General features: G+C 39.7%; 1 protein-coding gene, 2 non-coding genes and 1 pseudogene across 19 annotated transcripts; 3 read left to right on the forward strand and 1 right to left on the reverse strand.

Annotated features, from left to right (window-relative positions):
- Window positions 1-12,248: 12,248 nt before the first annotated feature.
- On the forward strand, window positions 12,249-107,618 carry RUBCNL (rubicon like autophagy enhancer). 17 transcript variants are annotated; one of them, XM_055096700.2, is made up of 20 exons: window positions 12,249-13,150; window positions 16,158-16,345; window positions 18,070-18,290; window positions 32,452-32,538; window positions 50,144-50,313; window positions 54,790-54,912; window positions 62,702-62,904; window positions 78,391-78,660; window positions 81,794-81,876; window positions 82,360-82,570; window positions 87,382-87,480; window positions 87,979-88,039; window positions 89,002-89,134; window positions 90,944-91,089; window positions 94,077-94,141; window positions 100,221-100,459; window positions 101,230-101,291; window positions 104,979-105,132; window positions 105,750-105,840; window positions 107,085-107,618. In XM_055096700.2, exons 7-20 carry the CDS (start codon window positions 62,751-62,753, stop codon window positions 107,195-107,197), a joined length of 1,881 nt encoding a protein of 626 aa, XP_054952675.1. In that variant the 5' UTR covers window positions 12,249-13,150; window positions 16,158-16,345; window positions 18,070-18,290; window positions 32,452-32,538; window positions 50,144-50,313; window positions 54,790-54,912; window positions 62,702-62,750; the 3' UTR covers window positions 107,198-107,618. The 17 variants fall into 17 exon arrangements, with proteins under 17 accessions (XP_054952675.1, XP_054952679.1, XP_054952678.1 ...); XM_055096704.2 differs by lacking the exons at window positions 16,158-16,345; window positions 50,144-50,313; window positions 54,790-54,912; window positions 78,391-78,660 and adding an exon at window positions 13,990-14,055 and having other exon boundaries at window positions 12,273-13,150; XM_055096703.2 differs by lacking the exons at window positions 16,158-16,345; window positions 50,144-50,313; window positions 54,790-54,912; window positions 78,391-78,660 and having other exon boundaries at window positions 12,308-13,150.
- Window positions 12,547-54,840, forward strand: LOC129392957 (protein phosphatase inhibitor 2-like; annotated as a pseudogene).
- LOC112438715 (U6 spliceosomal RNA) lies at window positions 40,040-40,143 on the reverse strand. The gene has a single exon (XR_003027090.1). It is a non-coding gene; the product is annotated as a U6 spliceosomal RNA (small nuclear RNA).
- Window positions 76,014-76,203, forward strand: LOC112438713 (U2 spliceosomal RNA). The gene has a single exon (XR_003027089.1). It is a non-coding gene; the product is annotated as a U2 spliceosomal RNA (small nuclear RNA).
- Window positions 107,619-108,412: the final 794 nt, after the last annotated feature.

The following is a 108,412-nucleotide window of genomic DNA, read 5'->3' on the forward strand; positions in this document are numbered from 1 at the left end:
AAAAAGCCATCCAGCTGAATGTCTCCTCATCCCTAGAGGATCCACTTCCTGGTTGGCGACTGTTTCTAGTGTTTTTTTCTCACCTACAAAAGATAAAATACTGTCTACAGTAACCTTTGAATCAAAACACAGCTTCTTAGGTGGAGACTGAAAGCCTGCTCTTATTTTTTGTTGCTGTTGTTTAACAGCTGTTAAAGGTATTCTGGTGAAGCTAGTGTGCTGATTAGTTACCCTAAACATATTATTTTTTCACTGTATTAATATTATGTCATATTTATTATGGTTAAGTGCTTATGTGTGAAAAAAATATAAGAAAATGCTTATCAGTAGTTATAAATTCAGAGTTAGGAATGATGGTGTTGCCAAAAAAATATCCCCACAGACTGTTCACGTGGGTGGCTGAGATAGTAGCACTTTTGGTTTCTGATGGTTCACTGTACAAGAACTTTATTTTATGCACAAAATTGTTAAAAATATTATGTAATGTTAGCTGCAGACTATCTTGGTAAAGTGCTTATGAAAAATAAATTTTGTGTTTACATTTGTGTCTCAACCTCAAGACGTCTCATTATGTATATGCAAATATTTCAAAATCCCAAGCAATTCAAAATCTTACACACTTCTGGTTCCAAGAATTTTAGACAAGGAATAGTTAATATGTATGAATAAACAGCACTTAAGAGAGAAAATGAAATTAAATAAAAGCTGAAAGAAGAATAAAGAAATTTTACTTCACTAAGAAAAATAAAAATAGCAAAGAAGAAATGCGATGTGTTACTGTGCTAACCTAGAGTTAGAGTTATGCTACCATTGCAATGACTTTCAGGAATATTTGATGATATCAACAAGGTATTGCTTCTGCAATACATGGAAAAGGCTATAGAGATAGTTTCGGCTTAATTGAAGTGGAGCTAACATTGTTAGTTTTACTAACAATGGAAGTGATATGCATGATATTAGAATTATATAATTGTTCTGCAGGTTTTGATTGCATGCTCTATGTCACCAATTTTTAATATTACAAAAGTACAAGAGTGGGAAAAGTACAAATGGGCATTATTTTTTGTGTGTGCTTAATGTGTTGCCAAAATGTAAGGGCTGGTGATTGGTAATTCTATCAAAAAGAACACACACACTGCATACATACATATCCTGGAAAAAGAAGATTTAAAAGAAAAGTGAAATTAAGATCAATAGAGTCTGTGCTAAGTAACAGTTGACATAACAGACACTGTATACTATTTCAAACAATAATTTCCATAATAGCTATAAGATAGGTTACCATTATTATTCAAATTTTAGAGATAAGGAAATTGAATTATGGTTTTATTTAGCACTGGAGAAAGCACAGACAGTAAGTAGTAGATATTTATTTAAAACAATATTCATATTTTATCTAGAGCCCACAGTTTGAACATAATATCATAAAGGATTAAGTTGGAAAAATTAAGAACTATTAGAAGGTGATGACAGTCCTAGGTTTACATCATATTCTTATAATTTATTAATTTTTCTTCCATATTTATGTGTATTTTCTGAACCCGTTTCCTTATCTTAAAAATGGAAGTGTTAATACTAGTCTTGTAAGAGTTATTCTATCTTTCCCACAATTTTATCATGGACAGAAAAAAAACTGATAGCTACGTATAAACGCATGAAAAATGAAATGATATTCATTGTTCAAATATTTTATCACATATATGTACACCTCTTGTTAAACTTTATTTTTTCACAGAAAATGATACAAGTTATTATTAAATTTGTTGCTTAATCAATGTCTTATAAGCTTAATTTATAAGTTTGTAGTTGGCCATTTTATTCTCTATTTTATTGAGAATTATTCACTAACCATGCAGTAGTATTGTTAGTACCTTTCTTTTTGATCATATGAATGATTTTTTAAAAAGCGAAGATAGAGTTTTGTGGATTAAATACCATTCAAATTATAATTTATTGTTTTATTTCACTGGCACTGCTAGAAAACTAGGAGGTTTAACTATGTAAAGACGCTCCATGTTTTTCATATTTTAACTAAATGTTATATTTAGTTTAACTATATAAATATTAACTTCCTAATACCCCAATATATTACTCACAAGCCATGAATGAACATACTTTACGTGGTAGTCAGTAAAAAACAACTTTTACAAGTAGACTCAGATGCCAGTATGTAATTCCCAAAAGGCTAAGAGGCTAAGAACTTGGTCTTGTGTACTGCTGTATTACTAATGGCTGAGAAAATGCCTGGGACTCAGTGAACACTCCATAAATATTGATCCTATGAGCGTGAGAGTGTGTGTGTGTGTGTGTGTGTATGCACGCATGCGTCTGCGTGTGTGTGAGAGAGAGAGAAAAGGAGAGAGAGAGAAAGAAGAGAGATCAACTTCCATCTCATTATTTCAGGCAAGAGCCACCATAAACAATGTGTACTAAGTCGTAAGAAGAAATGGAATTAGAGCTTTATTTTGGAATAAGTACTCACTGATATTAAGCAATGTCAAACATACAGAAGATTAACGTAATGTTCAGGATTTGAGTAAAAATAAATCAGAAGAACTGGGAGAAGAATATATCTGCTTAAGTTTTGAAACCCTACAAAACAAAGTAGCAGCTTACATATATCAAAGTCTGGCTGTTTAGTAACTATTTTCTACTTCTGTTTAATTTTTATTGTGTGTGTGTGTGTGTGTGTGTGTGTGTGTGTAGCCTTAAATTTGCAGAATAACTTAGGACCATTTCACATTATTATCAAATTAATGCAGCAAATGAGGAAAAAAAGTCAGTGTATCTACATAAAAAAACAAGGGTTTTTAACATTAATAGTAATGAAATGTTTAAATGCACTGTTTAAACTTCAAAACAGAAGTGATAGGTGTCCATTTTTAATGAGAGGAAGCAAATGAACATTTGGGAATTTTCCAACAATTCCACAATTAAAGAATATATAAAAACTAGATATTGAAAATGTGTATATCATCAGGGTGTTTGACTAAAATGTACTGTCTGTTTTGATGAACCAAAGCAAGGAAGTGTTTCAGGAGTTCATCAGTGTTGAACAGTTGCTGACAACTTTGTTCTAATTTTTGAAAACAATCGTTTGCTAAATTATGGGATACCTGATGAATAACTTTAATTAGATTAGCATCCAGAAAAAAGGATAAAAAAGAATATATTCTTTAACTACATCAAGATCTAAGCTTATGTTTATATTCAGTGAAAGAAATCTATTAATGAGAAAACCTTTTTGTTTTTCCCAAAAAATACAATTTAAAAAGCAGATGTCTATCTCTTACTGTCCACTGTTTTCCTGGTTTTAATACCAGGGTGTGCTTCCAGTTTTAAACTCCTTTAGTCCCCTTGATGGTAGAAATCCTTTTCGGAGCCAAGATCATCATTTCTTAGGGCATATATCAAAAGCTTAACATATTATTTCAGGCTGAAAATATATCAGTGCAAATGTAATTGCAATCTCTGCAGCATCAAAGTAGAAATACCCAGAGTTCATGATTGGTCATTCTTATCCATGAATGTATTATAATAGGCTGATATGCTCCCTTTCCCAGGAAACAAATTTTCTTTTGGACATGGTCCTTCTGATTAAATAATATCTTATCACAAAGAATGACACTAATCGTAGAAATTTCAGGCCTTGGACATTTCATCACTGATCCAACCTGGTAAGTATAGAACATTATTAAAGGGGAAAAAAAGCTTATAAGTTGCTTAGTAATCAATCAACTAGCATTTACAACCATCATTTGATTATTACTGTCTGTGGTACTGTAGTGGAAGGAAAATCTAAGCCGTCTATCCACTCCTAAAAGAGATTTGAATTAAGCATATCTGATATATCACATCAATTTAATGAGTAAAAGTATTCAATTGAGCACTTTCTGTTGAATATTTTCAAAGAGCAGCTTTGGACACTGTCAGTGTTATGTTTAATGCTTTTTCCCAGAAAGTACTAGCCAATCTAGTATTCAATGATCAACTCTAGTCACATCGTTTCTAAATTATATCTATAAATGTAAACTTTCTTTAATAGTCCAGAAATCTATTTTCGTATTTAATATATTTCATTTATTCAAAAGATACATTTATTAGTCGCCTATTTACATGTACCTCTCTAAGCTCTGTAACAATTTTACCAGTTTTGATAGCTCAGTGTCGTAATCGTTGATTCTTGATCATTGAAATGTTCAATAACATGGACATCAAGTCAAGCAATCATAGACACTTAAATTACTTATAAAAGCCCCTAGACAATTAATTTTCACTTACCAATCCTTATTTGCTAAAAATTTTGTCAGGATTTATTCTTTCTAGAGTATTCAGATGGTACTTTTATGAAACTTAACCTGAGTTTTTCTATTTTTCAAAAAATACGTATTCAAATTTGTATTTTCTAGAGTAGTTATCTGATTTTTATCTAGAATTTCAATTTCTTAAAATTTTTACTTTATATTTTTTAAACCTGATTGTCACCAAGATAATTTTTATTTAGTACAGTAGGCACACTATTTTTCTGCTAAATATATACTTAGTTCTACCTTTCTACCTTTGATTCCACCACAGCAAAAAAACAAAGTCTGGCATAACCTCCTCCTTTTGTTTCAGCTTTTTTGCTCATAGATATATTGGCCTGTGGCTTTGAGTTTATTTATTCATCTGCATCATTTACCTATTCCAAGTATTGTTGCAGAAATGTGCCCATCTATCTACCTTTCTCTTTACTTCGCATTTTACTACCAACTTCCTTTTTCTTCTCTTTTCTAATTGCCATCAATAAGTATAAAGCATCACAGATTTCAGTGTGAAAATTAATGTGGCTGAAAAAAGAGATGTTAAGAAATAAATGCCTATAAATGCACTTTAGGTAAGGAAAATATTATCCTGTGTGAAGATTCCTGAATTACTCTGGTGGAATTTACTTTATTCTTGTTTGTGGAGCACGGGAATTATTAAGATAAACAGAGCTTTGTTGATTCCCTTCCCCTAGTGAATGGATTCCTCCCCACACATTCACAAATTTGGTAATAGAGAATATGTTACCAGAGAAAAAGGAATACTTTTATTGATTTTTTCTTTTTTACAAACATCATGTGCAAGCACCACAGTATGATTTTATGCTATCTTTATCCCAGAATGAGTGAAATGTTAAATTTTATCCAATATTGGCTTCTAGGGGCAATAGGGAGTGAAATAGATTAAAGTGGATTATCTCAGAGGCGGGGCAGATTGAAATTCCAGTGCTTTGATGTGGGAGACAGGTGTAGTATGGCATTAGAAATAGTGCTGGAAATCCTAAACTGAGACCATTAGGTATTTGAATTCTGTTTGCATGAATAATACCAAATAATTTGCATATATATGTCTTTGCAGAGGCTGACAATGAACATGTAGCACTTCTGCCTTGGGATTCTAAGCAAAGGCCTTGTTGGCTGAATGTTGCCTTTGGGAGGAAAGATCATTCTAGGGGAGTTTACTATTGAACTTTGAAGGGGCCATGTGGGCACAAGAAAGGTGCTAAGTTGGCCCAGGAAAGGTGCATGTCAGCCATGGCAACAACAGGAAGTTCTTCCCATTTCCCTGAAGTGTATAAACTTCAGATCACTCAGGATGCTCAGATGCTTTCAACTGGCAATCTTCATAAACAATTAAAGATTAACTCTGGAGAGAGTAAGGGGAGCAGGACAGATTTATTTTGCTCAGGAAAAAAAAAGGAATACAATATTTCTTTCACCTGCGGATATTTTAAAACTATAAATTACCCTTGAATTTCAGTCAGTTATGAACTGAGATTAAATCTTACTTAGAATATTGTTCTACTTCAGGAGACACGCACTGTGATTCTCTAATGAGAAAAAGCAATATTGTGCTATGTGTTCTATAAAGATTATTAAATACATGGAGGGAATAATGTTTACTTAGCACAATTAAAATAAACATTATGATAGGTGAGGATTGGTATCTTATTGTTGTTTAATTTGAAAGACTCCAAAGATTAATGAGCAAGTTGGAATATGTTTAGCTATCAGGCAACTTGGTTATACTCTTTTTTGCAGTACCCAGTGAAGTCTTGGCCCCTGTGCATGTGTGTATACACACACACACACACACACACACAGAGACACACACACACGCAAAGAGAATTATTGAATTCTCTTGAATTATTAGGAAATCATGACTTTTGTTATGGATTGAGGTTAAAGTTCAAGGTGTTTTAAATCCAATATGAATATCAAATTTCTTCAGCATGACTTATTAAAAAATAAGCTATACTTTTTCATATATATATATTTAAAGAGAGAGACAGAGAGTGAGTGAGTGAGAGAGAGAGAGATCATGAGCCTATAGAGGTGAGTCTTTTTCTGGACTGGCTTTTGTTCCATTAGTGTACATCCTATTTTTGTTTCATACTACACTGTTTTAATTATTGCAGAATAGGAATCCTTGATATATTGTAGGGCATAATCTCCATCTCTGCTCTTTTTCAAGATTGATTTGGCTCTTCTAGATTCCTTAGGATTTGCTTAAAATTTCCACAAAAAACAAAAATGCAAACAATCAAATAAATTTTATAAAAAGAAAACTTTCCATGACGTAAAATATCACAGGATATAGATAAAACTTTTTCACAATTATAAAGTCAATAATTAAATGTTCATTTAGGAAAAGAATAAATTAACTAAGTATTCCAGTTGGCTGAAGGAAAGGGAGAATGACCATATTATAGGAGGAAGACCAAAAAGTAAATTAAAAAAAATACAGTCATCACAGTGATTAATGCAAACACTTTAAAGAAAAGTAAACCAGAAAATATCTAGAAAATCTAATCATATTTTTTAATAAACAAACTTCAAATAAGATAAGAGCATTAATTTGCACAGAGGCTACTTATAATATATAATACATTTCAAAGTACATTAATATGACATATGTTTAAAAATATTTTTATTTTTGTGAATAAGATGGCAGAAACAAAATGGCACAAAGCAAGAATAATAATAGGGTAAAGAAGCAAAGAAGGAAGGTGAAAAATTTACTTTGTATATTAGAGATCTTTGAGGATTATAATATATATTATGAAGATACGAGAATCATTACTTCATTTTATGCTCTAAAAATGAAATATAAATTCAAATAATACTATCTTAATCATTCTTTCCAGTTTTTCTTAAAAATAAATAAATTGATGGTGCATTCTTATGTGAAGTATAAGTGAATTTGCAAGTTTAGAGAAATACAAGATTATATATTTCTCATTAAATGCATGAACTATTCAGCATTTAGAGAAACAAATTCTTAACCAAACATTATGGAACCATCCAGAATCTAAAGTAAAAGGTTATGATGTGCACAATGGAATAAATAACTTGAATAAAGATATATTTTAAGCAAAAGTTAGGTATTCAAATTAAACCTTTTAAAAATTTATTTAAAGTATTAAAGCTAACTGGATATGCACAGAAATATGTGTTTGCACAAGCAGTAAAAGGACATAAATATTCATTAACAGAAAGTGTTGAGGCATCATTCTGTACTTAGGTTATTCTTATTCAATGTTACCTTGCTTCTAATTATTCTTCATTTAACCACTTGTGTCTCAAAGCTTTTCTGATATAAAGGAAAAATGCAGCTTGAAGCAAAAACCAAATGCTCAAATGCATTCAAATTTATACACCTGGATATACTTTCTCAACTTACAGAGTCACTTTTGTGAATTACCACTTCATCAGTGAAATGAGGTGAAAAACTAACATTGCTTTTACCTTAGCCATTCTCGTCAAGGGAACATTAGAAGCTGAAAAATGAGACTCTTTAAGTCTTCATTTATCATACTCTCCAAAATCTTAAAGTAATTGTATGTCATTTCACATATAAACACAACACATCCACTTCCCTGGATATTCTAAAAGCAAAATCACAAACTATCTGTGAAAACTGTTACATTAAAATGTGGATCAGAACAGCTGTTAGCATTGTTTTATTTGCTTTCTTAAAAATCTAATGTTATGAACATTAATTATCCATAAAATATCATCATTATGTAAAAGAGATAATTTCTCAAATCACTTTTTCTCCAAACTAATTATAGTCGAATAAAACCATGCTTCATCACTTTATGAGAAAAGAAGGGACATATTAAAAGTGTAAGCTTAGAAGCCCATGACAACTTATAAGCAAATACTGACATAAAAATAAATCTACTTTGACCTGTCTCTGTTCTGCTTGTCACTTCTTCAAGGATTTTCTGTAACTTCTCTAATCCTCTTTTGTCTCTCTATCTTATGCTCTCCCAATTCCACACATTTTTATTTTATTCAGAAATTAACTTAGGGAAACATGACTTTTTTTCCGCTTATGCCTGTGGCATCATAGAGATTGCTGATTTTAGCATGCTGGCGTTTCCCCGTTTTCTAGAAGACCATGGTTTCAAAAAGGTGAAACCATCACTTCTACGTGAGAACATGGTAAATTAGATAATTTATTCACTGACTATGTCAATAATAGTGGAAGAGAAGGATAGTTTTTGAAACTATGGGAAATACTGTCTTAATTCTTTAATTCTAGTTATATATAAGTGACATTAAAATGAGTTTCACTACATAACTCATTAGATTTTATTTTTAATGAAGATTTCAAACTGAGTTTGAAAACAATTCATTTTCTCATAAAACACAAAAATGACTGAGACTTTAAAACATATAAATGTATTCACGTATATAATTGTACCTAGAGTTATGGAATAAATACTTTATTAAGGAAAGTTAAAAGAACTTTCCATAATTAAAATATTATATTTTTGATTTAGAATATAATGAGTTTGTTTTGGGAGCCCTTATATAATAGGGAAAAAAGGATTTCATTAAAACATAGAGGATGCAAACATCATGGTCAATATCTTACAAATCTCATGGATTTTCAATTGCCTTGCAGAATAAATGAGGAGAATAAAAGTGTTGACACAGCTTGATGAGTTGATATTTTTTAATGCTTACTTTAAAAGAGTGCCTGGTGCAAGCTATTTGGCAATTTTGCCAAGTTTCTAATTTCTGAACTCTCATTTGAATTAAACTGTCTACCAACCTCTTGCTCCTTGCATGAGGAGACATAAAAACTGAATTAAGTTGATGGAATATACATTTTAACTAAACAGTTGTTTAAGTGTATTGTATTAAACTGGAATTAAAATTTTAGCAACTATAAAGACACCCCGCTATCCAAAAATAAATAGATAATAGCCCAACTTATAACTTTATAACTATAGTCACTAATTCTGTCTTAAAATATTTCCTCTTATAGTATATAATTATTCAATGCTAGCACTAAATGGTTACAATCTAAGATGTAGTATTTGTGAACTTACATTAATAAAAGATGCTATCGGTGGTGGCGGGAGGCAGACAGGTTCCTAGGCAGGGCAGGTCCCTGGTGGGGCCCAACCATCAAGTCAAGGATAACCTAAAGTCTGGGGGCTGGGCTTCCAGTTCCAGGTAGGGTCTGCAACCCAGAGTGGGAACTTCCTTGATGCCTTTCAGCCAGTCAGTTGGCGCTTTTTCCACACTCACCCATGGACCAACTCAGAACCATTTCCTCCTGCCCATGGACCAATCAGCATGCACTTCCTCCATTCTGAGCCCATAAAAACCAAGGACTCAACCGGACTCAGGCACCTCACAGGCTACTCGACTTTGGGTAGGGGGCTGCCCTCTTTGGGTCCCCTCTCTGCTAAAACCTGTGCTGTTGTCGCTCAGTAAAAGTCTCCACCCTCCTCACCCTTCAGTTATCAGAGTAACTTCATTCTTCTTGGAAGTGGGACAAGAACTTGGGACCTGCCAAACGTTGGTATGAAAAAGGCTGAAGCACTGTAGCCCACAGTCCTCCACCAGTGTCCGGTGGCTGCCCTAGACAACAGAAAGTAGCAGTGGGGCTGGGTCTGCCCGGGAACCACAGGCCAGAGTTGGGCAACAGGACTGAAAAAGATGTTAACACACCCCTGTACACTGAGCTGTAGAGGGTGGGAATGATACCCCCTCAATAATAATACTGGAGTTGCTGGTGTCTCCGAGTTTCTTGGCAGCCACTGCATTCCCTTCATCCAGATGCAGGTGCCCAAGGTGGAAGAAGGTTGCTGCATGCCCGGCTGAGCTGCAGGCTGAGCGTGGGATCCCACCGTGAGTGCTCAATCCAGCCTGGAGCACAAGCCAAAGGCAGCCCACTGAACCAAGTGGGTGGGGTACCTCCTGTGGCAATCCAAGGGCAATCCTGGGTAGGGGCGTCACCAGCCTCAGAAGTCACCAGCTGGCAAAGCAGCACCGAAAATTCCTGTGTCACTAGTCTACTTTCTTAGTTTAAGATACTGGGAGAAGACATAGTTCTTTGCTCCGCTGATACTAATAAAAAAATACCTTTTGAATATTAAGCCTCCTTCTTACTTGTGCCTCCCCCAACAATTTGCTCTATAAATTCAGACAAATGTCTTAGCATCACCAATGCATTTTTCATTAGCTCAACCTATTTCTCAGTTCCTTCACGATCTGCCATATTTTTTCAAGGTGACCTATTACCGTATAAATTCTAGTTAAGCAACACTTGAGCAGGACACAATGCTTTTCTAAGTAAGTATTCATTGACAAAGTGTATTTTCTAACATAAGTAATTCTCTAAAGGTCACCATATATTGAACTAGAATTCTTAGTATCTGATGTACTTAACCTAAATTTTATATTAACTTGAACATTTGTGTCAAACACAAAAAATATCGCAGGCATGAAAAAAGTACATTTCACAGAGAATGAATTGAATCAATAAGGATAAATTTGAAAAGTGTTAGGGAAATGAATAGAAGGTCAAAAGTCAAATATTCTTTTGAATATATGCAAACAGTCTTAGTGCCAAGACTGAAAATTAGTTTTTATGATTACAGAAGCTGTAGATATGCCCTGACATTTGCAAAAAATATGCTATAGTAGTGGGCCAAGAGAGGTAGTCTAGAAACTGATTGATTTGGAGAACATATAAAATAATCAGCTTAAAATGTATTATTATTGTTTTCTTACCATAGCCAGTTCTGTGAATCAGGAATGAATCTAGGAATGCTGTATTCTGAAAGCATGTGGTGATTTTATGGTTCAAGTAAAACAATAACAAAAATATTAAAATAAGTACCACACACTTGTTACAAAAGGAATGAACACTGAAAAGAAGTCAAATATGATTCGGTTTTAAATCTCTTAGATATATTAGTGTATCTTGACATCACAAATGTATTTACTAAATATACTTCTAATTTGATGTCAATTTGAATTAAGTGATTACATAATAACATAATTATTATTAACTTGTAAAGAGCTTCTTTTTTGCCAGACACTATTCTATTTTGTTTACTCCTTACAACTCACTGAGAAAGTTATTTTTTTTTTCATTCTACAACGGAGGAATGTGAGGTTATAAATGAATTTCCCAAGATCACACTATTCCTGACTTGATACCAGTTATATCTTAGTCCAAAATAAAAATAAAAGCTGTAATTTGTTTTAAAAATTTGTGTAAAGAATATTATGTTATTTATCATCTATTTATCTCTATCAGCTGTATTTCTTATAACATCCCAATTGCTAGATATCATGACACTGCAAGTCATTCAATCCCTTCTCAGAATTAACGAGATTTAATAGTGCTGAGTATATTAAGTATATTTTGACTGTAAATGAAATGTTTAATGACTGATATTCAAGTATAAAGGCATCAATCATCTGGCAGGCACCATTTTTAAGAGAAAAATAATGCATTTTAAATTCATGATGAAAGAAGGAATTCCTAATTTGGACTCAAAATAAGATCAAAAGTCCGACGACTAGCACTGGTTCTGCTAATAGCCAGCTCAATGGCTCCTTGTATAAAGATACCTGATATTTTAGGTCTCACTCATCTCCATATTTCTTCAAACAGTATTTTAAAAGGACTTATGATGTGCCAAAAACAAAAGCCGAGCTCGGAATAAAGTGATATAACAGAGTCATCAAACATACAGACTACTTTTCCAGGCATTGGACTGCAAGAAATAACTTAGAAACTGGGTGCAGAAATTATAATAGAGAAGTGGTTGGAAGTCTCAGTTCGTAGACACAGAAGAAATTCCAGATCCATAAAATGAAAAAGGATAAGCAAAGGGGAATGAAAACCAGCTGCCAATGTGATAGAATTTAAACCAAGGTAAGATATCGCGAGAGGGCGGGCCCGCTAGGCTTGGCGTCGCTCCGGAGCTGGAGCTCTTGCCGGCGTCTCCCCGCGGCCAGCGGCTGAAGTGCTGGCGGCTAAGGGCACGTGAGCAGCCGCCACTCCTTCGGCGTTGGCTCTTGCGCCGGGGTCGTTGTTTCGTGACAACCACTCAGGTAGCCGTTTCTGAGACGGCAGATGCGGCCGCTTTAGCCCTGAGCGGGCTCCGCGGCTCCCTGGACGGTCTCTGCCAAGTGCCCGACTCTTCTCTTCCGGACTCCACGCCAAGCAGCGACCCTGAGCCAACGGCCAGAGCGCCCAGAAATGGCGGCCTGGACTGCCTCGCACTGGCCAGTCAAGGGGATCCTGAAGAACAAGACCTCTACAGCTTCCTCTATGGTGGCCTCGGCTGAACAGCCCAGCGGGAGTGTCGAGGAGGAGCTGAGCAAAAAATCCCAGAAGTGGGAAGAAATGAACATCCTGGCGACATATCATCCAGCGGACAAAGACTGTGGTTTAATGAAAATAGATGAACCAAGCACTCCTTCCTGTCGTAAGATGGGTGATGGTGAAGATGCGTGTAGTGGTACAGAAACCACTGAAGCCGTGGCACCAGATATCTTAGCTAAGAAATTAGCTGTTGCTGAAGGCTTGAACCCAAAGTATCGGGTTCAGGAACAAGAAAGCAGTGGAGAGGAGGCTAGTGACCTCTCACCTGAAGAACGAGAAGAAAGGCGACAATTTCCAATGAAAAGGAAGCTTCACTACAATGAGGGACTCAATATCAAACTAGCTAGAGAATTAATTTGAAAAGACCTACATGATGACAAAGATGAAGAAATGTTAAAGACTGCAGATGGAGAAAGCATGAAGACGGAAGAATCAAATCAAAGCTCTACAACAAGTGACCAACGGCAAAACACATTCAGTAAGTTCATAGAAGAGCTTTGTTCAACACTGCAACTGGTTGCTAGATAGAAACCCTGTTACTATAATACATTGCTTCTTCTTCTCCACAATTTATGATTTAAGTATCAAAATCATACCAGTTATTCTATATTACCAAGAATTAAATGATATCCTTAGAAACTGATTAGACGGAACATGCCTAATTGGTATATATATCTTGTGCCTAGTACTTTACCACAAATCCAGTGTAATATCATCAGTCCAAAACTGCATTACTTTTGTAAAAACACTGGTTAATTTGTGTAAGATATTATATAGCATTTTTAGAGGATAAAAAATATCTTTGGGGAGGGGAACTAAGTTATTTTCATCACTCTAAATGGGGCGATACCTCTTAGAAGTTTGTTGGTTTGCTTTTTTTTTTAAATCAAAAGACAATTGAACAACAGGATGTATAGGCTGATAAATATTCAGGCCGAATAGTATTTTAACACTTGTCTTCAACTTCATTTGTCTGTTTAATTGAAAAGGATTGTAAGAGTTACTCTTGCATTTTCTGTCCTACTACCTTTAAAGTTCCTGTTGAGTTTCTTTGTATTTACAAGGAAAGGACTGAACTTTTTCTCATCAAAACTAGCCTTTTTTTTCTCACAAATAAATTATCAGTTTAAACTTGCAAAAAAAAAAAATTAAGCCAAGGTAGAATGTAGTTGTGGTCTGAGGAAATTAATGTTCTAAAAGTTGTAGAAGGATAACAGGGTGTGAAAAGATACTGTTAAGTCAACTTAAACATGAACTGATAATTGACCAGTGGATTCAGGTGAGCAGAGATGACAACAGCATGTGATATTTCTTCAGAGTAGAGGAAGCAAAGTCTGATTGAAGTTTGTTGGAGAGAGGATGGGAAGAGAAAGCGTTCAGACAGTAAGTACAGTTACACTTTCAATGAGTTTTGTTGAATAGAACAGTCAAGTCAGGCATTAGAGGAAGAGGCAGAGTCAATGGACTTTTATTTTTTTTGTTGCTTTGTTTCTAAGGCAGTAGAAACTGCAATGTTTCTATACAAATGAAAATGCCCAAATAATAAGGAAAACATTGATCATACAGGAACATGATAGGGAAGTTGCCAGAGTAATTCACTTTGCAAACAAGAGGTAATGGGATCTGTTGCACAAGTGTAGAGCTGAGACTTATATAGGAGCATATAGCTTATTTGTTGTGGGAAGAGGATAGGAGTATAGGAAGGTTGATAGACTCGATGATGGGTCCATGCAGGCATTTTCTTCATATACTTTCTACTTCCTCAGTGAAATAATAGCCATGAATATGTATCTGGAAGAAAAATGCTCTAGTTCCATAGAGTGGGGAATAATTGGAACAGTTCCGCAGAATAATGGGAGAGCAAATTGAATAAGGAGATAGAGTGGTATCACCCTACAGCCTTAAGGAATCCCTTGAGTTCAGTGGTCAGGATATTAAAATGAGATCATTCCACACTGTTGTGAGGTTTTCTCCTTTAAGTTCACTTATTCGATGATGACTTAGAACAGGTGACCAGTGAAAAACCAGTGAAAACAGTAAACATTTTTTCAGGAAAATAAAACATGGGTGCTGATAATGGTATTGAGGCTTTATGAACAATGGAAAGAGGTTATAATGAGTGGTCATAAGATGTAAGTCAGATGGGTAGGAAAGACATGGTGTACAGTGAAAATACAGTAGTATCAATGGATTGGTTGGAAGATGGGATGAACCTAGTAATAAGTGAGGAAGAGGGGTTAGCTGTTACTGGTAATTTTCAAAGTTCAGATGGCTGAACTAACAGGGACCAGAAGTCCATTGAAGGAGAATTCCTAAAGGAACTGCGTGTGTAAATGGATATTGAAAGCATAGTGTATATGGATAGGAAATTTACTGAAAAGTTGCAGAGATAGTTTGGAAGAGAAAGATAGTAAGCTGAATTACTAAACTTCCAGAGAATGAGGGAGACAAAATTACAGATCTGGAGATCTGTAAATAGCTGTGGCAAAAACGGGCAATGTGTGTCATAAACTGTTGTCATGAGCTTCAAAATAGATGAGAGTTTGGAGAAATGATGAGGAACATTGGTTTGTTTGTTGTGAATAACACCACAGATGATTATGGGATAAGTATAAGACTTTTGAGTGGATATGAAGAATCAGGTAGGCCAAAATCATACGAGCATAAATTGTGTTTGTTGATTGTAAATGCAGTGGGCTCCTTGAGTTAGCGAACTGGGTGGTCCTTGATGCTTCCCAAGAGTCTCTGCCTGGCACTTGGTCTGCCACACCTTAGGATCAGACTTTTTGGTAACCACACCCTGATTATAAATACCCGTGGTTTATCTGTCTGTTGAATCACATTTCTCCCCTCCTATCCAACAAGACTTGTATATTTAAGAAACCATTATCCTACTACAGTGGGAAATCAGTACCTTGTCCCATACTCCAAATAGAATTTCCTCACTCCAACAGAGTAGCACTTCCATTGTGATGCTATGAAACAGGGGGCACAAACTCAAATATGTACAGGAAATTTAAATAAAGTGGCTAGAGGAAAGAAAAATCAACTACCAAAAATATAATAAAACACTACTTTTACAGAACTATGTAGTAAATAACAATATAAGGATGATTAGTCCTAACAATTATATTTTAAATGTAAAAAAAAGTAATGCAATTACCATCAAAACAGCTGTGCATGACCTTTTTCTTAACTTTTGATTCAGTTTTGATATAATAGAACTTTTTTTTCTTAACTTCAAAATGAGAATGTTATATCTTTTTTTTTTTTGGATGTTGTAATATAAACCATAGCATGTCAGAAACTTTTATAGCGACCACATGAAGATTATTTTAAAATTAGATCTGTTGCAATTTTAAATTGTAGTTATAAGTTGTTAGTGAATTGAAAATATGTTGAGTAAATTAAGTTTTTATTTTTAAAGGTTAGTATCTATAATTGTCAACTATAGTACTGATGTAAGGATTTTGTTGGGAATGTAGGGATTAAATTATAATGACACCATGAAGAATAATTCTATCTTCAGAAGTTACTAAAAATAAATCGACTCAAAGATCAGAAGATTGGAGGATTTGTGAGGTCAGGAAATGTGTCTGTATTGTTCACTGTTACATTCTTGGAACATGGAATAAGGCCTGGAACATAGCATCCATTCAGGAAATATTTTTGAGTGAGTTAATAAATATATTTCATACCTGTGAAAGAATTTTTTTCTGTTAATGCTGCCTAAAAGGACATTGCTAGATAAGTTTTAATAATTTTATGTCTCACTTAATGAACACGTCATGTTAACAATAACATAAAAAGTAAATTATTTTCGTATTTGAAATTAACTTTTGTAAAATCGATGTTCCCTTTTTTTGCTTCTTTGTTTCCAGAAAAGTACAGCGCTATGCATTTACCCTTGAAAAAAAGATGTGCTTTAAAATAATGAATTGAATCCCATTATTTAAGGATGTGAATGCATTATTCTGTAGAATTTACACTTGAAAATGTCAATTAGTAATGGGGGCAGTACTTATTTTGAAGTGCAGAAATCTGATCATAGGATCATAGGCTATATAGTGTTCATGTTTACAATGCTACAAGGCACAAGCCCAGAGAGATAACAGTGTATCTTAGAAATCCTGCAGAGAAACACACCCCTGTCACCCAGGCTTCAATCACAAGCCTATGATAAGGTTTGAGTATAGAAGAATATTACTCCCTTTATCTCATTCCTGTCCCCAGCTACTCTGGCTAAGAAGAATCAGTGGAAGAACATTAGGCTTAGTAATCATTTTAATGCATGCCTGAGCCTATTTGTAGCTATCTCTCATAGACAATATTGTTTCTTCAACCTTTCATTGTTTCTGATTGTTCTGTTTGTGAATGGTTTTATTGTTTATAATGAGGTTCTGTATTGTTGATTGTTGTAGTTTTGTGTTCTTTGAGGTTTTTTTCTTTGCTTTTTTTTTTTTTTTTTGTCCTATCTAGCTGTAGTTGCCTCTGTTTCTTCATGGTATGTTTATGTGTGGTTGTGTATGTCTGCATGCACCTATGTGTGTGTGTCTTTACAGAGTACTCTGTAGACAAATTTGGAACTCCAGATCTCATGAGGCTTCTGTTGGAACAGTGAGACTATCCAGAGTTGACCTCAGTCTAACTCAGTGTGGGAAATTTACGTGACATAAATTAAAACTCGTTATGTAAATAGGAAGAGATCCAAGTTAACATAGTTTCTAATAGTCCCACAAGGTGTTACAGTTCATCTGACAAGATTATCAGGCTATTTCATTTATATGAGTCATTATGTTCTGTATTACATTCTTCAAAGTAAGACTGTTTACTTTAGCTCCTAGGAAGCAGTCACATTACCATCAGTGATAATTACCATCATTAAAACAATACCTTCATAGAACACTAATTTGGGGGCTCTTGCAATTCTTTTATAGGAAGCATTACATAATGAGTGGATGTTACACTTACTTTCACACAAGTTCCTAATAATAATGAGACACAAGAGAGCCTCCCATTGGGAAATGTCTCACCTCACCAAACACTACAGAATTTCACGGGAAGTGATTTTAATTCAGATATAAAAGTATATTCATAAAAATTCCAACTTGTTTAACTACTTGTATTTTTATAATGAATGAACAAATACATAATTATATTTTGAGTTTGGAGAAAGGAGTATCATCATCAACTATTTGATTTATAATTATAGTTACACCCTTTGGTGCAAAAAATGTGTGTTAAATATATCTAACTAATGGCTGATTGGTTTTAAAATAATGATGGAGCTGTGTGGAAACAATGGAGATATAAATGTAAGTTTTAAAATTTTGATTATCTTGAATGTGTCTAGTATTTACAAAAATCAATCCCTTACATCAGTGGTTCTCTCCTTAGGCTGCATTCTGGTATTACCTTGAAGTCTTAAAAACCCGAGTGTGCTGGATGCAACCCAGTCCAATTAAATCAATATCTCTAGAGATGGGACCCAGAGACCTGTATTATATAAAGCCTCAGGTGACTGTTTTGTGCAGACAGTGATGAGAACCATTGAGGATAATCTGAATACATGATTAGGCTTCAAGCTAACCTGGAAAACTTCGCAACAAAAGAATGATGTGAGTCAAATCAAAACACAAATTTTTTTATGAAGATAATCAATAACAATGTTTTTCCTGAAGAAAATGTTCTATAGCGAGTTATTATCCCAGCTAGCTACTGATTTTGAAGAGCTATAACCAATATTTTCTCACTGTTTTGTGTGCTTTTCCATAAGACAAAGTTTATTAACACCAAAGGTTATTGTATTTATCACTGAAGTCAGATAAGCAGTTTATTAGAATAAAATTATATTCTGTGTCCTTTATTTTCTCTAATGTGTGGGACACATATGTACACTACATATATATGTGTATGTATGTATATGTGTGTATGTGTATATATGCATATATATCTTAAAAACTATTCTGGTATACTAATTTTTGAGAAAATATAAGTATATACTGAAAAAATATAGTGATGTTTGTTCTATATACACAAATGAGCTCTGAAACATGAGCTCATTTCTTTGCTAGATTATGTCAATTAAAGGACTTTAAGATAAGCTCAATTATTCATCAATATTCAGTTTTTTCAAGAAATTCTTTCAAAGAATAATATTTAAGAACAATGTAAGTTCATTTAAAAATGCCCCCACCCAGATATAAATCTTACAACAATCCCATTAAATGCATTCGATTTTATTTAAGCTTTTAAAACATACAGGCCCCTCAGCAGATATGCTGCTTTTTGTTAAAATTTCCCAACCTCTTTTGGACAGTAAACATATCATGCATGTTTTATGCAAATGGTAGAAACAGTTTCCCATATGTGAATACTTTTAGCAATTAAAATAACTACTTTCATGAGTATACTAGTGTCTTTTGAACATTTTAAAAATGACCTTATGCTAATTTTTCTTGTGATAATTTTTTAAACAGGGCATTTTTCTGACCTAGAGAACTACCTCTATACATTTTGTTTGTCCAAAAGATCAAGAAAACCAGTATCATTATAATTTTCCTGTATAAACTGCAAGGTGCAAGGGTTTCATTATTGTTCTATATCTGAAATTTAACATGTAATTTATGTTATTACGTACCCATTTGCATATCAAATTAGATAATATGCTGTGCTCAGTGACATAAATAATTATATTCATTTATGTCACAGAGGTTAATTATATTCAACCTCTGTAGGCTGAATGTCTTTTCAGCTCTCTAATCAAATGATGATTTAGAGTTATAGGATTAAATAAAATTATAAAATAATTAGTTATATAGCTCATCTATTGATTACAACAGAAGCTTGTTTGTTTTATCAACAATAAAATGTATGTCGTTCTAAATAAGAATTTTGATACCTTGTAGCTCTTTGAAATAATTATCATTATGAACTGAATATAAATGATCACTTGGGCTATAATCAATAAAATATGTCAATATTGTTTTAAAAAGTAAAGTCCTTTTAATGTTTAGTTATCCTGCTTTTGAACACTATATAAAATAAATGGTTTTGAAAATTTTTATAAATCCACTTTTACAGCACAAATTTTAAAAACTTGAATACTGTATATAGGTAATAGTCCTATTCACTGTTTTATTAGAATTCAAGCATCCTACTTAACTACTTAGATTTATGTTACCTGTAATATAATTTTATAATTAATGGTAATATAATAAGTCTTCCATCGCACATATTATTAGGCACCCCTAAATACACTTAAGATATTACCAAATAAACAAGAATTTATGCTTTCTTACAACCCAGTTCTAAAAGATGGATGTTTGTTAGTTGCTGCAGCAGTAAATAAATCTTGGCCATGACTCTCCTGAAACAGTCCAACATGCTGTGTGGCAAGCTTGCCACAGGTAAAGATGTGGTAGGTACGAAATTAAATGTTAGCTTAAAGGTTAGAAAGTTAAGTTCAAACAAGTTGAGAAAGGCAGCATATGCAACTTCTTGCTGCCTGCATGGCTGTGTAAGAGTGGCCTTGGGCCTGTAATATTTCTTATTGGGAGATAAAAAACCCTCACAGCCTGGGCTGGGCTTGTCATATTTCCAGCAAGAAAATACTTTTCCCTGTTTAGGCTTGATGTATGCTCCATAAGTATTCTGCTTAGGCCCGAGCTTCAGTGATCCTCTGGCACTCCCCCAGCTTTCTATATTTCAGACCCAAGGGGAAGAGGTCACGGTCCCTTTAGTGCAGTACAAAGTGAGGGACCTGCAGCCACACTTAACCACATCGGCTATGGAGTGGATTCTCTGGCCATGGGGAAACAAAGTCTTGCACTCCTTTTCTTCTTTTTCTGTAAATAAATAGCTGTACCATACCACTGGAGCCTAGTGTACATGTCTTCGGTTCTCAGTGACCCCAAATCATGCAGGTCTCTTCCCTGGGTGGCATTCATCTGCTTGTTAACCTTGGCCACACTCATTTTATATTCTGTCCTGCAGCACAGCTTGACCGCCCCTTGAACAGTGAAACACAGCTATTTCTAAAAAGTATTTTGGTAAACTCTCTTGGAAGGAACAAAACTAGTGTTTGTTGGTCTTCTGTATTACCATGTGAAACTGAGAGTGTTAAGGCACAACTACTGCAGATAGTTGCTAAGTGATGTCAGGGAAACTTGTGCACCTCTTAAAAATGTGAACACCTCAAAGTTGTGCTGTATTCAAAGTTTAAAATCAAGCATACAGCTTCAAATATTTTGACACATGCTTTTAAACAAGAGTTTGTCCAAATAGGCTATACATCAGAAAAATCTAGAGGCTCAGAACATACCTTGCAAATAGAATTGTAAAAAATGTAGCCTAAGTAAAAGCAGATAAAATCTTCTGATGGAAAAAATTACTGCATAGCATTGGGCAATTTTTTTTTTTTTAGACGGAGATCTGTACTAAGAAACTATTATATACAGGAACTGAAGTCATCATTTGGGGTACACTAGAGTAAATAGAAAACAAAAATAGGAAAAAGATAAAAGAAAAAACAAAATATATGAAGGTCTCCATCTTTGTGTGTTTTATATTCTGGATAGGAGAGACAGATTATAACCAAAAAAGTACAATCAGTTAGAAAATGTTATAGAGGCTAAAATATGATAAATGTTAGTGAAAGAATAAACAAATAGATCAACAAAATAGAAAAGAGAAAGACTAGAATAGAAAGCCCAGGAATAAACCCAAATAAATACAATTGATCTTAAATCAACTTAACTTAGACAAAGGAGTAAAGGTCACACAATGCAGGAAAGACAGTATTTCCAACAAATGGTGCTGGAGCTTCTGTGTAGCCACATGCAAAATAATGAAATCTAGACACAGACCTTACATCCTTCACAAAATTTAATCCTAAATGGATCTTAGATCTAAATGTAAAACACAAAAGTATACAACTACCAGCAGATAACATAAGAAGAAGCCTGGATGATCCTGGGTGTGGTGATGACCTTTTAGATACAACGTCAAGCGCATGATCCAAGAAACAGAAAAATTGGTAAGATGAATTTAAAAACCGTTCTGCAAAAGACAGTGCTAAGATAATTAGAAGACAATCCACAGGTTAGGGGAAAATATTTGCAAAACACACATCAGATAAAGGACTTACGAAAAATACGACGAACTCTTCAAATTCAACAATAACAAATCAAATAACCTGATTGAAAATGCAAATTAAATAAGAATGAGATACCACTACACATCTTTTGAATGATCAAAGTCTGAAATACTGGCAACACTAAATGCTGGCAGGTATTTTGAGTAATAGGCACTCTCATTCATTGCTGGTGGGAATTAAACATGGTACAGTCACTTTGGAAGACCATTGGAGCTTTCTTACAAAATAAACATAAAATCCAGCAATTGCCCACTGTCCACCTGTATACTTAACAAAGGAATTGAAAACTTATATCCACACAAAAACTTGCACAGCATATTTTTATAGCAGCCTTGTTTATCATTTCCAAAACTTGGAAGCAACCAAAATGTCCTTTAATAAGTGAATGGGTGCATACACTGTGACACATCCAGACAATGAAATATTAATCATCACTAAGAATAAATGAATTATCAAGCCATAAACAGACATAGAGAAACCTTAAATGAATATGACTAAGTGAAATAAAACAATCTGAAAAGATACATACTGTATGATTCTGTCAGTTTGGTATTTGGACATTTGTCCAAACCCATACAGTGTAAATCCTAATGTTAACTATGAACTTCAAGTTATTATGAGGTGCCAATGTAGGTTCGTCAATTATAACAAAGGTATAATTGTGGTAGGGGATGTAGATAATAGGGGAGCAAATGCATGGGTGTGGGCAGTGGGTATATAGCACACTAGTCACATCTTATCTACAGGGTAGAAGTTCTAAGACTTCCAGTGGATGCCTGAAACCACTACAGATAGTACCAAACTTTGTATTTTTAGTTGACTCTTGAACAGTATAGGGGTTTGCGGTGCCAGTCCCCCATGCAATAAAATACCCGCACATAACTTTTGTCTCTTCAAAAACTTAACTACTAATAGCTACTGTTGACTAGAGCCTTATCAATAACATAAAAGAGTCAATTGACACATATTTGTCTGTTATATGTATTATATACTGTATTCTTACAATAAAGTAAGCTAGGAAAAAGAACATATTATTAAAATCTTAAGAAAGAAAATATGTTTTACTATTTATTAAGTGGAAGTGGATCATCATAAAGGTCTATCATCATTATCTTCACATTGAGTAGGCTGAGGAGGAGGAGGTAGAGGAGGGGTTGGTCTTGCTGCCTCAAGGGTGACAGTGGTGGAAGAAACTCTGTACATAAGTGGACCCACTTAGTTAAAATCTGTATTGCTCAAGGGTCAACTGAGTGTTATGTGTTTTTCCTATACATATATACCTATCTACAATAAAGACACTTTAATTATTAATTAGGTATATTAGGAAATTAATAACAATATTACTGTATTAATCAGTTTTCATGCTGCTGATAAAGACATATCTGGGGCCAGGCGCGGTGGCTCACGCCTGTAATCCCAGCACTTTGGGAGGCCGAGGTGAGTGGATCACCTGAGGTCAGGAGTTCGAGACCAGCCTGACCAACGTGGTGAAACCCTGTCTCTAGTGAAAATACAAAATTAGCCGGGGGTGGTGGAACGCGCCAGTAATCCCAGCTGCTTGGGAGGCTAAGGTGGGTGAATCACTTGAACCCGGGAGGCGGAGGTTGCAGTGAGCCAAGATTGCGCCATTGCACTCCAGCCTGGACAACAAGAGCAAAACTCCATTTCAAAAAAAAAAAAAAGAAAAAAAGAAAAAGAAGATATACCTGGGACTGAGAAAATTTACCAAAGAAAGAGGTGCATAGGAGTTACAGTTCCATTCCACATGGCTGGGGAGGCCTCACAACCATGGTGGAAGGCAAGGAGGAGCAAGTCACATCTTCGGTGGATGGCAGCAGGCAAAGAGAGCTTGTGCAGCTCAACTCTCGTTTTTAAAACCATCAGATCTCATGAGACTTTTTCACTATCATGAGAACAGCAAGAGAAAGACTCACCCCCATGAATCAATTACCTCCCGCTGGGTCCCTTCCACAACACGTGGGATTTCAAGATGATATTTGGGTGGGTACACAGCCAAACCATATCAACTACCAGTAAAATATGACAGATAAAAATATCCCAGCATCACAGTCCTTGTACTTTGGGGCTGTTATTAAGTAAAATAAAATAAGGGTTACATAAACACAAGCACTACAGTTCCATGGCAATCAATCTGATAACCAAGGGGTCTACTAAGTGACTAATGGGTGGGATGATTTATGGCCCTGGTCCCTGGGCAGGACAGAGTGGGGCAGCATGAGGTTTCATCATGCTACTCAAGATGATGTGCAATGTTAAACTTATGAATTGTTTATTTCTGGAATTTTACATTTAATATTTTTGGACCATGAAAGTAACTGAAACTGAAAAGTCAAACCACAGATAATGAGAGACTACTGTAATTCTCTGTACTTTCTGCTCTATTGTGGCATGAGCTTAACTGCTCTAAATAAAAATAAAATCTTTAAAAGTAAAAAAAAAAAAGAGGTGGCTTATTTCGTATACATATAAAAATATATATGCATATATGGTAAATGTTACATTTTTTTAAAGTAGAATATGGATTATGAGCGGTTCCCATGGTAATGCCTCATGGTGCAGTATTGTGGGCATAACGACACATAGAGAAGATGAGATTTGAGCAAATCTTTGAGAAAGGTAAAGGAGATGCGAAGCAAATATTTTAGAGATGTGCCCTGCAGTCATGGGGAGTGTTGAAGGAAGAACACTGTGGTCAGTGTGCCTGGATATTATCTGTTCTTACATGGAAATCATTTTATTATTCTGCGTGTTGTGGGTTTCCATGAAAATGCCATTTCTCTTCTTTAATCATAAGCTGCGTATGAAAATATATTTTCTGTTACTCATTTTTTATGCCTGCATATCCTGGTGGTTAGAAGCTGCATTGAACCAAATTGATTCTAGATATGAAGTTAGACAAAAATGATAAAGTTTTCATAAGCATCCAGTTTGAATTACTCAAAAGGTATAAAGGGAAAGAAAAAAATAATGAGAATGCGATATTTATATGATATTTGTAATGAGGTCAACTTTAATGTTATTTTTCTGTGTTTTGGGTCAGCTTTGCATGGGGGGAGGATGATCTAGTCAATATGCTGAGTTGAAAGAGATATATAACCACTAGAAATTTACAAAGATAATTTGTATAAAACAACATTGCTTACTTAGCAGACAAGACTGAAAAGCAGTTAATAAGCTGAAATATATAACAAGAAAATTCTGAGAAGACAAAGTAATAAGCATGTAAAAAATAAAGCAATAAAAAGACATGGTAGGCAGAGTAAGGTAGTATGATCTGCATCTAATTGAAGTTCTGGAAATAAACGTATAAATAAATGTGTAAATATGTAATAATTTCAGAGGTAATGGTAAAATTTATGGCAAGTGTTGACACACAGATTTAAGAAGCCCCAAATTCAAATCATAATGCATAAAATATAAATTTCACTTCAATGCATCTTAGTAAAGCTAGAGTTAACAAAAAGACTTTAACAATAGCCAGAGAAGAGATAAATAATAACTGGAAGTCAGAGAATAAATGAATGTCTGCAGAGTACTAAGAGAAAATAATTAGCTTAGAATTCTAACGCACAGTCAATGTATCTTTCAAGAATGATAGTGGAATAAAAATACTTTCTACTAACAAATGTTCTCTATGAAAGATATTTTCTAATGAAAGATCTAATAGATGTTTTTATGATGAAGAAAAATTACTTCAAATGTAAAATTTGAGATTCAAAAAGTAATGATAAAGAAAATAATTGATAAATTTGTAGGTTGATAGAAACAAAGACATAACTTTTAAAAATCATTACTTCATTTAGCATGAGGAAAGAGATATTAATTTTAACAATTACTTGGTTGACATACATTCTGGCTTCCCACGATATTTTAAATGTATAATTATGTAAATAAACTGTATGTCTCACTATAAATACAAATATAACTCATACTTTCAACAATGCCCTGAATTAGATGACAAATCATATGCTAATAGTGGCCCTAACGTTGATAGGTGAGTTTTATAGCAAAAATCTGTCAGAAAATATTAGGGAAATAGAAATGACATATTTAAGTTACAAATTATTAGAGAAAATAAAGAAAAGATTTAAATCAATTAAAACGTAAGAAAATAGAAAAACCACATTAAGGGATGGTATAAACAAATTACATAAGATATTTGAGAAATAACAGTAGTTCAGTAATATAATAATTATTAATTAATAAAAAAGACCTAGAAAAGACAAAGATTATAAAACTGCATTAAACTACTAAATTTATCTATATATTTTTAAATAAACATACATAAAAACAAAGAACAAATTTTCAGGATAAAAGAGTGATAAAAGATGATCTAGCCAAATATGTAGTAACTGGAAATAGCGGAGATAGCCACGTTTATATCTGACAATATAGACTTTACATAAAATTTTTACTAGAAAATAAGAATTCGAATTACCCTTAAATATCTAAATCTTTTAAAATGTATAAATGTAAATATTCCTAACAGCACATCTTCAGAATATATAAATTAAAAATTTATGTTCTGGTTAGGGGATGGGTAGCAGCAGAAACCCAGCGGTATTCATTGTGTATTTGGTGGTTCTACCATCAGAAGAATATATGAATTTCAGTTCTCATTATCAAGTTGATTTTGGGGGTCGTATATCTGGCCAGTTGTTCTGTGAGAAGGCGATTTTCTTCAGCGTGATTTCATCTGACAATAGACTAAAAACAGAGAAGTTCTCCTTTATGGAAATCTTTAGGGGATACTCATGAGACTGCTTGTTGAATTTCAAGTTGGGCAGATTCCAGAACCTCTTGTTGCAGAGAATCCCATTCAGAGTGGGCTGATTTGTGAATTATAGCATAAATTAGGCTAAATAAAATTTTAAAATAGGAATATATTGCCTCCAGAACCTTCAAAGCCTTAAAAGAAGTCAAGATTCTTTCAACATTCTTGGTTCTGAGATGATCAATAGTTTGTTGTTGTTGTTGTTGTTTCTAACAGTGTCAGGGATGGAACAGTTTTTAACAAACCAAATAATTTTCAGAAATCTAACTGAAGTAGTGGGACCTTGTTGTAAATGCAGAGTTATAACCTATTTCCACCGCTACTTTTTGTAAACGCCTTTGTGATTACTTTTATGTCCTGCATGTGTGTGTGACAAATAAATCTCCCTGGAGGAGATACCATCAATGTAATGTCAGACCTGTGCTCCTGGAGAAAGCCAGATACAACTAAGATCTTTCCTACAAAGACTGTAAAAGAATGCAAGGCTATTGAATCACCCCATCAGTATCCAGGAAAATGTATATCCCTTCAAAGGTGAAGGCATTGCAGCTGAAATAAGCACTAAACAGAACATGTTCACCTAACTAGGCACTGAGTAGAGCATATTAATCAAATCTAGTACTATAAAGTATTTACTAGTTGTTGATTGGATGGAATCCATGATTTCAGTAATATTATAAGTGTGGGCTTTAATGGGTAGAGCCACACTGAGTTCATGGTCATCCACTGCCACTGCAAGATGTCCATCATTATTTTCAGTTTTAAGAACAGATTGAATTGGGCTATTTAATAGTAAAATAGTAAAAATAATCATCCTTTTCTACACAGGGCTACAAAGTAGATTTCAAACATTGAAACCCACATTTTAATTTATATTAGGCTTTATCAACTCTTTTAATTAAAAAAACTAGAAGATCCATCGGGTTTTATTTGTCAAGTCGATTTTAAGTGCCAAAGACATAATTTTATTTCAATTATTTACTTGAGTCAAAGGGGCCACTATAGGATATTTTAAGGGCAATGAATACTATGGCCATTAGAAATTTTGGCAAAGCAACATTTCTCATGGTTAAGGTAACACATATCTGTTAGTTTTCTGTTTTATGCCTGGTAACTTCCTTAAGAAAATAGCAGGTACTTTGTTTAAATTTAGTGAATTTAGTGGGACATCCATGTATAATAACAATTTTGTCACCTATATCAGTTAAGGCCATGAATAGTTGTCAATACGTACATTTCAGCAGATTTTAAAATTAATTTAGAACCAATGATGTAGAGATTTAAATGTCAAACAGCACCCTTTTAATATTTCTATTGGGTAAATTCTTTAAGTAAGTAAATTTATTTCCATTTATATCAGACTGTGGGCCTCTGTCTCAGTTTCTGGCTTGTCATCATGTATCTAGGTGTCTGTCTTGGTTTTTGTGCTGATGGTAGCTCATTTTGTGTATTTGTCCCTGTTAGTCCCCATGTTCTTAGGGTCCTTCTCTACACTCCTAATATTTATAAGTTTCTTCCTCCAGAAGTTCCCAAATCGCTGTCATCACAGTAAAGAGGCTCCCCACGGTACTTATTGCATTACTGGCTTTAGAGGCGCTAGGCAAAAGCCAGGTTTGAATGATCTCTTTGGTATGTTGACAAGCCACAACATTCATCAGACTCACAGTCCAACCATTTTATCCTTGTCCGATAGATTGATGATGCCCCCTGGCTTTTTAAAGAAGAGGTGGGTGGAAGATAAGGCGATATAAAGGATTCAAGACAACTTTTCCCAAGATCTGTGCCAAGGTTCCTTGGATGTTTTCCTCCTTAAGTTTGAGGATCAGAATCTCTGTTGTGATAGAAGTATAGATGGCGGTAGCAGCATTTGGATTCCTAGAGACCTATCTGATATTAAGAGCGTTGACATCAGCATTCAAAAATGGTGACTATAGTTATTTAAGCAACCACCTAATGGGTCCATAAATTGTACAGTATATAGGTGTTTTCCCAAGCACTCAGTAGAAAGTGAGTCAATGTTTTATTGATGTCTAGATTCAATCAAAGCTTATGGTTAGATCAAAATAAATGATTTAATTTGACACACAGATAGGTATAGGCTGAGACACACAATCTGTGCCATGTTAAGGAAGATCCCTAATCCCATGCTGGTATTCTTGAGCACCAACTACCAAAATTTTCAAATAATGCCAGTTAAATATGAAGCAGAACCTTGACAGAAGTAACATATGTGGCACTAAGAAGTAAAGCTCAAAGCACATGGAAGTCAGCTGGCAACAGCTCAAAGTACATACTGTCCAGCAGAGAGCAGAGCCAATCAGTGAACCAGGACGTAAAGGGCCACAGGTGGTGGTCATTACCTAGGCTATCCTGTTCACATACCAATTGTTTTCTGGTTCACTATGGGATCCATCCCTCCAACCCAAAACTGATATGGATGTGGAGATTGATTATACCACAAAAACACCAAGGTATAAAAAGATTTATTACTCACATAATGGGACTTTTTGATTGAGTGTTTAAGGTGGAGGAGCAGAGAGAGGGTTTCTGCATGGGAGCTTGGGTTTGTGTTGTTTGATCTTTCCTGTTCATCAAAGAAAGGTGCCTGTGGGCTCTATCTGCTTTTCCAGAAATAGCACAAAAACAGAAAGGGGCAATTTAGGCCTCAAAGCTATCCAACAGCCAAATATTAAAAACAGAGTCATTTAAAAAGATTGGGTCTTTTTATTTGTATAAATATAACAGGTATATAAAAATTTCACAAGGCATATGTATATCAAATCATCACATTGTGTACTCATATATATATAATTTTTGTCAATAGATATTAATAAAGCTAACAGAATTTTATTTTAAAAATAGAAGCCTATAACCACAATCCAATTAAGCAAAAATAAAGAGAAACCAGGAAAAATGTGTTTGGAAACTAAAATATATTTCTGAATAAATCAATGTCAAAAAAAGGGAAAATATAATAAAAGCAGGAAATTTTCTTAACAGATGTCTTTCTTTCTTTTTTTTCTTTTCTTTTTTTTTTTTTTTTGAGACGGAGTCTCACTGTGTCACCAGGCTGGAATGCAATGGTGCGATCTCGGCTCACTGCAACCTCTACCTCCCAGGTTCAAGCGATTCTCCTGCCTCAGCCTCCTGAGTAGCTGGGATTACAGGCATGTGCCACCATGCCCAGCTAATTTTATATTTTCAGTAGAGATGGGGTTTCACTGTATTGGTCAGGCTGGTCTTGAACTCCCAACCTCAGGTGATCCACCCGCCTTGGCCTCCCAAAGTGCTGGGATTACAGGCGTGAGACACTGCGCCAGGCAAATAGATGCCATTATGAAAGCTGTGAACTAAGACTCCAATATTGCTCCAGAAATAAATGAATTGATTAATGGAACATTAAAACAATTCAAAAATATATATTGTTTCGGTTGGCCTTAGTTGCATGTGATGGGCTGAACTGTGGCAAAATTCAAATGTTGAATCCCTGTCTCCCAGTGGATTTTATTTGGAGATAGAGCCTATACGAAAGTGATAATTGTTAAATGAAGTCATTATTGTGAGAATAGGGCTGATGATGTTATAAGAAATGACATCTCTATCTCTGTGCACACCCAGAAGAAAGGCCATGTGAAGCTACTGCCAGAAGGGCCATCTGCAAACCAGGAAGAGAGACCTCACTGGAGACAAACCCTGACATTACCTTGATCTAGATGTATAGACCCCAGAACTGTAAGAAAATAAATTTCTGACATTTAAGCCAGGCTGTGGTATTTTGTTATGGCAGCCCAAGTAGGCTAATACATTCCATAACACAACAGTGGCTTAAACAACAATTAATTACTTCTCATGATTCTGTGCATTGGCAAACTTGGTGGTTCTTCTCTTTGTTTACCTAGAGTCAATTATACGGCAGCAGTAGTCTGGTATCTAGGCTGGAGCTAGAGATTGTCTTAGAGACCCTCAGCCTAGTAGTGCCTCACCATACACCTGCCTCCAGTGCTTCACCACGCTAGTACTGGACAGTGATCATGAGGTCTGGCACCTCATCAAATGCCGACCGCACATTTTCTCTCGTTTCAGATGTCCACATTTTTCTTGGGTGGAGGGTGTTCCTATGGCACAGTCATTCATATTTCATTCACGTGAGTGGTGGGTAAATTTTTTAAACAGCAGAAAACCAGGAATCACACAAGCACAGGGCCCTCTCAGGCACTCACTAGCACCTAAACATTGTCTTCACTACTTCTAGACTCTTGCCCTGTGCTAGGCTGGTTTTTCTACTTTGTTTCCCACCAGTTGTTTATAGTGTAAATCTTAAGATTGCCTTAAAGCTTACTATTTTAAAACTCTAATGGCACTTTCAATGTTAAAAAAAATGCTTGCTTGAAAAATGTAAGATATTTACTCTCAACACTGCTCTTCTGATACAAGTTTCTGGATCATGTTTTGGGCCACTATAGCAATCATTCTTTCTTTATGTAATCTTGCCATCAAATTTTCAGTGCTTCTAACTAAAAAAGAGGGTTGTTAAATCTGTCGGATTAGGTCATGTCATGCAGCTGTAGAAAACATTCTAAAAATCATAGAAACTTATTAAAACAGACCTTATTTCATTTTCCCATTTTATTTTAATTATGGGTCAGTGGTTGCTCTGCTCAATGTCATCTAATTTGCAGGACTCAAATCGCAAAGCAGCTTCTATCTAGACTATTTCCATACATCACAGCAGAAGAGAAACGACATCTGCACTTGATTCATGCGTTTCTACCTTTCATTGCCAACAAGAGTCACATTCATATTTCTGAGTAGAACAGGGAGAAATTGTAGTCTTGTATGGAAGGCAACTGCCAGGAAGAAAAACACATGTAGCATGGTCACCTATGCAGAAGGCCAGGTGTTATGTTGCCGTAATTTTACTACTAATATCTATGACTCATCAAATATATAAAATACAGATCGTTATAGAACATTCTACACTTATTATCTCAGTGAATTTTCACGCTAATTTTATGAGTAAATTTGCCTAGACCACACAAATTTTAGTGACACTTCTTATATAAACCCAATCCTGTGATTCTTGGTTTTCTGCTTTTTGAAAAATGTCTCTACCTCTTATGTTAATGAAATATGAATTACCATATGCTGCTTCATAATTATAACACATTGCATTTATGTAGTATCCATATTATACAGGTGGTTCTTCTAGTTTTTCACTTATAAAATCAATTGATTCATATATGTATTTAGCAAATATGCACAGAATGTCTAATATGTACCCCCCAAATTACTCTGGGGCACAGCATTGAACAAAGCAGATATGTGACCTACTATCACAGAGCATATTGTCTAGTGAACAACGGAGACATATCACTAAAGTGACAAATAATTTCCAAATCATGTATAGAGATTTGCAAATGCCTATGGTAGTTGAATCTAGTTTACTCTGTGCATTTAGGGAGACCAGTCTGAGAACCCACTTTTATACTGAGATCTGAAGGTGAGTGGACAAATTGTTTCCAATAAAAGCACTTTATAGCTAAAGCGTATCATATTCTTGACCATAATTATATAATCAGGCATGTTTCATCTTTAACTCCGCCATCATTCACTGTAGTGTTGTGCATTAAATGATCAAAGTTTTCTATTTACCAACAATAAAAGTTCAATTGTAGTTGTTTAGCACTTTCTCAAGATATTTTTTGGCTAAGCGGTTTATCAAAAAAGCATCAACATAAGCATCTCTAAAAGATGGTGAGAGCTGCAAAAAGAGCATTAATATACTTCGGGGCAGTAAAGGTGATCTCTTCTGTCTCATCTCACACAGGTTCTGTCCTTCCGGTATAATTCTGGATGAACACAGGCTGTTCAGAAGAGCCTGCAGACAATGACCTAGTGTACTTTGTGGCCTGAGGTAAAATTGCTATTCATCAAGTCAGTTCCTTTTGAACTTAACTCTCACAGTTGTCCTTGATTCATCACAGTTGTCATTCTCAGTACAGCACAAACATTGTCCTTCTTTGTCAATATAGATTTATTTATGAGCCTCATTTTTATGTAAATATCTAAAATAACTGTAAAATGTGATGTTTTTCCTCATGCAAATGTGATCAACACATTTCAGTGCTAAAATAAATTTTATAATATTGTTGAAGGGTTATTTCTCTATGTAGGCAGCTTTGTATGTAACTTTTTTCCCTCTTATTTGTTATTCTTTTGAAATGTTTGTTATTCTTTTGAAAATGAACAATGTCTGTTTTATTACAAATTTATATTATTATTTTTGACAGTTGACTCTACCAATATAGTAGCAGGAATGTAGGAGGAATTTTTTCACATCAAATTTAGGATTACAGTAAGCACCAATGGCAAATTTTAATGTTAACAATGTTCGCCTCATAAGTAACAAATGACAGTATGTTTGCAGACAAAATCCTTGAGAAACAAGTTAAAAATACAAAGCGAGAAAAAACTGAAAAGGGCACAAATCATCCACATATATATGTAATTATCTTGGAAAAAATACTCTATTACCTATTTCATAATGATTAATATTAAACCAAATCAATTTATAAAAATCATTATACCAAAAGGAGTCTCTAATTTTTAATTGTCCAAATAGTGCCTCAACAATTAATCAGTAATCCAGTATACAAGTTAAAGAATAAGGATGTGTGTTTGTGTTAAACTAAACAAAATTACAACAAAATGAATTATTATCCTTTGACAGAATGATTTCTGGCTACAAGAGAGTGCTTACTTAACAAAACCAGGCATGAGAAACGAAAAAATAATATAATGTCTAAAATGGAAATAGGAGAAAATGCTCTTATCTCAATTTATTGAGTGTTCTCTCATGAGAAGAAAAGATAGTCTAAATATTCTGTTATTTCTATCATGTGAAATGAGATAATTGCTTTTCTATCTAACCCAGACTTTACTTTTTGCAACTTAATATAAATTCTGCCTGGCATCTTTGCTTTTGATTCTTTTCTCAAATAAGTTGTGGCTAGTATTACATTACTTTAAGTGCATTTCTCCTGGTGGAATAAAGAGTGATTAAACATTTGCATTTCTATTACAATGTTAAGGTACTCCTGTTTTTTTTTTTTGAAATATTTTATCCACATCTGACCCTCCATATTCCATTGAACACTAGTTTCCCTTTGTTTTGCATTATCAGTCACTGTTTCAGAAATTTGTATTTGATTCCTGAAAAAGACGTTCTTGTTACCTGTAGTCATATATAACCAAGTCGTTATTAAATAAAGTGATTTTTTTAAGCAGCAATGTATCAGTAAATATACTGTGAGGAATAAACTATTCTAAGAATCTTCGGGATGAATTAGATCAGAGAATAATTTGATTTTGATTACAGGTTGTCTCTCTACTCCTCATTTAATGTTCCATTAAGATTATTTTTTAGTCAAGCCAGGTAGAATCAAAATATCCAAGAATATAGTTATGAATTGTCATAGGAATCTGGCATGAATCACATACTTATTATTAAAATGCAAAGGTTACTCTATCTTCCTGGAAATCATAATTCACTTTTCTCTGCCTTTTCTGATGCAATTTAAAATTTTCCCATGTAGATGCTCCATCAAAAGCATGGAAACTTAATTTTTTGTATTTAGAAAAATGTCTTAAATATCTTATGGGCAGCTGATTAGAACTTTATCGATGATATTTAACTTAAGTTTATAAAATATTTTGCTATTAATAAGGCTAAGGTAACAATAAGGTAACTATGCTAAGTAAAGCCTTTGTGCATTATTTATATTTATTATTTGTCACATTTAGATATATAAAAGACGGGAATAGGCATTATTTTGTCTTTTTAAATAAGTTTTAATTTTTGTGTGTACATGTTAGGTGTGTACATTAATGGGGAACATGAGATCTTTTGATTGAGGCGTACAATGCATAATAATCACATCAGGGTAAATGGGATATTCATCACCTCAGGCACTTATCCTTTCTTTGTGTTACAAACAACCCAGTTATAATGTTTTAGTTATTTTAAAATGCATAATAAATTACTGTTGATGGTAGTCACCGTGCTGTGCTCTCAAATACTAGATCTTATTTGATTCAATCTTTGAATCAAATGGTTTAAATCATTTTCATTTAATTTAAATGATTCAATTTAAATTTAATTTGGTTACATTTTCTTTTTTTTCCTTTAACTTTTAAGTTCGGGAGTACATGTGCAGGATATGTGGTTTGTTACATAGGTAAATGTGCACCATGGTGATTTTCTGCACAGATCATCCCATCACCTAAGTATTAAGCCCAGCATCCATTAGCTATTCTTTCTGATGAGCCCCCTCCCACCACAACTCCCCTGACAGGCACCAATATGTGTTGTTTCCCCCACAGTGTGTCCATGTGTTCTCATTGTTCAGCTCCCACTTTTAAGTAAGAACATTAGTGTTTGGTTTTCTGTTCCTGCAAAAATTTGCTGAGGATAACAGCTTCCAGCTCTGTCCATATCCTTCCGAAGGACATGATCTTGTTCCCTTTTATGGCTGCATTGTATTCCATGGTGTATATGTATCACATTATCTTTATTCAGTCTATCGTTGATGGGCATTTTGGTTGTTTCCATGTCTTTGCTATTGCGAAGAGTGCTGCAATAAATATACATATGCATGGGGCCGGGCGCGGTGGCTTACGCCTGTAATCCCAGCACTTTTGGAGGCTGAGGCGGGCGGATCACAAGGTTAGGAGATCGAGACCATCCTGGCTAACATGGTGAAACCCCCTCTCTACTAAAAATACAAAAAATTAGCCAGGTGTAGCAGTGTGCGCCTGTAGTCCCAGCTATTTGGGAGGCTGAGGCAGGAGAATGGTGTGAACCCAGGAGGCAGAGCTTGCAGTGAGCCAAGATCGCGCCACTGCACTCCCGCCTGGGTGACCGAGAGAGACTCTGTCTCAAAAAAAAAAAAAATAAATAAATAAATAAATAAATAAATATATGTGCGCATGTATCTTTATAGTAGAATAATTTATATTCCTTTGGGTATATACTCAGTAATGGGATTGCTGGGTCAAATAATATATCTAACTCTAGATTTTTGAGGAATTGCCACACTGTCTTCCACAATGGTTGAACTAATTTACATTCCCACCAACTGTGTAAAAGCATTCCTTTTCCCCTGCAACCTCACCAGCATCTGTTGTTTCTTGACCTTTTAATAATTGCCATTATCACTGGCACGAGATGGTATCTCATTGTGGGTTTGATTTGCATTTCTCTAATGATCAGTGATGTTGAGTTTTTTTTTCATGTTTCTTGACCGCGTGTATGTCTTCTTTTGAGAAGTGTCTGTTCATGTTCTTTGCCCACTTTTTAATGGGGTTGTTTGCTTTTTTTCTTGTAAGTTTGCTTAAGTTTCTTGTAGACTTTCCATATTAAAGCCTTGTCAGATGGATAGATTTCAAAAATATTCTCCCATTGTGTAGGCTACTTGTTCACTCTGATGATACTTTCTTTTGCTGTGCAAAAGCTCTTTAGTTTACTTAGATCCCATTGGTCAAATTTTGCTTTTGAAATTGCTTTTGGCATTTTCATCATGAAATCTTTGCTGGTGCCAATGTCTTGAATGATATTGCCTAGATTTTTTTCTACGGTTTTTATAGTTTCCAGTTTTACATTTAAGTCTTTAATCTCTCGTGAGTTAATTTTTGTATAAGGTATAAGGAAGGGGTCCAGTTTTAATTTGCTGCATATGGCTAGCCAGTTTTCCCGGCATCATTTATTAAATAGGGAATCCTTTCCCCAGTGCTTGTTATTGTCAGGTTTTTTGATGATCAGATGCTTATAGGTGTGTGGTTTTATTTCTGAGGTCTCTATTCTGTTCCGTTTGTTTTTGTATCTGTTTTTGTACCAGTACCATGCTGTTTTGGTTACTGTAGCCTTGTAGTATAGTTTGAAGTCAAGTAGCATGATGCCTCCAGCTTTGTTCTTTTTGCTTAGGATTGTCTTGGCTATTCAGGCTCCCTTTTTGACTCCATATGAATTTTAAAATAGTTTATTCTACTTCTGTGAAGAACATCAATGGTAGTTTAATGCGAATAGCATTGAATCTATAAATTACTTTGGGCAGTATGGCCATTTTCACAATATTGATTCTTCCTATTCATGAGCATGGAACGTTTTTCCATTTGCTTGTGTCTTCTTTGATTTCCTTAAGCAATAGTTCATAGTTCTTGAAAAGGTCCTTCACTGCCCTTATAAGCTGTGTTCCTAAATATTTTTTTCTTTTTGTAACAATTGTGTATTGCAGTTCATTCCTGATTTAGCTCTCTGCTTGACTGTTGCTGGCGTATTGGAATGCTAGTGATTTTTGCACATGGATTTTGTATCCTGAGACTTTGCTTAAGTTTCTTATTAGCTTAAGAAGCTTTTTGACTGAGACAATGAAATTTTCTTGACATAGGACCATCTGCAAATAAAGATAATTTGACATTCTTTCTCCCTATTTAAATACCCCTTATTTATTTCTCTTGTCTGATTGCCCTGGTCAAAACTTCCATACTATTTTGAATAGGAGTGGTGAGAGAGTGCATCCTTGTCCTATGATGGTTTTCAAGGAGAATACTTCCAGCTTTTGCCCTTTAAGTATGATATTTGATGTGGGTTTGTTAGATATGGTTCTTATTATCTTGAGGTATATTCCTTTAAAACTTAGTTTATTGAGAGTTTTTAAGATAAAGGGATGCTGAATTTTGTCAAAGGTCTTTTCTGCATCTATTGAGAAAATCACGTGGTTTTTGTCTTTAGCTCTGTTTATGTGATGAATTGTATTTATTTATTTTAATATGTTAAACAAACCTTGCACCCTAGGGATGAAACTAACTTGAATGTGATGGATAAGCTTTTTGACGTGCTGCTGGATTTGGTTTGTCAGTATTTATTAAAGATATTTGCATCAGTGTTAATCTGGGATATTAGCTGAAGTTTTCTATTTTTGGTGTATTGTGGTCAGGTTTTTGGTATCAGGATGATGCTGGCCTCATAAAATTAGTTATGGAGGAGTCCCTCCTTTTCAACTTTATGGAATAACTTCAATAGAAATGGTACCAGCTTTTCTTTGTACCTCTGTTAGAATGCAGCTGTAAATCCATCTGGTCCTGGGCTTTTTTGGTTGGTAGACTACTTATTACTGACTCAATTTTAGAACTCATTATTGGTCTACTCAGGGTTTCAATTTCTTTCTGGTTCAGTCTTGGGAGGATGTATGTATTCAGGAATTTATCCATTTCTTCTAGATTTTCTAGTTTATGTGGTTTATGTGCATACAGGTGTTCATAGTATTCTCTGATGGTTGTTTGCTTTACTGTGGGGTCATTGGTGATATCCCCCTTATCATTTCTGGTTGTGTCTACTTGATTCTTCTCTCTTTTCTTCTTTATTAGTCTAGCTAGTGGTCTACTTTATTATTTTTTTGCAAAAAAAAAATCTCCTGGATTCATTGATTTGTTGAAGGAATTTTCATGTCTTTATCTTTCAGTTGCCCTCTGATCTTGGTTATTGCTTATCTTCTGCCATCTTTGGGTTTGTTTGCTTTTGGTTTTCTAGTTCTTTTAGTTGTGATATTAGGTTATTAATATGACATCTTCCTAGCTTTTTGATGTGAGCATTTAGTGCTATACATTTCCCTGATAACACTGCTCTATCGGCATCCCAGAGATTCTGATACATTGTCTCTTTGTTCTCATTAGTTTAAAAGAACTTCTTGATTTTGCCTTAATTTCATTATTTACCCACGAGTGACTCAGGAACAGCTTGTTCAATTTCCATGTAGTTTTGTGGTTCTAAGTGAATTTTTCAGTCTTGAATTCTAATTTGATTGTACTGTGATCTGAGATACTGTTATGATTTCAGTTCTTCTGCAGTTGCTGAAGAGTGTTTTATTTCAGATTATGTGATCAATTTTAGAGTAAGTGTATATGGCAGTGAGAAGAATGTATATCCTGTTGTTTGCAAGATGAGGAGTTCTGTATATATCGATCAGGTCTGCTTGATCCAGAGCTGAGTTCAGGTCCTGAGTATCTTTGTTAATTTTCTGTCTTGATGATCCATCTAACATTGTCAGTGTGGAGTTAAAGTCTCCCACTATTATTATGTGGGAGTCTACATCTCTTTGTACGTCTCTAAGAACTTGCTTTATAAATCCAGGTGCTCCTTTATTGGGTGTATATCTATTTAGGAATAGTTAGCTCTTCTTGTTGAATTGACTCCTTTACCGTTATATAGGGCCCTTCTTTGTCTTTTCTGATCTTTGTTGGTTTAAAATTTGTTTTGTCAGAAACTAGGTTTGTGACCCCTACTTTTTTCTGTTTTCCATTTGCTTGGTAAATTTTCCTCAGTCCCTTTATGTTGAACCTATGTGTGTCTGAACCTATGTGTGTCTTTGCATGTGAGATGGGTCTCATGAAGACAGCATACCAACAGATTTTGACCCCGTCCAGCTTGCCATCCTATGTCTTTTAATTGGGGCATTTAGCTCATTTATATTTAAGGTTAATATTGCTATGTGTGAGTTTGATCCTGTCATCATAATTCAAGCTGGTTATTTTGCAGACTTATTATGTGGTCACTTCATAGTGTCACTGGTCTGTATACTTCAGTATGTTTTTGTAGTGGCTAGTAACAGTTTTTCCTTTTCATATTTAGTGCTTCCTTCAGGAACTCTTGCAAAGCAGTCCTGGAGGTGACTTATTCCCTCATCCTTTGCTTGTCTGAAAAGAATCTTATTTCTCCCTCGCTTATGAAACTTAGTTGGGCTGGATATGAAATTCTGGGTTGGAAATTCTTTTCTTTACGAATGTTGAATATTGGCCCCAAATTGCTTCTGTCTTGTAAGGTTTACACTGAGAGGTCTGTTGTTATACTGACGGATTTCCCTTCGTAGGTGACCCAGCCTTTCTCGCTGGCTGCGCGTAACATTTTTTCTTTTCTTTCAACCTTGGAGAATCTGACGATTATGTGCCTTGGCGTTGATCTTCTTGTGAAGTATCTTACTGGGGCTCCCTAGATTTCTCGAATTTGAATCTTGGCCTGTCTTTCTAGATTGGAGGAAGTTCTCCTGGATGACCTCCCGAAGTATGTTTTCCGACTTGGGTCTGTCCTCCCTGTCTCTTTCAAGTACCCCAATCAGTTGTAGGTTCAGTCTTTTTACATAGTCCCACATTTCTCAGAGGTTTTGTTCATTCCTTTTCATTCTTTTTTCTCTATTCTTGTCTGCCTGTCTTATTTCAGAAAGATAGTCTTCAAGCTCTGAGATTCTTTTCTCCACTTCATCTATTCTGCTATTGATACATGTCATTGCACTGTGAATTTCCCATGTTGTGTTCTTCAGCTCCATCAGGTCAGTTATGTTTCTCTCTAATCTGGCTATTCTGGTAAAAATATGGAACGCTTCAAAGATGTGTGTGTCATCTTTGCATAGGGGCCATGCTAGTTTTCTCTCTATTGTTTCAATTTTAGTATAAGTGCCAAAGTGAGCATGACAGTATATTTTTAAAATCCCAAGTGGTTTGTATTTATACCCCATTTATTTACAGACTCCAGAATTATGAAGCTATTTTAAAAATGGTTAGCAAATTTCCCATATCTAGTTTACTAACAGATTTCAAAAAGGCAAAACATAACAAAAATAAAACAAAATAATATGAAATGAATATGTACAGTATAATAATGAAAACTGTTATTTAATGTTAGGATTTACTGTAGTCATCATTTATATATTAATTTGTGGTATAGCAATTTTTAAATCTTAATGACATATTAATCCTTTTAAAAGTGCTTCCTTCTAGTAATATTTAACATGCCGATTAATGCATTTTAATATTTTTGTTGAGGTTTAATTGACATACAATAATCAGTGCATAAAGTGTTTAATTTGTTGAATTGATATGCATATAAGCCACTCAAATAAACACTGCAATTAAATTGATGAGTATACCCACCAGCCCCAAGAGTATCTTCTTTTGTAATTCATATAGAGTCCTACAACCTCTCCTTTCTACAACTATTAATTTCCTTTCTGTCATTATATTTTGTTTTTCTTATTTTAAGCATTTTATATAAGTGGAATCTCACATTATGTACTCACTTTGTGGAGTTTATTTTACTACCTTGTTTTTGTTTTCAGATTTATTCACATTTTGGTGTTAATCAACACTTTAAAATTTCTCAATAGTATTCTGCTTTATGGGTACACAATTTGTTTATTCATTTACCTGTTGATGGATATTTAGAATGTTTCCAGTTTGGTGCTTTACAAATAAAGCTATAAAAATTTGTGTATAAATCTTCATGTGAACATGAATATCTAGGAATGAAATATCTAGAATATATGCAAGTTTAAGTTAGAAAGAATTTCTAAAAACTATATTATAGAAGAGGTTGCTAGCAAGATGGCTGAATAGGAACAGCTCCAGTCTGCAGCTCCTGGCGAGATCAACACAGAAGGCAGGTGATTTCTGCATTTCTAACTGAGGTACCCAGCTCATCTCATTGGGACTGGTTAGACAGTGGGTGTAGCCCATGGAGGGCAAGCCAAAGCAGGGTGGGGAGTCACCTCACCTTGGAACCACAAGGGGTCGGGAACTCCTTCCCCTAGCCAAGGGAAGCTGTGAGGGACTGTGCCGTGAGGAACAATGCACTGCGGCCTAGATACTATGCTTTTCCCACAGTCTTAGCAACCTGTAGTCCAGGAGATTCCCTCGGGTGCCTATGCCACCAGGGCCCTGGGTTTCCAGCACAAAACTGGGCAGCCATTTGGGCAGACAATAACCTAGCTGCAGGAGTTTTTTTCATACCCCAGTGGCACCTGGAACACCAGTGAGATGAAACCATTCACTCCCCTGGAAAGGGTGCTGAAGCCAGGAAGTCAAGTGGTCTAACTCAGCAGATCCCACCCCTATGGAGTCCAGCAAGCTAAGATCCACTGGCTTGAAATTCTCACTGCCATTACAGCAGTCTGAAGTCGATCTGAGACACTCGAGCTTCGTTGGGGGAAGAGCATCCACCATTACTGAGGCTTCAGTAGGTAGTTTTCCCCTCACAGTGTAAACAAAGCCACCAGGATGTTTGAACTGGGTGGAGCAAACTGGAGCTCTGCAAAGCCTCTGTAGCCAGACTGCCTCTCTAGATTCCTCCTCTCTGGGCAGGGCATCTCTGAAAGAAAGGCAGCAGCCCCAGTCAGGGGCTTATAGATAAAACTCCCATCTTCCTGGGACAGAGCACCTGGGGGAAGGGGCAGCTGTGGGCACAGCTTCAGCAGACTTAAACGTTCCTGCCTGCTGGCTCTGAAGAGAGCAGCAGATCTCCCAGCACAGTGCTCGAGCTCTGCTAAGGGACACACTGCCTACTCAAGTGGGTCCCTGACCCCTGTGCCTCCTGACTGGGAGACACCTCCCAGCAGGGGTTGACAGACACCTCCCAGCAGGGGTCCACAGACACCTCATACAGGAGAGCTCTTGCTGGCATCTGACAGATGCCTCTCTGGGACGAAGCTTCCACAAGAAGGAACAGGCAGCAATCCTTGTTGTTCTGCAGCCTTTGCTGGTGAAACCCAGGCAAAGGGGGTCTGGAGTGGACCTCCAGCAAACTCTAGCAGACCTGCAGAAGAGGGGCCTGAGTGATAGAATGAAAACTAACAAACAGAAAGGAATAGCTTCAACATCAACAAAAAGGACATCCAGACAGAAACTCCATTTGAAAGTCACCAACATCAAAGACCAAAGGTAGATAAATTCATGAAGATGAGGAAAAACCATTGCAAAAAGCCTGAAAATTCCAAAAACCAGAATACTTCTTCTCCTCCAAAGGATCATAACTCCTCGCCAGCAAGGGAACAAAACTGGATGGAGAATGAGTTTGACAAATGGACAGAAGTAGGCTTCAGAAGCTGGGTAATAGCAAACTCCTCTGAGCTAAAGCAGCATGTTCTAAACCATTGAAAAGAAGCTAAGAATCTTGAAAAAAGGTTAGCGGAATTGCTAACTAAAATAAGAGTTTAGAGAAGAAGTTAAATGACCTGATAGAGTTGAAAAACACAGCAGGAGAACTTTGTGAGGCATACAGAAGTATCGATAGCTGAATTGATCAATCAGAAGAAAAGATATCAGAGACTGAAGATCAACTTAATGAAATAAAGCATGAAGACAAGATTAGAGAAAAAAAAAAATAAAAGGAACAAGCAAAACCTCCAAGAAATATGGGGCTATGTGAAAAGACCAAACCCACATTTGACTGGTGTACCTGAAAGTCACAGGGAGAAAGGAACCAAGTTGGAAAACACTCTTCAGGATATTATCCAGGAGAACTTCCCCAACCTAGCAAGACAGGCCAACATTCAAATTCAAGAAATACAGAGAACACCAAAAAGATACTCCTTGAGAAGAGCAACTCCAAGACACATAATCATCAGATTCACCAAGGTTGAAATGAAGGAAAAAATGTTAAGGGCAGCCAGACAGAAAGGTTGGGCTACTCACAAAGGTAAGCCCATCAGACTAACAGCGGATCTTGCTGCAGAAACCCTGCAAGCCAGAAGAGAGTGGGGGCCAATATTCAACATTCTTAAAGAATTTTCAACCCAGAATTTCATATCCAGCCAAACTAAGTTTCATAAGCGAAGGAGAAATAAAATCATTTACAGACATGCTGAGAGATTTTTGTCACCACCGGATCTGCCTTAAAAGAGCTCATGAAGGAAGCACTGAATATGGAAAGAAAAAGCCGGTACCAGCCACAGCAAAAACATACCAAATTGTAAAGACCATCGATGCTATGAAGAAACTGCATGTCTGTGTAGTCATTCATGATACATTATGAATCCCCAATAATTATAAACCATAACTAATGTGAACAATTCAGCTAAATTATAGATGTTATTGAATAGCTCTATTTCAAATACCAATCTCTTCTTTTTGGCTAGTGCTTCTCATGTCCTGTTTAAATAATCTTTGTTCAAATCATTATGGTATTCTCCTCTCTGCTCTTTTAAAAAGCTTTATTAAATTTCACATTTAGGTCTGTGATCCAGCTCAAATTTATTTTTGTGTATGGTGTGAGGTGAAGGTCAATGTTCAGGTCTTTTCCACATGGATATAAAAATGCCCAAGTACCTTTTGTTTGAAAAAGCCACTCTTTTTGTTGTTGTTGTTGTTGTTGTTGTTTTTGAGACAGAGTCTCGCTCTGTCGCCCAGGCTGGAGTGCAGTGGCTGATCTTGGCTCACTGCAAGCTCTGCCTCCCAGGTTCACGCCATTCTCCTGCCTCAGCCTCCCGAGTAGCTGGGACTATAGGCACCCGCCACCACACCTGGCTAATTTTTTGTATTTTTAGTAGACATGGGGTTTCACCATGTTAGCCAGGATGGTCTCGATCTCCTGACCTCGTGATCCACCCACCTCGGCCTCCCAGAGTGCTGGGATTACAGGCATGAGCCACCACGCCTGGCCTGAAAAAGCCATTCTTTCTCCCATTGAATTGCAGTGCATCTTTGTTGCAAATCAAGTGGGCATATATATGTGGCTCTGTTTTTGGATTTTCTCTTTTGTTCCACTGGATTATTTGTCTATGGAAACCTTTAACATTAATTAGTCAGTTATATTCCTTTTCTAAGTTTAGAAGGAAGAGATGACCCAAGTTTAATACGTAACTAAATTATAAAGCTATGCATAAAATTTTGAGAAAAGTTTCTGGGAGGTGAAAAGTTGAATTGCATAAAACAATACTTGATAGGCCAAAAAATGATCAGTATGGAAGTATTCTAGTCTTTTCCCACTTTATGCACCCAGTGAAGCAAATCCTGTAATTTCTCATTGAGTTTCTCTTACTTTATCACTCTATGCTTATTGGGAAAGGGTCTGAAAAGTCAATCTGCATAATAAAACAGAGAAGCATGTTGGGAGAGTTTAGGTGGAATTTGAGACAGAGTGATGCTTGGGAGTAGATTCTGGGTGTAAATAAATTGGAGGGAGGCACAAAGGTGTTGCAGGATAGACGAGCCCCCAAATTGGGGCTTAGCCCGAGAGGGTTCTTGGCTTTGCCTAGGAAGGAATTCAAGGGTGAGCCAGTGGTGTTAGCAATTTTTTGTTGAATGGCACTGCTCCTTGATAAGCAGGGCTAACTTACAGTCAGGGCAACCAAAGTTGGCAGCTATGGACTGTTGGCAACTCTATTTATATCCACTTTCAATTATATGCAAATTAAGAGGTGGGCTAATGCAAATTTAGGGGCAGGTTATTCATAACTTTCTAGGAAAGGGGCAGTAACTTCTGGGTGGTTGTCATGGCATTTGTGAACTGTCATGGTGCTGGTAGGAGTGTCTTATGCTAATGAGCAGCTAGGGATCACTTTTCTGGCCATCTGCTGGTTCCTGCCAGTTTCTTTACTTTACCCATGGGGACCAAGAAATAAGTCCTGCCGGTGGTCTCCTACTTCAACTGAATGTGGTGAAGTAGGGTAGAGAGTTATGATCACCTCTGATGATCCTTTAAAAATGCAAAGAAAGAGTTCTGGTTGCATTATAATTATTGCTGTTTTTTTTTGTTTGTTTTTTTTTTGAGACAGGACCTTGTTCTGTCACTGAAGCTGAAGTACAGTGACACAATCATGGCTCACTGCAGCATTAATATGGTTGGTTCTTGAAATGTGTTTAAGTAGATTCGATGCCATTTCAATTTCATAAGAAAGCATAAGATAGAGTCACAGGAATAGAAACTGATTAAGGAAAATTGTGCTGCTTTCAGAATTATGTCCATTGCCACTTCAACCAATCCACATAAGCAAAATAATCTAATCTCATGAATTTTTCAGATGAACATGATTACATTAAATTGCTTTCTTTCCAATAAAGGCTAATTAATACATGTTTTCAAGTAAATTTAGCAAAATTTTAATTACTTTATGAATTGTATAATTAAAAATCAGAAAATGTCATTCATCAGGCTATATCCTCATTTTTGGTTCTGAAAATATTACTACTATATATAAAGAAACTATGAGCCTCTCTTGAACTTGACGATAAGCTGAATAAGCTCCCTTCCTTCCTTCCTCCCTCCCCCCTCTTCCTTTCTCCCTTCCTCTTTCACTCCTTCCCTCCCTTTCCTCCCTCCCTTCCTCCCTTCCTGCCTTCCTTCTTTCCTTTTCCTTCTTTTTTGATGTTACTGTTATCCAGTAACTACTATAGTGGCCTTTGAGACTGTGAGACGCATGACTCTGCTGCTGGAGTGTGAACCAAAGAAGCAATGATGGGAATCTTCCCTCATCAGAACAGCAATAGTGGATATAAATATGGATCTGGGTTGATAGAGGAGAAGCAAAATGTTTAATTTATACAACATGATCCCATTCCTCTTGGACGTGAACTGAAGAAATAGTTGTGGTGAGCTAGGAAAAGTACGCTGAGGACTTCTGAAGAAGAACCTCTGATTACATCCTAAGGAGAGTTAGCCGCACTTCAGAGCTGGAGAGAAGCACACAGCACCCTCCCTTTGATTGCAGTCACTCCCTGGTCACTGTCCTAACAAATTAAGCTAATGGTGGGGGTAGGGATGCTGAAGGAAATGCCACATCATGTTCCAGATGCCCTTTCTGCCCTGGGGTGGTGATGGTGGCTACAAGGGGGAGGGAATGAGGTTAGCAATGAGAGAGGTAACTGAGGTTGAACTTTTTTTTTAGAAGAAAAAGTTATTTACTCTAGTTTTTTTGTAGTAAGATCTCTGTATTCTGATAAAACTCCATTCAATTTCACAAATGTTTGTGGAGCTCTCATTATGTGGTAGGCTCTGTGTCAGTTGCTGTCGAAAATATAGACACAAACACTAGCTACTGTGTGTTGAGTAACTTCCTGTAAGAAGTGGCATTTGGAGAGTGAGAGACACTTGGGAGGAGGCTCTGGGTATAAATGAAGCTGAGGGGAGGGGAAATGGAACGCAATAAAGTAAGACTGAGAGTCATGAGTGCGATTGCCTTTGATGGTCCTCAAGTAGTGCAAAGAGGCTGGGCACGGTGGCTCACACCTGTAACCCAGCACTTTGGGAGGCCTAGGCAGGCAGATCACCTGCGGTCAGGAGTTCAAGACCAGCCTGGCCAACATGATGAAACCCCATCTCTACGAAAAATACAAAAATTAGCTGGGTGTGGTGGCAGGCACCAGCTACTTGGGAGGCTGAGGCGGTAGAATTGCTTGAACTCAGGGGCAGAGGTTGCAGTGAGCTGAGATTGCGCCGCTGCACTCCAGCCTGGGCAACAGAGTGAGACTCTGTTTCAAAAAAAAGAAAAGAAAAGAAAAGAAAAAAATTGCAGAGAAAGAGTTTTGGTTGCATTGGTTGCGTGATAATCATTGTTGGTTGTTGAAGTATGTTTAAGTAAATTACTTTACCTCCTTAATTCCCCCACCAAGTCTTATCATAGGAAGGTAATTCTATTGACAGAAGAGAGAAGGAAAGCTCATCTGACTTTAATACATTACTCAAAGTGGAGCCAAGATTTGATATAAGATTTTCAGATTTCAGATTGAATGCATCTGCTTCAATCGCTAAAGGACAGAAAAAGACCTTAACACAACTAACAGGAATATAACCTGGAGAAGTATGAGTGCTGAGAACGCAGGTGTGGGGCACAGGAAAAGGAATATTTTGAGTCTCCTTCCTGGAAAGAAAGTGCTTAGGGGAAGTTTCTAATTTCCAGAGGCTTAGAAGAGCACAGATAAGGGAATGGTGACTCTGCCAGGAGAAACTGACTATTGCCTGACCACTGCTCAAGCTAGGGCGAGCTCAGCAAAGACGCAGGGCCCACAGAGAGCCCTTGGTGAGGCACCACTCTCAGGACTTGCAAATTTAAAGGGCGATTCAGGTGATGGACAGGAGGAAAAAGAGAAAACAGAAACTGAAGAAGATGGAGAGGTTCTTGAAGAGGAATGCTTCAAGTTACAGTGGCTTGACTTCTTGATTCTGTCTTAATTCCAAACAAGGTTATCATGAGGATATCTCAGGGTTTTTGTTTAACTATTAAACAATTGATTTTATTTTGATCTCACCAGTTTTCTTGTTGATGTTATTTTTAACTAAAAATATGTTATTATAGTAAAATGTACATAACATAAAATTTATCATTTTAAACCATAAAGATACACCCAGTCTTAATTGTGGAATGAGTGTCATTGCAATGGCAGGAAGGATGGGAGAATCCCAAAGCTCCGTGAGCTCCTGCCATACCTCTTCACACCTCCCATTCATGCTGTCACCATCAAAACCGGCCTTGGAGACTCTTGGAACTAATCTTATCCTGCCGCTTATACAGTGGTGTGCTGAAGGCCAGTTGTTAAACATTTATCAGCACACCACTGTTGTTATCCCTGTTTAAGTCAAACTTTATATTCCTCTCCCCTCCAATTCCCCACCAACCACCTCCTCCTCTCCCTCCCCTTTCTTATCTTCCCCCTCTCTCCCCTTTTCTTCTCCTCTTGCTTCTCTTCCTCCCATCCTCTCCTCCTCCTCCTTGTCCTCCTCCTCATCATCTCCATCATCATCACCATCATGAAAGCTATGGTGTATTCAACATCTACCACATGCCAGGCACTATCCTAAAGTGCTTTACACATGTTACTTAACTCTCACATCACATCTGTAAAGCATGTATTTTTTTTCCTTTTTTTCTCTCTCTCTCTTTTTTTTTTTTTTTTTTGAAATAGACTCTCACTGTGTTGACTGGGCTAGAGTGCAGTGGCTCGATCATGGCTCACTGCAGCCTCAAACTTCTGGGCACAAGCAATCCTCCCACCTTAGCCTCTCAAATAACTGGGACTACAGGCGTATGCCACCACGGCTGACTAATGTTTCAAAATTTTTGTAGAGACACAGTCTCACTGTGTCACCCAGGCTGGTCTCGAACTCCTGACCGCAAGTGATCGTTGGGAGGCCAAGGCCTCGTAAAGTGCTGAGATTACAGGTGTAAGCCATGGCGTTCAGACTTAAAGTATGTATTTTGATCATAATAGCTACCATATATTGGATATGTAGGGGCCAAGAGAAAACTTCCCCTTTTCCCTCTGAAGTTTCATTGAAAAATCAACTTGCAAAAGACAGATAATTGCAGAAAATGCTTACAAATTTATTAATATGTACATTGGCAGAATCACAGAATGATTACCCAACCCCCAGTGGAGTACAGAAGGTTACAGAAAGCATGGGGGCTCAGAGCATGGCCAGAAACAGGTTCCGGTAATAAACCAGGTTATAGTGGCAAGGTAAGTTATATGAGAGAGAGAAAAAGAGGAAGGAGGAGCTCTGGCTAGTAAACGTGGTCTTGTTCATGTAAATAAAACCTCACTGGTAGCAGCCCTCAGAGAAAATAGATGGTAAATGTTTCTTTCAGATGTTTAAAGGTGGCAGGCTCTCAGTTCACCTTTCCCACGTGTAGACCAGGGAAGGCCGGGTTGCATCAATGCAGATTTTCTGCAGATGCAAATCTCCCCCACAAGACAGCTTTGCTGTCTCCCTGAGCAGCCATCTCAAAATATGTCAAAGAAATATATTTTGGGGTAAAATACTTTAATTTCCTTCAGATGTTTCCTGTGTGCTAGGCACTGTGCTAAGTACTTTACATTTATCATTTCATTTATACTATAAAAGGGTGTGTGTGTGTGTCTGTGTGTGTGTGTGTGTGTGTGTATCTATCTATGCTATGATGACCAAAACAAAGGCTAGAGTCCTGTGTTTCTCTCTCCGCAACGTCAATTTAAAATATTCTCTCAGATCTAGTCTTTTTAGTCTAAAAAGAAAATAAAATTTTTAAAAATAGTCAAATTTATGACTCTGCAACCTCCCTTCACATCACAAGATTATTTGAAGAAAGGCAAACTGGTCACATTTGGAGAATCTGATATTCTTGGCTTGATGTCAATCTCAAGGAATGGGGAAGTCAATCCTGCTGCAGACAGCAGGAAAATAGAATTTTTTTTTTTTTTGAGACAGAGCCTTGCTCTGTTGGCCCAGGCTGGAGTGCAGTGGTGCGATCTTGGCTCACTGAAACCTCCACCTCCTGGGTTCAAGTGATTCTTGTGCCTCCGCCTCCCAAGTAGTTAGGATTACATGTGCATGCCACCATACCCAGCTAATTTTTTAATACAGACGGGGTTTCACCATGTTGGCCAGGCTGGTCTCAAACTCCTGGCCTCAGATGATCTGTCTGCCTCAGCCTCCCAAAGTGCTGGGATTACAGGCGTGAGCCACAGCGCTTGGCCAAATGGAATTTCAAAGCCCATTTGGTAACTGAGCACATGGAGAGCCAGATGAGACACAAAGTTCTGAGCTAAAAGAGCAGAGTCTAAGTAATGGTCCAGAACACAAAACGCTCAGAAGGAATGACTAATGACATTGCCACAATGTTCTCTGCCTGAGCAATTAGGTCACCCCAGGAAAACATGTAGCCATTTGAGGATGGAAAGGAGCTTTGTCTATGCCTTACGGCTGCTCCCTCGCTTTCTTGCAGGCTCTGAAAAAGCCAGTGGGGGAGGCTCACAAATGATTCTGTCTAGGACTTTGTTACTCAGAGAGCAGTCTGGGGCTCAGCAGCCCTGTCGTCACTAGGAGCTTGTCGCAGCATCTGGAGCCCCACATGAGACTTACTAAGTCAGAATCTGCACTTTCCCAAGATTCCAGGTAATTCCTGTGCACGTTAAAGTTTGGAAAGCACTGCCTTAAGGAATATTAGATCACCAAGGAAGGAAAATGCAAATATAGGCTTCCAACCTGATCATGCCCCACTGTTCAAAGCCCTTAAGTAGCTCCCACTGCCCTTGGAATTAAGTCTACAGCTCTTTAAAGTGGTTTTAGACTCCCATCTCCAGACTTTGCTGCTCACTCTTCCTTCTCATAGTCCAGCCAAGCTCAACTTAGAGCAGCAACACAAACCAGCCAGGCTTTCTTTTTGTTCCATGTGTTGCACATATTTCTGCCAACTCTTACACGTTTTATCACTTTAACAAATAGGACTGGCCGGGCGTGGTGGCTCAGGCCTGTAATCCCAGCACTTTGGGAGGCTGAGGCGGGAGGATCACGAGGTCAGGAGTTCGAGACCAGTCTGGCCAACACAGTGAAACCCCATCTCTACTAAAAATACAAAAATTAGCCAGGCATAGTAGCACATGCCTGTAGTCCCAGCTACTTGGGAGGCTGAGGCAGGAGAATCATTTGAACCTGGGAGGCGGAGGTTGTGGTAAGCCAAGATTGTGCCACTGCACTCCAGCCTGGGCAACAGAGCGAGACTCCGTCTCAAAAAGAAAAAGAAAAAGAAAAAAAAACTAATAGGACTGCTTTAAAATCACAGAAATACAACACTAATTAGGGACAATGAACTTTTTTCTTTTTCTTTCTTTTTTTTTAGACGGGAGTTTCGCTCTTGTTGCCCAGGCTAGAGTGCAATGGCGAGACCTCCGCTCACTGCAACTTCTGCCTCCCGGATTCAAGCAATTCTCCTGCCTCAGCCTCCGGAGTAGCTGGCATCACAGGCATGTGCCACCACGCCCGGCTAATTTTGTATTTTTAGTAGAGACAGGGTTTCTCCATGTTGGTCAGGCTGGTCTTGAACTCCCAACCTCAGGTGATCCACCAGCCTCAGCCTTCCAAAGTGCTGGGATTACAGGCATGAGCCACTGCACCCGGCCGAACTTTTTTCTTTAAAGTCCCCAAGCCCACACAGGCCCAGTGAGTGTGGCTAGTCTCAATACAAGAAGCATATCTCTTCCCAGGAGGGTTCTCAAGCCAGCAACTTCCAACTGATGGCATTTTTCAAGGGACCTTTTTATGTACACTTGGTTTGACATTGTGACAGCAGTGCTAGCACCAGACAGTAACAACTGGTCTCTCGGGAGCCCTTCTTAGCTGACCAAATGTTGTAATGGTTCATTGAAACTCTCTACTTGTCTTTTCTTCTTCAGACAGGCTCAGTGTTTAGTGTTGGACATGATATGTTGTCAGCAGTGTTGACCAGAATGTCACCAGCTTCCTAAACTGCCTAAACTTCCTAGACTGCCTAAAGAGCTTCCACACACCTCTAAATAGAAATAAAGCTTCCTGGGCCGGGCACGGTGGCTCATGCCTGTAATCCCAACACTTTGGGAGGCCAAGGTGGGCAGATCACCTGAGGTCAGGAGTTCCAGACCAGCCTGAGCAACACGGTGAAACCGCGTCTCTACTAAAAATACGAAAAAGTAGCCAGGCTTGGTGGCGCGTGCCTGTAGTCCCAACTATTCAGGAGACTGAGTCATGAGAATCGTTTGAACCCGGGAGACAGAGGTTGCAGTGAGCCGAAATCATGCCACTGCACTCCAGCCTGGGTTACTGGGTAATATTTTAAAAAATATTTTAGACTCTGTCTGAAAAAAAAAAAAAAAGAAAAGAAAGAAAGAAAGAAAGCTTCCTCTTGTATGGGGAAAGTCACTACTGTATGTTAAGACTAGGCATTGATTTTCAAATGATTCACATTTTCCATGTAAGAAGAAAAAAGAGCTACGTGTTATCCTCACAAATTTGCTGTTAAGTCCATGTAATTTAACTACCAGTTTCTTGATTTTTAGGGTTCTCCAGAGAAATAGAACCAATAGGATATTGAAACTGAGGACTTTTGCTCATTTTGCTTTTGTGTATATATGTGTGTATATGTGTATGTATATATACACAAAAGCATATGTATATATATACATATTATGTATATATATACACTATACTTTCTCTGTGTGTATAAATATATGCACATATATAATATAGACATATGTATACATGTATATGTATATTTGTATATATATCTATATCTATATATTATATATATGAGAGAGAGAGAAATTTATTTATTATTTTATTTTATTTTTTGAGATGGAGTCTCCCTCTGTTGCCAGGCTGGAGTGCAGTGGCACGATCTCAGTTCACTGCAAACTCCGCCTCCTGGGTTCAGGCGATTCTCCTGCCTCGGGCTCCTGAATAGCTGGGATTACAGGCTCCCGCCACCACGCCTGGCTAATTTTTGTATTTTTAGTAGATACACGGTTTCACCATATTGGCCAGGATGGTCTCGAACTCCTGACCTTAGGTGATCCGCCAGCCTTGGCCTCTCAAAGTGCTGGGATTACAGGTGTGAGCAACTGCGTCCGGCTGAGAAGTTGATTTATTATGAGAAATTGGCTCACATGATCATGGAGGTTACGGAGGCTGAGAAATCCACAATATGCTGTCTGCTAGTTGGAGACCCAGGAAGGTCGATGGAATAATGAAATCCAAGTCTGAAGGGCTGAGAACAAAGGGCACAGTAGGAAATGAGACAAGATGGTCTAGCTCAGGCAGTGGGGCGGAGAAAAAGGGGTGAATTCTTCCTTCCTCTGTCTATTCAGGCCCTCAAGGGATTGAATGATGCCCCCCAACAGTGGGGAGGGCCAACCTACTTTACTGAGTTCACAGATTCAAATGCTGCTAATCTTATCCAGAAACACCCTCACAGACACACCCAGAAATAATGTTTGACCAGCTATCTGGGCATCCTCTTATCCCAGTGACACATAAAATGATCTATCACATTGATATTAGAGGCATTTATTCACAACTCGTTAGAGAGAGAAATGGTTAATCCTGAAAGTTTTCAAACTATCAAAAACACACCAGCCATGACTCACAGACTTTATATTTAGCCAAAATTCATTGATTCAACAGATATTTTTAAGAGCCTATATTATGTTCAAAGCATTTGGATAATTAGGGAAAGAAAAAAATTGAGATATTTCCAGGTGAGTCCAGGAAACCACTTGGCAGGTACACGAAATCCAGAAACTGTATTTCATCAGTGCAACCAAAATAATTCAGGCTCTCAGGGTCCTATTAGTTTCCTCTTGCTGCTGTAACAAGTAACTATAAATTTAGTGCTTAAAACAATAGAAATGGCTGGGGACGGTGGCTCACGCCTGTAATCCCAGCACTTTGGGAGGCCGAGGCAGGCTGATCACTTGAGGTCAGGAGTTTGAGACTAGCCTGGCCAACATGGTGAAACCCTGTCTGTACTAAAAATACAAAAAGTAGCCAGGCATCATGGCATGTGCCTGTAATCCCAGCTACTTGGAAGCTGAGGCAGGAGAATCAGTTGAACCCAGGAGGCGGAGGTTGCAGTGAGCTGAGATCGCACCACTGCACTCCAGCCTGAGTGACAGAGTGAGACTCTGCCTCAAAAAAATCAAACAAACAAACAAAACCAATAGAAATGTTTTATCATATAGCTCTGGAGGCCAGAAGTCTGAAATGAGCCTAGCAGGGCTAAAATCAAGGTGTCAGTGGGGCTCTGTTCCTTTTGGAAAGCTCTGGGAGGATCTGATTCCCAGTCTCTTCCTGTTTATAGAGGCTGCCCCTATTCTTTGCCTCATGGATGGCCTCCTTCCATTTTTTTAAAGGCAGCAATGGGTGGTCAAAATTTTGTCACAATGAATCACTCTGACTCTGACTCTCCTGTCTCCCTCTTTTACTATAAGGATCTTTGTGATGACATTGAGCTCATATGGATAACCCAGGATAATCTCTTCATTTTAAAGCCAGCTGATCAACTAGCAATCTTAATTCTTTTTAAAATTTTTAAAAATATTTTATTTTAAATTTTTGTTTATTTATTTTTAAGACTGCATTATGAGACTGGCCAATTTTTGTATTTTTGGTAGAGACAAGGTTTCCTCATATTGCCCAGGCTGGTCTCGAACTCCTGGCCTCAAGTGATTCACCCACCTTGGCCTCCCAAAGTGCTGGGATTACAGGCATGAACCACTGTGCCCAGCCTAGCAATCTTAATTCTATCTGCGGTTTTAATTCCCCCTTACCGTGTAACATAATTTCAGGCTCCTGGCATTAAAATGTGGACATCTTTGGGGGACCATTATTCCACTTATTACAGGGTCTGATGTAATCGGACCAAACTCACTAGAGATTAATATATAAGCAAGAATGATAATTTATTACTATGTACTATAAAAATATAACATTAGGGGAGTGGAGTAGGTGGGAATGTCCATACTGGTTGGTAAATGCCTTCTCTCTCTTTATTTTTTTTTTCAGTGTATTTTCTCTTTTATTCCAACGCTATATTTACTTTTTTTTTTTTTTTTTTTAAAGATGGAGTTGCACTCTTGTTGCCCAGGCTGGAGCACAATGGCACGATCTCAGCTCACTGCAACCTCCGCCTCCTGGGTTCAAGCGATGCTCCTGCCTCAGCCTCCTGAGTAGCTGAGATTACAGGTGCCCACCACCACCCCCGGCTACTTTACTAATATTTTATTTAGGGTCTTTGCAAACATGTGAATGCGTTAAATTGTTTTATTTATTAATTATACTGTAAGTTCTGTGATATATATGCAGAACATGCAGGTTTGTTACATTGGTATACATGTACCATGGTGGTATGCCGCAGCCATCAACCCCTCATCTAGGTTTTTTTTGTTTGGTTTTGTTTTGTTTTTTTGAGACAGAGTCTTACTCTGTCACCCAGGCTGGAGTGCAGTGGCGCGGTCTCGATTCACTGCAACCTCCACCCCCTGGGTTCAAGCAATTCTCTGCCTCAGCCTCCTGAGTAGCTGGGATTACAGGCACTTGCCACCATGCCCAACTAATTTTTGTATTTTTAGTAGAGACAGGGTTTCACCATCTTGGCCAGGCTGGTCCTGAACTCCTGACCTCGTGATCCACCCGCCTTGGCCTCCCAAAGTGCTGGGATTAAAGGCGTGAGCCACCGTGTCTGGCCTGTCATCTAGGTTTTAAGCCCGGCATGCATTAGGTATTTGTCCTAGTGCTCTCCCTCCCCTTGCCCCCTACCCCTTGACAGGCCCTGGTGTGTGATATTCCCCTCCCTGTGTCCATGTGTTCTCATTGTTCAGCTCCCACTTTGCACGCATGTTTATTGCAGCACTATTCACAATAGCAAAGACTTGGAACCAACCCAAATGCCCATCAATGATAGCCTGGATAAAGAAAATGTGGCACATATACACCATGGAATACTATGCAGCCATACAAAAGAATGAGTTAATGTCCTTTGCAGGGACATGGATGAAGCTGGAAACCATCATTCTCTGCAAACTAACACAAGAACAGAAAACCAAACACCACATGTTCTCACTCATAAATGCCTTCTCTTTCTATAAGCAAATTGACATAGAAAGTCCACTTTTAAGTAGATGGCTTGGTGAGCATAAAATCAGAGCATCACATTAAGCTGAATGACTTTAATGGCTGGTGCAAGAGAAGCTGGATCTATAAACTTTATAGAGATGCAACCTCTGTTCAGGTCACAGACCAGTATCCGTTGGTATTCATTGTACCAGTGCATTAGAATTTATGAACCACTGTGGTAGGATAATTTATTGAGGAATTCATTTGTATTTTGCGGCTGCTGATAATTAAGAAATTGATTTGTTTTGTTCTTACTGCTTTGTGGAAAAATCTGAATCAATGAGACCTCTTTTCTCTCCCCTCCTGAAAGACGGCCAGCAGGGCTGGGAGTCCCAAGGGGCAGAGTTAAAGATTTTTGTCTTTAGTTTTTTTGTCTCTAAGATATGGTATGCAGAGAGGCAGGAGTTGCCTGACTGGGAGGTAGCTTCTTCAGGTAGGAGATAAGGGAGAGGGATTTTTTGTTTGTTTGTTTTGCTGGGAAGTTTGAAGAAGGTGTTTGAATGAGGAAGAGACTCTCTGAAAGGGTAGCATTTGGATGCTGAGCCATTAAACCTCTAGGGGCTTGGCAAAGGATCCCTGTACCTACACTGGGCATAGAGTGATAGAACTTCCTAATTAACACAGGCTTTGAAAATGGGAACTTCTGCAGTGATAATGATGGAACAAAGGCCAGAAATCTTTCCCCAGATGTTCCATAAGTACCTGGGCTCTCAAGAAGCTCTAGGGGGGTAAGAGTAAGGCTCTCCAACATGTGGCAGACTCCATTGCTTGTCATTTACTCAAGTAGGAAATACTAGGTCAATTTCATTTGAGTTAGAAGAAATTTTGGAAAAATAAGGTAATGTCACTTTTTTTTTGATACCAGAGTTATAGAATAAAATTCATACTAGCCACCTAAGATTTTATCTAAGTCTTTTAGCCTTTCCTTATCAAACAGTCCATGTGGAAATGACTTGGGGATTATCTAAACTGGGCTACAAGGCTACCCCCAAGACAAAGGAAATGTCAGGCACAAAACACTGAAGTATAGGGTCAACACTAGGAAGTACATGTGAAGAATATAAGATGTGGTCAATGACTTGGGGTACGAGGGTAGGAAAATGGAGAATATTCCCAGAACAATTGGTGGCTATTGTGGATTTTAGGGTATTTGAGGCAGGCTTGAAAGAAGAGACTGAAAATTAGGTTGAAATTTCAGACAACACTATAAATGTTAGACGAAGACTTTGAACTTTGGACATATTAACTGTTTCCAAGCATGGGATAATCTTAGTTTAACGTCTTTCTGTTTTGCAGGATGGCATTCAAATCATACCACACAAGCCATGAGAGCAGTTAAAAACATTTACGAAACACCTAAAATATATAAAGTACGTGGCTAGGTTCTGGATGGGGGATGGGGAAGAAATTCAAGAATGAGTAAGGTTTTCCTGGCTCCACAACCCAGTGGGCAAGACAGAATACAAACAACTTAATGTTTTTAGTTCTAACGGTAGATTGCCATTGCACTCATGTGGAACCACGGATTTTATCTATACCACATTGTTAGTCATAAAAGTAGACCACAAGACAGGTGCAGCTTCTAGTTCTACTAGTCCAGCTAAGAGCATCTTCAAAGAGGAAAAGTGGCAACTGCGTACTGAAGACACAGGAGGAAGGACTAAAAGTCAAAGGTTACTTCTTGTTATCTGTCAGACCAAGAGCACATCCCCTCATCCAGTCATTTTCAGGAACAGGCTTACCCTGGGGATAATGGTCAGCCTGAAGCTATGGGATGGTCCTAACTGGTCATCTTGGCTGCTGGAAGCAAATAGTCAGTTGGGTCTAAAATCCTTTTAATTTCTTCAATTTCTCTCTCTCTCTCTCTCTCTCTCTCTCTCTCATTCCCTCCCTTTCCTTCTCCCTCTCTCTTTGTAAATAGTGCATAGATTTAATATCAAAGGTGTCGACGAAAAGAGTCAAACTCTATAAAATATTTGAAGAGATTTATTCTGAGCCAAATATGTGTGACCATGACCAGTGACACAGCCCTCAGGAGGTCCTGAGAACATGTGTCCCAGGTGGTCAGGGCCCAGCTTGGTTTTATACATTTTAGAGAGGCATGAGACATCCATCAAATACACTGAAGAAATAGTTGGTTTGGTCCGGAAAGGCGGGACAATTCAAAGCCGGCGGTGGTGGGGCTTCCAGGTTATAGGGGAATTTAAACATTTTCTGGTTGACAATTGGTTGAGTTTGTCTAAAAACCTGGGATTCATAAGAAGGGAATGTTCAGGTTAAGATAAAAATTGTGGTGACCAAAGTTGTTTTGAAGTCTTATAGTGTCTGCCCTTAGAGACAATAGATGACAAATGTTTCCTATTCAGATCCTAGTTAATCTCTTTAGATTGGGAGGGTCTGGAAGAAAAAGATCTAGCTATTTTAATAGAGATCTTTTACAGATGTAAATTTTCCCCCACAAAGAACAGCTTTGCAGGGTCATTTCAAAATACGGCAAAGAAACACGTTTTGGGGTAAAATATTTTGATTTTCTTCCTTGTCTCGTGATGTTATGCCAGAGTCAGATTGGAAAGTAAGTCATGACATACAGGGTTAAATAAAACCCATCTGATGAGAATTTATGATTTGTAGGGCATGACTCCCCAGACCACTTAGATAGGAATTTGGGCAAGAAAAAAAAATGAGTTTAGTCCTCAAAGGTAAAGAGTCCCTTTTAGGGCCACATCTCTGACTATGCCACCACAAACCCCCAGCTACTTAATACCAGCTGGAGCAGAGAGTAAAATGGCAGAACTACTCTTCCTTCTGAATAAGGAGCTGCAACAACCCAAAAGCTGGGCCCTGGGCACCCCTAAATGGAAAGAAAAATAAATTAAGATTTATTTATTTATTTGATTATTTTGAGACAGAGTCTTGCTCTGTTGCTCAGGCTGGAGTGTAGTGGCACTATCCTGGCTCACTGCAACCTCTGCCTCCCGGGTTCAAGTGATTCTCCTGCCTCAGCCTACCAAGTAGCTGCGATTACAGGCATCTGCCACCATGCCCAGCTAATTTTTGTATTTTAGTAGAGGTGGAGTTTCACCATGTTGGCCAGGCTGGTCTGGAACTCCTGACCTCAAGAGATCCACCCACCTCCACCTCCCAAAGTGCTTGGATTACAGGTGTGAGCCACCATGCCTGGCAAAGATTTATTAACATTCATAGAGCCAGGCGTAGTGGTTCATGCCTGTAATCCCAGCACTCTGGGAGGCCAAGGCGGGAGGATTGTTTGAGCCCAGGAGTTCGAGACCAGCCTGAGAAACATAGGGAAACCCTCATCTCTACAAATAACTTAAAAAATTTAGCTGGGTGTGGTGCTGTTTGCCTGTAGTCCCAATTATTAGGGAGGCTGAGGTGGGAGGATCACCTGAGCCTGGGAGGTCGAGGCTGCAGTGAGTCATGATCATGCCACTGCACTCAGGCTGGGCAACAGAGCAAGACCCTGTCTCAAAAAAACAAATTAAAAGCAAAAAGGCTGGGTGTGGTGGCTCACACCTGTAATCCCAGCACTTTGGGAGACCAAGGCAGGCAGATCACCTGTGGTCAGGAGTTCGAGACCAGCCTGGCCAACATGGTGAAACCCCATCTCTACTACAAATACAAAAATTAGCTGGGTGTGGTGGTGCATGCCTGTAATCCTAGCTAGTTGGGAGGCTGAGGCACAAGATTTGCTTGAACATGGGAGGTAGAGGTTGCACTGAGCCGAGATCATGCCACTGCACTCCAGCCTGGGTGACAGAGTGAGACTCCATCTCAAAAATAAATAAATAAAAATTAAAAAGAGAAATGAACAAAAATTCAAATGAAGAATTTCCAGATGTAGGGGCCCTGTCAGCTGATTGCTTTCACCTGGGCTTTTACTCCAAAGAAGTATTACATCATGATAATACATTTATATTTTTTACATATATATGTATATGTAAAATATATAAATAATATATACATATATACATACACCATACACATATATATTTGTGGTAAAATATAACAAAATGTATTATCATAACCATTTTTCAGTGTACAATTCAGTGGCATTAAGTACATTTACAGCATTGTGCAACTATCACTACAATCTCTCTCCAGAACTTTTTCATCAGCCAGACAGAAAATCTGTGTCCATCAAGCAATAACTCTGGATTCCCCATCCTGCCAGGCCCTGCCAACTTCTGTTCTACTTTCTGTCTCTATGAATTTGTCTGTTCTAGGTTCCTCATGTAAGTGGATTCATACAGATGTGTCCTTTTGCAGACAGTGGCTGTTTAAGTCAGGCAAGGAGGAAGAGAAACAGCCAAGCCAAATGCAGCTTTCCTCGGTTCTTTCCTTCCCTGGTGCTTGTCTGGGCTTCTCTCCCATGCGAAATCATCAGTCTTTCTTCCTGGGACTTCTATGTGGTGAAGATGCCATTAGGCACCCTCTGGTAGCTTATAATGCAGTTCATTTCATCTCATTTCCTTCCTGTTTTGTACAGAGACTGGTTTCCCCTTTGCTGACTGTCAGCTGAGTTCAAAACCGGGGTCAAAGCTCTGCTCACAGCACAAATCACTTCTTGTGAAGCCTGGCTGGGTTTTGGCAGGCAGCTGCTAGGCTTTTGGTCTTTTATGAGGCTATCCTGGCCACAATGGAGCTTTGTGTGTGATCAATGGGTGCTGGGCATGAGCCCGGCTGGGCTAGCTGACACGGTGAGTTGTCCCTGACACTCATGACTTTCAAGCCCTGTGTCTTGGAGGGCACTGTGATCTGGAAGTTCACCTTCCCCATGAAAAAACCCAAACCAGCCTCTCCTTTTCCTGCATGGTGATCCGTCTGTAATGATCAGTGACATTCTCAGAATTAACCAATCAGGAAATTCTTGGAAAGTCCACCCCTCAGCATTTAGTGCTTGGGAAATTCTACTTCCAGATCCCAGAGGGGACAGAGCAGATTTCCAGTGAGCATTCCTAACTTGAAAAACCTGTCCTTGAATGTTTCTCCTTAGTCCTAGAGATGCTCTTTCAGAATGTGAACCTCCTGTGTCTGTGACGAGATGTCGAAGGTCTATACTCAGAGTTAGTAGGATGTCCACGTGATAGTGCCTAGGCCTGACTTATGGCAGTTTTGAGAAAGGTGATTTCAAAGTGGCTTCAGAGGGGATGACTAAAGCCCACAATCTTGGTCCAAAATATCCTAATCTCCCTACAAAAACGATTTTCTTGCCTTGGACTATGTCCAGTCTGCCAACTAGTACAGCTGTTTCTGGTTTTTGACTCACTGATTTACCTGGCATGACGTTTCCTCTTGTTTCAAGATTCTTTCTCTAAGTTCCTCCTGACTCCTCTTTCCCTTTAAGTATTCCTGAAACTGGCTCTTGCCTGGTCCCTTTATTTCATTATTCTTCCATCTTGCTGGTAGTATGGTGGAAATTGGACATAGGGTTTGGTGTCAGATACACCTGCCTTCAAAGCCTAACTGTGCTACCTACTAGCTCTGTGACCTTGGGCAAGTTATTTGAACCTCTCTAAGTCATAGATTCCCCCTTGCGAAATGGGAACAAATGATTTGTTATTCTCAGGGATGTTCACAGACTTGCTTAAAATAATAAGAAAAAGTACCTGGCACATAGCCGATACTCAAAAAATGTTAGCACACACCCACACCTTTTTCTTTCTGATTCATTTCAGGTAAGCCCTTCCCAATCGGCCTTCAGCTGACCTGAATTCCTGGGATACTGTATTTGGAATTTTAAATATTCCAAATATCCAGAGTTCTTGCAGGTCAAAGCTGGTCTATGCTCCAAACAGGCTGCCCCCAAGGGAAGCAGGGTAATTGGCAACTAGTATTCATCTGACTTTTGTCATATTGATTCAATATTTTATCCAAAGATGGCAGCAACTAGTACATGGTGCCACCGTTTAGCCACTCCATGCCAGAGGTACCAGGCAAGTAAAAGCCAAATTACCAGTGCCTCTGCTCCATCCTGGAAATGACAAAGGACAAAGCCAAGGAACCCAGGAAAGTGCAACGGGATTTGGTTTTATGCAGCAGGGAATCTTCTAAGAAAGCCAGGACCGGTTCACCTACGTGTCATTACCAGTGCAGGCAGCTCAGAGGTCCTTCCCCGGGAGAAGTCAGGGCACCGCGAGAGAGAGCTTAGCTTCCTTCCTTCCTTCATCCCTCCCTCCCTTCTGGGACTTAGGTTCCTTCCTTCCTTCCTTTCTACTTTTCTTTCCTTCCTTCCTTCCTTGGCTTTGGTTCCTTCCTTCCTTCTACCTTCCTTCCTTCTTTCCTTCCTTCCTGGGCTTAGGTTCCTTCCTTCCTTCCTTGGCTTCGGTTCCTTCCTTCCTTCGCCCTTCCTTCCTTCCTTTCTTTGCTTTCCTTCCTTCCTTGGCTCAGGTTCCTTCCTTCCTTCCTTCCTCCCTTCTTCCCTCCCTCCCTCCCTTGGGTTCCTTCCTGCCTGCCTGCCTTCCTCCCTCCCTCCCTCCTTCCCTTCTTCTGCTTTCTGTTTTTTTTTTTTCTTTTTTTTGACAGAGTCTTGCTCTGTCGCCCAGGCTGGACTGCAATGGCGCGATCTCGGCTTACTGCAACCTCCGCCTCCCGGGTTGCTCCTGCTTCAGCCTCCCTAGTAGCCGGCATAACAGGCGCCCGCCACCACGCTCGGCTAATTTTTATATTTTTAGTAGAGACAGGCTTTCACCATGTTGGCCAGGCTGTCTCGAACTCCTAACCTCAAGTGATCCATCCGCCTTGGCCTCCCAAAGTAGGTGCTGGGATGACAGGCTTGAACCACCGCACCCGGCCAGAGCTTAGGTTTCTATTCGTGACAACTTTCTGTATTGGTTGGCAGGTTCTCCTAGCACCACCATGATCTCAGGACTAACCACTGCACACCCGTGATGGGATTCCAAACCTTCGCTGCAAGAGGACAAGGTGACGAGTTGCTGACAGTGAAGGCTGAACTAACGCGGACAGTGAAGTGCTACATGAGTCGGACTCAGACTCCAGGTGAAGCAGCCAGCAGAGGTCAGAGAGAGACCGCTCACGTTCCGGGTAAGTTGCAGGTCGATTTCAGGGCGGACTCATCCAGATTACTCATTCTTCATTTCAGGCAATTGTATGACTGCTAAATACTGCTGCTGGGGGCATCTGGGGTTGGGAAGTCATTTCTGCCAGGTCTTTGACCCCTGAAAGCGTCGTTGCGTCTGGCGCCGCGGGTAGGCAGGGCGGGATTTCTAGGAGGACCGGCAGAGGCGCGCATAGGTGCGTGGTGCTGGGCCCGGGCGCCGCGGCACCGGTGTAGGAGCGCGCATCTCCAGAGTTTCTTCCATCTGGGCGACGTCTCGGTGCCTGCAGCGGGAACGGCGCTTTGCTTCCCTGAGGAGCTTCTAGAGAGCTACGGTGGCCCCCGTGTGGGAAGCGGGGGGCGTGGCGGCGTCGGGGCGTCGCTGTCCCCTCCTCGGTAGCTCTCCTCCCTCCCCTTTCCGCTGTTACCGGGAGCGCGGTGGCTACGGAACGCTGCCCGGAGCCGCGCGAGGGAGGACCCGACGCGCGGCGTTTACCCGGCGCAGCGTTCCACCGCTCGGGTTTGGCTGGGTGAGGCGGGCGGGGCCGGGGGCGAGAGGGGAGCGGCGCGGGGTGGAGAGGGTGGTTGGAGAAAGGGAAGGGAGGGCCGCGGGAGAGGTTGGATGGTGGAAGTGGCGCCAGAGAGGTTTGTGCCCAGCAGAGACACCCAGGTATCTTAGGGTCGCTCAGGGCAGTGTCGGGGACCCCTTGGAGACAGTAGGAAGGGGCTCCTCGCGGGGTGGCGGATTTCTATCCCGTTGACTTTGTAGAGTGAGGTTGACCCTGTGTTCGGCTTGGGCCGGGAAGGGCGCAGAAGCGGGACCTCAGGACACTTTTACGCAGGGCGATTCTCAGAGACTACAAAGCCTGCGCCCTGCGTCCTCCCAGGCGCAGTGTTCTGGGATCAGTGTCTTTTCTCTGTTTTCGTCCTCAACACAGCCAAAGTCGTGGATATGTGGTGACAGAAGAACATTTGGCTACATAACTGAGCTAGGCTGGAGTGTGAAATCGCGGCGTGTTATTTGGTCCGGGCGCCCTACATAGCAACCCCCACTCTTCTCGCCCCCAACCCCCCGCCACGCCGGACACGGTCAGGCGGGCGTTCCCCCAACCCGCCCCTTGTGAAGTCCACCTGCTGAGACTGATACAGATCCCCTGCGAACTTGATGCTGTCCGCTTGGAAAACGTGGAGAACTTTCAGAGGAGGGGTTATTTCGCCTTGAGTGAAAATTAAGACTCAAAGGAAAAGGTATACTCAAGAGCTGCCCTTACTGGGTTATTTCTATGGAATTTGGAAGGATCTTTGAATTGAAGATGTGGTGGGAGCGCGCAGAGAACAGAGAATCCGTAAGCTTGAGTTTCTTAGACCCAGTTTCTTAAAGCCAAAGTAGCGGGGAGATCTTGGCAAGTCAAGAAACCTTCTTGAACTTCAGTTCCCTTGCCTCAGGGGGAGAATACTCCAGCCATACCCCACTGTGTGGTTTAGAAGGTTAATGGCCTGGAGGGAGGGAAGTGTTTTGAAGCCTATAAAGTATCCTGTGAAGGTATCACCACATTGCTGCCCGCTGAAACGCTGCCGGCCGCCGACAGAACTTTGTTTGGAGCCGAATTAAGACAGCATCTTTATGGCAGTGCTGGGGTTTTCATGATTACCGGTCCAGAGTGTCAGGACACGTCTGTTTCTCAAACCCCAGTTTCTGCACTGCCACATGAAACTGCTCATTACTGAGTGACAGCAGAGGACAGGAACTTTGCCTTCTTCATTAACTTCTTTAGGGCCTTTACAAAGTAGGAGATGGTAGGAACTTTGATGAAAATTGAGGGTCATAGCCTTGGAGTGGGGTGAGGGGTTAGATTTGACTGGACATCGTCTTCATGCAACCGTTTAACAACAAAAACATTGTTGGCTGAGTTCTTGTTTTTTGATACAGGGAACATTCTGTCAGAGCCAAGGTTAAACATCCAAGAGTAAACGTTTGTTGGTTTTTTTTTTTTTTTCATGATCTTTAGAGGATAATAAGTGAAAAACTAAAGAAAGGGTGCATTGCTTGCTGACACATTTTTTTCCCCACCCATCTGAAGGCACACAAATAATAGCACTGGCAAATTTGAATAGTTTCCCTTGTTACCAAATCTACGTTCTTATTTCTAATATGGAACGATTATTTCTAGTATGGAGAGAAATATGGAATTTCTAATATGGAAGATTTAGCATGGTGTGTCATTGTAAAAATTTAGGCAGTTCTTGGATACGTATGTCCAGCCTTCCAGAGACTATAAGTGTAGTAATATTAGTGCCTGTTAGTCATATTGTGTATCTTCCTGATACCGAATTAGATCTCTGATTGTTTTTTTCTTTTTAATTAAAAGGAGCTGAAAGATGACTCAGTTAAGAAGCTGGAAAATAAAACTAGGTCTCTTTAACTGTGCTGTCTTATTCTGAACTGAAAGTCTTTCTGCAATAATAATGATGGTGATAATAAAGCTAATCTTCATAGGACATTGTGTACAAGACTGATACACGTGCTACAATTCTGTTCGTTCTCACACCATCCTTCATGGGGGAGGTTAAGAGCATTGCTCAAAATCACACAGCTAATAAGTCATTTTTCTCAGATTGGCATTACAATTATATTTAATTGGGTCCTGTGTGTGCGAGTGTTTTAACTTTTGCATTGTCTTTTATCCCACACACGGAGGCAACATGGATGGTGAGACTAGGGGCTATGGACAAGGTTCCAGGGTTTGGACTTGAGCATGCTGCTGAGTGGCTATGTGGTCATCACTTTACTTCCTTTTCTGACCCGTAAAATGATGATAATAATTCTCCATTGAATGAATCCTTTGTTTCTACTGAGCCCAAAGTATGCTCCGTGAAAGTAAAATACTTCTCAGAGTGTAGAAAGAAAAGTTTCAGATTCAAGCCTTTTTGTCATCAGTAGGCTGGAAAATGAATAGAAGTTAGAATAAACTACACACTTAATGTGATTTTTCCAACAATTATGTTGAAAAATTGTTTAAAAATGCATTCATTCCAATGATCCTTAGCTTTATATTTATTAAAAGAAGTAAATGTAAATTAGACCTCAACGTTTTTTTTTAACAGGTAACGTTGAAAAGCACCCACAGTAAGCAGGTACTGTTTGCTGGTTGATTTTAGATGATGAAAATTGTAGAGTAAGTACGTTTGCAGAAAACTGTAGAGTAAGTACAATTATGGAGTAAGTATAAGAGGAATTGTATTCAAAGGTATTGTATTATTCTTATAAAGAAATGTATTCTTCTTATACTTTTTTACGTTCTTTTATTCTGACAAGCTAGAGTTGATCAGAAAAGAACTGAATTCCAAAAATATATTTAGGGCACTTTCCTATTCTCTCTGTATTTACTTGGAAATGATTCTTAGAAGTTTTTGGCATGGGACTTTTAAGTTTGTTAAGTGAAGGGACTAGCACTTATCTATATGCATATTTTGCAAGTATTTTTAAAAATATGGCTCAATTGTTAAATCATTTTATTCGTCCCATGACTTATATAAAAATCTGGGTGTTTTTTGGTTGCTCACTTTTAGTTTAGGCTTGGTTTTATGGTGATCTGGGCTCAGGGAGGTAGACATGTCAATGTCATTAGCATTGCCAAGGTATAGGCAGTCTGCTGCATGCTGTGTGAATATTAATATTCTGAAGAGACATTTGAGTCCACAAGATTTAAAGATCTTCTGTTCACCGCTGTGCTTGTAGAATTAGGGCTAAATTAGTTTAGCCTGGGCCTCCTGGGTCTTGGTCATTTGAAAATAGCTCCTCAAGTAGGCTGGCTATGTGTCTTAGTATAGCAGAAACAATTCATTATTCACTCCATGTGTCGTCTATTATACTGTGAAATTACAGATGATAGTTTTCTTGCTTTCTGTTTTTCCAAACAGTGCCACCTGGACTTGTGGGTTTGGCTCATATACTGACTGTTTCTTAATCAAGATAGCTTTAATAGTCTTCACCCTACCCCCATCCTCCAGCTGCCCTTTGGATGTTGCTGTGTAGAAACCAAGAGAGTTCATTTTTGTTGGGTGCTGGGCTAGGTTGCTAATAATCTGAAGCACCTTGAAGGATTCTGACCTAATCAAGGCATAAGGAAATGATGTGTGTGTAGAAAATTTGGAACTGTGCCAGGCACAAAGTAAATGTCATATAAGCATTAGTTATGAATTGATGAGGAGGAAGGTGTCAGAAGATGAATGCTGTAGAGAAGGCTATGGGGCAGTACATGGGGAGAGTGGTTATCTGTAGAGATGTGGTTTTGTCATAGGTGATGGGAAAGGTCTCAGTTTGAAGGTGATGGGTAAGGTCTTCATTTGAATGAAGATCCACAAGAGAGTATGGGTAGAGGGGCATAGAGGTGTCCAGGTAGCAGATAAGGAGGTCAGATAGGCAACCTAGGGACTCCTGGACAGATGTAGCAAATTGAAGGTTTTTAGAAAACCTACAGGAATTTTTTAATGGAAAATTTCAAACTTAAACATAGAATAGTACAATGAACAACCTTCTCCCTTCTCCCAGCTTCGGCAGTTATCAACATGGCCAGTTGTGCTTCATCCATGTTGCCCACTGGCATTATTTTAAAGCAAATTTAAGAAATTCTACCAATTATTTCTAATTATCGTCCCCACTGACATTCTATCAGTTATTTCTAAATGCTTCTGTATCTATATTTCTAAAAAATAGGCACTTAAAACATAACCACAATACTTAACTTTTTTTACCTTGTTTATCATCTGTAAATCTTGGCCTTAGAGCCTTCTTGCAGCACTGGTTGAAAGATAAGCATGGATAGGCCAGGCGCGGTGGCTCATGCCTGTAATCCCAGCACTTTGGGAGGCTGAGGCGGGTGGATCACTAGGTCAGGAGATCGAGACTAGCCTGGCCAACATAGCGAAACCCAATCTCTACTAAAAATACAAAAAAAATTAGCCGGGCATGGTGGTGGGCGCCTGTAATCCCAGCTACTTGGGAGGTTAAGGCAAGGAGAATTGCTTGAACCTGGGAGGCAGAGGTTGCAGTGAACTGAGATTGTGCCACTGCACTCCAGCCTGGGTGACAAGAGCGAAACTTCGTCTCAAAAAAGAAGATAATCTTGGATGTCTGGATTCCTCAGGGTAGGGTCTGACAGTAGGTGCTCAATTGCTGGTGGTCATCTGTTGTCTTTACCAGCCCTTGATTTTTTTTTTTCTTTTCCTTTTCTAGATAGTTCTATCATGACAATTTCACTTTTACTTCCTCTTTCTTCTCCTTACCTATTTTTGACACATTTATTCAGTATTTCCCGTATCTACTCTCTACTTCTCCTTTTAACTTTCTCCTATCCTTTGAGTATTTTTGTTCACAGCCGGGTGTGTAGCTTGTGCTCTTTTGATCCCTGTAGCCCATGAAATACAGCTCCCTTTAGTTCTAGATCTTTTTGAAGGGAGATGAGCATTTCCTATTCTTATTTTTTAAAAAATACTGTTACTGAGATTGAGATAGAATTTACATGCCAAATGCTTCACTGATTTAAAGTGTACAAGTCTAGCCAGGCATGGTGGCTCTTGCCTATAATCCCAGCACTTTGGGAGGCTGAACTGGGAGGATTGCTTGAGGCCAGGAGTTTGAGACCAACCTGAGCAACATAGTGAGGCCTTTCCTCTACAACAATAAAAAATTGGCCAGATATGGTGGCACACCTGTGGTCCTAGCTGCTCTAAAGGCTGAGACAATAGGATCACTTGAGCCCGGGAGGTCAAGGCTGCAGTGAGCCATGATCATGCCACTGCACTCTAGCCTGAGCAACAGAGGCCGAGGCGGGCAGATCACCTGAGGTCAGGAGTTCGAGACCAGCCTGACAAACATGGAGAAACCCTGTCTCTACTAAAAATACAAAAATTGCCGGGCGTGGTGGCGTATGCCTGTAATCCCAGCTACTCTGGAGGCTGAGGCAGAAGAATCACTTGAACCCAGGAGGCAGAGGTTGCAGTGAGCCGAGATCGCACCATTGCACTCCAGCCTGGGCAACAAGAGCGAAACTCCGTCTCAAAAACCGAAAAAAAAAAAAAGGAAAAAAAGTGTACAAGTCAGTGATTTTCAGTGTATTCACAAATATATGCCATCATTACTACAGTTGATTTTATAACATTTTCATCACCTCAAAAAGAAACCTGGCACCCTTTAGCTCTTCCCATCCCACCACCCTAAGCAACCACGAATCTCCTTTCTATTTCAATGGATTTGCCTATTCTGGACATTATATATATATATATATATATATATATATATATATATATGAAATGTCTTTTGTTTCTGGCTTCTTTCACTTAGCATAGTCATTTCAGTGCTCATCCATGTCAGAGCATAAATTAGTACTTCATTTCTAATGATGGTTGAATAACATTTCATTGTACGGATATAGCACACTTTGTTAATTCATCAGTTGATGGTCATTTCATTTGTTTCCACTTTTTGGCTATTATGAATAGTGCTGCTAGAAATATTCGGGCACAAGTTTTTGTGTGAATGTGTGTTCTCATTTCTCTTGGGTATATATATCCAGGAGTAGAATTATTAGATTAAATGGTAACTGTATATTTAATATTTGAGGAACTGTCAGACCATTTTTCCAATATGGCTTCCCATTTTATTTGCCCAAACATGGAAATCTAGCCATTTTTCAAGTGCAGCTGCCTACCTTTACTTTGGGTAAATTTCTGTATTAATATTTTTTCACTGTCTTAGTTATCAAATTCTGTTGCATATAAATCTGGTTTTTTTTAATATATGTAAAGTTTTTAGGTAGAATGTTAATTTAGTGGTGGTCCCCAAAGTGGAGGGTATTTACCTTTAAGTGTAAGATGATTCATTGGAAAGAAAGAACAAAATTCTATTTTTACATATGCTGTATGTATCCTAATGTATTAGCATAGCTGTACACATGTAAGGTGTATAAATTAATATTCTTATATTAGATCTGTGTGGTGCAAAGTTTTTTTATACAAGTATGAATAATAATAAAATTTTGTGAACAATTGTCCAGAGGCATGAAATCAAATATACCTATGTAGGTCTTAATCCTATATTTTATGACACGTCTGATGGGAAAGTTCTTAAAATTACTTTGCTAATGAAATTGAAAATAGCCTGCTAATTTCAGCCCACACGGAACGTGTGAAATACCAGTGGAAACAGCTTTGGATCAGGTTCAGACTTTTGTTTTTGTCCTACTTCTGCTAATTACTAATGGCGAGACTTTGGGTAAGTCCCCTAATGGTCTCCATTTCAGTTCTCAACTTGGCATAATAACACCTGAAATTTTGCAAATTATGACTTTGCAGAATGAGACTGGGAAGGGTGTCATATGCAGCGACCAGAGGGAGTTAGTCATTTGGGTGTTTTGGGCAACCCTGCAGTTCTTTTAGGTGAAATATTCAATTTTCCATGAACTTTGCCTTCCCCTTCTTACTTACCCATTTCTCTTGATTGCTTTCTGTCCTTCTGTTGTGTTCTTCTGACAGCAAACCTTCAAAATTAATGGTCATTACCGAAGGCTAAATCAGCTGGAGTGGAGTCCTTTGTGATACCACCCAGCCAGGGAAACAGTATAGCACTGTTTCCTTTCTGCTGCTTTTATTACAACATAGTATAGAGTATATAGATGAAATAAGAAAATTGCAGTTTACTGCAATTCCTGGACACTGTTTTGGAAGCTGTTGAGTTAAATTATTGGGCATCTTGATGGTTTCTATTTGATATGTGATAGTTTTAGGCTCTGTTATTCTCTTTGGGATGTGAATCTTTGCCTAACGTCAAAGCATGAAGAGAAGTAGATCCTGAGAAAGAAGGGAAGAAGTTCTGGGGAACTGTGGTAACCAAACAGCTCACATGCTACAGTTGAAGATTTATTCATGCTCTACTCAGTATTTGTTTATTACTGGCTGTGCTTAGTAACGTACCATAAAATTGATAAAAATGAATTTTACTTTTCACTCTAGACTCTTATTTATTTGTGATTTCTATTCTCTAGTATCCTTTATTCTAAGGAAGTGGTTGATGAACATTTAGGTCATGATTTCTAATTTCTTCTAAAGGGTGACATCCATTCTTGACTTCCTTTCTTGGGTGACAAGGAAATAAACAACATAACCATATCTAGGTATCGTTTGATAATTTGTTCATGATTTCATTCATAAGTGCAAAGAATATATTTATTGAACACCTATTATTGCCACTGGTCTGGGTTCTGGGGACAAAGCAGTGTCCAAAATACGTTATTTTAAAAAGTGCCCTCGGCCGCCTGCGGTGGCTCATACCTGTAATCCCAGCACTTTGGGAGGCCGAGGTGGGTGGATGACCTGAGATCAGGAGTTCGAGACCAGCCTGGCCAACATGGTGAAACCCTGTCTCTACAGAATACTAAAAATTAGCCAGGCATGGTGGCGGGCACCTGTAATCCCAGCTACTTGGGAGACTGAGGCAGGAGAATTGCTTGAACTTGGGAGGCAGAGGTCACAGTGAGCCGAGATTGTGCCTGGGCAACAAGATGGAAACTCTGTCTCAAATAAATAAATAAATAAAAATAAAAGGGCCCTCATAGATTTAACATTCTGGGGGGTACTAGTCATTGAGGTTAGATACAATGAGATTTGTGCTAAAGAGAGAAATAGAGCTAAAGAGAGGGATAGGAACTGTTTGGGAGGGGCAATTACCGGTTTTTATAGGGTGACCAAGGAAGCATTACTGACAAGGTAAGATTTAAGATGTGTCTTTACTCTGATGCCTCCAGTTGTGTATTCAATAGGCAGTTAGTATTGGGGCATAGAAAATCCTAAAACCTAAATCTGATGTACTTTTGCCTATTCATGAAATAACTTGAAGACTGTTATACATAGTGGGAGCTAAAGCTGCTCTGCCCTCCAAGTGCTGGCTGCTTATGATCTGAAAGACTTCTGTGAGGTCACCGTAGGCGTCATGGTGGCACTGAGGCATCTATCCCTCCTGCAGAAGTTGCATCTTTGCTGTTAATACTGTGTCTCTGGTGGCTCTAGTGATGCAATCATTCTCGATGGGGCCACTGACTCTGATGTCACAATGACTTGGCTGGAGGAGTCCTGAAGTCTCTTGTTTGTCCAGGGCCTTTGCTGCAGCTTATATGTTCACTAGTAATCTGGCCTGTGCTTACCTTTTAATCCCAGCTGGAAAATCTCAGTAAGAATGATGGTAAGCTTTGAGATTGGTATCTCTTCCCTTAAATGTTTTTGGAAATTGATTTTATTGTTTGTACCTAAGTATTTCTCATTCAAAGGACCCCCTTTGTGACAGTGGCAGGAAGTATGTTGAGAAGATGCTAAGTATTGCTTAGACCTGTATTATCTCTGCTTATCAATCCTTGAAATGTTTGTGTGTCTGAATGTATAAATGTATGTCTATTCACTATCTCCCTTCCTCCAGAACATAAGCTGAGGAAGGGCAGGAAGCTTATTATAGTCCCGTCTGTTACCCCAGTGCTACCAAAACAAAAACAATGCCAGACCTGTAGTAGATGCTCAGTAAAAAAATATTTCTTCACTGAATAACTAACACACTACAAACAATATGGCAACAAGTAACATACCTGGCAGTGGTATCATAGCACCTGGCAAATTGTTTTTTGCCTTAAAGATAAAATAAAAAATGGGGATATCGACCTCCTGTCACTACTGCATGGACTTTGATGGTTTCCAATCATTACTTTCTCCTCTGTGTCAATCTGCCTCTTCGAGAAATTCATACTCCTGCTGAGTGTCCGACCTGGCCTTTTGTCTTCTCTCTGCCACTGCCCAGCTGTGACCTTAGACATGGTTGTGAATCTATTATGGGCCTATTCTAACTCTCAATGCTTTGATTTTATAACCTGGCAAAGCAGCACCTGCTGGTTATTTTTGTGAAGCAACAACACTTTTCTAGAAGGAAGTGAAGAAAGCACCTGCTTTTGACAGTTGTTTTTTATGAGGACGTTGGTTTTTGCTCAATTCACTTAGGTCAGTCCATGTATGGGAAGCTCCAAATAAGGTCATTCTCTTTGAACTATTAACTATAACTTGTTTATAAAAAAACACTGGGATCAGCCAGGCACAGTGGCCCACACCTGCAATCCAGCGCTTTGGAAGGCCGAGTTGGGTGGATCACTTGATGTCAGGAGTTTGAGACCAGCCTGGCCAACATGGTGAAACCCCATCTCTACTAAAAATACAAAAATTAGGCGGGCGTGGTGGTGCCCACCTGTAATCCCAGCTGCTAGGGAGGCTGAGGCATGAGAATTGCTTGAATCCACGAGGCAGAGGTTGCAGTGAGCCGAGATCGTGCCACTGCACTCCAGCCTGGGCAACAGATCGAGACTTGTCTCAAAGAAAACAAAATGAAAAACAAAACCACCTGGAATCACTACTGCTTTACCATTTGAGACTGCATGTTTTTCATGTGATTTCACATCTATAATCATCTCCCCCCACCAAACACACAAAAGATATGTGTAGAAAATTGAGAATAAACCATAACTTACTTATATAGTTTTATTGTCTTGGAAATAATGAGGCTATCATGAACTATGGACTCAGACTAAGAGTGGAACTAGTAAGAGAAAGGAACTAAAAAAAGAAAGTCAACCAAAAAATGACATGAGCAAGGATGTTCATTGTTATATACTGTATAACTGCAAAAAGCTAAAAATAAATTTCTATCAGTAGGGTCTGGCTAAGTAAGTACGATATATTTATACTATAGAAAGTGATAACACAGTTTAGGAGAATCACATAGACCCTCAAGACATAATGCTGAGTGAAAAAGAAGATAAGTTGTAAAATATCTCCAGTATGATCCCATGGATGTGTATAAAAAAGAAAACATATCTTCTGGTCTGAAATATGTACATTAATTCATAGATAAAGGTCTAGAAAGAATAGAATGGTTAACAATGTTATTTCTGAGAATAAAGTAGGATTGTGGGGCTTGGGGTGATGAGCGCTGTTCACTTTTTACTCTAGGCTTCTGTGTTTGGGCATTTTATAAAAATGTAGTCATGGTTTCCTTTTGTAATTATAAAATCCAGAATTATTGGAGACGAAAAGATGTGTGACAAAGAGAAATTGGTGCACAAGGTGGGATTTGAGGTCAGGAGAAGGAAGATAGGCATTTTGGGCTGGTGAGTTCTGGCAGTTAACACAACCAGCTGTACTCTGTGATATTTTGTGAATGGTGATTTGGGGCTTTCGTAGTGTTTTCAAGATGCATGTATATGTTTATATATGTATGTTACATACAAAAGATGCATTTATATATTAATATATGTTATATACAAAAGGTATATATATATATGCCTCCAGAAACAATATATGTCATATGCAAAAGAAATGTATATACACACACACATAGAGTTGACCCTTCACAATGCAGGGGTTAGGGACACTAACACCCTGTGCAGTTGAAAATCTTCACACAACTTTTGACTCCCCCAAAACTTAACACTACTTATAACCTACTGTTAACTGCAGCCTTACTGATAACATCAACAGTTGATTAACACATATGTTGTATGTTAGTGTATAATACTATATAATGCATTCTTACAATAAAGCAGAGGAAAGAAAATGTCATTAAGAAAACCATAAGGAAGAGAGAATATATTTACTGTTCATTAAGTGGAAATAGATCATTATAAAGGTCTTCATCCTCATCCTCTCATGCTGAGTAGACTGAAGAGAGGAAAAAGAGGCGTTAGTCTTGCTGCCTCATGGTGACAGATATGGAAGAAAATCCACATGTTAGTGGACCCACAAAGTTCAAATCCATGTTGTTCAAGGGTCAACTGTGTGGGTGTGTGTGTATAAATTATAATCCTTATTACTCCAGAAGGTATAAACTAAAATATAGGGCCCTCAAATCAAGAAGTCTCCAAAACTCTTGAGACTCAAAGTCTCAAGAACGGTTTTCATATGTACTTTATTTTGGTCTACTGAACTTTTATTATTGGGTGAGAACAATTTCATGTTTTAGGAAATGTGGATTCACTTCTATTCCTACATGAGTAATTCTGCCCCATTAATAGAACAGTTATATCTGCCACAGAGGTCTTTTCTCTAGCTCTTTTTTTTTTTTTTTTTTTTGAGACAGAGTCTCGCTGTCGTCCAGGCTGGAGTACAATGGCATGATCTTGTCTCACTGCAACCTCCACCTGCCAGGTTCAAGCGATTCTCCTGCCTCAGCCTCCTCAGTAGCTGGGATTATAGGCGCCCGCCACCACGCCCAGCTAATTTTTGTATTTTTAGTAGAGATGGGGTTTTGCCATGTTGGTCAGGCTGGTCTCGAACTCCTGACTTCAGGTTCTCCACCCGCCTTGGCCTCCCAAAGTGCTGGGATTATAGGCATGAGCCACTGCGCCCGGTCTTTTCTCTAGCTCTTAACTTTGTCTCCATTTTGTTGGATTTGTTCTTTCAACTCATAAACATTTATTGAACCCTCATATGCAGCTCTAGGTATGGGGCATGCTACCCAGCAGGGAACAGACAAGGCCCCTCCTCTCATGAAGCTTACAGTTAGGTGGGAGTAGGGGGAGAATGGCGGTAATGAACTAAAAAATAGCAGGAAGTGAGCAGCTCTGTGACGAAAACTAAATGTTTATGGTGATGTGAGAGGTAATGATGGGGGAACTACCCTAAGCAGAAAGGTGGTTAGGAAAGATATCTTTGAGGAAGTAATTTATAAATCAAGGCATTTACGACAGGAAGGAGCCAGATGTGTCATCATCTGGGGGAGGAGCATTTCAGAAAGAGGAAACATAAAACAGCATTCCTAGGGTTAGAAGGAGCCTATAGGGTTCAGTAACTTGCAGTGTGGTTGGGGCTTATGGAGGCTGGATGAAGATAAGTGAGAGAGGTTTACAGGGACAGCATCATGTCAGGCCTTGAGGGCAAGGTAAGGAGTCTGGATTTTATTCCAGATTTGATGGGAAGCCTTTGGGGGATTTCGATTAGGGCAATGACATGATCTGATTTAGGTTTATAAAAGATCTCTTGAATACCTCTTGATTATAAATGGGCAAGAGTAATCGCTTCTCGGCCTTTTGGCTAAGATCAAGTGTAGTATCTGTTCTTATCAGTTAATATCTGATATGTCCTCTATCCGAGGACAATATATTAAATGGATTTTTGGAGCAGGGACATGGACTAGGAGCTTGCTCCGTCCACTCCATGCATCAACTTGGTATTGCTGTACCCCTAGGAACGGCGCACCCCTCTGGGTGTTAAAACACGGTGTTACTGGCCGGGCACGGTGGATCCCACCTGTAATCCCAGCACTTTGGGAGTCTGAGGCAGGTGGATCACAAGGTCAGGAGTTCAAGATCAGCCTGGCCAACATGGTGAAACCCCGTCTCTGTTAAAAATACAAAAATTAGCTGGGTGTGGTGGCATGCACCTGTAATCCCAGCTACTTGGGAGGCTGAGGCAGAGAACTGCTTGAACCTGGGAGGCAGAGGTTGGAGTGAGCCGAGATTGTGCCACTGCACTCCAGCCTGGGCAAGAGTAACAGCAGAGAAATCTATTGGGAAGCTATGGCTGCACATCCAGGTGTGAGAAGACGGTAACTCAGACTAAGACAGCAGCTATAGCTATAAACTTGCTGATAGAATGAAGTTGGAGAGCTAAGGAAAGATAGGATCAGAAATGACTCCTAAGTTTCAGGCTTGGGCAATTGGAAGAGGGAAAAGCAGGGAAGGAGCAGGTTTCAGGAGAAATGAGTGACTGTTTTGGATGTATCAGGTTGCAGTGCCCACTGGACAGATGTCAAATAGGCAATAAGATTTGCTAGCCGGGAAATCAGAAATAGAGATACATGTGGGAGTTGCCTGCATACACAGCAATGGTATTTACAGCCCTGTAATTGACTCCAAAGTCTCCTGTTCACCACTGTGCAGGGTGAATGTGGCATAGGCCACCCTTCTATCTCTAGGCCTTCCCCTGTCTCTTCTTGCTTTTTGCTGTTGAAAGTTGCTTTTAGCTTCACAATGCAGAGGGCAGTGGAAGAACAGAAAAGCAAAACATTTCCCGAGCCTGTAATTACAGTGACAAGAGTGCTTCTTGTTTGTGTAGCTCTCAACATTTTAATCATTACGTCTTCACTAAAGCTAAAATCTGAGCTTAGAAGTGAGTGGGTTTTAAAGATGGGTTCTAGATTCATACTGTGTTCTTTAAATGTTATGAACTGAGAATACATTGATACTGATATTATAAGTATGAAAGGTAATATAAGTTACATGAAGCAAAGTCTTCAGTGCTGTGGATCATCCCTCTGTTTTATGTACCACTTTGCCTACTTTGTTGAAACACAAGAACAAACTAAATGAAAATAAGAACATATGGAAATGGCTGGGCGCAGTGGCTCATGCATGTAATCCCAGCACTTTGAGAGGCTGAGGCGAGTGGATCACCTGAGGTCAGGAGTTTGAAACCAGCCTGGCCAACATGGTGAAACCCCGTCCCTACTAAAAATACAGAAATCAGCCAGGCGTGGTGGCACGTGCCTGTAATCCCAGCTGCTCGGGAGGCTGAGGCACCAGAATAGCTTGAACCCGGGAGGCGGAGGTTGCAGTGAGCTGAGATGGCCCCACTGCACTCCAGGCTGGGTGACAGAGTGAGACTCTGTGTTAAAAAAAAAAAAAGAAAAAGAAAATGTGGAAATGTGTCTTTACTTCCAGATAGTATTCCTGTCTTGGATTTGACATTTAATTTTATTAAAATAATTTTGATGCATGGATGTTTTACATTTTTATGGTATTTATCAGTTGATCCTTTGTGATTTCTTAATTTTATGCTTTGAAGAATGTTTCCTCTCCCAATGTCAAGCCTCTGTAGGTTTACTGCTAGTTTTATGGCTGATTTATTTATTTTTTCACTTATAAATCCAAGCAGGCTTTACTATGTTGGATAGAGCCAAGTACAGACTTCTAAATTTTTTGGGTTTTGCCATCTCAAAATAATTTGTAGCCAAAATACAATTGAATTCTTACTTATTTTGAATGATTCTTTGCTCATTGCAGAATAGCTCTCCAGACCCCCAGCTGGCCATGTGGTGAGTTCAGGGCCCAAATCAAGTAGTACCAGCAACCAGGGAACTCCTATCTGTTTTGAATGGATTCACACCAGCCACAAGCCTGGAAAGATGGTGTCACAGTTTACAGTCAGGCAGGATTCTCCTGTGGAGCCCTGGGAAGGGATCAGCGATCACTCTGGCATTATTGATGGTTCGCCCAGACTCCTGAACACTGACCATCCTCCTTGCCAATTAGACATCAGGCTCATGAGGCACAAAGCTCTCTGGATTAACCCCCAGGATGTGCAGCAACAGCCGCAGGACTTGCAATCTCAGGTGCCAGCAGCAGGGAACAGTGGGACCCATTTTGTGACAGATGCTGCCTCTCCCTCAGGCCCTTCACCTTCGTGCCTCGGGGACTCCCTGGCAGAGACAACGTTGTCTGAGGATACCACAGACTCCGTTGGCAGCGCTTCTCCCCATGGCTCGAGTGAAAAGAGTAGCAGCTTCTCTCTGTCCTCAACAGAGGTACACATGGTCCGCCCAGGATACTCTCATCGGGTGTCTCTGCCCACAAGCCCTAGGATTTTGGCCACCTCCCCATATCCTGAGACTGACAATGCTTTTTTTGAGCCTTCCCATCTGACATCTTCTGCTGATGAAGGTAATTTTAGTAGGTGACCTCCCTCATTCCTCTCTGTTCACACCCTTGCTTCGCCTTGCTCTAAAGCCTGCCTTGTTGTCTTCCCCATGGGACAATGCATTGCCTCATCTAATATTGTCAGCAGCCCAGCCATCTGGGCGGTCACAACAGGTGAAATCAAATATTGGCTTTCTCCTTAGACTGCAGAGAATTGTTATCTTTTTAGCTTAACATAGTTGATAATCAGTGCCATGTGCCATCTTTAAGCTGGTGTCTGCCTTCAGGAACTTAGAGCTCATTAAATTGTCTACAAGGGAGAGCATCGGAAGCACTCTCAAGTCAGTGTGGAGGTTGGAGGTGTTTCCAGACAGCCACGGGGTCTGCATTTCACACCAGTACCTAGTAGGTGGTGAAGTCACTTCACTTGTTATATTTACCTGTATAGAATCTGACAGGAAAATAGTAAGATTTTTAAACAATAACTACAGTTTCCCCTGAAGACTATACAAAACCCCTTTTTATTAAAACAAGGGCTCTCACTGCTATGAAGTAATGTACATATTCCTAAGACCCTAAAATTCCTAAAAATTGGATAATCCATGTGAAGTACTATTCAAGAGTCAATAAATTAGCTATTATTGTTATAATCTGTGACATATTTATTTCATTTAAAAATATTTGTTATAGTCACACTTGTCATTATTAATTTACATTTCTATTCAAACCCTAGTATAAATAATCAATGAAGCTTTTTCTTTCAAAGCAATTTAAAAAGTCATCAGTCTGCCTGCTGCCTGCCTGTCTATTTCTCTGTATATTTATTTCTCACTAGCAGGAGCTCATCTTCCCCCTTACCTAAAATATGGAGTTTATGTGTTCTTTTGGAAATGTTTGAGCAATCAAAGATGATGACAGTCTTTAACACATTTATTCATTGCTTAAGAAGAACAAATTTTGGACAATCTTTCAATGGTTAATTTTGAGATAAGGACCAAGTTTGAGCAAAATGACAAGACTGATTACAGGCCTTTTTTTTTTTTTTTTTTTTTTTCTTTCTATTTTTTTGCTCACTTGCTTGGATAGTTCTAAGAATTAAGAGTGACTTGCAAATTTAGTAGTGGCTAAGTGAGAGATTAGTCTTAATAGATTGTCTTATAGAGGAAAGCCCTCTCTCCCCAACAGAGAACCACCATAATGACAAGTTATAATAAACTGAAGATGATCTTTGGGGCCTAGCATACCCTTGCCTGAAACTTTTTATTCTATCATGGTACAGGAAGTAGTTCTACAATTTAAAATTATCCTTTAGCTTTTTCTTTTACTCAGAAAGAAAACAGATACCCCAGCCCCTTTTGCCCAAAGACAAGGACTCCCAACAGCTCCTGTCAGTGCCTTTAGAAACAACTCACGGAATGTTTTGAGAATATCTGTTAAACTCAGTAAGGGGATTCATTCTTTAAGATTAAGAAAAAGAAGCCTTGAGTGATCTGGTTCTTTCCTTCTCTGGTGCGGAGGCAGCAATAGGGAAAACAGCCATTGGCCACTAAGATGTGGACATTCCTATGACCGCTGCATCTCAGATGGCGGCAAAAGGGTTTTCTTTTTTCAGAAAATACTTTAGGGAAAGACTATCGGCCTCTGTAAGCATTTCTTAAGGCTGTAGGAAGGGATTCCACAGTTTATTTTGTTGGCATAGGAACTACACATTTACAAGCACTTTCACCTTCCTTTATCTCCTTAATGTCCTGATAAATATCCCAATTTAAGGGCTGAGAGCGTTTTGATGCAGAGGCACAGCTGGTGAACGGACAGCTGGAACTGGAATCCACTCTGTTCCGATTCTTCTCTGTGCTCTTTCCTCTATACTCAGAGTCTGCAAACTATGACCTGTGGACCAAATCCTGCCAGCTTCCTGTTTTTATAAATGAATTTCTCTTTTGTCTATAGCTGCTTTCTCACTACAGCGGCAGAAGAGAGTGGTTGAAACAGATACTGTATGGCTCTCAGATCCTCCAATATATACCAGCTAGCTGTTTACAGGAAAAGTTTGCCAGCCATAGCTTCTGAAGCTAAGAAGTCCAAATTTTTCCATGCAACAACTACTTTCTTGAACATGAAGCAAGGGATTTGAATGACTCTGCTTGCAACTCCATCATGCTGAGAGCTGTGTCACCACCATGTGCAGCATTTTGTTCTAATTTAGCAGGTTGGGACATCTCAGCTCTTGACACAGAAATTTTTGCTTTAAATGCTGCAGTAAGAAATCACATGACAGAAAAAATGTTTGTTTTGATGGTGGTCATTGCCAGTAATGGAGTGGCTAAGGGTGCAGGAATGGATGTGTCAGCAGAATGTACCTTCTGCAGTTTGTTGGTTTTGACTGGAAGAAGACTAACTTAGAGAAGCAATGCTGACCTTTTTTGGATGGATTTTATTTCTCTAGACAGGAGGTTTAGGGCTGGGTGCAGTGGCTCAATCTGCCTGTAATCTCAGTGCTTTGGGAGGCTGAGGTGGAAGGATAGCTTGAGCCCAGTGATTTGAGACCAGCCTGGGCAAGCTAATGAGACCCCCATCTCTGCAAAAATAATTTAGAAAATCAGCTGGTCATGGTGGCACCTGTAATCTCAGCTGCTAGGGAGGCTGAGGTGGAAGAATCACTTGAGCCCAGGAGGTTGAAGCCGCACTAAAGTGTGATCACGCCGCTGCACTCTAGCCTGGGTGACAGAGCGAGATATTATCTCAAAAGAAGAAGAAAAAAGGAAGTTTAAGATCAATCACAATGAGCTAGAGAAGCGATCTCATAATCCTTCCCTGCTTTTGGACTGTGGCTTCTCACTCTACCCCAGCCCCTGTTGGGATTTCCCAGGACCCTATTCTCTTTCTACCCTCTTTTCCTCATTGGTCTCCTCCACTCTGGTGGCTGAGGATACCTCCCAGTTACTCCAACAGCCTCTCCTAGAAATGATCATCATTAAAGCAATATCTGTAAGACCTGCCATCGGAAAGATCTTTCTTTTCCTGTCATCTGAATTTATTCTAGAATTGTGCTTATTTTTTTACGTTATTTAAAAGCCACTTCCTATAATTGTTTTATTTTATTAGGTAATCTTTAAACTCCCTTTTCCCCATTTTTAACAATTTGCTATATTGGCAGGTGCTGTTCAAGTCAGTAGAAGAACCATTTCTTTGAATTCCTTCTCACCAGAGGTATTTGTGCTGCCTGTTGATGTAGAAAAGGTGAATGCTATCTTCTTTCTTTTTAACCATAGAGTCTTAATCCTTTAGATAGTGTTGTTCTGATTTAAATCTGGAAACTTCAATTTGATGAATCATTACAAATAGGTTTCCTTTCAGCATTTGATTGATGGAGACTGCCAGAAACACTAAGCTAAGAAGGGTTCCGAGGCAGTGCCTGTGCTCAGCTGGAAAGTTTTCTGTGATTGATGAATGATGTCTGGCATTAGGCTTCCCCCAACCTAAGGTTTTGTATAACAAGAAATCCAACTTGAGTTGTCCATTGATTATAGTAAGCCAAATCTATGTCTCTGGACAATGTGTGCTATACGTCATAGAGTGACCTATGATAACTCAGTTAAATGAATATTTATACTGATATGCATTAATTCCACTTAAATAGAGCATATTGATTTTTCAAATCTAATATACCCTCCATGAAAAAGTTGATTATGCTTGTATTTTAATTGATTTCTTTTTCTGCAGGAAAATGCCCACTTTTATGTTGCAGATATGATTATATCAGCAATGGAGAAAATGAAGTGTAACATTCTGAGTCAACAGCAGACAGAGAGCTGGAGTAAAGAAGAAGTCAGTGGGTTACTTGGGAGTGATCAGCCTGACTCTGAAATGACTTTTGATACCAACATAAAGCAAGAGTCTGGGTCTTCTACTTCTTCATACAGTGGCTATGAAGGCAAGTTGGGCAAATATGAGAAAGCTGTATGTTATGTGTTTCACATATATCTCCTCTGTAATTACCCTTTATCCACGGGGCATATATTCCAAGACCCCCAGTGGAAGCCTGAACCTTCAGATAGTACCAAACGCTATATACACTACTTTTTTTTTGTTCTTGTAACCAAGAGGGTTACTAAGTGACTAGTGGGTGGGTAGTATATACAGTGTGGTATGCTGGACAAAGGATGATTCATGTTCCAGAGGGGACATGGCAAGACGTGTGGGAGTTCATCATCCTACTCAGGATGGTGCACAATTTAAAACTTAAGAATTGTTCATTTCTGGAACTTTTCATTGAATATTTTTGGACCAGTTGACTGCAGGTAACTAAAACCACGGGAAGTAAAACTGCAGATAAAGGAGGACAAATGTATGTCTTTAAATCCTTTGTCTAAAAACTTCTTGAGTAACCTCTGTAATCCTCACCCTTTCTGCCATCTTGGGTCAGGATTGGTTATCATGCTCCGTTCAGTTGTCAAATCCTATGTTTTGTTTTGTTTTGTTCTTTTAATCTTGGACTTCATCCTACTTTTTCACTGGAAATAAAAGTGGCTGATGTCTCCTCGTCCTTTGTTTTCTGTCACATGGCATTCTCCTAGCTGTTCTTACACCATCTTTCCTTTTCCAATGAATCTTCTTTTTTTCGTTCAGTAATGGGCCTGTGCTGTGCTAGGTGCTGAACATCAACAGTATGCAGGGTGTGCTCCTTCCCTCAAGGAGTCTGCGTGCTGGAGCATGGGACCGGGAAGCCCTGTGGGGTAACTTGTAGAACAGAGGTGGGGACCCAGCACAGTGCGTCACTGTCACTGAGGAGGAGTGCCTCGGCTCACTCTGGGACCTGGGGGCTCTTCCCCGAGGGATGAGTGCCTAAGCTGATAGCTCATGTTAGGGTTTGCTACTTTCTTACCATTTCTTAAGTCCTGCCTCCAGTCCTATATTCTTTTTTTAATCTGTATTTGCTTCCTGGCAGATTTAACCTACTATACACCTTCAATTATTCCTTCTCAGCTATTATCTCCTGAATCTATATTTTCAGTCCTGGACATCTCTTCTAAGTGCTTGCTCTCTATGGCTGGAGGCTTGTCCGTCTGGCTGGCCCCCTAGGACCTGTAACTTAATACTTCATTTCTGGGTGACTTAAAATGCTTCATTTTATTCATTGTTGATATATGTTCACTGCAACATAAAGGTGGGCGTAGTTAACCTATAACTTAATATGTCTAAACTAGTCATCTCTCCATCACTCTCTCACAATCCCCTTCTTTCCAAAGAAAACCACTAAAGCTTGCTTTTCTTCTTGACTTCCTTTACTACACGTTAATCAGGAATACTCAATAACAAAGGAAGAACTCACTCCATATGGTGTGTAGCATAATGCCTGGCACAGAATAGGTATATGATCAAATACCTGTTGAATGCACTAACTGGCTCAAATTAAAAGGGTTGTTTTGTCTTAAGATATAGAACATTCTCACTGAACCCAGTGGTGGGAAATATATCTGGGACACATATGACCAGTATAGACAAAGCTCCAGTGTCTATCTTTTCGGGGACTTTGGGCCTCTCATCTCTTCTTTTCTAGCAATTGCTTCATTCTTTTTCTGTAGCCTACCTACTTCTACCCACCCCTGGCATCTAGTTTCAGCTCTGCAGTCTTCCTGACCACTCAGCCAGGTCACAGCTCAACAACTCAGTTTTGCAGGACCCTCAGTCCAGATCCCAGGACAGAGCACCTGATGGGCCTTACCTTGGTTAGATGTCCATAACTGGTTGGTCAGATGCAGCCAGGGGGCGGGAAAATCTGATATGGACGATCATGCCCTCTGAGGCTACCAGTAGGGAGAAAATGAATGTGGGTAGAGAAGAAGTAATTCCTATTTAGTATACTGGACTCTTCCTTCTTCTGTGGTCTTGTGCTCCTGTCCCGTTTCTAGTTAGTAAACAAATCAATCCTGACTTCTCAGTCGTAATCACTTCTCTTCCATCCATTTCCCATTTCTATCCCTTACCTGGCCCGCTGCAGTAGCCTTCTGGCTAGTCATTTTGTAAGGACTACAATTTAGTTCTTTAATACCGATTTGGTTTAATTTTCTCTCTTTACTTTCAACTTGTTTCCCCTAGTTGATCCTGCATGTATCTGTCTTCCTGGATCACAACTTTTTATCCTCTATAATGGCTTGCCGACCTTTTGCCACATTTTATTCTGGAATTTTTAGCCTTGTGGCATCCGGCTGCTTCCTGCCTTTTAAACAGGAATCTCCTGCCATTCCCCTTGGCTGGATGGTGGGCTGTAGTTGAACTAGACTGTGTATAGTTGCTGGCAGACATTTCCCCCCATGGCTTTGGGAAGGATGTCCTGAAATGTGGGTTCCCCCAGTAACCACACATCAGGTCTTTCATCCTTCGCATCCTTCAGAAGCAATGTCCTGCCACTGTCACTGTGACATGCTCCCTGGTTTGTATCCCAGGGGAGGAGCACCATCCATGTGGAATGAAACACAGGTTGTGCTCCAGAATGCTCCAGTGCCATCTGCATGCTCATCTTTCCCTGGAGTTGTGTAGTGCAGAACCTTGCCTCAGAAATTCTCAAGGCCCATGCAATGCAACTGTGTTTTTTGTGTGTGTATGTGGTTTAGGTCTGTTAGTATCTCAGCTCCCTCATGAGATTTTTTTTTTTTTTTTGAGATGGAGTCTTTCTCTGTTGCCCAGGCCGGAGTAGAGTGGTGCGATCTCGGCTCACAGCAACCTCTACCTCCCATGTTCAAACCATTCTTCTGCCTCAGCCTCCCAAATAGCTGGGATTACAGCCGCACACCATCACGCCCAGCTAATTTTTGTATTTTTAGTAGAGACGAGCTTTCACCATGTTGGCCAGGCTGGTCTCAAACTCCTGACCTCAGGTGATCCGCTTGCCTCGGCCTCCCAAATTGCTGGGATTACAGGCACGAGCCACCACACTCAGCCTTTCATGAGATTTTAAACTCTTAGATGGCTGAGAAATTGTCTTCTTTGTATTTGTGTTTAGTATAATGCCTTGTCTGAAATAGGTATTTTTATAAATAGTGGTTGGGTGTAAATTGATGGTAGCTGAAACTTTAAGAAAACATGAATAAATATGAATATGTTAAATGAAAATTAAGAATATTTCTATCCTCCAAATATAAATATTTATCTTTTATTAAGTACTTCTTTTGTGACATTTGTGGCAATAGATGTTCCTCCATGAGGTGGGTTGGTATTACTCAAACTGCCAGTTGGTCCTGAGAACATTAAAAAAAAAAACAAGGGTAGAAAATAGCAGAGTGCATCTCACTGAGGGTGAGCAATGTTTCCTGAAAGTTTTTTTTTTTTATCAGTTAAACATATTATTGTGTCTGTACTAAGTCACAATGTAAATTGTACGTTACTATGGATGATGGGCAAAAGACAGTGAAAAACACAGATGGGTGCTCTTACCCCCATTCTATCCATGAGGAAACTGCAGCTGGAAGTGGTGGTTGTCCATCGTCACCCAGCTAGAATGGGTTCTGTCTTAAAGTCAGCCAGCCTACTGCAAAACCCTTCACATAACTTCTGTTTTTTTTGAGATGGAGTCTGTCTGTGTTGCCTAGGCTGGAGTGCAATGGTGTGGTTTTAGCTTACTGCAACCTCTGCCTCCCAGGTTCAAGCGATTCTCCGGCCTCAACCTCCCAAGTAGCTGGGACTACAGGCACCTGCCACCACGCCTGGCTAATTTTTTTTGTATTTTTAGTAGAGATGGGGTTTCACCTTGTTGGCCAGTCTGGTCTCAAACTCCTGACCTTGTGATCCGCCTGCCTCAGCCTCCCAAAGTGCTGGGATTACAGGCATGAGCCACCGCGCCCAGCCCACATAACTTCTATGTAAACTATGGGCTAGGCTATTTCCTTAAACAACTGTATTCCTTTTTCTGTGTTTCTCTCCTATGTTTATTCAAATGAAGACAGTTTTACAAATTTATATTTACAATGATTATATAATTATATTAATAATATAATAATGATTATTAATGCTATTATTATCAGTATTATTAATAGTATTAATACTATTCATACTACTAGTATTAATAATCATGTTGCTATAGTTTTCACTTTTTTTTTTTTTTTGAGACAGGGTCTTACTCTGTCACCCAGGCTGGAGTGCAGTGGCATGATCTCAGCTCACTACAATCTCCGCCTCCCAGGCTCAAGTGATTCTCCCACCTCAGTCTTTTGAGCAGCTGGGACTACAGGCACTGGCCAGGCCACCACACTGGGCTAATTTTTTTGTATTTTTTGTAGAGACGGGGGTTCTGCCATGTTGCCCAGGCTGGACTTGAACTCCTGGGCTCAAGTGATTCTCCTACCTCAGCCTCCTGAGTAGCTGGGACTACAAGTGCACGCCCCTGCCCCTGGCAGATTTACATTTTTAAATGATAGTATTTAATCGTGTGATTTGCAAAATCAATTTCCTATTATTAAACGTTTAGATGCTTTCAGTGTTTCAATATTTTAAAACATTGGATGGACTGCAGATAGCTTCTTTGTGATGAAAGCCTTCCGAGTAGCTGGGACTACAGGCACTTAATCATAGTGCAAAAAGAACACACAAATAGTTCCCCAGTTTTTTAATTCTTTAAGTTGAAATGTTTAATTCTCTTAAACTTTTAGCCCTCTTCATTTCCCAATTTCTATTTAGTTGGGTGTTGCAGGTTGTACAGTTTTTCTTTTTCTTCTTATTGGTAAAAACCTCCTTCCTTTCTTTGTCTAGGTTGTGCTGTGTTACAGGTCAGCCCAGTGACTGAAACACGTACTTACCATGATGTGAAAGAGATTTGCAAATGCGATGTTGATGAATTTGTTATTTTAGGTAAGATTTGGAAACTGTTTGGATGTGACTGACTGCCTCCCCAATCCCATCCGCATACACACACTAACATGCATCACACACAACACTACGTTACAGTGGCATTCAAACCAACTTCTTCCAAAATCAGATTATGGCCCTGATAAATAAATAAATATATATATATATATATATATGATGTTCTTGTTTCAAATGTCTGGATAGCTAATCTCTCATCTCACTTGTAGAGTTGAATGAAAAAGCAGATATTCATTATGGTCGGATATCTCTTTGGCCTCTCAGTTATATTTTGGTGAAATTTCAGATGAAATCCCATCTTTGATCATTATCTGTCCTCTCATTATCTGTTCTGTCCATTTCTCAGAACCTGAAGCATGGAGATGCTGAATAATTTGCTCTTTCTGAGATGCAGGGAGTGATTTTAGTGTTCTTATAAAATGGACTGCAATTAAATGAAACAGACTAAAAGACCTCACCACTCTTTCTTTTATTTTCCCACAGAGCTTGGAGATTTTAATGATATCACAGAAACCTGTAGCTGTTCCTGCAGCTCCTCTAAGAGGTATCTGTCTTCCGTGCACAGTGCACATAGACCCTTGGGCTGTCACCTCTGAGGCAGTGTGAACACTAGGCCTCTGACATTCTGGGCCCACTTTAGCTAGTTCCAGTGATTTGTTCCCATGAATCTAGGAGATTATCACCTAGAAATGAAACAATCACCCCCAAAGTTTCTATAGTGTTTTACAATATATAAAAGGCTTTTGTATGCATTTTCATTTAATCCTCATTTCAGTTAAACAGGTTGGGTGAATTTTATGTATGCATGTGTGTGTATATTTATGTTTTTGTTGTTGTTGTTTTTGAGACCGAGTTTTGCTCTTGTCACCCAGGGTAGAGTGCAATGGCCCAATCTCGGCTCACTGCAACCTCCGCCTCCTGGGTTCAAGCAATTCTCCTGCCTCAGCCTCCTGAATAGCTGGGATTATAGGCACCTGCCACCACACCTGGTTAATTTTTTTTTTTTTTGTATTTTTAGTAGAGATGGGGTTTCACTATGTTGACCAGGCTGGTCTTGAACTCCTGACCTCAGGTGATCCGCCTGCCTCAGCCTCCCAAAATTCTGGGATTACAGGTGTGAGCCACCATGCCCGACCATATATTTATGTATTTTTAAACCTCATTTTATAGACATAAAAATTGAGACTCATATATAGGATGTGCTTCGGGACACGAAGGCTGTGAGGTAGAAGTCGGGCTTGAATGCAGGTCTTCTGACTCTAAAGCCAGTGCTCTTTCACCACACCTCTAAGTCTTAGTGCCCTCAGTAAATAAAAGATGCTTTATTTATTGAACATGCAGGAGCCATGTTGAGTAAGATGCCTGGTGAGTGATTCATGCGTCATCTCATATGACAGCCTCTTCTGAGTTTTGGGGGCTGGGAAGAACAGTTGAAAACCTCAGGAAGACCCTGAACATACTCCTCATGAATATGGTTTTCCAGTATTTGCATCTCTTACATTTCAGTGTCACTTATGAGCCAGACTTCAATTCTGCAGAACTATTAGCCAAAGAGCTGTACCGCGTGTTCCAGAAGTGCTGGATACTGTCAGTAGTTAATTCTCAGCTGGCAGGTTCCCTGAGTGCAGCTGGCTCGATAGTAAGTATCAAAAAAAATTGACCTTGAATTGAAAGTTCCTAAATCCTCATTTTGCCTGCCCTGTTCACTTTAAACATTTGTCTTTCCTTGTATGGTCACTGGATATTAGGGGAGACTCAAAATGAATGAGGAAACTGGCATGTGTTGAGTACTTATTGTGTACCAGAGACTGTGCTCAGCAGTCCACATTATTTTATTTTATTTATTAATTTTTTTGAGACGGATTCTTGCTCTGTCACCCAGGCTGGAGTGCAGTGGCGCAATCTCAGCTCACTGCAACCTCCGCCTCCTGGGTTCAAGCGATTCTCCTGCCTCAGCCTCCCAAGTAGCTGGGACTACAGGTGCACGCCACCACGCCCAGCTAACTTTTTTGTATTTTTAGTAGAGACAGGGTTTCACCATGCTGGCCAGCTGGTTTCCAGCTCCTGACCTCAAGTGATCTGCCCACCTTGGCCTCTCAAAGTGCTGGGATTATAGGCCTGAGCCACCGTGCCCGGCCAGCAGTCCACATTTTAATCCTCATAAGTATCCTGTTAGGTAGAGGCTGTCCTTATTTTTATTTTTAAGTGGTGGGCCCAGCCTCCCAGCAGGGCTGGTCAGCTGTGAAGCAGGAGTCATGCCCAGGCTGCCTCCTTGGAAAGTACATGTTGGTTCCCTCATGGAACACACTGCTCACTGCTGTCAGAGAGCAAGCAGCCTTCTGAGGGTAGAGAACATTATGACAAAGGCTAAAACAGGGGTAGGGAAAATGCCCTGGAAGTGCAGAGGAAGGAGTGTTTAATTTTACCAGGGGAACTTAGGAAGGCTGACTGCAGATTTCAGAACTTGAGCTAAGTATCGGGCTGGCCAGAACTGTGGCAGGTAGAAAGGTTGGGGGAGGACGTTCTTGGCAAAGGGGAGCTGCAGCAAAAGTGGAGGGGCATGCTATGCCGTTGAGCAGAGTGATTCGGTGCGGTTGGATAATACCCGTTTGTGAGTATTTGTGTCTGAGAGGTTGTTCTTTATGGAAATAAGGTTTGAATGATAGTAGCCAAATTGTGGAGGATGTAGAATGCTAATTTGAGAAGTTTGGATTTTATTTTATTTTATTTTATTTATTTTTTAAGATAGAGTCTCACTCTGTTGCCCAGGGTGGAGTGCAGTGGCACAAGGTCGACTCACTGCAACCTCCACCTCCTGGGTTCAAGCAATTTCTGGCTAACTTCTGTATTTTTAGTAGAGACAGGGTTTCACTATGTTGGCCAGGCTGGTCTCAAACTCCTGACCTCAAGTGATCCACCCACCTCGGCCTCCCAAAGTGCTAGGAAAACAGGCATGAGCCACTGCACCCGGCTGAGAAGTTTGGATTTTAAATGACAGTAGGAAAGTCCAGTGGTTCAGCGGGGAGGCACTGAACATTTGTAAGCAAGGGGAATGGTCTTAATAGAGCTGTTTCTGGGGAAGACTAATAATGATAGGGGTTCTGATTGGTAGCATTTGTCAGTCTGTTGACTAAGAGGGGTGAGGCTTCTGCTATTCATAAATGCATTCCAGGTCAAAATGACCTACTTACAGTAAATTTGAAGTCTGGAAATAAATGAACTAAAAATACTAAGAAAAGTGATCTCATCTGGGTGGTGTTTAAAGCAATTCTCTTGCAGATGGCTTTAGAGATGTGGAGGGCTCTTGGTATGCCCTTTAGTTCAGTTAAAAGCACTGTTAATTTTTCATGGTAAATTTTAATGTTGGAAATACATTTAGATGTTCCTTTAATTTAAATTCTTTGAAATATGCTTAAGTTGTTCCTAAATCATTTTATGTCTTATGCAGGTCGTAAATGAAGAGCATGTCCGAAAAGACTTTGAATCCAGTATGAATGTAGTACAGGAAATTAAATTTAAGTCTAGGATCAGAGGGACTGAAGACTGGGCTCCTCCTAGATTTCAAATCATATTTAATATTCATCCACCACTCAAGTAAGTATGGGCTGTTGCTTGGGCCTCCAATCCATTTAAATCACATTGTGACAGATCCCACCTGACTCTCTATGGCAGTAGGTGAAAAAAATACATATGCTAAAGAACACAGGAAAATTTGTTTTAGGGAAAGGAAAGTTGGCTGTATTTTCTGGCTTAGGATTTTTTTTTTTTTCCTCTTGTTTACCATGGACTTTTGGGGGCTCTGTAAGTTTTGACAAGTTGAGAATTCAGCTATGCAACCCTAATTGTGAATATTGCATAGCAACTCAAAATTAAATAGGCTTAAAGGGGATTTTTTAAAGTGGCTAATATCAAAACTTAAAAATTATATACAATAATTTTTTTAAATTTGTTTCCTTTTTAAAAAAATTAGAGATGGGGTTTCACCATGTTGCCCAGGCTGGTGTTGGACTCCTGGGCTCAAGTGATCTGCCCACCTCAGCCTCCCAAAGTGCTGGGATTACAGGTGTGAGCCACCTCGCTCAGCCTATGATAATTTTAAAAGACTGGACCACTTTATCTTCCAGAACAATCAGTGTGAAATAAAAATGAATGAACAAACTTATAAAAAAGGAACATTGAATCTTAGGGAAAGCACTTGTAGTTAAGAAATGTTACAGAGGCCGGGCACGGTGGCTCACACCTGTCTATAATCCCAGCACTTTGGGAGGCCTAGGCTGGGGTCAGGGATCACCTGATGTCAGGAGTTTGAGGTCAGCCTGGGCAACATGGTGAAACCCTCTCTCTACTAAAAATACAAAAATAAACTAGGTGTGGTGGGTGCAGCCCTCTAATCCCAGCTACTCGGGAGGCTGAGGAGCAAGAATTGCTTTAACCCAGGAGGCAGAGGTTGCAGTGAGCTGAGATTGCACCAGTGCACTCCAGCCTGGGTGACAGAGCGAGACGCGATCTCAAAACCAACAAAAGAAATGTAACAAAATGTAAATAAAAATATGTTTGTTCTCTAAGAAGTAACAAAAGTTCTAAAAGACAAAACAACTAAGATTATGCAAAAAAGGAAATAAACCTATAAATTTAAAGTAATAGTTTAATTGTAATTTGTTCTGAGACTATAGGACAGATTATGATCAAAGATTATACACAAAACATTTTAACCAAGTATAATTTTTCCATCCCTCTTGGTTTGTATTCAGTTTGGTGTGCAAACTGCCAAGTGTTACAAAGGGACCGGTGAGGGTTGTTGACTGTGCCCAAGGGACTAGAGAGAGGTTGACTCTGCCCCACGGAGGTGCCTTATAGACTAGATCTTTCTTTCGTTTTTCTTCTTTTGAGAGAATGCCAAGAAAGTCTGTGGGGCTGCTTGGGCAGAACTCCCTGTCTAGGCATCGTGAGAGGTTGCTTTCCTTAGCCTGGGGTATCTTTTCTTTAGGGGTTTCCTAGGTCCTCACTATGGCACCTGGGCAGAGATTTAGCATATTTTTACCTTGGCCATCTTTTGCTGATCCTGAACTGTAAACAAATTTTACAATTTCCTTGGTATTTCCAAGTCACATGTAAAACTATGGCATAAACAGTTCAATAGAAAATCCCTCAGGCCGGGCACAGTGGCCGATGCCTGTAATCTCAGCACTTTGGGAGGCCGAGGTGGGCGGGATCACCTGAGGTCAGGAGTTCAAGACCAGCCTGGCTAACATGGCAGAACCCCGTCTCTACTAAAAATACAAAAATTAGCCGGGCATGGTGGTGCATGCCTGTGGTCCTAGCTACTTGGGAGGCTGAGGCAGGAGAACCGCTTGAACCTGGGAGGTGAAGGTTGCAGTGAGCTGAGATTGCACCACTGCACTCCAGCCTGGGCAACAGAATAAGACTCCATCTCAAAAAAAAAAAAAAAGAAAGAAAATCCCTCAATGGAATGGAATATCTCTTACCAGAAATGATTTGATTTCTTTGTCTTACGTTACCTCTTATTCGTCTAAATTTCTTTAGATCCATTTGTGAATTTCCCAAGTGCATCATCTTTTGGTGTATGGCCTCCCTGAACTGTCTTCCTTGTATAACATGTCTCTGGTTCTCTCTGGAGCTGGAACCCTGTACACGGGCATCGAGACCTCCCTAAAAACCCCTTGGAGTTATCAGTGATGCTGACTTCTGCTTTGGTTTTAGCAGAAGCTTTTTTTTTTTTTTTTGAGACGGAGTCTCACTCTATCGCCCAGGCTGGAGTGCAGTGGCGCGATCTTGGCTCACTGCAAGCTCCGTCTCCCGGGTTCACGCCATTCTCCTGCCTCAGCCTCCGAAGTAGCTGCGACCACAGGTGTCCACCACCATGCCCGGCTAATTTTTTGTATTTTTAGTAGAGACAGGGTTTGGCCAGAATGGTCTCCATCTCCTGACCTCGTGATCCGCCTGCCTCGGCCTCCCAAAGTGCTGGGATTACAGGCGTGAGCCACCGTGCCCAGCCTAGCAGAAGCTTTTAAAGAGACGTAGCTTTAAGGCTGGGCACGGCGGCTCATGCCTGTAATTCCAGCACTTTGGGAGGCCGAAGTAGGGGGATGACTTGAGGCCAGGAGTTCGAAACCAGTGTGGGCAACATAGAGAGACCCTATCTCTACCAAAAAAAAAAAAAAAGGTAAATAAAGCCAAAAAAAGCTAGCTGGGCATGGTGGCGTGTACATGTAGTCCTAGCTACCTACACAGGAGGCTGAGGATTGCTTGAGCTGAGCCGAGGAGTTTGAGGCAGTAGTGAACTATGATCATGCCAGTGCCCTCCAGCCTGCGTGACAGAGCAAGACCCTGTCTCAGGAAAAAAAATGAAAAATAAAAAAAATTAGTCATAGCTTTAAAAGACCCAGGGATTTCAACTAGAAAATTGTATTGAATAAATCTATTTCTTTCCCAAATGAAAAGTGACAAAGTTAAGGCCCTTAGTTGAGAAAAGTATCACGATGGCAATTTCTTTTCTAATTAGTGAAAAATGTGCCATTGGCCTTCTCTGAAATGTAACTAGTATTATTTTTCGTATTCAGGAGGGACCTTGTGGTGGCAGCCCAGAATTTTTTCTGTGCCGGCTGTGGAACTCCAGTAGAGCCTAGTAAGTACGGATAATGGATCGCCTGCTTATTATGTGATGACAAGGTCCAGAATAGCAAAGTAGGGCAGCGCATTGCTTGTGTGAGAGATGCCTTTGATGAGAAGTTGTTATAAGAGCTTCAGAGAAGTTGTCCTCTTTTTCATGAGGAGTCCATCATGACTGACAAGGCTGTGTGACCAACTAGGACCGAGGACACCAGGACCAGCCTCCTAGTTCTCTCCCTGTTGGGCATCAGCTCCAGCCACGTGGCCTCCTGCTGCCCCTTGAAAATGCCAGGCTGACTTCCGACATACTTGCGTTTGTGGTTTTCTCTCCCCCAAATGCTCTCTCTGCAGACACCCCCATGACTAATTCCTTTGCTTCTTTCACATTTTCACTCCAAAGTCACGAGGTCTTCCCTTGCTGCCCTATCTAAAATACCTGTCTTGCCCCACTGCTGGCCACAGACAATCCCATGAACGCTTTATATTACCCATCCTTATTTTTTTTCTTTATTTCCTTGCACAATATTTTCTTAGAAGTTCCTTCTTATTTTGTATTCCTAGCACAATCTTTCTAAAATAGTGTCTTATATTTTACTAATATGTCTTATTATTATCTGTCTTCAACACTAGATTATAAGTTCTGTGAGGCCACATGTGTTGTCTGTTATATTTATTACTTTATTCCCAGCTTCTAGAAGAGTGCCTGGCACATAGTAGGTCTTCAAAAGATATTTGTTGAGTAAAGGAATGGCTTAACAAGGAGCTAGCCAAACTTCTCCGAGAGTTTGAGGAGGTAGCCTGAGAGGATCATTCCTGGGCCAACTGAGGCCTAGAAGATTAGGCTTTCCTGGGCCAGGCACGGTGTCTCCCACCTGTAATCCCAGCACTTTGGGAGGCTGAGGTGGGTGGATCACCTGAGGACCAGCCTGGCCAACATGGTGAAACCACATCTCTACTAAAAATACAAAAAAATTAGCCAGGCATGGGTGGCAGGCTCCTGTAATCCCAGCTACTCGGGAGGCTGAGACAGGAAAATTCCTTGAAACCAGGAGGCAGAGGTTGCAGTGAGCCGAGATCACACTATTGTACTCCAGCCTGCATGACAAAGTGAGACTCCGTCTCAAAAAAAAAAAAAAAAAAAGCTCGGGCTTTCCTCAGTCAGAAATGCAAGTTTCCCCCTTGAGACTGGGAATCACTTGTTCTGCTCTGATGGTACCTGTATGTCTGACCTGCAAAAGGCTGGAAAGAGGAGCTTTGTGGAAAGAGTTCCCTTAGCCTTTGATAGTCGGTTTTTGAAGGAAAAAGACTATGAGGAGCTCCTACTTCAAGAGATAAAAATAGCAAGCAGGAATCGATCTGGGCTTCCTCTCCCACACTGGATGATAATGCCTGACGGGCATCACCATTGTTGCTGATTTTCTTTGAATGAGTCATTTTCCCAGCACATCTAGTGGGGAACATGTCTCTTTGGTTAACCACTGTATCCTGGCGCTTCTGTAAATATCGAATGCATGAGTCAGAAACTGTACACATATGACTATCGCTCCACCAACTTTTTGTTATTTCCCTAAGCTTGTTCAGGTATGGAGATGTGTGTCTGCACTTTTGTACAGTGGCCTTGCCCTCAGGGAGCTTGCCTATCATCTTTTAGGGAAGATACACTCATCAGCCAAGTAAGTGTATGTAACACAAAGTGATGTACGTAACAAAACAGTCAAGAGTGCCGTGGGATTTACAGCAAGGGAACTTCATCTGAGCTTGAGAAGCTGGGAGTAAGAGGTTTCATCGGAAAGTGATTGCCCACAGAAGTAGGGGTGTTCGTCATGTGCAAAGGGCCTGTGGCAAGTAAAAGAAACCCTGTGTGGCCAGAGAGTAAGAATAGGAGGAGAAAACATGCTGCAGAGGTAGGCGGAGCACAGATTGTAGACAGCATAGAAATAATTTTGGGCTTTTCCTGTTAAATTCCTTTAGCTTCTAGGATACATTTTTTTTAACTTTTGTCTTTGAGATAATTTTAGACTTACAGAAGAATTGCAAAAAGAGTAGAGAGAGTTCCTGTACACCCTTCACCCAGCTTCCTTTACCGCTAACATCTTACATAATCATAGTTTCAACCTGAGAAATTAGCATGGGGTACAGTCCTATTAATGAAACCCCAGGCTTTATTCAGATTTCACCAGGTTTTCAATAACATCCTTTATCTGTTTCAGAATTCCATGTTGAATTTAGTTGTCATGTTTTCCTTAGTCTCCTTCAATTTCCACACACTGAACATGACATTTTACCCTTTACTAATTCAGTATATCCCAAAAATAAGGATAAGAAACAAGTTATCACACCAAAAAAATTAAAAACATTCTCTATATTGTCTACTTCCTAGTCCTTTTTGTTCTTAAGGTATCATTTATGGCTATTTTTTCCATCTAGGTTGCAATCAAATTTCATACATTGCATTTAGTTATTGATTCTCTTTAGTTAGCTTTATTCTAGAACTGCACTATGCAGTATGGTAGCACTAGTCCACCTGGCTATTTAAAATTAAATTAATTGAAATTAAGAATTCAGTTCCTCAGTCACACTAACTACATTTCAAGTACTCAATAGCCACATGTAACTCATGGCTACTGTATTGGACAGCACAGATATAGAACACTTTTATCCCCATGGAAAGTTATACCGGACATCTCTGTTCTAGAATATTTCTCTTCCACCCAACTCCCTGATGCTGACTTTTCATAAAATGAGGACAATTGTGTTTTGGAGCAGGATTTCTCAACTTCAATACCATGGACTTTGTCATGGGGGGTCCTGTGCACTGTAGGATGTTTAGCAGCATCAGTAGATGCCAGAAGCAGCTCCCAGTGGCAACTGAAAATGGCGCCAGACATTTGCAAATGCCCCTTGGGAGGCAAAATCACCCTTGGCCAAGAACCACTGGTTTAGGTCACTTTGTATTCTGTTTTAGTTAAAGGACTTAGGAAATTAAAAAAGATGGACATTAGTGTATTCTGTATTGATAATGTAACAGCATGTATTCAATGAAGTTTGATGAATGAGTGAATGGATATTGAGTGTGTGTTGAGGAGTAGATGAAACTGTTGCTACCAGAAGCTCACAGGTGCCTAACCCTGAATTTCCCCCAGGAGCAGTGGTTCAGTATTGTCTAATTCAGTGTTCATGGCGACTCTAGAGAACATAACTATCATGAATAACAAAAAACAACTCTTTATTTGTTTGCTTTTAAACATCAACTCAGAGTGTGACCTGGGTCTGAGGGACAATTTAGGCAAGTGCAAAGGCATTAGCTCCCTCTCCCTTTCCCACCATCGAATGCAGCGGAGGAGGAGTGGGACATGATGGCTGTGGGCTGGAGCTTTCGCAGTCCAGGCTTGGGTTGGAATCCTGCCCGCCTACATACTGTTCGTGTGGCCCTGCGTGTTGCCTAACTTCAGTGTCTTGTGCTTTCATCAGTGAAATAGGGGAAATAACTATCCCTCTCTCACAGACTTTCGAGCACAGAATGAGATAGTAAACGTAAAACATTTAACTGATCTGTGGCACAGAGTAAGTACTCAGCAAGATTCATTTCTGTGGTCGCTCCCAGCCAGGCCTTGTTTATTTTTTATTTTTATTTTTTTGAGATGGAGTTTCACGCTTGTTGCCCGCACAGGCTGGAGCGCAATGGCGCAATCTTGGTTCACTGCAACCTCTGCCTCCCGGGTTCAAGCAATTCTCCTGCCTCAGCCTCCCAAGTAGCAGGGATTATAAGCATGCACCGCCACTCCAGTCTAATTTTGTATTTTTAGTGGAGATGGGGTTTCTCCGTGTTGGTCAGGCTGGTCTCAAATTCCCAACCTCAGGTGATCTGCCCACCTCGGCCTCCCAAAGTGCTGCGATTACAGGTGTGAGCCACCGCACCCGGCCAGGCCTTGTTTATTTTTAAAGCCATTATTTGGAAATGATCTTCAGAATCTACAGTGTACGGGTTCTACAGCAGCTGCTTTCCCATCCATGATTTCATTAATCCTCCCAGTATATGGCAACTAAGATTTGTGTTATGCTGTATGGTATTTCAGTTACAAAGACGTACATGACTCAAACTATGAATGATAAATATCAAACTTGGTTCATGTCAGAACCTAGTGTTGAGGGAGGGGCACATAGAAGACTTCAACTGAATTGTTTTCTTTCTGAAGCTGGGTGGTGAGTGCACAGGTATTTGTTGCATTAGTTTTTATACCTTTTGTTTGTTAATGTATTTTATTAGACACATTTCCAAAAGTGGTCAATGAGTGTTTATTTTAGTAGGTTAGAAAGTGCAGTGGGCGTGGTGGCTCACGCCTGTAATCCCAACACTTTGGGAGGCCAACATGAGTGGATCACTTGAGGTCAGGAGTTTGAGACCAGCCTGGCCAACATAGTGAAACCCCATCTCTACTAAAAATACAAAAATTAGCCGGGCATGGTGGCACGCCCTGTAGTCCCAGCTACTGGGGAGGCTGAGGCAGGAGAATCACTTGAACCCAGGAGGGAGAGGTTGCACTGAACTGAGATCATGCCACTGCACTCCAGCCTGGGCAACAGAGCGAGACTCCTTCTCAAAAAAAAAAAAAAAAAAAAAGTGTAAAGAGCAAAAATTCCTTCTTTCCCCTACCCTCCAGAAATAGTCACTGTTGGCTTTTTGGTGGGGATTTAGACAGTGAATATATGTTTAGTGTATGTTTATATATATGTTCTTAAATAAAATTGAGATCACATTATACCTATTTGTAACTGGATGTCCACTTCCCATGCTCTTCCGTGTACTTTATGGGCTGTACAGCATTTCATGTTGAGTGCACCATACTTATTTAACCAATTGCCTTTTGATGGACATTTTGGCTGCCACCCCCATTATAAATGTGCTGTAATGAACACCTTTTTATATCACTATGTGTGCCTGTTAGCATTTCTGTCTGATGGAGTAACAGAAGCAGGATTACTGTTACACATGTAAGAATTGAAGTCTATCACAAAAATGTCTTCCTACAAATTAGTTCTATCAGTGCTAGACGTAGATGCCCTCCTCTAGATACTGCACCAGTTCTGGGTCTTCTAAATTTATGACAGGCTGAGTCAAAACAGAGTATCTCACTTTTCTTTTCTTTCATTTCATTTCAATTTAATTTTATTATTTGTCATCAATTTGTGACAGGGTCTCGCTCTGTTGCCCAGGCTGGATGGAATGCAGTGACATGATGATGGCTCACTGTAGCCTCCACCTTCAAGCAATCCTCCTGCCTTAGCCTCCCAAGTAGCTAGGACCACAGGCACACACCACATTGCCTGGCTAATTTTTTTTTTTTCTGTGGAGATGGGGTCCCACTATGTTGCCCACGCTGGTCTTGAACTCCTGGGCTCAAGCAGTCCTCCCATCTTGGCCTCCCAAAGTGCTAGGATTACCGGTACAAGCCACTGTGCTCAGCCTCACTTTTAAAATATGCATTTTTTTGTTTCTGAGATTGTTTTTCTCTGTTAGTTATCTGCATTTCTTCTTTCCGTGAATTACCTATTCCCATCCTTTGTGCATTTTTGTATTTTTTTCTCATTGATTTATCAAGGTCTTTATGATGCTGCTTCCTAACATTGTATATATACTGCTTCACAATTTATAAAGCACTTTTCCTATGTGTAATAACACTCGATCCAGTTCTGAGTTGCATTTTGTGGTCTCAGAATAGTTAGCCTAATCTGCCTTCAGTCTTCCTGCTAGTGAGAGGAGTCTGGACTCCCACTCAGATTTCCAGATCCTAAAATGAATGTTCCTTTTGCTACACTGCAGTTTGCAATTTCCATCTTCCAAATCCAGGAGTATTTTGGGAAGGTTTTGTTTTTCTGACATCTGTTCCACAAGAGCAGAGCTCATGAATGGCCATGATTTAATTCCCCAAGTCTCTGCTGGAGCCTTCCCAGCTGTCATGAGGTTGAGTATGGCTTTATCATCATGAAACAAGTCATCAGAGTCTTTGAATCTTGCGTAGGAATTGGAAGTCGGGGTATACCAGGATAGGTTTTCAGCACCAGGTGTGGCACTCACCCTCCGGTATGCTTGGCAGAGTTTGTGAAGCGGCTCCGGTACTGCGAATACCTAGGGAAGTATTTCTGTGACTGCTGCCACTCATATGCAGAGTCGTGCATCCCTGCCCGAATCCTGATGATGTGGGACTTCAAGAAGTACTACGTCAGCAATTTCTCCAAACGGCTGCTCGACAGCATATGGCACCAGCCCATTTTCAATTTGCTGAGCATCGGCCAAAGCCTGTATGCGAAAGCCAAGGAGCTGGACAGAGTGAAGGTGAGCCGCAGCCCCAACCCCATCCCTCTCATTGGAAGTGTCCTGTGGCAGGAAATGCACATCACACTAGCTTGGGGAACCCACAGATACATCCTCTAAGAGGCAAATGGATCATAAAGCGAGTGAAGCGGCTGGGCGCAGGGGCTCACGCCTGTAATCCCAGCACTTTGAGAGGCCAAGGTGGGCGGATTGCCTGAGGTCAGGAGTTCGAGACTAGCCTGGCCAACATGGTGAAATCCCATCTCTACTAGAAATAAAAAAAAAAAAAATTAGTCAGGTATAGTAGCACACGCCTGTAATCCCAGCTACTCGAGACTTGAGAGGCTGAGGCAGGAGAATCACTTGAACCCAGGAGGTGGAGGTTGCAGCAAGCCGAGATTGCACTACTGCACTCCAGCCTGGGTGACAGAGCAAGACCCTGTCTCAAAAAAAAAAAAAATTAGTGAAGCTTACACTTTGGAGCCCCTCTCCTGCACAGGCTCTTTCCAAGGCCCCACACTGAATCTTATACTTAGTATTATGTTTTTCTTGAAGAAGGCCCCAAAGTTCTGTAAGTTTTAGGTTCTACAAAACCTGGATCCATCCAGGGCACACTCTGTGGATCAGCGGACTCAGTTGTGAAGGCTTGCTGTATAGGCGGTTTGCTTTCAAGGTTTGTTTTATACAAATGCAGCATTTCAAGCTTAGAAATAACATTTAAATTTGACTTGCACTTTTCCCGTGTCATTTATTACATTTAACTTTTCCCCGTGTTTGGTTTCTCCCATTAGGAAATTCAGGAGCAGCTCTTCCATATCAAGAAGCTGTTGAAGACCTGTAGGTTTGCTAACAGGTACTATTCTCAGCTGGGACAGGCTGCCTTCCCTCCATACATCTGCTAATCCTATTAGTGCCTCCTGCATCTGGCTCCCCCATTACACAGGGCTTCTTAGCACAGTGATGACCTCATGGCTTTCCTTGGGAAATCATGCCATCTCTTTGAATTACTAAGCCAATAGTGGGATGCATTAGTCTGTTCTCAAGTAGCTAATAAAGTCATACCAGAGATTGGGTAATTTATAAAGGAAAGAGGTTTAATTGACTCACAGTTTTGCATAGCTGGGGAGGCCTCACAATCATGGTAGAAAGTGAACAAGGAGCAAAAGCACGTCTTACATGGTGGCAGGCAAAGAGAGAGCATTTGCAGGGGAACTCTCCTTTATAAAGCCATCAGATCAGCCAGGCACGATGGCTCACACCTGTAATCCCAGCACTTTGGGAGGCCGAGGTGGGTGGATCACGAGGTCAAGAGATCGAGACCATCCTGGCCAACATGGTGAAACTCTGTCTCTACTAAAATTACAAAAATTAGCTAGGCGTGGTGCTGCATGCCTGTAGTCCCAGCTACTTGGGAGGCTGAGGCAGGAGAATCGCTTGAACCCGGGAGGCAGAGGTTGCAGTGAATCAAGATCGCACCACTGAACTCCAGCCTAGAGACAGAACGAGATTCCGTCTCAAAAAAAAAAAAAAAAAAATCAGATCTCGTGAGACTTATTCACTACCATGAGAACAACACAGGAAAGACGTGCCTCATGATTCAGTTACCTCCCACCAGGCTCCTTCCATGACATGTGGGAATTATGGGAGCTACAGTTCAAGATGAGATTTGGGTGGGGACACAGCCTAACCGTATAATGGAGAATTTAACTCATTAAGAAGAATGGTTTAGTTGGAGGATGAACAACTCTAGCCAGTGACCTTTTTATTATTATTATTGTTATCATTAAATTGTGGTAAATACATATAAAATTTACCATCTTAACCATTTTTAGAATACACTTCAGTGGCATTAAAGTATTAACATCGTTATGCAATCATCACCACCATGCAGCCCCCAAACTCTTTTTATCTTGCAAAACTAAAACTCTGTATCATTTAACAACTCCCCATTCCCTCTTCCTCTTAGCCTAACTCCTGGCAGCCACTATTCTACTTTCTGTCTCCATGATTTTGCCCACACACATGCCTTATATAAGAGGAATCTTACAGTATTTGTCTTTTTGTGACTGGCTTGTTTGACTTAGCATAAAGTCTTCAAGGTTCATTCATGTTGTAGCATGTGTCAGAATTTCCTTCCTTCTTTTTTTTTGAGACGGAGTCTCCTTCTGTCGCCCAGGCTGGAGTGCAGTGGCGCGATCTCGGCTCACTGCAAGCTCCGCCTCCCGGGTTCACGCTATTCTCCTGCCTCAGCCTCCCAAGTAGCTGGGACTACAGGCGCCCGCAACCACATCCGGCTAATTTTTTGTGTGTTTTTAGTAGAGAGAGGGTTTCATCATGTTAGCCAGGATGGTCTCAATCTCCTGACCTCGTGATCTGCCCGCCTCAGCCTCCCAAAGTGCTGGGATTACAGGCATGAGCCACCGCGCCCAGCCAGAATTTCCTTCCTTCTTAAGTTTGAATAATATTTCATTGTATGTATATACTACATTTTTTTTAATCCATCTATTCATCCGTGGACACTAGGGTTGCTTCCCCTCCTTGGCTATTGTGAATAAAGTGGATATGACCATGAGTATACCAGGGGTCTTTTAAAACCCCTTATAGGGAGGCATGTCTAACCAAGTGGAACCATGGTCTTCAAAAATTGTACTTTTGGAAGTTTATCCTAAGGACATACCGATGGATATAGGCAGAGATTTAAAGTATAGTTTTTTTTTTTTGTTTTTGGTTTTGTTTTAAGACAGAGTCTAGCTCTGTCACCCAGTTTGGCGTGCAGTGGTACAGTCTTGGCTCACTGCAGCCTCTGCCTCCCAGGTTCAAGCGATTCTCGTGCCTCACCCTCCCAAGTAGGTGGGATTACAGACATGTGCCATCACACCTGGCTAATTTTTGTTATTTTTAGTAGAGACAAGGTTTCACCATGTTGGCCAGGCTGGTCTTAAACTCCCAACCTCAGGTAATCCGCCTGTCTCAGCCTCCCAAAGTGCTGGGGTTACTAGTTTTGTTTTTAAATAAGAAAAGGCATTAAAAGTCTATTAAGAGGTATTATGCTCTCTCCCTGGGTGATGGGATCATTGATACTCCAAACCTCAGTGTCCTGCAATATACCTGTGTAACAAACCTGCACACATACCCCCAAATCTAAAATAAAAGTTGAAATTATTTTAAAAATCTAGGTGTTCATAATAGGGCAGTACTTACATTAATACCATGTCCGTAGAATAGAATACTATACAACCAGTAAAGACTTAGGCATGAATTCATTGAGAGAGAGATTTTTAAGTAGAAAAAGCATAGGTTACTCAAGGAAGTTAAGATTGTTTATTGTACTTGGTGGAATTATAGAGTTTTTAAATAAATGGTTTAGCTTTAAAGCGTTTTTTTCAGTCTCTAATCTTTGATGATGTATTGCTTTTTAATTAAATTTTGGGGGAAGGAGCATGTATTCTGGAGTCATTTGGTTTTGAGCCTTTGCTTCATGGCCTTGGCATGGCATTGGTCTCAGGGCCTCGGTTTTTTCATCCACAACATAGAACAATACCTATACTTCCTACCTTGTACAAAAAATCTTGAATATCCATTCTGGGCTTCAGATAAAAAAAATTAGTAGATCTGTGTTAAGTCCAGGGGGATGGTCAGCACCAACCGATCACTGCTGGACTGAGTGTTAGACACGTGTCGGGGGACCATGAGGATACAAACGGAGGCAGCATTTAGCTCAGTTAGGAGTGAGATAGGGTAGACAGCAAGCAAGGATTCCAGGAGAAAAAGGCTGAGCTTGAAGAGTAAGGTGGAGCAAAGAAGAGGGATTGGGGATTCTCCAGGCAGAGGATGCTGCAGGAGTGGGCACCTCAGGCTGGGTGCAGAATTGAAGAGAATTTGGCATTGTAGCATGCCAAGTCCAGTGTAGGCCATGGCTGTCTTGGAAGTGCAGGGAATAGTGCTTCTACTAGCCATTGAGAGAATTCAGGTCGACACCTGCCGGGTTTGGAGAAGATGAAGTTTTGAATGCCCTAGGGACCATGACCACTGGCAGTTGGCTGCATGAGCCTTAAGCTCAGTGCCTGACTCGTGCATTTGGAAGTCATAGGCTTGCCGAGTGAGTGAGAATTTTCGCAGCTGAGCCAACAGTCCATAAGGCTGATAGACTTGAAATGTAGCTGGAAGAAATAAGGTAGGAATTTTGATTACTTGGTAATCAAAGGGTACTAGGTTCACATTCTTTAAGACCTAAAAAACTAATGCTCAGTTTTCTTTTGCTCAATGTGTGCATGGGCAGGCTGTAAGAGATACAGGTCTCTGCTTATTCAGCTTTTTGAAATCAGCTTTCATGGAATTTTAACTTCCTGGCTTCCAAGCAAACTTGCAACATGTAGAATGGTGGCGAGCATGGTTCATTGTTGTTCTTGGAGCTATTTATTTTTTAAATTGAGTTAAAAAAAAATTAAGTGTGAGTGCCAAGAGAAAACAACTGGCCCCATTCTTCCCTGTCCTCTGTGTGGGTGGGTTTCTGAATTCCTCTTTGTTTCCTCTCTGGCAGTGCATTAAAGGAGTTCGAGCAGGTGCCGGGACACTTGACTGATGAGCTCCACCTGTTCTCCCTTGAGGACCTGGTCAGGATCAAGAAAGGGCTGCTGGCACCCTTACTCAAGGACATTCTGAAAGCTTCCCTTGCACATGTGGCTGGCTGTGAGGTGAGGGTGCACCCAGAGCAGATGCGTTCCCGATGCACCAGGGCCTGTGCTGGGTGTTCCGCACTTGACTTCATTTAACTCTCACAAACCCTGAGGGAAGTGCCGGTGACCTAGTTAGAGATGAGAAAACTGAGGTCAGAGCTGTGAAGTAACAGCTGAGATACCCCTGCTGGTAAGTGGCAGAGCCAGGATGCAAGCCTGGACCAATGGACTTCATCTGGGTGCCCAGTTCTGCTCAGGGCCCACTCTGCCCTGATGCACCAAGTATAGTCATGTGGAACCAGGATTCAATGGAACAGGAGGCTCTGTGTCTACACGGATTGAAGAATTGTAGTGCAGCAATGATAAATGAAATTAGATCATTTCAGAGTGCATGTTTACAATTAGGACCTTACTCTGGTACTTTAAAACTGCTTTGATATGGAATTGGATGAATGTACATTTTTATCTTTTTTTTGATTCTGACCCATTCATTGCTGCAAAACACAATATCCTTTTCCTTCTGGAGGCTGGAATCATAGACACTGAAACACTGATGTTTATAAAGTTCTGTAATAGTGAAAACTCAGCTTCTCCATCAAGAGAAGGTTGTAACTTTTTGATGTCTTCTTTTACAGCTGTGTCAAGGAAAGGGCTTTATTTGTGAATTTTGCCAGAATACGACTGTCATCTTCCCATTTCAGACAGCAACATGTAGAAGATGTTCAGGTATCTTAATAACTTAATAACATAAGCTTAATAATAGGTTAACTAATTAAACTAAGTTTAGTAACTTAAGCACAAAATTAACTTAAGCTGAATAATAGCTTAATAATTTAAGCACAGTTATTTAAAGTACAGTCATGCTGGTGTGTGCTTGTATGCTGGATTGGAGATAATGAAGTTTTGGGCACAGAAGGAGGAGTATTTGGGTGGGGCAGGGATAAAGGATAATGTCTTCTGGTGCAGGGTTTGGATAGAGGAGATGGTCCCTTTGTTGCCTGTGCCCACCTCTCTGTCTTGTAATTGGATCATTCATGCCCAGTGGTGAAGTCTCTGGCTGCTTTTGTGCCACAGAGGCAGAGTTGAGTAGCTGTTGTAGAGACCACATGGCCCTCAGGGTCTAAAACATTTGCTATCTGGCTCTTTACAGAAAAGGTTGCCGACCCTTCTGTGGTATTAGTGCCCGAGAGAATCCCGTGTTCTGTAAACTCTGTTTAATGGGAGAGATCCTGGTAATGAACTCTGCCTTCACCCTTGATAGGGGCATATCCTCCTCTCAGGCCACTCCAGTGTTGTCTCCCCAACCCTTTAGGCAGTGTTGCAGGACTGGCTCCCCAGCAAAGAGACTCTGGGGCAGAGATTTGCCTACAAAGAGTTTCATGTTCTTCAACTTAATACCTGTAGGGGTGTGCAGGCAGCAAGACTGGGAGAGGGAGAAGTTGAACTGTGGTGGGGTTGCAGTGGAGCCCTCAGCTCATCTCACGGGGAGCTCTGGAGTTTGGTGGCCTTTCAGCATTGTTCCAAACTGGGGACAAATTGGGGCCGGCCTACTCACTATATAGTGATCAGTCATTGAATGCAGGCTGGTGCCAGGAAGGGGAGAAAGCAGCTTTCTCGATGTAGGGCCATATCTAGAGAAACAATGTGGCTTCCCAAGAGTTATCAGCCACCACCTCTCTCGGCAGCTGGGGAAACGCCTGCCTCAGTGCTTGAGCAGATCCAGGGGGCACTGCAGTGTCCGTTACATCAGGCTCTCTGAGCCTCCTGTTCATGACCTGTTGGAAGAGTCCAACAGGTCTGCTGAAATGTGACCTGCTGAAACGTGCGTTTCAGCCTGGCTGGTTTCTTTTTAGAAGACTCTGGGCTCTGGATTCAGACCCCTCTCCCTCCCTAGGATGGAGACGAATGTCTGCAGAAATGTGAGAAAACAAGATAGACCGTTTGCTAACGGCTCTCTTCCTTGCTTGCAGCGTGCAGGGCTTGCTTTCACAAACAGTGCTTCCAGTCCTCCGAGTGCCCCCGGTGTGCGAGGATCACAGCGAGGAGAAAACTTCTGGAAAGTGTGGCCTCTGCAGCAACATGATGCCCCTGAGTACTGTGAAAAAGACTGTTCAACATGCCTTATGATAACACCGATTTGTGTCTATTATTGGTGGCATTGTTTTAGATATTGGGTATTGTATATTAAGGAAAAAGATGGTCTATATTCTCTTTATTGCATATACTTAATGTTTCAAAAGAATGCAGATTCTGTGTTTAAGCACAGGGCTGATAGTAGTGGTTTTGTTTACAAATGTTCTGTTTTGGCTGCTATTGGTTTTTTAAAGAGGTTTTTTATACTTTTGTATTTGAATAGTTATGTTTCACTGATGCTGAGCCAGTTTGTATGTGTGTGCATATATGTGAACTGTAACTGACAAGATGAATTACTCAATTTCTCTTCCTCTAAAGCTTGTTTGATGAAACTGGTTGGTCCTTTCAGTGAACAAAAATATGACCCCAAATCTGTTTGCTCTGGCTTTTATTTCTTCAGGAAACAGACTTCCACTTAAATGCCATTTTGTGATTGTGTCAATCATACACTTTTTGTTTACTCCAGAGTTTGAATAGAGAGTACACATTTCTTCTGCAGATTTATTTCATGATGAGTTTGAGTTGCTTAGCAGGGCGTGTGGGTCCCGTTGAAGTGCAGTTTGAAGCAACTGCTTCTAGATGGCACTCTTTCAGGTGGCACAGATCGAACCTGTATTTGTCATCTCTGTTCCACACACTGCAATGTCAAGGGATGCAGAAGTGAGTAGAATTCCATCCCTGCCCTTGAGGATCTTGCTTTAACAGATGTAAAACTGAACATAAGGTATTTGCAGATTTAAACAAACTGGGGGAAATAATGAACAGTGTGATTCTAGTAATAACATTAAAATCATAGACATCGACTAATAAGGTTAAATGAATCACAAAACCTTTATGAATTTCTTTTTTCTAATAGTTCTTATATGTTTTCCTGAAACATGTGAGCCTATTCTTTTTTCTTCTACTGTCTATATACTTTCTCCCACTTGAGAAAGGGGCCTTGAGGCTGGGTCCCTTCATGGTATACCTTTAGACTGAACAGTTTGCAACCTAGGGCTTGGGCATTACATTCCCTGGGATTCACATGCCCTAACTAAACCTACTTTGATTTTCTCAGACAGCACAGGCAGGCAATAAAGCGTCACATATTGTCCCCTAACCCCATCCAGCCATGTGTATGGGTGTGTTTTATTCAATGGGATAGTACTGAGCACATGAAAGAAAT

The sequence above is a fragment of the Pan paniscus genome, chromosome 14 (genome assembly GCF_029289425.2).
Source record: "Pan paniscus chromosome 14, NHGRI_mPanPan1-v2.0_pri, whole genome shotgun sequence".
Taxonomy (NCBI): Eukaryota; Metazoa; Chordata; class Mammalia; order Primates; family Hominidae; genus Pan; species Pan paniscus.

Coding starts and splice junctions, on each gene's coding strand:
- RUBCNL (XM_063595767.1), top strand. CDS start 78,126: ATGGTGTCACAGTTTACAGTCAGGCAGGATTCTCCTGTGGAGCCCTGG. Junction 78,661..81,793: donor GACATCTTCTGCTGATGAAG/GTAATTTTAGTA, acceptor CTATATTGGCAG/GTGCTGTTCAAGTCAGTAGA. Junction 105,133..105,749: donor CACATGTGGCTGGCTGTGAG/GTGAGGGTGCAC, acceptor CTTCTTTTACAG/CTGTGTCAAGGAAAGGGCTT.